The 115,563-nt window shown below is 44.6% G+C and overlaps 1 protein-coding gene, 1 long non-coding RNA gene, 1 other non-coding gene and 2 pseudogenes across 12 annotated transcripts; 2 read left to right on the plus strand and 3 right to left on the minus strand.

The window, feature by feature from the left end:
* Nucleotides 1-12,174: 12,174 nt before the first annotated feature.
* On the minus strand, nucleotides 12,175-106,909 carry LOC105734325 (uncharacterized). 10 transcript variants are annotated; one of them, XR_010340084.1, is made up of 11 exons: nucleotides 106,508-106,909; nucleotides 102,722-102,814; nucleotides 92,233-92,413; nucleotides 73,739-73,869; nucleotides 72,999-73,156; nucleotides 59,336-59,423; nucleotides 36,555-36,762; nucleotides 35,473-35,663; nucleotides 34,113-34,193; nucleotides 24,725-24,882; nucleotides 12,175-13,404 (listed from the first exon to the last, which is right to left on the minus strand). It is a non-coding gene; the product is annotated as an uncharacterized LOC105734325 (long non-coding RNA). The 10 variants fall into 10 exon arrangements; XR_010340083.1 differs by having other exon boundaries at nucleotides 72,999-73,869; XR_010340086.1 differs by lacking the exons at nucleotides 72,999-73,156; nucleotides 73,739-73,869 and having other exon boundaries at nucleotides 106,508-106,907.
* LOC105734318 (guided entry of tail-anchored proteins factor CAMLG-like) lies at nucleotides 48,409-49,437 on the minus strand (annotated as a pseudogene).
* On the plus strand, nucleotides 62,049-62,967 carry LOC105734324 (general transcription factor IIF subunit 2-like; annotated as a pseudogene).
* LOC135271980 (cytochrome c) lies at nucleotides 94,788-95,694 on the minus strand. The gene has a single exon (XM_064370115.1). It carries the CDS (start codon nucleotides 95,660-95,662, stop codon nucleotides 95,345-95,347), a length of 318 nt encoding a protein of 105 aa, XP_064226185.1. The 5' UTR covers nucleotides 95,663-95,694; the 3' UTR covers nucleotides 94,788-95,344.
* On the plus strand, nucleotides 99,102-99,208 carry LOC135271985 (U6 spliceosomal RNA). The gene has a single exon (XR_010340105.1). It is a non-coding gene; the product is annotated as a U6 spliceosomal RNA (small nuclear RNA).
* Nucleotides 106,910-115,563: the final 8,654 nt, after the last annotated feature.

Here is a 115,563-nt window from a genome sequence, read left to right on the forward strand (position 1 = left end):
AATAAGGATTCATCATTGACTTTTTCTTCTAAATTACATCAGATCATTGATTCTAGTCTGCAGTTTATCAAGATAAGATGTTAAGTTGAAGATTTTACCTTAAATTCTAAGGAATTTTTTTAAAATGAAAAAATTAAACTGGAAAAAAATGTACCAATATTATCAGGATTTAGTGAGAATCACTGAAACCAAGTGGCTAGATTCTTAGTTCTAAAAAAAAACAGTGATTTATTTTTAACTAAAATGTAAGCTTAAGTCACCCTCTGTATAGAAACTTTAATTCTACTTTCTGTACTTACATTTTTTTTTTCTGCATAACTGTTTGAAAACCTCCAACACCCTTGTTCTAATTCCATGGTATTTCCTGAAAATCCTTTCTCTTTGGTATATTTAATTTTATGTTCTAATGTGTTTTTCCTCTCAGACACAATAATCAACTATTCAAAGATGCCATCTAATGCACTATGTTACTAAGTATTTTGGCCAGAGAGTGATTTTAAGTGTAATAAATTATCTTAAAATTGAAAAGAGCTTAAGCAAACAAAAAAAAATTATATCTTAAACACAGGCATGAATTAAACCAACTTGTGAATGGTTAAGTCAACTTACAAAAATGCTTTAAGACATATCAAGTGAGAGTAGGAAGGAAGAGCCCTTCAATCCCTGACAATGCTGCATCTGCTCCTACTGGCTTTAGGAGTTGTTAGAGTCCCACATTTTTTTTTACAGAGAAAGTCTCCCTCTGTCCAGGCTGGAATGAAGTGGCATGATCTTGAATCACTGCAACCTCCACCTTCCTGGTTCAAGCGATTTCCCTGCCTCAGCCTCCTGAGTAGCTAGGACTACAGGCACCTGCCAGAACACCCAGCTAATTTTTGTATTTTTAGTAGAGACAGGGTTTTGCCATGCTGGCCAGGATAGTCTTGATCTCTTGACCTTGTGATCCACCCATCTCAGCCTCCCAAAGGGCTGGGATTACAGGCTTGAGCCACAACACCCAGCTGAGTCCCCTGTTTTGATAGTAATACTGCATTGATTCCAAATACATGTGCAGCAATATTGGGAGAAAAAATATGAAAGAAACAGAAAAGTTATCTTTAAAATTTAAAAAAGTTTTTATTGTTTTAAAAGCCTTACATAATTCACAGCTATCAGCCCATACACTAAGGAAGTCTCTGTGCATAGGCAGAAGGAGTCTTCACTTTGGAGTGGCATCTGTAACTGTGTTTACATTAAAACAGACAGAAGAGTGTAAGAGTGTGTTGTTGCCCTAACAAGATCTTAGTTGTCCTTGAGTTAACTTGAATTGAGGTGTTTCGTATTAAGTTTTCTAGTTCTGTAGCAGGAGAGGTGGTATTTTCCTGTCTTTTTAGATGAGGGGTGCAGATGTTACATTACCCCTCATTTCTTCCTTCAGGAGAGGACGGCTTTAGCGCACTCAAGATTAGTTAAATCATCAGCACTCAAAGACCTGTTCTTGGCAGCACTACATACGTCTCTGTCTTTTCCCATCCTTGAAAAAGCCTAAGAATGTCAAACAGAAAAGAGGTACAATTTTAAAAAGGGTTCCAACTTTTTAACAGTCACCACTGATAATAAGCCACACGTGCAGACTTCTTTAGATAGTTCAATTACAGCTACTTAGGCTGAGGTTTACACTGCCAACTTCTGTCAACTCACTAAGGTAATCTCAGGGCTAGAATTAGATTGCTGGAGCAAAGGGGGGCTTGTTTTATTAAGTTACTTAAAAATTAGGTTCCCAAAGATGTCACAGTATTGTGACAGGCTTCTAACAGCAGTATCATCTGTTACCTGTGCACTTGTTCCTTAAATGTAATGAACACACACTTTTGCAAAAAGTTAGTTTATTAATCTATTCAAATTCTACCCAATTTGTAGTAATTATATACAAAAGCAAATTTTAATGAGACTGGCATGTGCTGGATTGTATTGGAATGTCAATAAAGTCTAATGACTAAAGCATCAAAAGGCACTACTTCACTTGCACATTAATTATGGTAAAAAAGTATTATTTTAAAATACTTCCAGGGTACTACAGAGCATGCCTATTTCAAATGTTCAACCTTGTCAGCTGTAATTTTACTGTGTAATTACCAAAAGTCACAAACCATAAATATTACTTTGTCCCATGAAAGTTATAAAAGTTATCATTTCCTGTAAAATCCCATGTACTTCCTGCATCTAGCCCTTGAGACACACACACCTCATACAGTCCAAGTGCAGGTCTCTTAGCTTAGGCACTAATGGTTTGTCTAACACACCCACGGGACTGACTGCACTGTAGTATACACAGTAGAAAATGACATAAATTTGCAAACTGAGTAATAAAATATAGTCAAGAGTGGTAAGTGCATTATATAATGACGTCTATTCCTAGACATCATTAGGAATAAAATGGCAAGAAATCATTTCTGTATGATTATTTGAAAGGGCAAAGGTTCAAAAGCAAACCATTGAGAATGAATTAAACTTGATTAAAACATATACATATTTTTCAGATGGAGTCTCACTCTGTTGCTCAGGCTGGAGTTCTGTAGTGTGATCTTGGCTTACTGCAACCTCCACCTCCCAGATTCAAGCGATTGTCCTGCCTCAGCCTCCCAAGTAGCTGGGACCACAGGTGTGCACCACCACACCCAGCTAATTTTTGTATTTTTAGTAGAGACAGGGTTACACCATATTGCCCAGACTGGTCTCAAACTTGTGACTTCATGATCCACACGCCTTGGCCTCCCAAAGTGCTGGGATTACAGGCATGAGCCACCATGCCCAGCCTAAAATATTATTAATTATGGTCACAGAAGAGATAATATCTATAATTTTCAAATAACATAGATCCTTGTAAAAACCATAAGAGACAGGAAATAGAATGTCAAAAGGTTAATAAGCTCTTCAGTGTATTAGTTAATTTTGAAATTTTCCATTTTTTTCTTTTTTTATCTTTTTTATTCCACTCCCGCTACTCAGGCTAAAGTGCAATAGCACAATCTCAGCTCACCGCAACCTCCACCTCTACGGTTCAAGCAATTCTCCTGCCTCAGCCTCCTGAGTAACTGGGCTTACAGGCATGCGTCACCACACCCAGCTAACTTTGTATTTTTAGTAGAGACAGTATTTCTTCATGTTGGTCAGCCTAGCCTCGAACTTCTGACCTCACGTGATCCACCCACCTCAGCCTCCCAAAGTGCTGGGATTACAGGCATGAACCACTGCACTGGGTTGAAGCTTTCCATTTTTCTAATAACAACTTAATATGACTTAGTCACAGATGTTGGCACTTCTGGCTGCAAATCCACTTAGTAACTTCATAATCTTACCTCCAGCTTCCATGTTCTTTCTCTGTCAAGGAGATAAACAGGCAAACAGAGGCCATGGTCATGTGCCAAAGTGCAAAGATCAAAGTAGTATTTGGTGTAAATGCTGCCAGGACCTTTGATATTATAATTAATTAGCTTCAAGAATTGCCTTTCCAACTCATTCCTGGGAAATGACAAATGCAACAAAACCAACACAAGACAATGTTAGTTCACTGGGCCATCTTCAAAAACATTATTCTCATGTAAGAAATGTGGTAAAGCCATCCCATGCTCTAGTTTATTAGAACACATGAAAGAACTCACACTGGACAGAACGCTTTCAATTGAAGAAATACAAGAAAGCATGCAACTTTCCCAGCTCTCTTTGAAAATAGATAAAACCTGTACTGGAAAAAAACATGGATATAAAAAATGTGTTAATACACTTGATTTTCCCACATCCTTTCAAAGACATATTCGAATTTAACATGGAGAAAAATGACATAATCTTAGGAAACACGGTAAAGCCTTCAGCTGCTTCATTTCTTTGAAAACATGAAAGGATTCAATGGAGAAAACCCTTGTTACATACAAACATGTGGTAAGGGCTTCAGTTGTTCCAGTTCCACATGAAGATAAGAACTCATTCCTGAAATAAAACCTATGAATGCATAGAATGTAGAAATGCCTTCATTTACATGGTATTTACTCCAAGACCCATGATAACACACCCTGTAGATAGACCTTAGAAATACAAGAAGCATAATGGATTGGAACCCCAGTAGATTATCAAATACAGAAAAGTTTTCAGTTTTAACAATTTCTTCAACATTTATGTGAAAACTTGCCCTAGAGGGAAATCCTCTCAGCATTCCTAAATTGGAAAGCCTGATGCAAATCGATTATGGTATAATCTTCAAAAATTTACATAAGTAAATATTATACTACTTACATTTCACAGTGATTCTTTATTTGAAAGGGTCTCTGTACTTACTTCCACTTCTTTTGCAAGAAAGCATTGAGGTTAAAATTTTGTAGATACTCCTTGAACAATACTAAATGAATTTAATAGCCAGTTTTTTTTTTTAAATCAATTCATAAAATTTTTCTCTCTTTATTTAAAAATAGTAACAGCTACTAGAATGGCTCCAAATGCTGTTTTGAAACAAATACAGGCTATGCAGGTGGGTTCCTATGCTAATATCTAAACAGGGCACAGCTGCTTGCAGTCCATGCTGCATCCAGCACCCCAAGTTTGGGATGGGGAGGAAGGCAACAGTCTCTTCTGCACTCATGCAGCTGACTCAGGGCTCATTCTTGAGGGTTCCATTGCACAAATCAGACTTCATGCTCACTCCCAAGGCACCGCAATAGTGATCTCATGACAGAAATGATGGATGCCATTTATTAGCTGCCACTACTACAGGGCAAGAATACTCTTTACATTTCAAATGGTAGAAAGATCAGAGAACTGATCTTGGCTAGACTAAACCCATTTTGGGAGATGCCTTCTGGTAGAGTGCCAGCCTTACACAGTGTTTCTCCCGAGTTGAGTTAGAAATGAAACCCCAGGGTGTTTGGCATCTGCTACCCTGGCCAGAACAGACTGTGGAGATGAGTTGAATGCACTGAGAGGGGAACAGGCTGGGAGCAGCCCTCTGCCACATGATTATTCAGCTGTCCTGACCAAAAGTTTTTTTTGAGACAGAGTCTTGCTCTGTCACCCAGGCTAAAGTGCCGTGGTATGACCCTAGCTCACAGCAGACTCAACCTCCCAGGCTCCAGTGACCCATTCACCTAAGCCTTTGAAGTAGCTGGGACTACAGTCTCATGCCCCACAGCTGGGCTATTTTTTAAACATTCTTTTTGTAGAGAGAGGGTCTCACTTTTTGTCCAGGCTGGTGAAACTCCTGTGATCAAGTGATACTCTTACCTAGGCCTCCCAAAGTGCTGTATTATAGACATGAGCCACTGTATCCAGCACTTTGTCAAATGTTTAAATAAATATAAAACTAGAGTAACTGTACCACTTTCACAGTAATCTCTGTAAAAGCTTAATTGTATAAAAACAACACCTTGACAACATATTTGTGTTTCTTGGTTTTAAATATTGGGCTGCCTTGCTAGTTTGGGGAAATTCTCCTGGATAAGATCCTGAAGAGAGTTTTCAAATTTGGTTCCATTCTCCCCATCACTATCAGGTACACCAATTAAATGTAGATTTGGTCTTTTCACATAGTCCCATATTCCTTGGAGGCTTTACTTGTTTCTTTTCCTTTCTCTCTAATCCTTTCTTGGAGGCTTTGTTTCTTTTCACTTTAATCTTGTTTTCTCACTTTATTTCATTGAGGTGATCTTCAATCTCTGATATCCATTCTTATGCTTGATCGTTTTGGCTATTGATGCTTGTGTGTGCTTCATGAAGTTCTCATGCTGTGTTTTACAACTCCATCAGGTCATTTATGTACTTCTCTAAACTGGTTATTTTAGTTAGCAATTCATCCAGCCTTTTTTCAAGGTTTTTAGCATTTTTGTGTTGGGTTAGAACATGCTCCTTTATCTCAGAAGAGTTTGTTATTACCCACTTTCCAAAGCCTACTTCTGTCAGGTTCAAATTCATTATCCATCCGGTTTCATTCCCTTTCTGGTGAAAAGTTGTGATCTTTTGGGGAAGAAGCGATGTTTTAGTTTTTGGAATATTCAGCCTTTTTGCTCTGGTTTCTCCCCATCATCGTGGGAGTCTTTGATGTTGGTGACCTTTGGTTGGGTTCTCTGAGTGGACATCCTTTTTGTTGATGTTTATATTATTCCTTTCTGTTAGTTTTCTAACAGTCAGGCCTCACTGTTCCAGGTCTGCTGGAGGTCCACCCTAGATCCCATTTGCTTTGGTATCATGAGCAGAGGCTGTAGAACAGCAAAAATTGCTGCCTGTTCCTTCCTATGGAAGATTTGTCCCAGAGGCACACCCACCAGATGCCAGCCAGAGATTGTTATGAGGTGTCTGTCAGCCCCTACTGGGAGGTGTCTCCAAGTCAGGATACACAAGGTTCAGGGGCCCACTTAATGAGGCTGTCTGTCCCTTATCAGAGCTTGAACACTGTGCTGGGAGATCTACTGCTACCTTCAGCACTGTCAGGCAGAGATATTTAAGTCTGCTGAAGCTACATCCACAGTTGCCCCTTGCCCCAGGTGCTCTTCCCCTGGGAGATGGTATTATTTATAAGTTTCTGATTAGGGCTGCTGTCTTTTTCAGAGGTGCCCTGCCCAGAGATGAGGAATCTAGACAGGTAGTCTGGCTGCAGAAGCCTTGCTCAGATGCAGTGGGACCCACCAAGTTTGAACTTCCTGGAAGCTTTGGTTACACTGCAAGGGAAAAAAATGCCTACTCAAGCCTCAGCAATGATGGATGCCCCTACCTTCACCAAGCTCAATCATCCCAGATTGACCTCATACTGCTGTGCTGGTAGCTAGAATTTCAAGACAGTGGACCTTAGCTTGCTGTGCTCTGTGAAGGTGGGACCAGCTGAGCCAGACCACTTGCCTCCCGGTCTTCAGCCATCCTTCCAGTGGAGTGAAGGGTTCTGTCTCACAGGCATTCCAGGTGCACCTGGGGTGTGGGAAAAAAAAACTCCTGCCATTAGCTCCATGTCTGCCCAAATGGCTCCTTAGTTTTGTGCTTGAAACCCAGGGTCCTGGTAGCGTAGTCACTGGAGGGAATCTCCTAATATGCTGGTTAGGAAGACCATGGGAAAACCATAGTATCTGGACTGGAATGCACCATTCTTCCTGGTACAGTCTCTCATGGCTTCTCTGGCTTGGGGAGAAAAATCCTTGCACCCGTTGTGCTTCCTGGGGGAGGTGATTTCCCCACTTTGCTTTGGCTTGCCCTTTGCGGGCTGCACCCACTCTCCAACCAGTCCCAAAGAGATGAACTGGGTACCTCAGTTGGAAATGCAGAAATCACCCACTTTCTCCATTGATCTTACAGGGAACTGCAAACCGGATCTGTTCCTATTCAGCCATCCTGAAACGTGAGAATTTCACATCGTTTTTTTAAAAGAAAAAAGGAAAAATGTAAAAGGAAAATAAATCTTGAGGACCCAGAATTACTGAGCTAAAAATTCAAGCTGGAAACTGGTTAGGGAAAACCTGCCTTCCATTCTATTCAGAGAGAGTCATCCCTGTGCTGAAATAAATTCATATCTGATTGCTTCATTTGGAAAGACCAATCAGAAAAATGAATGCAATAATTTCTCTCTTGTCTACCTATAACCTGGAAGCCTCCTCTCCACTTCAAGTTTTCCCACCTTGAACTCGAGTTATCCCATCACTTCAGACTAAACCAATGTAAATCTTACACACATATTTAATTATGTCTTATGTCTCCCTAAAATGTATAAAACCAAGCTGTGCCCTTGCCACCTTAGTCACAAGTCATTTGGACCTCCTGGGGCTGTGTCACAGGTGTGCATACTTAACCTTGGCAAAGTAAACTTTCTAAATTAACTGAGACCTGTCTCAGATTGGGGGGCTCATAAACTATACTTCAAGGTTACAGTAACCAAAACATCATAGTTCTGACACAAAAAATCATTACACAAAACCAATGGAACAGGTTAGAGAAGGTTGTAGGCTGCACTCTTACAACCATCTGATCTTTGACAAAGTCTATAATTAGAAGCAATGGGGAATGGATTCCTATTCAATGAATGGTTCTAGGATAACTGGTTAGCTGTATTCAGAAAATTGAAATTGTACAAATTCCTTCTAACACATTAAAAAAATCAACTTAAGATGGATTCAAGACCTAAATGTAAAACTTAAAACTAAAAAACTGTAGACAAAAAGCCCAGAATATAGTATTCTGGACATAGGCCGCAGCAAAGGTTTTATGATCAAATGTCCCATGTTCTCACTTATTTCTGGAATCTAAAAATCAAAACAATTAAACTCATGGACATAGACGGTGGAAGGATGATAACCAGAGGCTGGGAAGGGTAGTGAGAGAGTGAGCAGCATGTGGGAATTATTAGTGGATACAGAAAAATAGAAATAATAAAACCCTGGTGACCATAGTCAGTAATAACTTAATAATATATTTGAAAATAACATAAAGAGTGTAATTGGAATGTGTGTAACTTAAAGAATGATTGAGGGGATGGATACCCCATTCCCTATGATGTGCTTTCTTCATATTGCATGCCTCTGTATCAAAACATGTCATGTACACCATAAATACAATGTACCCACAAAATTACAAATAAAATATAAAAAATAACCATCTTTCTGTGTAGTAAACAGAGTTCCAAATCCAAGGCTAGAGATCCCCACGAAACAACATACACTCTTTTGACATAAAGAGCTTTCTCTTTGCTCTAGACAGAGGTATTTGTGGAAGTTGACATTCTGGAACACTGACTTCCAACACAGCAAGAGGGATAGCCACACATATAAAATACAAGAACAGAGCAGGGCTCACCAGTGCATTCTGTTGAAGAAGTGAGCATGCCAAATTAAAATTAGTTTTTAAACTAATTGATTTTAGCTACTGAAAGGTCTATAGGACATTAGCAGAGTTTCTGTAGGACCTATGATTTAGAATGTGAACTTGAATGTGAACTTGAATGTGATTGTGATCATTATGCAGTAATTGCTGTAAAAACCCAGGTTGGTGTTGGCCACATAGGACTACAACATTCAGATGGGGAGAATTAGTGTTTCTTTGACAAGTTCCTTTAAAGGTGGCAGTAAACTTAGTGCCTTTCAGTGTCCTCCTTTTTGCCACAGACTCACAGCCAGCGAGAGACACCTGGCACCTCCACATCACTTCCTTAGCAGCCAAGATCAGCATATCACCCAGAAGGAATTCTGGCTGTGGGAGAATATGGCATACACAGAGAGATGTTTGGCATTTGGTAATACCTAGGTGAGAGCTTTCTAAGCTCTTATGAAGTATATGATGCTTAAGGTCCATTTCTAAATACTAGAAACATCATGCTGTGAAAGCACAGAATGTCTATAGTTAAGATGATAACGCCATGCAGAAAGACGTGGCAATGTAATCACCCATGACTTTTTCAATGGCCTTGCACATGGCTGTTACTGTACTGCAGAAGTCCAGTGTCAGTAGTTTATGTTTCCCCATTGTGTCATCGGCCCAATACAAAGTGCTGTCAAAATTACACCTGGAGGTGCTTAAAGGAAAATAATCTGAGGAAATGTACATTTTCAGTCTCAAGTTCCAAAGATTGGTCATCAAAAAGTGTGTTTTTGTCTATCTCAGCTGTCACCTTTACTACACTGTAGTGGTCTGAGGTGTGAGGAGTGAACACTGCAGAGTTCTGGTTGCCCTTGTGAGGTCTGCTGTCACAAACTTTGTCAAAGGAAGTATGCCTGATTACAGAAATGAATATTGTTCCCTGACAATCAATATAGAATCCTGGGTCATACTTCTCTTTACATTTAATAATGGCTTCTGCTAAATTTGTGATGTTCTGTGGGATTGTATCACTTATATCTAACATCTGAAACCTGATGCAAGTCACTTTCATCAAAAAGGCTCTAGTCACGCCAGAGATGACAAATCCTGGATAGATGAATTCCACGTATCTTACTCTTCTGTAAGTGAGAGCTGTCACCGAATAATCATTTTGGTCTTCAAGGCCAAAAGAAGCAGAAAAATTCCTCATGGCACTTTGTTATTAAAATGTTCCTGGGATCTCCTTAGTTTTTGAATTCTCCACAAGAAGAAAACATGATAAAAGTACTTGGTTTCAATTTTCATTGTATCACCTACTCTCATCTAAGAATATTGACTTGGTTTTCATTTCTGAAACCCAATATACTTAAAGTCATAAGACAAATATTTAGCTATTTCAAATATGTTGCCTAGAACTATTTGTGTGGAGGCAGTTCACCAGGTTTTCAAAGCACCTGAATTGTGACATTTGTTTCCATGCTTTCTAGAAGCAAGTTATCATTATAGTATGTTTACATGAACACAATCTGTTCTGGTCTTCATAGTATAGAACCGTATTTGTAAAGGACCCACACACTTTACACTCCACAGTGGTTTTCTGTAGATGACCTTTACATATGTATCCACTCCCCTCTCCAGATTTTTGCCAATCCTTGGTGGAAAACAGCTTTTTCTTCTATCTTTCTGGCTCTGGGGGCCATGACAAATGCCATTTGCAAGAAGCGGTCTAACAGCATTGGATAGATATCACATCCATGCACTACTCTCCGGATATCCTCATTGAGTGCTTGTCGTTATGCCATCCTTTAGCTCAACACAGAATGAAAAAAATGGCTTCTGCTTGAAAATAAAATATTAAAATCCGGGCCGGGTGTGGTGGCTCATGCCTGTAATCCCATCACTTTGGGAGACCGAGGTGGGTGGATCAGGAGGTCAAGAGATCGAGACCATGCTGGTCAACATGGTGAAACCCCGTCTCTACTGAAAATACAAAAAATTAGCTGGGCATGGTGGCGCATCCCTGTAGTCCCAGCTACTCAGGAGGTTGAGGCAGGAGAATTGTCTGAACCCAGGAGGCAGAGGTTGCGGTGAGCCAAGATCGCGCCATTGCACTCCAGCCTGGGTAACAAGAGCGAAACTCTGTACTCAAAAAAAAAAAAAAAACAAAAAAATAAAAAATAAAAATAAAAATAAAAAATAAAATATTAAAATCCAACATGAAAGAAGCATCCAGAAAGTTCATCACTGTTTAAAATCAATTTACACTTACTAACAACTCTAAAAAGCATCTTCTTTCTATAACTTAAGAATTTAGGAGACAGCAACCATATTAAAATTCTTTCAAGGCACCCTGCAGTGCTTATGGAATCACACTTTCTATCTCAACAGAGTAATTTTAAATCATGTATGAAGCCTAACATGACTTGGCAAACTATAAATCTTCATTTGTATACTCTTCATTGTCATCTTGTAAAATGACATATTTCCTGATTTTGCTGGCAAAAACAGAGAACATTTACATTTTCAGCATGCTTAATTTACAGAAGTTTTCATTTTCTTTTTTCACTCAGTGGCAAAGTTTCATGACTCTAAAGCACTTAGACTCTCATCATATCATTTTTGTAGAGAAATAACACAAAGCAATAAGATTTTTTATATCAGCTAGCAGGGAGTTTGTAATTTATGTATCAGAACAACCATCTAATTTGTTCTAAGTTATCTGCTGCAATGCTTTCCTAAAAACATTAGATTTGCTTTTTTATGATGTGCTAGTACATGAACCCAGGTAAAGAAAGAAGTTTGAGACCTCATTGAACATGGGCTTATATTACTTCTCTGGGCATTGAGATCATAAAAACACCATTAAAAGTATAAGTTCAAGTGTATTGACTGAATTTTTAAAATAACAATGAGACAAAAAAGTTACAATTTAATTATTTTTGTTAAAACAAATGTTTTATAATTGTTAATATTTTCAAGAGACAGGGTCATGCTGTTGTTCAGGCCGCAGTGATAGGGTGCAGTGGCTGTTCACTGGCACCATCATTTCACAGTACATCCTTGAACTCCTGGGCTTAATTAATCTTTCTGCCTCAGCCTCTGGGGTAGCTGGGACTACAGTTGTGCATTACTGCACCTGGCTTTTGTGATTTTCCCCCAGTGAAAAATAGTCAAAACCTAGATAAGTTTCTTAATAAGTCAAGCATAGTTGAACTATTTTTTTCCTTACCAACTCTGTAATTGATACTCCTTGTCATTATTGGACTCACTTTGAGATCCCCAGAAATAGACTCTTGCTATGAGTGAAATCACATGAAGATGTTACCCGGGCGATCCTTGGTTGTCTTCATGGAAGAAAGAATTTACACGAAAGACCAATTTGTAAATAAAGAAAAGTTTTATTGGGAAAGTACAAATACACTCCAAGAGAGGAGGGGGCTGACACTGCTGGAAACATCCCCATGACATTCTGCATTGTTATCTTCTACTACCTCAGTTATTTCTTTGCCCAGTTCTCACCAAAGGTCGGGGGATCCTCCCTTACTGTGCTTAATGCACATGCATGGGAAACATTAATCAACACGAATCCTACCTAATGGTGACACTGCATATTACCACCACCCCGGGAAGGTATAGCAGTCAATTTTGTACTCATTGTGCCTGCTCAGCTCTCAGGAATTGTCCTTTGCATTTTTTCCTTATCATGATCTAGTAACAACATTCTGACAGTTCGAAGGTGGAGTACTGAGCATCCAAAAAGGTGTTCTGGGGGGTACTTTCCAACATGGATACCTCCCCCTTGTGCCTGCTCATATCTGACTGTCTACTCTTACATTTCTCCCTCAAGTGGTTGGGACCCAGAAATATTTTGGGAGATGGAGCAGATGTCATTCTCTGTAGCTACTTCCTGCTGAAAAGGGGCATCGAGGGTCTTTAGGGTCCTTCCTCCTTGTGTGCTGTCATGGTGAGGAGGTTTTGACGATTGTTGTCTCTTAGATTTCACCCGTGCTGTCCAGAGGAGACATATAGAGACTTGGTTGTCCTGGAGGGAAAGAAAGAGGTTGATATCCCCATCACAAGACCATTTGAAGTCTGCTGGTTTCTAGGTGGGAGGAAATAAACTGAGAAGATTCAGAGAGCAAGGCTCAAAAAGGAGAAGGAAGATAGAGGCCAGGGGTACCAGCAAAGGGAAGAGCTATGAGAATGAGGACCAGGTGACACCCCAGCAGAGCCAACTCTTAATATCCCTTTACCAAAGATGAGAGGCCTGGTCTATAAGATCTCTAAAGTGCTCCTGGATCTGCTCTGATCTGCTAACAGAAAAATACAAGAATTATGTTATAAATCTGAAAACTAAAGAAAAGATACTATAACTAACCTTTGACAAGTAGTTCTTCATTCTGATATTTGAAGACAATGAGCTTGACGGAGGAATCCTTAAGTCTTCTCTTGGATTATGTATTCTGTTGAGACCTAAACTGTCATTAAACTTTCCATTGAAAGGTGATTCTAGGACTGGCATCATAGTATATGTGGCCAATAAACATCTGGTCTGTTCCTTCACTAGAAGTTTGGTAGTAAAATCTGCTAGAATTTCCTTCTGTAAGACTGAAAAAGATAAATGCTGTTTATTTTTTTCCCAAATGATGTCTAAATAAGTGTGTGCTGTTTAAAAAGTCACCATGAATGAATGAAATAATAATGTATCTCTTTTGCAAGTCCATCTGCCCTGAGCGCCAGCTGGCTTGGAGCGCCAATCACTCTGAGCTCCATTTTGCTCTAAGTATCATCTGCTCGGAGCTCCATCTTACTCTAAGCATCATCTTTTCTGAGCTCCATCTTCTCCAAGCTCCAGGTTACTCGGAGCTCCAATCATTGTGAGCACCATCTTGCTCTGAGAATGATCTACTCCAAATTCCAATGGCTCAGAGCAATATTTGGAGTACCAATGACTCTGAGCTCAGTCTTGCTGTTAGCATCATCTTTTCTGAGCTCCATCTTACACTGAGCAACATCTGCTGCAAGCTCCATCTTGCTTGGAGGTCCTTCTTGCTTCAAGCTCTATTTATTCCAACCTCCACATACTTGAAGTTCCATCTTGCTCAGAGCTCCAATCACTCCAAGCACTATCTTTCTCTGAACACCATCTGTATAGACATTTATCTTACTTGGAGCTTCATCTAGTCAGAGATCCATTTACTCTGAGCTCCATCTTGCTGGGAGTTCTAATCACTCTATGTTTTATCATGCTGGGAGATCCAATCACTGCCAGCTCCATTTTGCTCTGAGCACCATCTGGTCGGAGCTCATCTTACTCTGAGCAACATGTGCTCTGAGCTCCACCTTGCTTGGAGCTGTTAATCACTATAGGCTCCATTTTGCTCTGACTACAAAACCTAGCGACAACTCCTCCAAACTCCATCTTGCTTAGAGCTCATTTTTTGCTCAGAGCTCTATCTACTCCAAGCTGCAATGAGCTCCAATCCAAGCTTGCTCAGAGCTCCAATCGTTCAGAGCAATGTTCAGAGTGCCAATCCCTCCAAGCTGCCTCTTACTCTAAGCACTATCTGCTCTGAGGTCCATCTTACACCAGCAACATCTGCTCCAAGCTCCATCTTGCTTGGAGCTCCTTGTTGCTCAGAGGTCTATCTGAGCTGAGCTCCATCTGGTTTGAAACTCCAATTACTCCAAGCTCCACCTTGCTCTGAGCACCATCTGTTCAGAGTTTCATCTACTTGGAGTTACATTTGCTTCAAGCTCCATCTTTCTCAGAGCTCCAATCATTCCAAACTCCATCTTGCTCTGAGTGCCCTCTGCTCAGAGCTCCATATTCTCCTAGGTCCACCTTGCTGAGATTTCCAGTCACTTCCAGCTCCACTTTGCTATAAGCACCATCTGCTCAAAGCTCCACCTTACTACTGTGAGGAGAATGTTCTTTGACCTCCATCTTGCTCTGAGCACCACCTTACAGCTGCCCTGAGATCTACCTTATGACAAGCAACATCTGCTCCAAGTTCCATTTTGCTTGGAACTCCTTTTTGTTCAGAGCTCTGTCTGCTCTGAGCTCCATCTTCCTTGGAGTTCTAATCTGAGCTCCATCTAAAACCAAGCAATGTCCATTCCAAGCTCCATCTTGCTTAGAGCTCATTCTTGCTTAGAGATCCATCTTGCTCAGAGTTCCAACTGCTCAGAGCAAGGTTCACAGTTCCAATCACTCCAAGCTCCATCTTGCTCTGAGCTCCATCTTACACCAGGAAACAACTTCTGCAAGCTCCATCTAACCTGGAGGTACTTCTTGCTCAAAGCTCTATCTCCTCCTAGCTCCATCTTGCTCAGAGCTCCAATCACTCTGAGCTCATCTTGCTTTAAGCACCATCTGCACAGAGCTTAATTTTTCTCAGAGTTCTGATCATTCTGAGGTTCATCTTGCTCTGAGCACCATCTGCTTGGAGCTCCAGATTGCTCTGATTACCATCTGCATGGAAGAAATTTCTGTGAGCTCCATCTGTTCTGACCTCTAATCACTCTAAGCTCCATCTTGCTGTGAGTACTATATGCTCAGATCTCCATCGTGCTCTGAGCACCATCTACTCTGAGTTCCATCTTGTTCTGGGCACAATTTGCTCGGAGCTCCATCTTGCTCTGAGCACCATCTGCTCTAAACCCCATCTGCTTAGAGTTCCATTTGCTCCATGCTCCATCTTGTTCAGAGCTCCAATTACTCTGGAGTTCCATCTTGCACTGACCACCATCCATTTGGAGCTCCATCTCACTGTGAACAACATTTTCTCTGAGCTCCATCTTGCTCTGAGTACCATCTGCTTGGAGCTCCATCTTGCTAAGAACTCCAACCACTTCGAGCTCCATTTTGCTCTGAGCACCATCTACTCAAGAGTTCCATCTTGCTCTAAGTACCATCTGCTCAGAGCTCCATCTGATCTAAGCTCCAACTTGCAAAGACTTCCATCTGCTCTGAGCTCTATCATGCTCTGAGCTCCTATTACTACAAGCTCCATTACACTCTGAGAACCATCTGCTCTGAACTCCACCTTACTGAGAAGTCCAATCACTCTGAGCTGCATCTTGAACTGAGCTCCATCTTCTCTGACCTCCTTTCACTCCAAGCTCCATCTAGCTATGAGCTCCATCTTACACAGAGGAACATCAGCTCCAAGTTCCATCGTGCTTGGAGATCCTTTTCTGAACTTAATCTGCTCAAAGCTAAACCTGCTCAGAGCTCCATCTGTTCTGAGCTGCATGTTGCTCAGAGCTCCATCTGCTCAGAGCTCCATCTGCTCTGAGTTCTATCTTGCTCAGACCTCGATCTGCTCTGAGCTCTATCTTGCTCAGAGCTCCATCTGCTCACAGCTCCATCTGCTCTGAACTCCATCTTGCTCAGAGCTCCATCTGCTCTGAGATCCATCTTGCTGAGAGCTCCATCTGCTCAGAGTTCAATCTGCACTGAGCTTTAACTTGTTCAGAGCTCCATCTGCTCTGAGCTCTATCTTGCTCACAGCTCCATCTGCTCAGAGCTCTAATATGCTCAGGGCTTCAACTGTTCTCAGCTCCATCTGCTCTGAGCTCTACCTTGCTCCGAGCTCCATCTGCTCAGAGCTCCAACTGTTCTGAGCTCTATCTTGCTCAGAGTTCCATCTGCTCTGAGCTCCATCTTGCTCAGAGCTCCATCTGGTCAGAGCTTTATCTTGCTCAGAGCTCCATCTGCTCTGAGCTCCATCTTGCTCAGAGCTCCATCTCCTCTGAGCTCTATCTTGCTCAGAGCTCCATGTGCTCAGAGCTCCATCTGCTCTGAGCTCTATCTTGCTCAGAGCTCCATCTGCTCTGAGCTCTATCTTGCTGAGAGTTCCATCTGCTAAGAGCTCCATCTGCTCTGAGCTCTATCTTGCTCAGAGCTCCATCTGCTCTAAGGTCCATCTTGCTCAGAGCTCCATCTGCTAAGAGCTTCATCTGCGCTGAGCTCTATCTTGCTCAGGGTTCCATCTGCTCTGAGATCCATCTGCTCTGAGCTCCATCTGCTCTGAGCTCCATCTCGCTCACAGCTCCATCTGCTCAGAGCTCCATCTGCTGAGAGCTTCATCTGCCCTGAGCTTTACATTGCTCTGAACTCCAACTGCTCAGAGCTCCATCTGCTCTGAGCTCTATCTTGCTCTGAGTTCCATCTGCTCTGAGCTCTAACTTGCTCAGACTTCCATCTGCTCAGAGCTCCAACTGCTCTGAGCTCCATCTTGCTCAGAGCTTCATCTGCTCTGAGCTCCATCTTGCTCAGAGCTCTATCTTGCTCAGAGCTCCATCTGCTCAGAGATCCATCTGCTCTGAGCTCCATCTGCTCTGAGCTCCATCTGCTTTGAGATCCATCTGTTCTGAGCTCTACCTTGCTTTGAGCTCCATCTGCTCAGAGATCCATCTGCTCTGAGCTCCATCTTACTCACAGCTCCATCTGCTCAGAGCTTCATCTGCTCTGAGCTCTACCTTGCTTTGAGCTCCATCTGCTCAGATATCCATCTGCTCTGAGCTCCATCTGCAATGAGCTCATCTGCTCTAGGCTCTATCTTGCTCAGAGCTCCATCTGCTGTGAGTTCAATCTGCTCAGAGCTCTATCTTGCTCAGAACTCCATCTGCTCTGAGGTCCATCTGCTCTGAGCTCATCTGCTCTATGCTCTATCTTGCTCAGAACTTCATCTGCTCTGAGCTTTATCTTGCTCAGAGCTCCATCTGCTCTGAGCTCCATATTGCTCAGAGCTCCATCTGCTGAGAGCTCCATCTACTCAGAGCTCCATCTTGCTCAGAGCTCCATCCACTCAGAGCTCCATCTGCTCTGAGCTCTATCTTGCTCAGAGCTCCATCTGCTCTGAGCTCATCTGCTTAGAGCTCTATACTCTATCTTGCTCAGAGCTCCATCTGTTCTGAGCTCCATCTTGCTCAGAGCTCCATTAGCTCTGAACTCCATCTGCTCTGGGCTCATCTGCTCAGAGTTCCATCTGCTCTATGCTCTATCTTGCACTGAGCTCCATCTGCTCAGAGCTCTATCTTGCTCAGAGCTCCAACTGCTCAGAGTTCTATCTTGCTCAGGGCTCCATCTGATCAGAGCTTCATCTGCTGTGAGCTCTATCTTACTCAGAGCTCCATCTGCTCTGAGCTCATCTGCTTAGAGCTCCATCTGCTCTATGCTCTATCTTGCTCAGAACTTCATCTGCTCTGAGCTTTATCTTGCTCAGAGCTCCATCTGCTCTGAGCTCCATATGGCTCAGAGCTCCATCTGCTGAGAGCTCCATCTACTCAGAGCTCCATCTTGCTCAGAGCTCCATCCACTCAGAGCTCCATCTGCTCTCAGCTCTATCTTGCTCAGAGCTCCATCTGCTCTGAGCTCTATTTTGCTCAGAGCTCCATCTGCTCTGAGCTCATCTGCTTAGAGCTCTATGCTCTATCTTGCTCAGAGCTCCATCTGCTCTGAGCTCATCTGCTTAGAGCTCTATACTCTATCTTGCTCAGAGCTCCATCTACTCAGAGCTCTACCTTGCTCAGAGCTCCATTAGCTCTGAGCTCCAGTTGCTCTGGGCTCATCTGCTCAGAGCTCCATCTGCTCTATGCTCTATCTTGCTCTGAGCTCCATCTGCTCAGAGCTCTATCTTGCTCAGACCTCCATCTGCTCAGAGCTCTATCTTGCTCAGAGCTCCATCTGCTCTGAGCTCATCTGCTTAGATCTCCATCTGCTCTATGCTCTATCTTGCTCAGAACTTCATCTGCTCTAAGCTTTATCTTGCTCAGAGCTCGATCTGCTCTGAGCTCCATATTGCTCAGAGCTCCATCTGCTGAGAGCTCCATCTACTCAGAGCTCTATTTTGCTCAGAGCTCCATCCGCTCAGAGCTCCATCTACTCAGAGCTCTATCTTGCTCAGAGCTCCATCTGCTCAGAGCTCCATCTGCTCTGAGCTCTATTTTGCTCAGAGCTCCATCTGGTCTGAGCTCATCTGCTTAGAGCTCTATGCTCTATCTTGCTCAGAGCTCCATCTGCTTAGAGCTCGATACTCTATCTTGCTCAGAGCTCCATCTTCTCAGAGCTCTACCTTGCTCAGAGCTCCATTAGCTCTGAGCTCCAGCTGCTCTGGGCTCATCTGCTCAGAGCTCCATCTGCTCTATGCTCTATCTTGCTCTGAGCTCCATCTGCTCAGAGCTCTATCTTGCTCAGACCTCCATCTGCTCAGAGCTCTATCTTGCTCAGAGCTCCATCTGCTCTGAGCTCATCTGCTTAGATCTCCATCTGCTCTATGCTCTATCTTGCTCAGAACTTCATCTGCTCTAATCTTTATCTTGCTCAGAGCTCGATCTGCTCTGAGCTCCATATTGCTCAGAGCTCCATCTGCTGAGAGCTCCATCTACTCAGAGCTCTATTTTGCTCAGAGCTCCATCCGCTCAGAGCTCCCTCTACTCAGAGCTCTATCTTGCTCAGAGCTCCATCTGCTCAGAGCTCCATCTGCTCTGAGCTCCATCTTGCTCAGAGCTCCATCTGCTCAGAGCTCTATCTTGCTCAGAGCTCCATCTCCTCTGAGCTCTATCTTGCTCAGAGCTCCATCTCCTCTGAGCTCTATCTTGCTCAGAGCTCCATCTCCTCTGAGCTCTATCTTGCTCAGAGCTCCATGTACTCAGAGCTCCATCTGCTCTGAGCTCTATCTTGCTGAGAGTTCCATCTGATCAGAGCTCGATATGCTCTGAGCTCTATTTTGCTCAGAGCTCCATCTGCTCTAAGGTCCGTCTTGCTCAGAGCTCCATCTGCTAAGAGCTCCATCTGCTCTGAGCTCTATCTTGCTCAGGGTTCCATCTGCTCTGAACTCCATCTGCTCTGAGCTCCATCTTGCTCACAACTCCATTTGCTCAGAGCTCCATCTGCCCTGAGCTCTCTCGCTCAGAGCTCCATCTGCTGAAAGCTTCATCTGCCCTGAGCTCTACATTGCTCTGAGCTCCAACTGCTCAGAGCTCCATCTGCTCAGAGCTCCATCTGCTCAAAGCTCCATCTGCTCTGAGCTCTATCTTGCTCTGAGTTACATCTTCTCTGAGCTCCATCTTGCTCAGAGCTCCATCTGCTCTGAGATCTTGCTCAGAGCTCCATCTGCTCTGATCTCTATCTTGCTCAGAGCTCCATCTGCTCAGAGCTCCATCTGCTCAGAGCTCCATCTGCTCTGAACTCTATCTTGCTCAGAGCTTCATCTGCTCAGAGCTCCATCTGCTCAGAGCTCTATCTTGCTCAGAGATCCATCTGCTCTGAGCTCATCTGCTCTATGCTCTATCTTGCTCAGAGCTCATCTGCTCTAAGCTCTATCTTGCTCAGAGCTCCATCTGCTCTGAGCTCCATCTGCTCAGAGATCTATCTTGCTCAGAGCTCCATCTGCTCAGAGCTCCATCTGCTCTGAGCTCACCTGCTCTATGCTCTATCTTGCTCAGAACTCCATCTGCTTTGAGCTCTATCTTGCTCACAGCTCCATCTTCTCACAGCTCTATCTGCTCTGAGCTCTATCTTGTTCAGAGCTCCATCTGCTCAGAGCTACATCTGCTCTGAGCTCCACTGGCTCTGAGCTCATCTGCTAAGAGCTCCATCTGCTCTACGCTCTATCTTGCTCTGAGCTCCATCTGATCAGAGCTCTATCTTGCTCAGCGTTCCATCTGCTCTGAACTCCATCTGCTCTGAGATCCATCTGCTCTGAGCTTTACTTTGCTCTGAGCTCCATCTGCTCAGAGCTCCATCTGCTCTGAGATCCGTCTTGCTCTGAGCTCCATCTGCTCTGAGCTCCACCTTGCTCTGAGCTCCATCTGCTCTGAGCTCCATCTTGCTCACAGCTCCATCTGCTCAGAGCTTCATCTGCTCTGAGCTCCACCTTACTTTGAGCTCCATCTGCTCAGAGATCCATCTGCTCTGAGTTCCATCTGCTCAGAGCTCTATATTGCTCAGAGCTCCATCTGCTCAGAGCTCTATCTTGCTCAGAGCTCCATCTGCTCTGAGCTCCATCTGCTCTGAGCTCATCTGCTCTAGGCTCTATCTTGCTCAGAGCTCCATCTGCTGTGAGTTCAATCTGCTCAGAGCTCTATCTTGCTCAGAGCTCCATCTGCTCTGAGGTCCATCTGCTCTGAGCTCATCTGCTCTATGCTCTATCTTGCTCAGAACTTCATCTGCTCTGAGCTTTATCTTGCTCAGAGCTCCATTTGCTCTGAGCTCCATCTACTCAGAGCTCCGTCTTGCTCAGAGCTCCATCTGCTCAGAGCTCCATCTGCTCTGAGCTCTATCTTGCTCAGAGCTCCATCTGCTCTGAGGTCCATCTGCTCTGAGCTCATCTGCTCTATGCTCTATCTTGCTCAGAACTTCATCTGATCTGAGCTTTATCTTGCTCAGAGCTCCATCTGCTCTGAGCTCCATATTGCTCAGAGCTCCATCTGCTGAGAGCTCCATCTACTCAGAGCTCCATCTTGCTCAGAGCTCCATCCGCTCAGAGCTCCATCTGCTCTGAGCTCTGTCTTGCTCAGAGCTCCATCTGCTCAGAGCTTCATCTGCTCTGAGCTCTATTTTGCTCAGAGCTCCATCTGCTCTGAGCTCATCTGCTTAGAGCTCTATGCTCTATCTTGCTGAGAGCTCCATCTGCTCTGAGCTCTACCTTGCTCACAGCTCCATCTGTTATGAGCTCCATCTTGCTCAGAGCTCCATTAGCTCTGAGCTCCATCTTGCTCAGAGCTCCATTAGCTCTGAGCTCCATCTTGCTCAGAGCTCCATTAGCTCTGAGCTCCATCTGCTCTGGGCTCATCTGCTCAGAGCTCCATCTGCTCTATGCTCTATCTTGCTCTGAGCTCCATCTGCTCAGAGCTCTATCTTGCTCAGAGCTCCATCTGCTCAGAGCTCTATCTTGCTCAGAGCTCCATCTGCTCTGAGCTCATCTGCTTAGATCTCCATCTGCTCTATGCTCTATCTTGCTCAGAACTTCATCTGCTCTGATCTTTATCTTGCTCAGAGCTCCATCTGCTCAGTTTCATCTGCTCTGAGCTCTACTTTGCTCAGAGCTCCATCTGCTCTGAGCTCATCTCCTTAGAGCTCTATGCTCTATCTTGCTCAGAGCTCCATCTGCTCTGAGCTCTACCTTGCTCAGAGCTACATCTGTTCTGAGCTCCATCTTCCTCAGAGCTCCATTAGCTCTGAGCTCCATCTGTTCTGGGCTCATCTGCTCAGAGCTCCATCTGCTCTATGCTCTATCTTGCTCTGAGCTCCATCTGCTGTATGCTCTATCTTGCTCAGAGCTCCATCTGCTCAGAGCTCTGTCTTGCTCAGAACTCCATCTGATGAGAGCTTCATCTGCTCTGAGCTCTATCTTGCTCAGAGCTCCATCTGCTCTGAGCTCATCTGCTTAGAGCTCCATCTGCTCTATGCTCTATCTTGCTCAGAACTTCATCTGCTCTAAGCTTTATCTTGCTCAGAGCTCCATCTGCTCTGAGCTCCATCTTGCTCAGAGCTCCATTTGCTCTGAGCTCTATCTGCTCTTAGCTCATCTGCTCAGAGCTTCATCTGCTCCATGCTCTCTCTTGCTCTGAGCTCCATCTGCTCAGAGCTCTATCTTGCTCAGAGTTCCATCTGCTCTGATCTCCATCTGCTCTGAGCTCATCTGCTCTATGCTCTATCTTGCTCAGAGCTCTATGTGCTCAGAGCTCCAACTGCTCTGAGCTCTATCTTGCTCAGAGTTCCATGTGCTCTATGCTCTATCTTGCTCAGAGCTCCATGTGCTCTGAGCTCCATCTGCTCTGAGCTCATCTGCTCAGAGCTCCATCTGCTCTGATCTCATCTGCTCAGAGCTCTATCTGCTCTATGCTCTTTCTTGCTGTGACCTCCATCTGCTCTGAGCTCTATCTTGCTCAGAGCTCCATCTGCTCAGAGCTCTATCTTACTCAGAGCTCCATCTGCTCAGGGCTCTATCTTGCTCAGAGCTCCATCTGCTCTGAGTTCAGCTGCCCTACGCTCTATCTTGCTCAGACCTCCCTCTGCTCTCAGCTCCATCTGCTCTGAGCTCTATCTTGCTCAGAGCTCCATCTAATGAGAGCTTCATCTGCTCTGAGCTCTATCTTGCTCAGAGCTCCATCTGCTCTGAGCTCATCTGCTTAGAGCTCCATCTGCTCTATGCTCTATCTTGCTCAGAACTTCATCTGCTCTCAGCTTTATCTTGCTCAGAGCTCCATCTGCTCTGAGCTCCATCTTGCTCAGAGCTCCATTTGCTCTGAGCTCTATCTGCTCTTAGCTCATCTGCTCAGAGCGTCATCTGCTCTATGCTCTCTCTTGCTCTGAGCTCCATCTGCTCAGAGCTCTATCTTGCTCAGAGTTCCATCTGCTCTGATCTCTGTCTGCTCTGAGCTCATCTGCTCTATGCTCTATCTTGCTCAGAGCTCTATGTGCTCAGAGCTCCAACTGCTCTGAGCTCTATCTTGCTCAGAGCTCCATGTGCTCTATGCTCTATCTTGCTCAGAGCTCCATGTGCTCTGAGCTCCATCTGCTCTGAGCTCATCTGCTCAGAGCTCCATCTGCTCTGATCTCATCTGCTCAGAGCTCTATCTGCTCTATGCTCTTTCTTGCTGTGACCTCCATCTGCTCTGAGCTCTATCTTGCTCAGAGCTCCATCTGCTCAGAGCTCTATCTTGCTCAAAGCTCCATCTGCTCTGAGTTCAGCTGCCCTACGCTCTATCTTGCTCAGACCTCCCTCTGCTCTCAGCTCCATCTGCTCTGAGCTCTATCTTGCTCTGAGCTCCATCTGCTCTGAACTCATGTGCTCTAGGCTCTGTCTTGCTCAGAGCTCCATCTGCTCTGAGCTCCATCTGCTCTGAGCTCATCTGCTCCACACTCTATCTTGCTCAGAGCTCCATCTGCTCTGAGCTCTATCTTGCTCAGAGCTCCATCTGCTCAGAGCTCGATCTTGCTCAGAGCTCCATCTGCTCAGAGCTCCATCTGCTCTGAGCTCTATCTTGCTCAGAGCTCCATCTGCTCTGAGCTCCATCTGCTCTGAGCTCCATCTTGCTCAGAGGTCTATCTGCTCCAACCTCCATCTTGCTCAGTGCTCCAATAACTCTGAGCTCCATCTTGCTCTGAGCTCCTTCCACTCCAAGCTCCATCTAGCTCTTAGCTCCATCTTACAGACAGGAACATTAGCTCCAAGGTGCATCTTGCTTGGAGCTCCTTCTTGTCTGAGCTTAATCTGCTCAGAGCTCCATCTGCTCTGAGATTTATCTTGCTCAGTGTTCCATCTGCTCTGACCTTTATCTTGCTCAGAGCTCCATCTGCTCAGAGCTCCATCTGCTCTGAGCTCTATCTTGCTCTGAGCTCCATCTTGCTCAGAGGTCCATCTGCTCTGACCTCCATCTTGCTCAGTGCTCCAATCACTCTGAGCTCCATCTTGCTCTGAGCTCCTTTCACTCCAAGCTCCATCTAGCTCTTAGCTCCATCTTACACAGAAGAACATCAGTTCCAAGCTCCATATTGCTTGGAGCTCCTTCTTGTGTGATCTTAATCTGCTCAGAGCTCCATCTGCTCTGAGATTTATCTTGCTCAGAGCTCCATCTCCTCTGAGCTTTATCTTGCTCAGAGTTTCATCTGCTCTGAGCTTTATCTTGCTCAGAGCTCCATCTGCTCAGAATTCCATCTGCTCTGAGTTTTATCTTCCTCAGAGCTCCATCTTGCTCAGAGCTCCATCTGCTCTGAGCCCCACCTTGCTCAGATCTCCATCTTGCTCAGAGCTCCATTTGCTCCGAGCTGCATCTTGCTCACTGCTCCAGTGACTCTGAACTCCTTCTTGCTCTGAGCACCATCTGCTCAGAATGAACCTATATGGATTCATTAGAATTTGGTACAGCTGCATAAGGAAAACAAAAGATAATAGTGGCTCTATTTTTTTCTCACATAAAAGATATCTGAAGGGAGACAGTCCTCGGGTGGGATGGCGGCCCCATGGTCATCGTGTCTCAGGCTTTTAGCTTTTTGCTTTGCCATCCTCAGTGCTTGATTTCCATGTTATGGTCTAAAGTGGCTGCTGGAACTCCAGCCATTACAACTGCATTCTGGGAAGAAGGGAGGGAGGAAGAAGGGAAGGAAGGAGAAATGAAGGGAGGAAGGGAGAAAGGAAAAAAGAATCATTTTCCTTCTTTTTTAGAAAAGACTTCCTTAAATGATGGCTTACAGTAATTTATCTCTATCATTGTCCACAACTTACCTGGCCATATAGGAGACTGGAAAATCTACTATTACAGTGTAGGTAGCAATGTGCCTTGAATTAGGTTCAGTTACTAAGATAGAGGGTTGGGATAGGCAGCTAGCAATCTTTCTTATACTAACATTTCATTGTTATTTTTTAAGTGTCAGGGTGTGCCTCGTCCCAAAAGGTTACAAGCAATATTAATAATTGACTTTGGAGCTTTTTTTTTTTGATGTAACACTGCATCTTGAATTCAGCAGGAAACAAGCAAGTGTGTGAAATAAGGATTCCAGCCCCACAACCTTCCTAGTATTCCCATGAATGAACAATATTCATTGATTCCAAGCTACACATTTAAAACATACAAAAAGCTGTTCTGAGGCCAAAGAACAGCATGTGTAGTTTGGTTTGCTGCCACCAAGGGACAAGAGAGCTCGTGCATGGTCACGCACGGTCAACAGCAGGCCCACACACAAGCTGAGCTCACTGGAGTTAGGTGTATTCGTGTATTTTCCCTCAACCTTCCCAACATTCCCAAAGTAAGTTATATAAAGAAAAAAAACACTGAATTTAAAGTATTTCACTACAAAATATTACACTGAATCTACGACTTTATGCTCTTCAAGCATTGCAATTCTTCAAACAGCCAGTAGAGACAGAAAGGTAAAGCTGGAAGGACCTTAGAGATTGTCCAGGCTGGGTGCCTCCTTTTCCAGAGAAAGAAACTGCAATGGGGAGAGGTAAAATACCCTGCCCAAGCTCAAGAGAGATACCATTTCTTGACTCTCAGGCTCACTCCATTCTAGCCCCTTTGGGGCAGCAGTTGTGTCTGAGGGACCCCGTGGCATTGGAAAACTCCACAGAACAGCCACCTAACACTTCAGTGACTGCCAGTGAAGTCTAGAACAAAAACATGGAATAAGCATTTTTCCCAGCACCCTTGTGATTAAGGAGAGACACAGGGGTTCTTCAGAGCTGTAGGGCAGCTTTGATGCCCTAGGGTCCATTTCAAGTGGCCCAGCAGTGATTCTGGACAGAGTCACCAGGGCAGGTGTGGCCTGGGCTCCAGAGCAGCTCACGGGCAGCACTAGCAGGATGCTACAGGGAACATCAGAGGGACCTGGGGGAGGCATTTCCTCTTTCTCCACATCACCAGTCTCTTGGTTCTCCATGAGTTAGTTCTACATTTCTCTGGGGGGGAGGGGTATAAGAATACAGATACCTGGACTTTCCTCCCGGAAATTCTAAACTAGAAGGTCTGGGTACGGCCCAGAAAATTGTATTTTTACCGTGTGTCCCTGGAGATGCTGAGGCAGCCATCTTGCTACTATCTGAGAACAAGTGATCAGGAAGTTCTGCACCAGATGACTCACAGAAAGCCCTACCACCATCCCAGTGCTGCTCTTGTCTGGGAAGACTACTCGGTGAAGAGCTGTGATCCAACCTCCCTTGCTATAATTAACGGACCCTGTGATTAGAAGTTCTTCCTCAGCCTCAGGCTCCCCTACCTCCCTATTTCAGTGTCTTTTCTTCCGTGGTAATGGGAAGCCAGTCTCCCTGTGCAAACCCTCCACAAACTGGAAGCCTATTACTAGGTCACCTCTCAGCCTCTCTGTCCTGGTTAAATAATCCCCATTCCTCTCACCTCTTATCCATGCTCCTATTGTCCAACCCAACAGTGATTTCCCTGCTTTTCTCTAAATGCTCTCCAAGTTCTCTCCACTCCCTCTGCGTTGTCTTTGTTCCTAATTCTTCCCTTGAACAGTCTGTGTCTTGTGAGATTAAAAAGAAATTCCTGCTCCAAAAATATTCGAAGGCTATTTTGACAAGATTAATTTAAGAAACCTCCCTGCAGCATCACAGCAATCCGGGAAAGAGGGCAGGTTGCATCAGAAAGTCTAAGGAAGGTAGTACAATAAATACTCCATTGTCTCTATGGCAACACACCCCAAAAGGTTTCTGGATGCCCACACAGGCAGGAAGGTCTGAAGAGCCACCTGCTGGCTCACTGGAAAGCCAGGAAGGATGGCTTAGCTTTCCCTCCATTCACGTGGTAGAGATCAGGGCAGGCTAGGACTACCCGACAGACCGAGGAAGTGGGAGAAAACAAAATCAAATGTGGGAACCAGAGAGCAAAGGGAAGTAGTGTAGGAGATGGGTGGGTCATCACTGACCCCTGCTGACAATGGCATCCATTTAAACCATAAGCAGAAATTCACTTTTGAGATTTTTAGGACGTCAAAAAGCCTTCTCAAGGGGATGATATGAAAAATCAGCCAGGCAAAGTGGAAGGAGAAAGAAAGGAAGCGAGACCAACAGTAGAACACAAAGCAAGACAAAGTTCAGTGGCTGCTGCAGACCTATTTTCTCCAAAGAACAGAAGGAAAGGGAGAAGACGGCAGAGGGAAGAGAAGGCAGCGGTAAAGGTGGAAATTGAGTGAGAATCTGCCTTCTCAGCCTCAGGGGTCCAGAAAATACAGCACATATACACCATGAAATGCTATGCAGCCGTAAAAAAGAATGAGTTCATGTCTTTTGCAGGGACAAGGATGAAGCTGGAAACCATTATTCTCAGCAAACTAATGCAGGAACATTAAACAAACACTGCATGTTCTCATTTGTAAGTGGGAGTTGCACAATGAGAACACATAGCCACAGGGAGGGGAACATCTCACACTGAGGCCTGTCAGGGGTAAGGGGAAAGGGGAGGGAGAGCATCAGGATAAATACCTAAAGCATGCGGGGCTTAAAACCTAGATGACAGGTTGATACCTGCAGCAAACCACCATGGCACATGTATACCTGTGTAAAAACCTGCATGTTCTGCACATGTACTCCAGAACTTAAAGTAAAATTTAAAAAATATTTTAAAAGAGATCAGCCTTGGCAACATGGCAAAACCCTGTCTCTATGATATATACAAAATAATAATAATAATTAACTGGGAGTGGTAGCACACACCTGTACTTCTACCTACATGGGAGGCTAAAGTGGGAGGATCATGTGAGCCTAGGTAGGTCAAGGCTGCAGTGAGCCATGATCATGCCACTGCACCCCAGCCTGGAGAAAAGAGAATGGGCTATGCTAGTGCCACACTGGCAGCAGTGCCCGCACTGGGGCCATGGATCAAGGAGGCACGGAGGACAGGACTCTGCTTGGTACAATGAAAAAAAAGTATTTTTTTAATTCTATATATTTACAATATGCATTTGGGCCTTTATTATAAGTACAAAAGAAAAGTCTTCAATAAATAAAAGCTGAGTACATTACTTTTGTGATTAAAAAATAGATTCAGAAAGAAGAATGAGAGTTCAGAACAATGACTTCTGTCTCACCAATGCCTGAAAACCATGGCTGCCACCAAGGTCAACATAAACAGGGTCTTTGTCATACAGCACACCCCCAACTCCAGAAAGAGGCACATAAACCAGCTTCTCCTTCTCATTTAAACAGCACTTCTTCTGTTGTTCAGGAAGAACATAAGGGTCTGGGAGGAATCTGATGTCACTCACAGTGAAATCTCCTACCCCTAGAAGACAGGACTCTTTTAAAAAGCCAGTTTCAGCTGACAAGTCAGTAAGTATCTACTGTTCACTGTGGGGGTAAAAATGATCCACAATCCAAGGGCTTAAACCATGACACTAAAGAAGGGCATTGTGCCACAATGGAACAGTGCCACGCTAGCTACAAGACAAGAGGTCAGAGAGGAGGGGATTTGATAACACAGTTGCAGGCCTACACAGAGCTGGGTTACTTTTAAAACCTCCAGCAAGGCCATCTTCCCTTGTTTGGTCATTTTTCAGATTTCCTGAGAAATGAAGCCATCCCGAGAATCCTATATGTAATTCTAGCATGTTCTAACAAGACAATACCTGGCATGTGAATCTGGCTTTTACTTTTCAAGTGCGCTCCTCTTAACCATAAAGTGACATCTGCCAGTCACATTTGATGTTTGTTTGGATATCCTCTGGGTTTGTCAAATCTTCCATCCCCGAAAAACAAATTCAGTCATACAGCAGAAATGAATGCCAGAACTTCCTATCCCTCCTTTCATGTGTCAGTGACTCATCACACTCTTGTCCACTAAGCACATCATTTAGACTAGAAAATGCAGAAATAAGGAAGCAGTGTTCACCATCCACCAGAGGAAAAGGGACAGACACACAACAGTGTCTCTAGGCTGAAAGTGACATTCATTCCATAAGACACTATACAGGGAGATATTCACTTGGGGTCAGGGAAGAGTGAAGAACATATTCAGAAAATCCCTTTCTGGAAGAGGGTGAGCCTGTACTCTGGGATTTTTACTATGATGTGGATTCTGGCAGGTGGAAAAGGGTATTCCAGGTTGAGAAACCCACATGAGGAAGAACACAAAGGAAGGAAACTGAAGGCACACAAGAAGAACTCAAGCACACGGGCACAAGGCAGCATCACTGAAAACTGAGGCTGAACATAGGATGGGGCCATATTCTGTAGCCTTAAATGCTTCCAAATCCACCCATTTTCCTAAACATCTCATAATTAATTTACTCCCAAAGGCACAGCAATTTGGAGCAATAAGTAGACATTTTCCATCAGTTGCACTTCTACCCCTACTATTCAAATAGGCACAAAATAAATCCTATCACTGTTCTTTTCTTTTTCTAGCCTTTTTAAAGGCCCAGGAAGAAAAAGTTTACAATCACTGTTTACCTGTCTGCCAAGATATAAGGGTGAGAAGTTTGGCATGTGAGAGGCCTAACTTCATAACTGTAATAGAATGGTGCAGATTGTGGATTTCCTGGTTTTGATATTCTCCATGTGCCACTCCAGAAAAATAGAACAGCTTGGCACCCTAAACATTAAGGGAAAATTTAAAAATAAATTCTTACCAATACTGCCACAAAATAAAAGCTCTAAAGAAGAAGCAATCGTAAGAAGGGAGACTTCCAGCAAACCACTGTCCTGAGGCTTCCAGAGCCTTGCTGGCTTCTTTCAGGACTTATTAGAACCCCACAGAGGCAGACTGCTCTGCAGCTGAGCAGAGGTGTCTAAGAATGGTGACGAGAGGGAAGTGAGCACAGAAACGGTTCTGTGGCCGATCAACCAGAGCATTATGGAAAGGAAGGGGCTGTAACTGCAAAAACCTGGTCCTGTAACTGCAAAAAACTCCTGATATCCTCTATTAAGTCCTGACCCCAAAACAGCCAGACACTGCCTGGTGCAGCAGGTACAGAGACAAATGAGATGCACCAAGAGGCCCAGAATAAGTAGTCTCTTGAGGGAACTCTTCCAGAGACTGTGAACACACACACACAAAGGAAATTCAGGAGGTGAATCCTATATAGAGAAGCTTACTAATGTCTTTTCAGTCTTTCTTTTTTTGTTGAGCTGGAGTCTCACTCTGTTAACTGGGCTGGAGTGCAGTGGCACGATCTCAGCTCACTGCACCCTCGGCCTCCCAGATTCAAGCAACTCTCATGTCTCAGCCTCGCAAGCAGCTGGGATTACAGGTGCACACCACCACACCTGGCTAATTTTTGCATTTTTATTAGAGACAGGGTTTGGCCACGTTGCCCTGAGCTCAAAACTCCTGGCCTCAAGTGATCTGCCCGCCTCTGCCTCCCAAAGTGCTGGGATTACAGGCGTGAGCCACTGCACCTGGTCTCTTCAGTCTATTTTAAAAGAATTATATTGTTAGTATCCAACAATTATTTCTCTTCCTGCCGGGTAAACTTCTGTCCAGAACCTGTGTTTTAATCGCTTCTTTGTCTTCTTCAGTGGCTTATTATGCTTGAAGGAGTCGAGGTGGGTGAGAACTCCCATAATTTTAGGAAAGCCATGTTTAGAAACTCAAACGTTTCCATTTCAAACCCAAAGCTGGCATCTATAAGCATCAGAACACATCATTTCTCAAAGAAACTACCAAAACAGACCACCTACACTAGGGATTGGCAACTGGCCTACGGGCCAAATCCAGTCCATCACCTGTTTCTGTAACTAAAACTTTATTAGAATATAGCCACGTAATTCATTTACATATTGTCTATGGCTGCCTGTGCACTACAACTGCAGAGCTAAGTAGCTGCAAGAGATATATAAGCCACAAAGCCAAAAATATTTACTCTCTGGCCCTCAACAGAAAAGTCCCAATCCAGACTAAATCAAATGACTAATAGGTATCAGCCAGACAGAGAAACCAACACTCTCTGACTTGCTCTCAAAGGCACCCATAAGACAATGGCAACTAGGACATAAACTTCCATTTTAAGAATTTCAATGTATGAGAAGTAACTCAGAAAAGGCTGGGTCTCGCCAAGCGCAGTGGCTCACACCTAATCCCAGCACTTTGGGAGGCCAAGGTGGGCAGATCACCTGGGGTCAGAAGTTTGAGAGCAGCCTGACTAAGATGGAGAAATCCTCTCTCTAAAACAATAAAATAAATAAATAAATAAATAAATAAATAAATAAATAAATAAATAAATAAAAGAGAAAAGAAAAGGCTGGGTCTAACCTGGCCCTTCCCTAAGAAATCCTAATTTAAAGAAATTAAGTCTTATGTAAGACACTTTTAAGCCAAATAACAGGTCTCTTACATCCAAAGAATGGGAAAAAAGGGATAATCAATGAAATACATTAAATATGTACAGAAAACCAACCTCTTTTTTTAATCTCCTCATAGAAAAAAAAAAACACTGTGTCTTTTGCTGGGAAGTATGTAGTGGAAATCTCTATCCTATATGTTAATTTGTATAATTCAATTGCTCAGAAATTTTTTGAATTAAGTCAAAAAACAGTAAGATTATGATGAATGGTAGTCTATAAGAAAATATAAACAGATAAGATGAATATTCAAAATTTAAGATCCTTCAAAGATGCAAAATAATTTCAGAATTCTGGAAATGTCTAGTTTTAATATTAAAGATATTTCTGTTCTGATCTTTTCATAGATAACTAAAAATAACAAAAAATTGAAACAGAAATGCCCATCTTTGATTAAACTGAGAAACATTCAAAATCTGACACCACAGAATATATGCAGGTGAGCTTATAAGAAAGCACAGCTGCCACTGCAGACTGAGGCAGCAAGCAGAGCCCTCCAGCAGCACTGGACCAGCTCAAAGGACAGATGGAATATCTTCACACCACATCTGATGCCACAGAGTGCCAAGGGGCAAGCAGTTGGTTGTAGGATCAGGAAGAACAGGGGGCAAACAGTATCTCAGCTGCCAGTCTTTGTCATCTAAGCCAGTGTTACTCCCCTAATCCACACACACATGTACGCACCTAAATTTACATATTGTGTGTGCCTCTGCATACTCAGGAGGCTTTGACAACCCAGAGCAGAGCAAGCAACATAAGGTAGGCTAAATAAATTATGGCGTATCCATAGAATGGATTAAAAAGGAGGCAGAACTACAATACTTACTGATTATGTACTTCCACGCTATATTACATGAAAAAAGCAAAGCACAGAACAGTGTGTCAAATAAACTACCATTTGTGTTTTTAAAGGGTGGTGTGTGTGTTTATATGCATCTGGAAGGATCCTGCTCTGCAGGGATCTGAGAGACCAGCAGTTAGAGCAGGCAAAAAGAAAATGTGCATTGTGTGTACCCTGCATTACAGTTATAGTACTTTACAATGTGTGTGTTCTTTTTGAAAATCTTAAAAAGATGTACATAATAGGCATCTCTCTCAATGATGGTTAAGAGGCTGGGAAGGGTAGTAGGGAAGGAGGGACAAAGAGGGAAAGGTTAACAGGTAAAAAAAAATACACTTCAATAAAATAAATTCTAGTGTCCAACAGCACAATAGGGTGGCTATAATTATATAATTCAGAATAACTAAAAGAATGAAATCGAAATGTTCCTAACACAAAGAAATGATAAATGTTTGAGGTGATAGATATCCTAATTGCCCTGATTTGATCATCACACATTGTATACTTCTATCAAAATACTACATGTACCCCATAAATATGTACAACTACTATGTATCCATAATAATTTAAAAAAGTAACAACATCTCTTAATATGTATGTCTTCAAAATTAGAAACTTGCTACATTTTAAATAAAAGAGAAACAAATGACTTCTTTGAACTATCCCAATCATTTCAAGTACACAAGATTTAGTAAGCTTACACTACATTAATAACAACACTTATTTTTACTAGCAGCAGCATTACACGTTCAAAATTTGAATGTTATTTAGCTTCCTGACATTACGATGACACAACTTTAAAATTCATATTACTTTTTACTTTGTAATTTAGGAGTTTCCTGGGCCAAAGTATAAAATCTGTAGCTCTCTGTCACCACACCAAACAGCTGTCTAGAAAAAACTAAATAAAAATGAAAAAACCAAGGTATCTGTCAGCCCACACTTCCTAATCAATATGGCTTATTTTTTTTCTAATTTGTATTTTATTTTTGCACATTTAAAAGATAGTTAATAGAATATCAGAAATAGTGAACCTTACCATTTCCATAAATGCAAACGCGTGTATGTTTTCCATACACTGAGTACTGTCTAGATTTTCTATTGATAAACTCTGACCACTTCCTCAGGGAAATTCTGTACTTACTTGTGCATTATCATTAAGGATGAAGGTTCTGGAACCATCAGAAACAAGGGTCCCACCTTCACACAAGTTACTTAACTGCTAAGAGGCTCTATTTTATCTTATGGAAACTACAGATAATACCGAACTCACCTCAAGCGTTTATGTAAGCTAAATTTGTAGAAAGCAGTTAGCACAGTGCCAGGAAGGGTCCAAGAAGAAACAGTACTTACTATAATATACTTGTACATATATATGCATGCATGTCAATGAGTTCCTACTAGCTGTGTTCATTAAAGGTTTCCTCCATCCTATGATTTGCTTTTAGATTTTTGGATATATTTCATTGTGCACATTCCAATTTTATTATTAATATAACAACATTTATTACTATTATTATTATCATCAGTTCAATCACATGAATGTATCCCTGATGAAAACCATGATTCCTTTAATAATCATAAAACTCTCTTCCCTTCATCACAGGGTAAATAACCCACCACAATGCTGTAAGTCTCCATCAGACCCCAGGCTGCCCCTGCTGACTTACCAGATCTGCTACTTTAGCCAGATCAATCATCATGTTAATGTCACACCCACATTCAATAATGGTGAGTCTGTGCTTTTTTACCTATAAGTGAAAAGATGAATATTTTACTCTAAAAAGACTCTGAAAAAACTCTAACCATCAACTCAAATTTTCATGTTTTAATTGCATCCAGTAAAACACCATATACATTTACAGGAGTGTACCAGAAGCTCATTTTTATAGACAAAAACTAGTAAGATAAAATAAATTCCATCCTGGTTTTCCTGCTGAGTTCTAAATTGAAACAATATCAAAAGTCTACACAGATGAATAAAAGTGCTCATACAGAGAAAATCCTGACTGGACAGACTCCATGATAACCATGATCCTGCTGTTCAGCTGTAGGCCAATATCTTCGCCTCTATCAAAACTTCCCGTATTCCCACTATAGCTAAAAACATCCTCAAACATAATGCAACAGAATATTCATAACAATAATTAGTTATAATTACCTTAATAATAAATTAAGGTAAAAAGAAAACGGTCAAGAAAATATGGGCTGGGCACAGTGGCTCATGCCTGTAGTCTCAGCACCTTGGGAGGCTAACGCAGGCAGATCCCTTGAGCTCAGGAGTTTTGAAAACAGCCTGGGCCACATGGGGAAACCCCATCTCCACAGGAGAAAAAAAAAGAAAAAGAAAAATTAGCCAGGCATAGTGACATAGACTACTCAGGTGGCTAAGGTAGGGGGATTGCTTTAGCCTAGGAGGTTGAGGCTGCAGTGAGCTGTAATCATACCACTACACTCCAGCCTGTGCCATAGAGTAAGACTCTGCCTCAAAAAAAGGAAAAAAAAAAATATGGATGCTCCAAAGATAAAGAAAAGCCTCAATCCAACTATATTATTGCAATAACAAGAGATTTCAGATTATATATTGTCATTCTACAACTGGAAGTTTGTTTCATTTTCCATCAAACTCGGAAAGGTCACCATCCCCCAAAGCAGACAAATTCTCATAGAAAACAGAGAAAACTCTTACTTTCACCAGAATGTGGCTTCATAAGTGCAAGCATGTGAGCCTGGCACATAGGAGGTGCATGTTATCTGTTAAATGATGTGTTCACAGTGACCAGGCCTGCTAGGGCCTTCCAAGAAACATACTTGGCAAAGCCATAGGGAAGTCGGGATAAGATGTGTATCACATCCTTATCTCTGAGAACTTATCCTTTTCTGAAGCTATAGCCAACTTTGTAAAAGCCTAAGAGAGGTTAACATGATATGACAATCTTTAATATGTTCCACTCAAGAAAACAACAAACACATGCATGTCCCTCAGATGACACCAGCCACGCCAACTGTGTCTGTGGCAGCATCTCCTACCTGACTTGATCGTCACCAGGCCTCTGATCTTGGTCAACTTCTGCCAAGCGAAGTTCCGAATGAAGCCTTGTATCAAAATGCTCTTTCCAACTTTTGGAGGCCCCACTGACTACCACCACTATTGGTGGGGGCTCTAGTAGATTTCGATCAACCACTGGAATATAATGCTTTTTGTCTTCAAATCCTGAGTCCTAAAAAAGTAAACTCACTTTCAAAATAGAGTAAAAGGTATCAGTCTTCTAAGTAGACTTTTTTTTAGTATACTTACAGAGAGTACTTTAGTGTATTTTATAGAGTACAACAGAGAATATATAAATATATTAACTTGTTAATATATAAATATATTAGCTTGTTAACTTCTGGCCCCCTCCAAATAATTGCTGTTCAATAAGATGTAACAAGATTACTTCAATAGTATAGACAATTGAAAATTAAACACTCCTTAAATCTGACTGTTTTATGAGTGATTTTAATAGTTTTCCATAAAAAACCAAAAGGTAACTACTAAGGCAGTGCATCGTAATGGAAAAGAGCAGAAGCTCTAGAGTTAAATTTGACTCTCCTACTTGCTAGCTATATGATTGGAGGTAACTTGTTTTCTTGACCTCAGTTTTCTTCTCCATAAAATGAGGGCAAGAATGATTCCTACTCTGGTAAGGCTGCTGGAACCATTTAGTTGAAAAATGTTTAAAACACACTGCTAGGCATAGCACAAGGACTCACTAAATAAAACTATGTTAGTATTAAATATTCTAAATTTTATATTTTATATTACAACTATGTAAAACATATCTAGAGGGAAAAAGCACACTTTTCACCATAGAAACAGTTTAAAGTTTAGGAACAAACAAATTCTATGAATTCATTTATCTTGGGCAAGAAACACCAACCAGTGTGCAGATGCTGCAGGCAAAGCAACTTCTATGGGAAACGTTTCTCACATTTTAGTGAAAGCCACACAGCACATATCTCCATGTCCTTTGGAGCTGGACTAGACTCGTGAATCCAAATGTTACCTGTGAGAGGCTCCTCCTATTTAAAAAGCATCAGTGGAAGAACCACCAGATTGTAGCCAAACATACCTGTGAAAGGATCGAGCCATCCGCACAGCAGACTGAACTGCAAAAGCTTTGGGATTTCTCTTCCAGGCACCTTCTTTGTCTCCTAGCTGGAGATCCTACAGATGCCGCTTCTTTTTCTTTTCAGCTTTGGGCCACTGTTTTTCTTTCTGTGTTTCTTCTGGTCCTTAGCTTCCACAGTGGCTATTTACCAGTAACAAGTAACTCTAATCTACAAGGAAGAAGGCTGGGATCAGGACTGGGAAAAGGATTTTACAATCCAGGCAATACCCAGGGAAAAAATGGTAAATTTCATTTATTTCTTTATGAAGAGATCATGTATTTGTTCACTGAACAAGGGTAGAAACTGCTTAAAATCCCCAATTTCATTTCTCTCTGTTATGCTATAAATTAGATGAGTTACCTCTGCTAAAGTTACATTTTATGGTTAAGTTACGTTTTATTCATCTTAAGTGTCAACATCAGCAGTATCTATTTCTGCAAGGATGGAAATATTCTATATCTGTACTTTTCAGCCATTTAGCCATTCGCCACATGTGGTTACTTAAAATGTACTTAGGGAAACTGAAAAAATGAATTTTTAATTGATTCCACTCTATAAATGGTCACATGTGGCTAACATACTGGACAGCTCAGACTCAGATATCAACGGGACTAATGAAGTGATTTCCTAACTTAAACTAAAACTTAAATTTCAATAAAAAATGTAAAACGCTTTTATGAACCTCCAGTATGATCACAGTATTTTAGTACCTGTTGACTCTGTAAAACTCCTAACTTACAACTCATCTACATGCATTTGAAAAATAGCAATATCTGTATATGTGAGATATGACTGGTTCTAGATGATACCTGGAGCCCCATGAACTTAGAAAGACCCTTACAGTGATTTCTGAGCTACCTGGCAATCTGTGGCCAATAATTGGTAATCACTGAATTAGTCAGTTTGCTTTAGGAAATCACGGTACATAAAATCTGACAGTTTGTTTTTAAAAAAGGGCAGGTGGCATCTCATTCAATTAAGGTAGTGTATTACTTCCATCTAATATATATTTTTGTCTGTCTATGATGTGCTAGGCACTGTGCCAGTAAATGGATACAGCTATGATCTGACTTGCAGAGGGAAATCCAAAGTGGTACTTCCGTGCCATACAATAAGGGCTACACTGGAAGGTTGCACTGGAGCACGGAGGTGAGTCAGAGTCTTCCCATAGGCACACAAACCAGCAGAAACACGAAAACAAAGTCTTTTTTTTTTTTTTAAGACGGAGTCTTGCTCTGTCGCCATGATGGAGTGCAGTGGCTAACTGCAACCTCCGCGCCCCAGGTTGAAGCGATTCTCCTGCCTCAGCCTCCCGAGTAGCTGGGATTACAGGTGCACACCACCATGCCCAGCTAATTTTTTTTTTTTTTTTTTTTTTTTTTTTGCATTTTTAGTGGAGACGGGTTTCACCAAGTTTTCCAGGATGGTCTCGATCTGTTGACCTCACGATCCGCACACCCCGGGCTTTCAAAGTGCTGGGATTACTGGCATGAGCCACCCCGCCGGGCCCATTAAGTCTTTACATATCAACAGAAATTCAAGGAACGCTGGTCGGAAGTTAGGAGAGCTGGGCACTAGCAGCGCTTTGAAACTGAACAGCTGTGTGATTTCAGACATTATGTTTCTTCTCTACTACATTTTAGTTCCGAACTTGTACTTTTTTCTCTCTCTTTCTTCTTGGTGGGAAAAGCACAATTTGGGGTCAACAGATCCGGCTCAGGTCTAAGTCGCCTGCCAGGACCCCATGTCCAGGAAACGATGTCTCTCCGCTACCTTCCCTCCCTGTCCCGTCACTCTTCGAACGACCCCGGCACACCTCCCATAGATGCGAAATAATGCCGATTCTCCGGAGCAAAGATGACCCGGAGGACCGGGGAACGACCTTCCCACCTGCACGACTGGCGAGCCTCCCAGTGCCCAAGACCCAGGGGACCTTACCGCCACCTACTACAGCCAGGCACTGAACCGGATCACAATTGCACCTCCTCAGGTCCACATGGCAACAACCAGAAACGGAAATTCACCATCGCGCTGACTCCCCGGAGGGAAACAAGAAAGCACAAAAAAGAAACCGGCGAGGGGACGACTTTCCGTGGAGAGCAGGAAGAAAGAGTCGTGAGCAGCTGAGTGTATGCGCAGGCGTCGTCCACGCAGTGCAGTCGAAGGGACCGCGTCCCTTCTGATTCCGCTTCTCCCACTCTCGGAATCCGCGGCCTTAACTCCCGCCGTGGGACTCCCCAGCAGCGTTCACCGCGCTCACCGGAGTCCTCCCGGAAGGCCAGGGCGGCTGTGCGACCTGGCGCCGGTAACGGTGTGTTACAAAAGCCGGAAGGAGACACATTTGGTCCTGGCCGCCCCGGGGTCACCGTGCCGGGGAAGAATGGACTATCGCTCGATTGGGAGTCCACTTCCTCCTCGTTAAAGATGACATATGAGGGGCCGGGCGCGGTGGCTCACGCCTGTAATCTCAGCACTTTGGGAGGCCGAGGCGGGTGGATCACGAGGTCAAGAGATCGAGACCATCCTGGTCAACATGGTGAAACCCCGTCTCTACTGAAAATACAAAAAATTAGCTGGGCATGGTGGCACGTGCCTGTAATCCCAGCTACTCAGGAGGCTGAGGCAGAAGAATTGCCTGAACCCAGGAGGCGGAGGTTGCGGTGAGCCGAGATCGCGCCATTGCACTCCAGCCTGGGTAACAAGAGCGAAACTCCGTCTCAAAAAAAAAAAAGACAGATGAGGGACATCTCGCGTTCCGGGGTGCCCTAAAGCCCTCTTTTGGCCGGGCGCAGTGGCTCACGCCTGTAATCCCAGCACTTTGGGAGACCGAGGCGGGAGGATAGCTTGAGCCCAGGAGTTCAACACCAGCCTGGGCAACATAGGGAGACCCCTTCTCGCGGTTGAGGGGCGCGGGGAGGGGGAAATTAGCGGGCGTCGTGGCTGGTGCCTGGAATCCCAGCTACTCTGGAGGCTGAGGCGGGAGGATCGCTTGAGCCCTGGAGGCGGAGGTTGCAGTGAGCTGAGATTGAGCCACTGCACTCCAGTCTGGGCAGGCGAGCAAGACACTATTTCAAAGAAAAATAAATAAGATAAGGCCCGCTTTTGCCAGGACCAGCAGACTCTGAGGACAGGAACAAACTGACCCAGCCTAAACTGCCTTGCCTTCCGTGCTCCTGGGAAGGGGGCTTCCCCTAAGGGAACGTAGCATGTGGCCGTTTTCTTCCTGCACAGCATTGCCTTCCCAGGGCTCCGTCCATTCCCACCTGAGAAAATGCCTTGGAGTCCATCTAACCTCCAACCCAGCTACTTGGGATGCCTACAGAACATGCATTGTCAGAGGACGCATCTTCCTGTAGTCTTGGAGGGTTTCTTTTTAATATGATCCCACTGGTGTACTCAAGGCTCAATTCTACACCAAAAAACCAGGCCACTCCTGTCACCGAGAGCCCTAGGCTTCAGGTCTTCTTACAGGGACCTTGTTCTCGAAACCCCCAGGTATTCACTCTGCATACACTATATACTGGGTGTTGGACTAGGGAGGCTACCCCACATGGTGCAAACTTCCCTTATCCGTGAAGAGCTTAGGATGTTGTAACTTCTTCACACTAGGCCTCCTACTTCTTGGAGATTTCAGTATCCAGGTAGATAATCATTCTAACATCCATTTGGTCTCATGAAGCCCACTCTTGTCCTCTGCCCTACCTCAGCTTCCCCCTTCCTCCATGATCAGACCTTAGACCTTGTCAGGTCCAAAGACTGCAACCCCCACAGTATCCCACTCTAACCACCACCTCCTAGCTATTCAGGTTACTCTGTACACTGCCCTGAAACAAAACCCCTGCAACCTTACCAGCACCTTCAATCCACATCTTACTACTTGTTCACTGTTTATTCCTTTCTTAATTACTTTTCCCTCTCTAGTGAGGGAGCTTAAACTCCATGGCCAATCATTCTCATTAGTCCCTTGAACACCTCAATTCACCCACCTCCCTGTCACCTCCTATCTGCTTGGTAAGATGGAAGCCCTGGATAAACCCAGCTCTCCATCTATTCCATGCCACAACCATACAACTAAACATGGCTAGAGGAAAACAGGACCATGCCAGCAGTCTTCACTTTAATCATACTTTGCCTGTTCTATTCCATCTCTCATTCTTCCAAATGAGTATTTTGCACTTTCTCCTCTCTGTTCAATCTTTCCCACTGCCTCCCATTTCCTTGCCTCCTGCTTTGCTAAGAGAATAGAAGTGGTAAAAGCCTTACACAGACTCCCATCCCACCTCCATCTCCACCCATCTGCCTCCTATTGCCTGCCTGTGACTGTGGGTGAACCACTGCTGTGTCTACCCAAAGAATCCTGCACTGGACTGCTGAATTCCATCATCTCTTACTGCTCCAGGGTGTCACTCCAGCCATCCTATCTTCTCTCCACCGTCATTACTATTTCCCTTTCTACTGGACTCTTACCATCATCACACAACATGCAGCTATTTCTCTCATCTTTAAAATAAACAAATTACTCTTTTTTTTTTTTTTGAGACGGAGTTTCGCTCTTGATACCCAGGCTGGAGTGCAATGGCGCGATCTCGGCTCACCGCAACCTCCGCCTCCTGGGTTCAGGCAATTCTCCTGCCTCAGCCTCCTGAGTAGCTGGGATTACAGACACGCGCCACCGTGCCCAGCTAATTTTTTGCATTAGTAGAGACGGGGTTTCACCATGTTGACCAGGATGGTCTCGATCTCTTGACCTCGTGATCCACCCGCCTCAGCCTCCCAAAGTGCTGGGATTACAGGCTTGAGCCACCGCGCCCGGCCAACAAATTACTCTTGACCTTATCTCCTGTACCAGGACCTGCACCTTTTCTCCACTCCCCTTTGTGGCAAAACTTTACAAAATAATGGTCAATACATACTCTGGCTCCTCTCTTCTCATTCTTTCTTCGATTCACTTGTCTCACAGGACTCACCTGCAGCCCTGGATGCTCTTTCTCAACTGCCTTCACTGATTCCCCTGCTCTTGCCTAACCTATTTAAATTAGAGCGAGGCCATACAGTTCGGACTTTAGTTTCCTTTTCTTTTGTGTCTATACTTACTCCCCAGATGACCTCATTCTGTCTCAGTTTTATATGCCATCTGTATCCGTTATTGATATGTTTTTGGTCTGTCCCTGCCCAAATTTTGTGTTGAATTGTAATTCCCAGTGTTTGAAGTGGGGCCTGGTGAGAGGTGATTGGATCATGGGAGCAGAGTCTTCATGAACGGTTTAGCACCATTTCTCTAGTGCTGTCATCATGATAGAGTTCTCACAAGATCTGGTTGTCTTCCTGCTCCAACCATGTAAGACATGTCTGCTTCTCTTTCACCTTCCACCATGATTAAAGGTTTCCCGAGGCCTCCCCAGAAGCTGTCATGCTTCCTATACAGCCTGCAGAATCATGAGTCAATTAAACCTCTTTTCTTATAAATTACCCAGTCTCAGGTACTTCTTCATAGCAGTGAGAGAACAGACTAATACAGTTATCAATTTCTTTTTTTTTTTTTTTTTTTTTGAGACAAAGTCTCGTACTGTCACTCTGGCTGGAGTGCAGTAGCCTGACTGCAACCTCCACCTCCCAGGTTCAAGCAATTCTCCTGTCTCAGCCTCCCGAGTTGCTGGGATTACAGGTGCCCACCACCACGCCCACCTAATGTTTTGTATTTTTAGTAGAGACAAGGTTTCACTATGTTGGTTAAGCTGGTCTCAAAAACCTGACCTTGTGATCCACCCACCTCAGCCTCCCAAAGTGCTAGGATTACAGGCATGAGCCACCACACCCAGCCTACAGTTATCGGTTTATTGCATCTCTGCTACAAATTAATTCTTCATTACCTGCTCTGCAAAAATGGAACTGGCACATTTAAATATATTCCTCTGACATGATGTTAGGTCTTGTCAGTAGAGGGTAATGGAGAGACTGCAGGTGAAAGCAGTCTTTGTTCCTGGTTCTCCTATGCTCCATGGCCTGGCCCCTGCAGGTGGGTGACTTCTCCAAGGACACAGTGGCCAGTGCCCAGCAAGTCCCACTCCTCCTACCAGCTCCAGGCAGTTTTGCTATAAAGTCACTCTTCTGAGACACCGCTCCTTTACCCAGCACCTAAAGAAGTATTTCTAGAAAGTTCCAGTGGTATAGCACCAGTGACTTCCCTGACATGGCTGGGTTCTTCTGATGAGGTGCAGGAGCAGGGCACAAAGAGGAGAGGAGTCTCCTGAGCTCTCTACCTCAGCCCTAGACTAGTAGCTTCTCCTCCTATACTTCCTATTAGTCTGTGCCTGGTTATTTCACTTCCCTGTTACAATTAACAATTATTTATATACACTTTTCCTGTTCAAATGAGTGTATAGCTTCTCTTTCTTAATTGGACTCTGACCAATATGCTATCATTTGACAACAATTCCCAAAGTTTTATCAGTGACTCAGACCTCTAACCTGAACTCCAGCTGCCTCCATCACATATCCATTTGGATGTTTAATATACATTTCCAAATGATATGCCCAACAGAACTAAGGATCTTCCCTCTCAAACCACCTGCCCAGCAGTCTCATGATCTCAGTTGATGGCAATTCCATCCATAAAGATGATCAGTCAAAATGCCTCCCACACACTTTTGTCTCTTTGCTTTTTCTATCCTCCATTTCAAATCCACCAGAAAATTCCTGTTGACTCTACCTTTAAAATACAACCAGAATCCAATCCCCTGTCTCTACTTCCACTGCTACCCCTCCGGGCTGTGCCCCATACACTCACCCATGGATGACTGCAAAACCTTTCCCTTGGCCTCCCTGCTCCCACCTTTTTCCTTGAACAGTCAGTTCTCAATGTAGCAGCCAGAGGGCTCCTGTTAAAACAGAAGGCACCATTGGCAATTTAACTTGGTATAAATGCTTTGGAAGTGGTTCAGCGTGTCTATTATTACTGAGCATGCACTTACCCTATGAGCCAGCAACAGAAGTAGATACAGAAAGACACATAAGAATGTTTGGCCAGGCACAGGGGCTCACACCTGTAATCCTAGCACTTTGGGAGGCCAAGGCAGATGGATTATGAGGTAAAGAGATTGAGACCATCCTGGCCAACATGGTGAAACCCCATCTCTACCAAAAATACAAAAAATTCACTGGGCATGGTTGTGCATGCCTGTAGTCCCAGCTACTCAGGAGGCTGAGGCAGAAGTACTGCTTGAATCCAGGAAGTGGAGGTTGCAGTAAGCTGAGATCATGCCACTGCACTCCAGCCTGGTGACAGAGTGACACTGCATCTCAAAAAAAAAAAAAAAACTCTGCATAGTGTTATTCAAACTGGGAAAATCCCAGATATCCACCAGCAAAAATCTAAAGACAAACTGTGGCTTGTAAACAATAGACATTTATTTCTCACATTTCTGGAGGCTAGAAGTCCAAGATCAAGACACTGGCAGATTCCACCTATCCTGAGGGCTGCTTCCTTATAGATTGCAGCTTCTAGTTTTGTCCTCCCATAGTGGATGGGGAAGCCCTTTCCTCTTGAGCCCATTATGAGGGTACTAATCCTACCCATGAATGCTCCACCCTCATGACCTAATCACTTCCCACAGGCCTCACCTCCTAATACCATCTCATGAAGCTTTAGCATATGAATAGGTTAGGGGTGGTTTACAACAGTCCAGAGCACCTTATGACATCCAGAAGGCCACAGTCAGTGTGAAAGGGCCCCTTCCCTCTTGCTCTTGGAAAGCAAAGCAGAGACTATCAAGGGAAATCAGAGCCTGTTTCAAAAGATACTGAGCATTAGTCAAACATCCATTTTACAGATGGAAAGCCTGATTGCCCAGAGAGCAGGGAGAATGGCCCAAGGCCAACAGCGATCCTGTGTTAGAGGGGCCCGCCTGTATTTCTGCCCCAGAAAATAGAAACTTTGAAAGCACTTTGCAATGACTGTAATGATACAAGTGACCACTACTACATACATTCTTCCATTTCTCACAACCACCTTTGAGGTCAGTTTTGTGTAGCCCATTTAACAATGAGGTCCGAGAGGAACACAGCATGTTGTGACTTTGTCAAAGTCAAAACACCTGCCATCGGAGCAGCCACTGGCTGAATTTTGGGTATGCACACAAGGATTTTGTTAAATTTCACAACTGGTTCTCGGAGTCAGACAAGGGACTGAGGAGCAAGGCAGCTTTGAGGAGGAAGTGGCACTGATGCTGGAAACTTAGGTTCCAATGGGGACAGACCTAGGAGAAGGAGGACCAAGAGTGACAGGTAGGAGGTAGAGTGAAATCATTCAGAGGAGGGAGAGGCAGTTTTCCTCTGAAGGCTGAAGAAGTGGAAGTGAACTTCACAGAAGAAAGGGGGCTCAAACTCTAAACATCTCTGAGAGCTGAGAAGCTACTTATCTCACCTCTGGTTATGTATCTAAATGTACATATATTTCTGGTCAAAATGAGGTCTCTAACAGACTGTATTTTAAGTGAAAAGATTCTGCAATTTACCACCTGCTGGCTCTGACCCAGGATGGGCCAGCCCTTCCTTAGTTTGCACCTCTTTCCTCATGAAGTTGAATAGTCTTCATGTTTTTAAGTTACACATTTTGTAGTCAGTGGGTTGTCATTTCACATTCTTTGCCCACATCTCCTTCCCTTTAGTAATTACAGATTATCAACTTTCATTTACATTCAGGAAACTTTAAGAGATTGCTGAGGCTCTCCTTAGAGAAAGGGTTTTTAGCCTATCTGAACTTGTAGATTTCTTGGAGAATTTGATGCATGTTCAGAAAAATGCACTTTTCTTTGCCTTCACACACATTAGTATTAGTCTGTTCTCACATTGCTAATAAAGACATACCTGAGACTGGGTAATTATAAAGGAAAGAGGTTTAATTGACTCACAGATCCACATGGCTGGGAAGCCTCACAATCACAGTACAAGGCGAGGAGGGGCAAGCCACATCTTACATGACAGCAGGGAAGAGAGAATGAGAGCCAAGCAAAAGAGCTTTTCCCTTATAAAACCATCTTGTGAGACTTAGTTACTACCATGAGAACTGTATGGGGGGGGAACCACCCCATGATTGAATTATCTCCTACTGAGTCCCTCCCACATCACATGGGAATTATGGGAGCTACAATTCAAGATGAGATTTGGGTGGGGACACAGCCAAACCATATCAGATCCAATTTCACATATTTTTGGACCCAGGAAACCCCACTAAGGCCCAGATTACAGATGCTTTTTCAGAGTCTGCTTCTGAAATCTTCAGGAGGCTCCTGTGGAGAAAGGAGCTGGTTTCAACCTAGAGGGCCTGTGGGTAGGATGGGCAGCTTTCTCCACATTCCCTGTTTTCCAGGCTTAGGGGGGTAGCCACTGGGAAATGAGATGCAATCAGGTCACCTGCGGGCCATTCACCCACCAGAGATGCCACCAGGGTGGGTAGTGGCTCACTAGGATGAGTGCTGGGCCAGATCTGGTCAGTGTGACCGCCTCATCCTGAGCTTATGATGATGAAGCTGCAGTTGGTCAGGGGCACCCAGAGCAGAGTGCAGCAGTCTGTGGGGTCTTACCCCCTGCAGCAACATCTAGATGCTCTGCATGAAGGGCAGGAGTGTCCCCACATCCTTGGGTTTCCATGGCAGGAAAAGACTGATGAGGAGCAGTTCCAGGGGTGAGAGAAGACAAGACAAGCCTTTCTGTAAACTCAGGACTGCCTCTTGGGAGCAGTTTCAGACACAGGCTGGAGGTGGATATGAGAAGACAGGAGTAGAGGGGTGGATGGCCCTAGTCAATCAGTGAATGGCACTCCCAAGGCTCAGGAAAGCTGCCCAGGGTGTCTGGGCACCTCTAGGGTCTCAAACTCTGATATGCATCAATTCTCCTGGAAGGCTCAGCTCCACTCAGGTTTCTGATTCAGAGTGCTTGGCTTGGTGCTGGGAATTTGCATTTTAACAAGGTCCCCAGTGAAGCTGTTGCTCCTGGTCTTGCGATGCTCACTGAGAACCAATAATGTTTGAGGTGTCACTTTTCTGGCTGGAAACCTCTGTGGAGGGTGAAGCCATTGCCCAAGTTTTGTTTGGGCCCACTGGGCTTGTTCCACCACTCGGCTCATTCCACTCACTCGACCTGGCAGGCTGCGCTTGGCTCCTGCTAACAGTCTGGATCCCACAGCTGCCAAGGGTGAGCCAGACATGGAGTAATGAGGGGTGTGTGAGCAAGCGTGTATGGGATCTGGCCACTGTACAGAGTCAGGAACACTGGCTGCTGCAATGGGGCGGGCAGTTCCAAGTGCCAGCATGGGCACCAGCTCTCTGTGAGGCCGTGGCTGAACCAGGGACACTACATGCAGCTTCCATGACTGCCACCAGGGAATGCAGTGGTGCCCAGAGGCTTGGAGACTCCAGGAACCACAGGGCCGCAAAGAGGGAGTCAAAGCCCTGGCTTGGAGAACTCCCAGCTCTGGGATCTCTGAAGGGCTGCAGCTCTTCTCTCCTTCTCTTCATCTGCAATGTGGGGAGCAAAGGGCATGTATCAGCTCTGTTTGTGTTATAACTCTTTCAGCCCTGCCATTCAGCAAGTCCCAAGTTCTTGTCCTGCATCCAGGAAGAATGAGGTATGCAGGAGGATGAGTAAGGTCAAGAGGAACTTAACTGAGTGAAAGAATAGCTCACAGGAAGCCCTGGAGTGAGTAGCTACTCTCTGAAGCTGGTCATCACACTGTGTTCAGCTCTCAAGAGAGAAGAGGCCCTGGATTGGGTGGCTCCTCTCTGTAGCTGGTTGTCCTGATGTCTGCTCAGCTCTGGCTGAGCCTGGTGCTTTTACGGGCCTCAGAGGGGAGGAAGTGCCACCCTGATTTGTCCACAGGTGGTCATAGGTGGGCTGGAAAAGGCACCACAAGTTCCCACTATGGTCCAGGAAACTGCCAGCCTGGCCACCAGCCTTCAGGATCTCCCTGGCCTGGTGGGGCCTCACTGGGAACCCAACCCCTTCTACCATGTAACCTGTCTGTTTCCTGCTGCCTTTCATGGCACCCAGGCTATAGATGCCAATGGGTGCCTGCAGGCCAGTGCCAAGCTGCCCTCAGGTTCTCATCGGCTTCCCTCCTATGCTTATCAGGGCCCAAAGTCTGGAGGGCCCTGAGGCTGCAGGGGGCTGGCATGTCAGCACTTCCCCAATCATGTACACACCCAGCTGGGCTGTGACAGCACCCAGGCTTAGATACACTTTGCTCCAAGATTAGAGGGGGCATAAACAGCAGGGTGAAGCTGGGCAATGGGAGCAAGCATTTTCAAACCTGTGAGGTGGTGGGGGGGACCTTCCCTGGCCCCCAAGAATGCAAAGATGCCTGTGTCTGCAGCCACAGCTTGGGCAGCTGCGGCTGTGTCCAGAGTGGGTGGGGCTCCTGCCTGCACCGTAGAGCGAGAGGTTCAGGTCCATAGTCAAGACTTGGGCAGCTGCGGCTACACCCAGGGAGCTCCTGCCCCACCAACACTAAATAAGCAGCACTTCCACTTGTCTCCAGATCCCGCTAGCTCCATAGAGTGTGCAGCCGTGGCTGCAGCTCCCTGGTGCAGCCAGTGTGATGGCAGCAGCCATTCCAGATAGGCCACCACTGTTATCAATAAGATGTCTACAGGTTCCTGGTTTCCAGGGTCCTGGTTTCCAGGATGCTGGCTTCTATGAACATGGTACCCATCTGGTTCATCTTGAAGACATGGATTTTGCTCATAACTGTGGCTCGCCAAATCCTTCTGTATGACACAAGAGCCAGTAAGAGCCACTCCTTGGATATAACGGAAACCAGCTTAATGCTGCTTGCAGGACGGTTCTCTGGGTGGCTTGGAGAAACCAGCTTAATGCTGCTTGCAGGACAGTTCTCTGGGTGGCTTGGACCTATGCAGTTCTCTCCCTTTTTTCTTTTTTTGAGACAGAGTCTCACTCTGTTGCCCAGGCTGGAGTGCAGTGGGCAATCTTAGCTCACTGCAACCTCCACCCGCAGAGTTCTAGCAATTCTCCTGCTTCAGCCTCCCAAGTAGCTGGGATTACAGGCACCTGCCACCACACCCAGCTAATTTTTGAATTTTTAGTAGAGATGGGGTTTAGTAGAGATTGGGTTTTTCACTAATCAGCTGTTTCCTCAGCTTCATTGCTTCTTCAAATCTGGAAAGGTACTGCTCTAGGCCATAGCGAGAGCCTCTCTGGAACATGTCCACTGTCAGGCCCCCTCAGTTCCACTGCTGGAGCTCAAGCTTGACATCATTACTGTACTCAGATGGTTTAATGAAAAAGTCCAATTTGTCTCCCAGCTGGGTCCCCTTTACCTTAGCCAAACCACCCTGCTGATCAGTTGTTCCTGTACTGACCGAATCACCCAGCACTACTTGCTTTGACACTGAAGGAACGCTGAGGGAGTTCAGTTTATCACTGTCCTGCTGCTTTGATTTTGTTTTACTTTCTTCTTCTATGCCACTCCTGGGCCTGTCAAAGCCCATGATCCGGTTGATGTGCTGTTCTGAGTTCATGAGCAGCTTTCTCCAATGCAGCTCGGCACGATGCTGGGAATCTGACGGGCCTGAGACCGCTGGGACTCCTGGTCTGTCCCCATCGTCAGTGGTGATGGCCATCGACCCCATCCTCCCATCCACAGTCTGAAAGGGGTGGCAGTGGCTGTGGTGTTGGCAGCAGCTGTGGGGCTGATGACTCTGTTTCATTTCTTTCATCAAAGTTTTGAAGTTTTCCTCATATAGATCTTGTACATGTTTTATTTACTTTATGCCTACATATTTCATTTTTGTGGTATTCATGTAAATAGCATTGTATTTTAAATTTCAAACTTCAATTTTCTTCATTGCTAGTATATAGGAAAGCAATTGACTTTTATGTTGGAGGAGGGGCCTGGGGGGAGGCAATTGGATCATATGGGAAGATTTCTCCTTTGCCATTATTGTGATAGTTCTCACCAGATCTGATTGTTTAAAAGTATGTAGCACCTCCCCTTTTTGCTCTCTCTTCCTCCTGCTCCAGGCGTGTAAGATGTGCCTCCAGGGTCCCACTGCCCTGTGCAATTGGGAGACTGCTCCCTGCATTCCAGCCACTCCAGCTGTAGCTAAAAGGGCCCCAGATACTCATCAAGCCACTGCTCCCAAAGGTGCAAGCCATAAGGCAGGGGTTAAGCTTGTGGGTGTGCAGAAGGCAAGAGTTGAGGCTTGGGAGCCTTTGCCTAGATTTTAGAGGATGTATGGAAATGCCTGGATGTCCAGGCAGAAGTCCACTACATGGGTGGTGCCCTTATGGAGAACCTCTACTAGGGTAATATGAAGGGGAAATGTGGGGTTGGAGCCTCACACAGAGGCCTCACTGGGGCACTGCCTAGGGAGTTGTGAGAAGAGGGCCACTGTTCTCTAGGCCCCAGAATGGTAGATCCACTGACAGCTTGCACTGTGTACCTGAAAAGCTGCAGGCACTTAATGCCAGCCTGTGAAAGAAGTCATAGGACTGTACCCTGAAGAGCCACAGGAGTAGAGATGCCCAAGGCCTTGGGAGCCCACTCCTTACATCAGTGTGGCCTGAATGTGAGACATGGAGTCAAATATTATATTGGAGCTTCAAGATTTGGGACAGCGGCGGGTGGGGAGTTGGGGAGGGATAACATAGGGAGAAATGCCAGATATAGGTGATGAGGAGGAAGGCAGCAAACCACATTGCCATGTATGTACCTATGCAACAATCTTGCATGTTCTTCACATGTACCCCAAAACCTAAAACGCAATTAAAAAAAAAAAAGATTTAATGACTGCCCTGCTGAGCTTCAGACTTGCACAGGGCCTGTAGACCCTTTGTTTCGGCTGATTTCTCCCTCTTGGAATGGGTGTATTTACCCAATGCCTGCACCCCCCACTGTATCTTGGAAATAACTAACTTGCTTTTGATTTTACAGGCTCATACATAGATGTAAAGGACTTGCTTTATCTCAGATGAAACTTTGGACTATGGACTTTTGAGTTAATGCTGATGCAAATTAAGACTTGGGGGACTGTTGAGAAGGGAGGATTGCATTTTGCAATGAGAGAAGGGCATGAGACTTGGGAGGGGCTAGAGGCAAAATGATATGGTTTCAATTTGTGTCCCTGCTCAAAGTTCTGTGGAATTGTAATCCCTAGTGTTAATGAAAGGGCCTGGGGGAAGGTGATTGGATCATAGGGATTGACATCCCCCTTGCTGTTCTCATGATAGTGAATTCTCACCAGATTTGGTTGTTTAAAAGTGTGTAGCACCTCCTCCTTTACTCTCTCTTCTTCCTACTCTGGCCATGTAAGATGTGCCTCCTTTCTCTTCACCTTCTGCCATGATTGTAAGTTTCATGTGGCCTCCTCAGCCATGCTTTCTGTATAGCCTGCAGAATTGTAAGCCAATTAAATCTCTCTTCTTTATAAATTATTCAGTCTCAGGTAGTTATTTATAGCAATACAATAATGGGCTAATACATTTTATATGCTGCAACCTTGCTGTATTACTTAGTTCCAGGAGGTTTTTGTTGATTCTTTGAGACTTTCTGCATAGACAATCATGTCATTTGTGAGCAAAGACAGTTTTATTTGTTCCTTTCTCATCTACATTGTTCTTTCTTACCTTTTCTTTTCTTATCACATTCTAACTTCCAGTATGATATTAAATAGGAGTGGTAAGGGTGACACACTTGCCTTGTTTTACATCTTAAGAGAAAAGCATCCAGCTTCTCACCATGAAGTATTATGTTAGCTGCAGAGTTGTTTTTGTAGCTATTTTCATCAAGTTAAGGAAATTCCCCCTATTCCATGTTTGCTGAGAGTTTTCATCATGAATGGGTATTGGATATCACATCCGTTTTCTGCATTTATTGTTATGACCACATGATTTTTCATCTTTGATATGATGGATTACATTAATTGATTTTCAAATGTTGAACTAGCTTCACATACCTGGAATTAATTTATCTTGTGATGTATAATTATTTGTATACAATATTTCATTCAATTTGCCAATATTTTTGTTGAGAATTTTGCTTCTTTGTTTATAAGAGATATTATTCTGTGGTTTTCCTTTCTTGTAATATTGTTATCTGGTTTTGGCATTAGGGTTATCCTAGCCTTATAGAATGAGTTAAGGAGTATTCCTTCTACTTTGATTTTCTGAAAGAGATTACAGAAAGTTGGTGCCATCTCGTCCTTAAATGGTGAAATTCACCAGTGAAGCTATCTGGGCCAGGTGCTTTCTGTTCTAGAAGATTATCAGTTTTTGATTTATTTAATAGATACAGGTTTACTTAGATTACCTTCTTCTTGCTTCTGTTCTCCTAACAGAACCCTGTAAAAGCTGAAGAAATGACAGCACAAGGTACCTGTAAGGCACATGAGGTAACTGTGAGGTACAGGGAATATGGAGGACTGGGCTGCCAATGCAAGGGCAAGAGTAGGAAAGTGCTTTTGAAAATAACATGAGATGATATAGAAATTTTACTATGAAGAAGAGAAGATCAAGTTGCCGGTCGACTTGAGGAGCACTCCAACTTCAAGAACCCTCCTTCATCCTATACAGCCAGACAACTAAACCTTCCACTACCAGAAAGAAATAGAAGGTTTATCTTTTAGAGAAATTAAACCACAGTACCCCTGAGCCCAGGGATACTGGATGTATAGGCACATATGTGGATAGACTACAATATCCTCCCCAAACAGGGGTTTAAAGTGAGTTCTACTTATACTGACAAGCACAATCATCAACTCTCTGCTTTCATTCAGCTTTCACAACACTTGCAGTCAAATGTATAGCCCTTGGCAGAAAACTAAGTTATTTGTATGAGAAGAAAGTTGACCAGCTCACCTAAAAGACTTACAAAAACCTAAAATAGATAAATTCCTAGATATTCACAATCTACCAAGATTAAATCATGAAGAAATTCAAATTTTGGACAGACCAATAACAAATAATGAGATCAAAGCCTTAATAAAAAGAACCAACAAAGAAAATCCTAGAAGCAATAGCTTCACTGATATGTGTGTTGTTTTCTTTTTCTTTTTTTTTTTTTTTTTTCTTTTAGACAGAGTCTCTCTCTGTAGCCAGACTGGAGTACAGTGGTGCAATCTCAGCTCACTGCAACCTCCGCCTCCCAGATTCAAGCAATTTTCCAGCCTCAGTCTCCCAAGTAGCTGGGGTTACAGGCAAGGACCACCACACCTGGCTAATTTTTGTATTTTTAGTAGAGACGAGGTTTCCCCATGTTGGCCAGGATGCTCTCAATTTCTTGACCTTGTGATCTGCCCATCTCGGCCTCCCAAAGTGCTAGGATTACAAGCGTGAGCCACCACGACTGACCCAGTGATGTATTTTACCAAATATTTACAGAAAAACTAATCAGGCCAGGCGCAGTGGCTCACGCCTATAATCCCAGCACTTTGGGAGGCCGAGCCAGGTGGATCACGAGGTCAAGAGATCGAGACCATCCTAGTCAACATGGTGAAACCTCGTCTCTACTAAAAATACAAAAATTAGCTGGGCACGGTGGCGCACGCCTGTAGTCCCAGCTACTTGGGAGGCTAAGGCAAGAGAACTGCTTGAAGCCAGGAGGCGGAGGTGCGGTGAGCTGAGACCACGCCATTGCACTCTAGCCTGGGTAACAAGAGCGAAACTCCATCTCAAAAAAAAAAAAGGAAAAAAAAAAAAGAAAAATTAATTAAACTATTCCAAAAAGTAGAGAAGGGAGGAATATTTCAATGACTGATACTTAAACCAAAGACACACTAACAAAGAAAACTACAGGTCAATATCCCTTAAAAAAAAAAAAAATTGATGCAAGAATCCTCAAGAAAATTTACAAGCAAAACAAATTCCACAAAATATTAAAAAAGTATTCATAATGACCAAGTGGGATTTATCCCAGGAATGGAAGGATGGTTCAACATATATAAATCAATGGGCTCATCATATCAACAGAATAAAGGACAAAAATTATATAATTGTGTCAACTGATGCTGTAAAGCTTGATAAAATTCAACATTTTATTGTAAAAACCCTTAAAAAACAAGGTATAGAAGAAACATACCTCAACACTAAAAGCCATATAAGACACAACCATAAGTAGTCGCTTATCAAATGGGAAAAATACTGAAAGCCTTTCCTCTAAGATCTGGAACAAGAGATGCCCGCTTTCACCACTGCTAATTCAATATAGTACTGGAAGTTGCAGCTAGAGCAATCAGACAAGAGAAGGAAACAAAAGGTATTCAAATTGAAAAGAAGTCAAATAATAATTATTTGCAGACAATCTCTTATAATTGGAAACACCTAAGGATTCCAAAAAACTATTAGAACTGATAAACAAATTCAAGAAAGTTGCAGAATACATAATCCACATTTAAAAAATCAGTAGCATTTTTTATGTGAACATCAAACATTTTGAAAAAAATTAAAGCAATCCCATTTATAATAGCTACAAATAAAATAAAGAATAAACCTAACCAAAGAAGTGAATGATTGCTACAATGAAAACTGTAAAACACTGATGCGAGAAATTGAAGAGGGCACCAAAAATTGAAAGATATTCTGCCTTCATGGACTGGAGGAATCAAAATTGTTGAAATGTCAATATAACTCAAAGAAAGCTACAGGTTAAATGCAACCCCTGTCAAAATATCAATAACTTTCTTCACAAAAATAGAAAGAATAATTGTAAAATCTATATAGAACCACAAAAGATCCAGAATAGCCAAAGCCATCCTGAGCATAAAGAGTAAAACTGGAAGGATCAGATTACCTGACTTCAAATTATACTATAGACCTATAGTAACCCAAACGACATGCTACTGGCATAAAAACAGACACATAGACCAATGAAACACAAAAAAGAATCTGAAAGAAATTCATCCATCTACAGTGAGTTCATTTTCAACAAAGGTGCCAAGAATGTAAATTGGATAAAGGACAGTCTCTTCAACAGATAGTGCTGTAAAAACAGGATATCCATAGGCAGAGGAATGAAACAAGACCACTATCTCTCATTGTATATAAAAATCAAAAAAGACTAAAGACTTAAATCTAAGGCCTCAAACTATGAAACTACTACAAGAAAACATTGGAGAACTCTCCAGGACATTAGACTGGGAAAATATTTCTTAAGCAATGTCCCACAAGCACAGGCAACCAAAGCAAAAACGGACAAATGGAATCCCATTAAGTTAAATAGATTCTGCACAGCAAAAGTGACAACAAAGAGGAAATCTACAAAATGGGGAAACATATTTGAAAACTACCCATGTGACAAGGAATTAATAACCAGAATATATAAAAAGCTCAAACAACTGTATAGAGAAAAATCTAATAATCTGATTTTAAAATGGGCAAAAGATCTTAATAGACATTACTCAAAAAAAGAAATACAAAAGGCTAACGACTTAGGAAAAGGTGATCAATATCACTGATTATCAGAGAAATGCAAATCAGAACTATGAGGAGACATCATCTTACCCCAGTTAAAATGGCTTTCATTCAAAAGACAGGTGATAACAAATGCTGGTGAGGATATGGAAAAAAGGCAACCCTTGCACACTGTTGGTGGGAATGTAAATTAGTGCAACCACTATGGAGAACAATTTGGAGTTTCCTCAAAAAACTAAAAATAGAGATACCCTATGATCCAGCAATCTCATTGCTAGATACATACACAAAAAAGAAAATCAATCTATCGAAGAGATAGCTGCACTCCTATGTTTATTGCATTACTATTCATGATATCCAAGATATGGAAGCAACGTAAGTGTTCATCAACAGATGAATGGATAAAGAAAATGTGCATATATACAATGGAGTACTATTCAGTCATAACAAAGAATGAGATTCTGTCTTTAGTAACATCATAGAATTGTGCTGGAAGACATTATTTTAAGTGAAATAAGTCAGCCACAGAAAGATAAACTTTACACATTCACACTCATTTTGGGGAGCTAAACATTAAAACAAACTCATGAAGATAGAATAGAACTGTTACTCTGGGAATGGTTGTTAGCTGGGAACTGTAGTCAGAGGAAAGTGGGGTTGGTTAATAGGTACAATATATAGTTACAATGAATAAGATCTATTATTTCATAGCACAATAGGGTAACTACAGTCAGCAATAGTTTTTTGTACATTTTTAAATAACTGAGTATATCTGAATTGCTTATAATACAAATAAATGATAAATGTTTGAGATGATGGATATCCCATTTACCCTGATGTGATTATTATGCATTATATGTTTGTATCAAAATATCTCATGTACCTATAAATATATGTACCTACTATGTACCTGTAAAAACTAAAAAAGACCCATAGACACTGACATCTGGGGATTCCCTTAATACAATAGTGGGTTCTGGCTGATCATCCCACAGGGAAGCCACTCAGCAGCCACACAGTTCCCCCTACACACACAGCCCTAGTAATCAGCTTTGTTAGTGTATAAACCTTAAAGCACATGCAAACAATATCCCAAGTCATATGGGAAATGGAAAGCAAGACCACAATGAGGTACAACTTCACACCCATTAAACTGGCTATTATAATGCAAACAAACAAAAGATGGAAAATAACAAGTGTTGACAAGGATATGGAGAAAATGAAACCCATGTGCAATACTAATAGTGGTGTAGAGTGGTGGACTGCTCTAGAGAGCAGCACGATCTTTCCTTAAAAGGTTGAACATAGAATTACTATATGACCCAGTAATTCCATTTTGAGGCATATAGCCTCAGGAATTAAATGCAGTGACCCAAACATTGTATAGCAATGTTCACAGCAGCATTACTCACAGTAGCCAGAAGGTGGAAGCAACACCAATGCCCACCAGTAGATGAATGGATAAACAAATATGATATATGCACGCAATGGAATATTATTTGAATATTATTCCTTTTTTTTTTTTTTTTTTTTGAGACAGTGTCTCGCTTTGACACCAGGCTGGAGTGCAGTGGCGCAATCTTGGCTCACTGCAACCTCTGCCTCCCGGTTCAACTGATTCTTCCTCCTCAGCCTCCCGAGTAGCTGGGACTACAAGCACGCATCACCAGGCTCAGCTAATTTTAGTATTTTTTAGTAGAGACGGAGTTTCACCATGTTGGTAAGGATGGTCTCGATGTCTTGACCTTGTCATTTGCCCACCTCAGCCTCCCAAAGTGCATGAGCCACCACACCCGTCTGAATATTATTCCTTTTTAAAGGAAGGAGATTCTGACATGTTCCACAATGTGGATGAACAATGAAACCTTGAATACATTATGCTAAGGGAAATAAGTCGAACACAAAAAGACAAATACTGTATGATTCCACTTATATGAGGTACCTAAGATAGGCAAAGTCATAGAGGCAGAAAGTAGAATGGTGGTTAACAGGGACTGGAGGAAGACAGTAAATAGGAATTACTGTTTAACAGGTACAGAGATTCACATGAAAAATTTCTAGAAATGAATGGTGGGAATCATTGCAAAACATTATAAATATAGTTAAAGCAACCAACCGTACACTTAATATAGCTAATATGATACATTTTATGTTACATGTATTTCACCCAATGAAAAAATAAAAAATACATAAGCACACAGCAAATGATTGCCAGGCCTTTGAAGAAAGCCTATAAAATGAAATTAAGAAACCAAAATACCAGGCAGCAATGGGGAGAATCAAAGAGGAGGGCAGAGAAAACAAAATGCAAGGGCAAGGTCAGGAGAATGGTTTTGACAACTGGAAAGTGAGAGAGTGTGTTAGATATCAGAAAATTAAACACAAAATAAAAAAAATGGAGGCCGGGCGCGGTGGCTCAAGCCTGTAATCCCAGCACTTTGGGAGGCCGAGGCGGGTGGATCATGAGGTCAAGAGATCGAGACCATCCTGGTCAACATGGTGAAACCCCGTCTCTACTAATACAAAAAATTAGCTGGGCATGGTGGCTCATGCCTGTAATCCCAGCTACTCAGGAGGCTGAGGCAGGAGAATTGCCTGAACCCAGGAGGCGGAGGTTGTGGTGAGCCGAGATCGCGCCATTGCACTCCAGCCTGGGTAACGAGCGAAACTCCGTCTCAAAAATAAAAATAAAAATAAAAAATAAAAATAAAAAAAATGAAAGAGGAAGATGATAAAAATTAGAAGATCAACTCAAGAGGTTCAATATCTAACAAGAGATCCAGAAGAAATAGGAAAGCTGAAGGCGAAGAAAATTATTACAGATACCATACAAAGACATTCCCAAGAATTAACAAGAAAAACAGACATGTACCACCAATGGTTCATTAAAAGCACAAATTAAAAGAAAAGCCTACCCTAAGATTCATGATTGGAAAAGTATATGCTAAGGAGATGCAGAAAATTTTAAATGCTTCTGAAGCAGGTAAAGGAAGAATGGGGCAGGATGAGGGAGAGACAGGTCACACAAACATATTATTTTGAAATATAAAAATACATTTCTTAAAGTAAAAAATGTTGAAGTTGGCTGTGTCTGGGGAGTAAGTAGGAAGTACTGAATCAAGAGCAGTCTGTTTTTTGTGAAGTCTTAGACCACCACAGGACTTCTAAAACCATGTTTCTTTAAATTTTATCCTGGTTCTCTTTCAAAGTAATGTATATGCAACTGTATCTACATGTAAAAATACGCAGGTGAGCCGGGCGCGGTGGCTCACGCCTGTAATCTCAGCACTTTGGGAGGCCGAGGCGGGTGGATCACGAGGTCAAGAGATCGAGACCATCCTGGTTAACAAGGTGAAACCCCGTCTCTACTAAAAATACAAAAAATTAGCTGGGCATGGTGGCGCGTGCCTGTAATCCCAGCTACTCAGGAGGCTGAGGCAGGAGAATTGCCTGAACCCAGGAGGCGGAGGTTGCGGTGAGCTGAGATCGCGCCATTGCACTCCAGCCTGGGTAACAAGAGCGACACTCTGCCTCAAAAAATAATAATAATAATAATATGCAGGTGAGAAATGCTATTATAAAATTATTCCAAACCTTTTCTAAAGTGTCAAAAAGTGCTAGGATTTATTTAGCAGAAATCACCTGAGGATGACCTCCTTGTCAATTTTGGGAAATGACTGCCAGAGAAAGGGAAAACAGTGGTCACAAAACTGTGATCAAAAGACAGTCTGATCAAAACACGCTCTAAAAAAATTCATAATTGTAGGCCGGGCATGGTGGCTCATGCCTATAATCCCAGCACTTTGGGAGGCCAAGGCGGGTGGATCACGATGTCAAGAGATCGAGACCATCCTGGTCAACATGGTGAAAGCCCGTCTCTACTAAAAATACAAAAATTAGCTGGGCATGGTGGCGCGTGCCTGTAGTCCCGGCTACTCGGGAGGCTGAGGCAGGAGAATTGCTTGAACCCAGGAGGCGGAAGTTGCAGTGAGCCGAGATCGCGCCATTGCACTCCAGCCTGGGTAACAAGAGCGAAACTCCGTCTCAAAAAAAAAAAAAATTCATAGTTGTCAGATAGAATATACAAATGTGCAGATTCCCTGGGATTTCTAAGTTAATATTTGCAGAAATAAACCACGTTTTAACTGTTCAGTTTCCTTTGGGACCCATTTAGTTTTAAATACATTCAATATTAATGAAATACCTAAATCTATTATAAATATCCTTTCAAAACAAGATAATTTGACTAAGTAGCTAAAAATAAACTCATTTTGTTGAAAGAATGCAAGTAAAATGTTCAATAAGTGATAAACACACTTACCACAGGTTACTCTGGCAATGCTGTACTTCTTGTAGCTCATGGCAGTCTATGCAACAGTCCTAGTCTTGTCAGTAAACAAGTATTTTACCTAAATCAAAGAAACAAAAATATAGTATTCTGTTGTTTTTTACTCCACCTCTAGTTGAATTAAGAAGGCATATTCTGAAACAGCACAGAAAAACACATGAAGCTTCTCAATCATTATCACTATCACAATTAAGATGCATCTGAAGACAGCATGGGTCTGCTACAGATTATGTCACTTTCCAAGATGCAAAATTTTACAGACTTAATACACAAAGCTCTCAACTCACAAAGGTGAGAAGATAACTGACTGAGGAGGTCAACAAGCAAACCATCTCAACAAGACTAAATGAATGCAAAACAGGTGCACTCCAAATGCAAATGTGGTACACAGATTATGTTACCTCTGGCCGTATGTATTAAAGAAGAGGGAGAGAACTCAAGGTCCCAGAACAAGAGAGAAGTCTCCACCAGGCTCTGGGCACTAACTAGTCATGTGGACTCTGAACAATCACCTCATCCTGCATGGCCTCGATTTCCACATCTGTGAAATAAAGGGTCTGGCCAGGAGACACCTAACGGCATTCTGCATGTAACTGGAGAAATTGTGTCATAGATAGGTGAGGGAGGGTGATTAACAAAATTGCCTCTAGAGGGCAAATAATCAACAGAATTGCCTCCAGTTTCTCCATGGCTTTCTAAAGAAAGGTCAAGATTTTCTGAATTCCAGATGTCTTCAGGGATCCCAGAGAATTGGTCTAGAGAGGCAGTGCTTTACTGTATTACAGAAGAATTAATCACATTAATTGCTTACTCTGTACTTTTGCTTAATGATGCAATATAAACAAATACAATGAAAATTAATTTTAAAGCAATCAAAGGGCCTTTAAGTTATTAAAGTTCCTGAAGAATCAAACATTACATCCATATGTAGAATTATTATACTAGGGGCAATTAGTGACTTGATTTATAGATGTTTTTATGTAGGTTTGAAATGCAACAGGTCTAGGAATATAAAAATCATTAAAATCTGACTTCTGATAAACAGTGATTTCTGCCTTTTTCTTAAAAAATAAATTATTGTATCAAAATAGTAAAAAAATGAACATTTAAAATAAAAAATTATCAAGATTTATCATTCTGCCTACTGAATTTTAACTTACCCTTAAAGTTCCAAAAAAAAAAAAAAATCATCCCTAATTAGGATGAATTATTGAAGCATCCTGAACACTTTCAATCCTTCAACTATTCAGGTCCAGTTTAATGGCACCTGGGAACAATTATATACTGAGAACTGTGCTAAACTGACAAAAGCAACCAAAGATCTTATACAGGGGCACATCTGTAACCCTCACATTGGCTCCAAAGTCTTCAGAGGGAAACAAACAGGACATGATGAATCAGCTCTCTTTTTACTGTAGTAAGCTTGGAAAGATTGTTATGGAAACATAGAAGACAGATAAATCAACCTTACCTGGAAAACTGGAAAAAAGTTCAAACAGGAGGCAAATTTAGACCAATAGGTACCAAGAACTCACTGATTCTTACAGGAGTAGGATATTACTAGATAGACAAGTGAAATGACAAAGCCATTCTAGAAATAGAGAAGGTAAGCAAAAGAGCCAAGAAGTGGAAGTTGAAGGACAACTCTGGGTGCTATGTGACCAGAGCCCAGTAGGCAGTAGGAAGATCTGTGCTCTATGCTAAGGATGTTCTCTGTAATGATAATCCACCCTGTCACACTAAGAATTTAAGAGCATTTCTATGAATATATATAATTCAAGGAAAGTTAAAGAGAAAAATTTGCTGTCAACTCTATGTAGATTTGGAAAATGATATCCTGCATATCGTTGTCTAGATAGTTTTATTAAAAAACATAATCTACAAATTTGAGTCTCAATTTTTGGCAATAAACTAAAAAATGTTACACAAACCATCACAGAATTCACTTTGTCCTTGTAGGAAAGAAAAAAGAAGAATACAAACCTCCATAAAGGGGTCTAAAGGAACTCCCCAAACCTCCATGATTTCACAGGAGAAAAGGGTAATCATCTGCAGCACCTGGAACCATCTAGATTAACTAAATTTACTGAGGCTCCAGAGGAAGGTCTTCAGGACTCAGATCTTAGTTATAGGTTAAAAGTTAATCACTTGTTTTGAGACAGCCCACATTCCATGTTTACAGAGAGATCTTTGAGAATCCATCTTCACACATTTGAGAACAGGGTCACTGAGAGGGAGTCTTTGAGGTCACAGAGTGTATTAGTTCATTTTCACACTGTTATGAAGAAATACCAAAACTGGGTAATTTATAAAGAAAAGAAGTTTAATTGATTCATAGTTCCACATGGCTGGGGAGGCCTCAGGAAACTTACAATCATGGTGGAAGGGGCAGTAAACACATCCTTCCTTCTTCACATGGCAGCAGGAGAGAGAAGTGCAGAACGAAGGGGGGAAAGTCCCCTTTTAAAATCATCAGATCTTGTGAGAACTCACTCACTACCACGAGAACAGCATGTGGGAACCACTCCCATGATGTAATCACCTCCCACAAGCTTCCTCCCCCAACACGTGGGGATTTCAATTCAAAATGACATTTGGGGCTCTTCACCTCTCAGCGCTGCTTACGCTTTGCTCCAGCTCCTGGGGTTGCTGCTACAGCCTGCACGCCTCCACCAGCGGCAGACCCATGGCCGAGAGCGGGGAACTCGATCTGACTGGTGCCAAACAGAACACAGGAGTGTGGCTTGTCAAGGTTCCTAAATATTTGTCACAGCAATGGGCTAAAGCCCCTGGAAGAGGTGAAGTTGGGAAACTGTGGATTGCCAAGAATCAAGGAAGGACTGAGGTGCCATTTACTTTGAATGAGGATCTTGCAAATATTCACGATATTGGCAGAAAACCAGTTTCAGTCAGTGCTCCTAGAGAACATCCATTTGTCTTGCAAACTGTCGGAGGACAAACATTAACAGTATTTACTGAGAGCCCATCAGATAAGCTGTCATTGGAAGGAATAGTGGTACAAAGAGCTGAATGCCAACCAGCTGCCAGCGAAAGCTACATGCGATTGAAAAGATTGCAAATAGAAGAGTCTTCCAAACCTGTGAGGCTATCACAACAACTTGACAAAGTTGTAACAACCAATTACAAACCTGTTGCTAATCATCAATACAATATTGAGTATGAAAGGAAAAAGAAAGATGACAGAAAGCGAGCTTGAGCTGATAAACAACATGTTTTAGACATGCTGTTTTCAGCCTTTGAGAAACACCAGTACTATAATCTTAAGGACTTGGTGGACATCACAAAACAACCTGTGGTGTACCTGAAGGAAATCTTAAAAGAAATTGGTGTTCAGAATGTAAAAGGGATCCACAAAAACACATGGGAGCTGAAGCCAGAGTATGGACACTATCAAGGAGAAGAAAAGAATGACTGAGATGACTCCTAGCCTGCATGCTAGTGAAACAACTAGCAGTGATGCTAAGCAAAAGGCGCTGATACTGGAAGGCTTGAACACCATATGTTAATAGGGGTTAAGTGACAATACTTTCATTTCTCTCAGTAAATTTTTTAAACCTGTAAAAAAAAAAAAAAACGACATTTGGGTGTGGACACAGAGCCAGACCATATTACAGAGCCAGAAGAGCTGAGCAGTGGGCGCTTAGTAAATAGTCATTAAAACCCCTGCACATGGCTAGCTTCATATGGGTGCCACCTGTGCAGTGGCAAAAGCCCCACACTCATAGGGGACCTGAACTTGGTTTAATGCTCTGTTGTCACTGCCTTGAAATTCTTAACTTTTGAACAACAGACTCCACATTTTCAGTTTGCACTGGGTCCTGCAAATGATGTACCTGGTCCTGCCCCTGAAACAAAGATATGGTTTGTTTATGATGGGGCTCCCTCGACAAAAATATGTCGACAAAGATATGTCGACCTGGTCCTGCCCCTGAAACAAATATATGGTTTGTTTATGATGGGGCTCCCTCGACAAAGATATGATTTGTTTATGATGCGGCTCCCTGCCCATCTCACTCCAAGATGCCCTAAGTGAAGGGGAACACAGAGGTAAGAGAAGGTGGTTTGATGATTATCTTGGAGGTCCCACCAGATCATGGCTGGCCAAGCATGTGTGCGGGTGGGAGAATTTGGCTGCTCTCTCCTGGCAGCCTCCATGCCATACACAGGGCCTGCACTTTGCCTGGATATAGGCAATACCTGTGTAAGGCCAAGGGGAGTCCCACTGGGGGCCAGGAGGGCTCAGCTTTAATAAATCTGAAATTCAAGTCAAGACAAGGGGAGAGATCTTGGCTCAATGTTGGGTTTCTGTGTCTATGCTGGGCTTGCCTGGCCTCATGGTGCCTTCTGACACTAGGAGTTGGAGTTTGCCACGAAGTGCTACTGGGAAAGTTTGACTTGGTGATCCAGGCATAAGGCTGATGATGCCACACAAATGCCCAAGGGCCTGTAGGTGTGCCTGACGCTGTCCTGGGCAATAGGTATAGAGGATCAATAATCATTCTCTTCCTGAGAAAACAATCTGTTTTGGGCTGGTTAACCAGGCATCTGACCACAAGCCTGGGCCAGTGTTGATGGGCTGGGGCAAGTGAGGCATCCCAACTAATTCCCTCTCCTCCAAGTTATCACAACCAGCCCAGCTCTAGAAGTGAAAGAGCTGGCTGCAGAAGGGGGTGAGACCAGATGAAAATGCTTTCGCTTCACTCAAGGGCTGCAGAGGGGGCTCTTGCAAAGGGGATCACCAAGCTATAGTTTTGTCTGCCTCCAATAGAAAGCCTGATGGATTGATCAGGTGTCCTGGGAAAGATTTTGAGTTCAAAGAGACAATCTCTTCCAGGAACTCCGGATAATTTTGTGTGTTGTTTAAAGAGTAAGAAGCTGCTGGGTGTGGCAGCTCACACCTGTAATTGCTGTGCTTTGGGAGCTAGAGGCAGGAGGATCACTTGAGGCCAGGAGTTAGAGACCAGTCTGGGCAACAGTGAGACAAAAAAAGCATGAAGATCCCTCTCTTTACCCCTACTTGAGAGACGTGACTAGAAGGCAGAAAGCTAGCTGTCGAGGGGGAGTCTTGCTCTTCATCAGGCAGAGGCAGGGGCTGCTTCCTGGGGCAGAGGTGTGGGTGGTATTTCTGGCTCTGCAGTTCCTGATGAAGACATACGGGAGCACCCAGGCTAACCTTTAGCAAAACTAGGAGCTGAATTCAGGAGTCCCTGATGCCAGCCTCTCTGGTTTGGTCCCTCTCCCCTCCCCCATGTGTCTCCCTCCCTAGCTCCCTCCCCACCAGCTCCAGGTGGCGCAGCCACTGCAAACACCACGCTGGCCCCAAATGCTGAGTCCTTTAAATATTTTAATTAAGAATAATTAATAGGGCCTGGCGTGAAGGCTCACACCTGAATCCCCAGCACCTGACAAGGCCAAGGAGGGAGGTGCTCTTGAGCCCAGAGGTTCGAGACCAGCCTGGGCAACACAGTAAGACTCCATCCCTACAAAACAAACAAATGAAAATAAGCAGAAAAGAATGAAATTAGCTGGGCGTGGTGGTGCAGGCCTGTGGTCCCAGCTCCTCAATAGGCTGAGGCAGGAGGATCACTCTCGACCACACCACTGCATGCCAGTATGGACGACAGAGCAAGACCCTGTCTTGAAAAATGTGTATATCTTGGTGAATATATAGATTTTACAATTATTTTGAAGGCAGCCTTTTTAACTTTAAACAGACCACTCTGGAGGAGATGCCTGATCCGGAGCCCTTTCCCTAAAGTTCGGTAACTAAAGTGCACTCTTCCCCTGGCTGGGGTCTCTTCTTTCTGCCAAGTCCTGCCTCCTGCAGAGGTGGGCTCCATGGTGTCTTCCACTCTGCCCAACTGAAGAACAGTGTAAAGAATTGTCGGCCAGGCGCAGTGGCTCACTCCTGTCATCCCAGAACTTTGAGAGGCCGAGGCAGGTGGATTACTTGAGGTCAGGAGGTCGAGACCAGCCTGGCCAACATGGTGAAACCCCATCTCTACTAAAAATACCATAAAAATTTAGCTGGGCGTGGTGGCAGGCACCTGTAATCCCAGCTACTGGGGAGGCTGAGGCACGAGAATCACTTGAACTGCAGAGGCGGAGGTTGCAGTGAGCCGAGATCAGGCTATTGCATTCCAGCCTGGGCAACAAGAGCAAAACTCTGCCTCAAAAAAAAATAAAAGTAAAAATAAATTGTCAACCAGAAGCAGCTGCCATTCAGAAGCAGTTTAAGCCAAGTCCTCAAAATTAGAAAGCATGAAGCAGAGGAGATGTTTTGAAGGCTTATGGACAAAAGACCATGAGCATGGACGGCTGAGTCCAGGATTCAGCATGGTAATTTGTTGAGAAGGAGGCTGTGCTGTGCTGCCAGTTATTAATGGGTTTAATCTAGTAGCCTAACCAGTAGCCCAGGGCCTGGGAGGATGTGCAGGACATGTCAGAATTTGATCGCAGTTCTTTCCACTTGGCATAAGGAGACACCATCAGCTTGACTAGGTCATGGTGGAATGGAGCCCACTGAGGTGGGAGAGCTAAGTTAACTAGCCACCAGCCAGAGAGTGGGGGCCTTTCCTGCCCCCTTAACCGCAGCTAACATCAAAAGCACTGGTATGGGCTATCTGCGCTGAAACCTGAGTTTGTCTTTGCAGTTAAGATTCTTCTGGGTTTATTTTGCCAGTTCATTATCCAGCCCTCTGGAATCAGGCCTCCCAAATTTAGCAGGGCTGAGGAGGCCCCCAGGGAGTGGCTTATGGGGGCTGGCTAGTGAAACTGCCCTTTCCTTTCTGTTCTATGGGTGTGATGGTGTTTGAGAACTATAGGGCCGTGATTCAGGTGCACTTCACATGTGCAAAGATGGAGAAAGCACTCGCCTACAAATTTAGGCTCAGAATAGCGATTGAAACATTTTTAAATAATCAAAAATAAAATGTTATCTTAAAAGTTTCTTTGAGATTTTGCTTAAGTTTTGGTAGATAATTTTTTTTTTTTTTTTTTTTGAGACCTAGTCTTGCTCTGTCGCCAGGCTGGAGTGCAGTGCTGCAATCTCAGCTTACTGCAACCTCCACCTCCTGGGTTCAAGCGATTCTTCCACCTCAGCCTCCCTAGTAGCTGGTACCACAGGCACATGCCACCACACCCAGTTAATTTTTGTATTTTTAGTAGAGATGGGGTTTCACCATGTTGGCCAGGATGGTCTTGATTTCTTGACCTCGTGATCCACCTGCCTCGGCCTCCCAAAGTGTTGGGATTACAGGCGTGAGCCACCATGCCTGGCCTAATTTTTTTTTTTTGAGACTCAGTCTTGCTCTGTTGCCAGGCTGGAGTGCAGCAGCATGATCTTGGCTCACTGCAACCTCTGCCTCCCAGGTTCAAGGAATTCCCTGCCTCAGCCTCCTCAGTAGCTGGGATTACAGGCACTCACCACTACACCCAGCTGATACTTGTATTTTTAGTAGAGACAGGATTTCATCATCTTGGCCAGGCTGGTCTTGAACTCCTGACCTCGTGATCCACCTGTCTTGGCCTCCTAAAGTGCAGGGATTATAGGCATAAACCACCACACCCAGCCAAATTTTGGTAGATATTCTTAAATTTTAGTGTCCTCAGTTTGGGAATTAAGTAAGCCAAATATTGTGTACTTAGTTACATAGAACTATGTCTTAGACTTTGTTAGAAACTTCTGCCCCACCTTGACTGACTCCCTTTTCATTTCTGGTTGTACAAAATGAATTGATACTTTAATGCTGTGGCCAAATTTAAATAAAGTACAGCGTGACAAAAAATAAATAAAAATGTCAGATATAAATGCATTCTTTGACATCTGAGGTTACAACAAATTTCTTCTTCACCTGCTTGCTTGTTCAGAGTTGTAATATTTGCTTTAGTGTAGAGCTGAAGACATAAATTGATAACAAATGGAATTATCTGAACCCAGACTTCCTTTTCTTTTTTCTTTTTTTTTTTTTTTTTTTTTTTTTTTTTGAGATGGAGTCTTGTTCTGTTGCCCGGCTGGAATGCGATGGCATGATCTCAGCTCACTATAACCTCCACCTCCCGGGTTCAAGTGATTCTTCTGCCTCAGCCTCCTGAGTAGCTGGGACTATAAGTGTGCACCACCATGCCCGGCTAATTTTTGCATTTTTAGTAGAGACAGAGTTTCACCATGTTGGCCAGGATGGTCATAATCTCTTGACCTTGTGGTCCACCTGCCTCAGCCTTCCAAAGTGCTGGAATTACAGGTGTGAGCCACTGCACCCAGCTTTTCATCATTTATTTCACTCACATGCAAATTTATTCTGTACCAGAAAATGTCAATTTAATTATATTCTACAGCTCACAGTGAATCATGTAAATTTAGTCAAGTTGTAAATACACTAGAACCATTTAAGCTCACCAACATATATCAGCATGATGGGTAAGTGACTTTTCCCTGAGAAAGTGTATCTGTTTAACCTGCATGATCTCTCCCTTCAGTGTTTGCTTCTTTAGTCTACATTTGTTCCTCAGTTTTCAGTAATCATGATATGGAGAGAAAAATGAAATCACCGCATTTTGTTTTTCAAAATGTGAGACTATGCAAATCCTGAAATGAGATCAAATATCCAAAATATCAAACCACAGTTATGGTTCTGCTTTACTTTTTGCCCATAAGTGACATGTGGCCTAGAATAGGTGGTAGGTATTCCCACCACAACCTTGCTTAGAATAGTGGTTGGCTAAATATTAATTTTATAGATGAAGGTTGTTCTATACCTAGATTTCAATGTGATTGCTATGCCTGCTTTACTTTCTTTAAAATGTATTTTTTTCTTACTTACTTCTCACTTCCTTTTTCTTATTGGTTGACTTTTTTTTGGCTCAGGGATTCTTTTTTCCCTTATGATCTCGAGTAATTTTTCTCATGGAAAAAGACAAAATCATAACTTTTCCCATATAAAGAACACAAGATCTGGAATACAGAGGGAAGCATAATGCTTTGCAGGTCATAGATGTAATCTTTCTGCCAGGAAAAATTCCTTTCAGATGTAACCAGAATTGGAAACATATTCCCTGTCATCAGATAGCACTGGCTTAGGAAATGAATCGAGGAGGAGCCTGCAGAATACCTCAAGGATAAGAAGCAGGCAAAAGGCGAGCGCAGGGGCAGCAGGCACTTGGACTAGGGCTGTTCTTTCCTGGGCAAGTTTCAGAAACTCACTGACAGAGCTAGAAGCTCCCACAGAGATGAATGCCCATGTTTTCCAGACGAGAGAACTGACACTTCAAAAGGCAGAATCACTTGTCTAAGACTTTGGGGCCAGAACAGGGATCTTATTCCAGTATTCTTGCATGAAACCATTCACCTTTCCACATTTCTAATTTATAACTTTTTACAGGTCATTTTAAAAAAGGAAATAGCATAAACATCAAGTCTGGAGGCTAGTGGTGGGATTATTCACATTTATTTTTCCAATTGACTTGACATTTCAGGGCAACAGAGATGCTTAAATAAAACCAAAATTATCCTGGGAATATAAAAAATAATACATCTGTTTACATTTTGGTGTGGGAATTTGTTTTCAAATTCCTTGTTTGAAAGGCTATTACCAGCCTGGGTAACAAGGTGAAACTCCGTCTCAAAAAAAAAAAGAAAAAGAAAGATCATGGAACCTACATATTTCTGCACACCACTTTATCCTGACGTTGATGTGCTCTTGCATATTTTTCCTGAAGTTGATTTTCATCTATTTCTGTATTTCCATTCTAATGTAAGACATCGTAAACAAGGTAGAGAACAAAATAATAAACAACTCGCCTGAAATTTGTTCATTTTCTGTCACTCTAGGAAACACTTACGAGAACTATGAAGGTGGAGCTGGGAGAGAAGACTGAATCACTAGCCATCCGACCTGTCCTGCACATCCTAGATTCTCCTGCCTGTACAGCTCTACCCATCAGCTGGCTAAAATGTCCTCCTGGAGAATGTCCTTTGGCCTGTAACTACCTTGGGAGTAGTTTCTGAGACTTTTGATAGAAACTGGTTTTGACTTAATTATGCCAGAAACTCGGACTACTGGTTAGGATACTAATGAATGGGATGACCTGGACATGTTACCCTTCTGGAGCTCAGTGGTTTTCATCTTTTATGTCAGGCAGAAATTGGAATCCAGGAAGCTGTTTCCTGCACTACTTTCTGAGTCAGCATGGTGGAAGCACCCACATCTCTCAAGGCCACCTGTGGTAATGGGCATAGTATGGAGGGCTCTCAGGATCTGGAAAGAGTAGATAATTCAGAAAAACTCAAAGGCTGTTGCGGGGTTTAAGACAGAATTTTCTTGGCCAGGCACGGTGGCTTATGCCTGTAATCCCAACACTTTGGGAGGCGGAGGCAGGCGGATCACCTGAAGTCTGGAGTTTGAGATCAGCCTGGCCAACATGGTGAAACCCTGTCTCTACTAAAAATATGCAACTTAGCTGGGCATGGTGGTGCGCGCCTGTAATCCCAGCTACTCGAGGCTGAGGCAGGAGAATCACTTGAACACGGAAGGCAGCGGTACAGTGAACCAAGATTGCGCCACTGCACTCCAGCCTGTGCGACAGAGCAACACTCCGCCTCAAAAAAAAAAAAAAGAAAAAGAATTTTCTTAGAGGTAGGTAGCATTCCGCCCCTCCCCCCAACCGCCCCCAACCAGGTTCTCTCAACCCTGAAGATGAAGAGACATTTTCTGGGCAAGACTGACCCTAGCTTTAGGTCCAGCTCACCTCTCTGACAGCTGGAGCAAACCTCCCGTTTAGTCAGCTGGGGTGGCTTGTGGAGCACCGGCATTATATATTGCCTCTCTCTGTGCAAATCTGAGCTGTGCGCTTTCTCAACCTCGTTCTCCACTGCTGTGAAGCTCTGGTGAGAGGCCTCCGTTCAGGTGGGGGCCATCATTCCTCTACCTCACAAGAGCTGCTTTGTTTTTAGAAACCCAGGATCTGACCCTAGGGACAAAATCATTTTACATCAGGGCCCCAAGTCTCGGAACTCCCTATCCCCCAGAATCTCAGGTTGGTCCTTCAAAAACCCAACCGTGGCTGGACGGTTCAGACGCGACCCGGGGCCCTCCATTATGAAGTGCGAACCCACGAACCCTGACTACAAGTGCCCCAGGATAAAACAGAGCCCGCATTATACTTGGCAACGATGTCTGGGGCTCAGTGCTGTAACAATGCAACGCTGGACTTCCGCCGAAAGAGCTTTTAAGGGACAGGCAGAGCGGTGAGCCCCGAGGCCCAGCTCCCCGGCTGTGCTAGAGCGGGCGGTGACCGCCTCCCAACCGGAGCGCGAAGCGTCCCCGTAGTCCCCACTAGGCCGCGCAGTGGCGTAGGACAAAAGCGGCAAACGCCGCCAAGGCTGGCTGCCAGCCTGGCGCGCTGTCTCCTACGCACGAAAGGACCAAGTCCAAGGCCGCGCCGTAATCCAGGACGTGGCCCCACCTCCCGCGGGCTCGGCGTGCTCTTTGACCGGAGCGGCAGTCCGTCCGCGCCCCAGCCTTGCCCCTCCCGGACCTTAGCCGCGCATGCGCTGCAGCGCCCGTCGCTGCCGCTAGTGCGCCGCGCGCCAAAGACCTGTCGGGGCGGTTTCCCGTCAGGCTCCGCAACGGAACACTAACTTCTCCCCGCCCGGAGCTGCGTCCTCCAGCCGGGAGGGGGCGCGTTTCTCTGCAAGCGCAGACCCGAAAGCTGACAAAAGACAGCGGAGGACGCCTGCGTGGCAGGCCTGGAAAGGCAAGTGAGCTCGTGGCGCAGTGCTTCTCCCGGAAAACAACGCAGCTTAGTGATGCGGTAGTAGTCACGATGTCGGGGGACGGTGCTCGCTTCTCAAAATTTCAGACTTCCTTGCAATACACAGAATTTGGGGGTGAATAAAAGTGCAAACTAAAAGAAAATTACTATCACACGCAGCCTCGTATCCCTTAGAGGACTTTTTTTTTTTTTTTTTTTTTTTTAATAATGCAGGCTCTGTTACCCACGCCGGAGAGCAGTGGCGCAGTCACAGCTCACTGTGGCCTCAACCTCCCAGGCGTATGCAATCCTCCAGCCTCCGCTTCCCAAGCAGCTGGGATCACAGGCGCCCTCCCCAACGACCGGCTAATTTTTAAATATTTTTGTAGAGATGTGGTGTCGCTATGTCGTCCAGGCTGGTCTCCAACTCTTGGGCTCAAGAGAACCTTCCGCTCCAGCCTCCTGAGTAGCTGGGATTACAGGCATGAGACCCCCACCGCATCCTGCCTGCACTGAGTTTTGTAAAAACAGAATTGAAAAGACATCACGCCGGTAATCCCAGCAATTTGAGGGGGTGGGGATTACAAGGTCAGGAATTCGAGACCAGCCTGGCCAATTATGGTGAAGCCCATTCCCTACTAAAAATACAAAAACTGGCCAGGCATGGTGGCTCACACCTGTAATCCTAGTACTTTGGGAGGCCAAGGCGAGCAGATCACCTGAGGTCAGGATTTCGAGACCAGCCTGACCAACATGGAGAAACTCCCTCTACTAAAAACACAAAATTAGTATTGGACAACAAGAGTGAAACTCCGTCTTAAAATAAATAAATTAGCTGGGCGTGGTGGTGGGTGTCTGTAGCCCCAGCTACTCAGAAGACTGAGGCATGAGAACTGCTTAACCTGGGAGATGGAGGTTGCAGTGAGCTGAGATCATGCTACTGCACTCCAGCATAGGCAACAGCGTGAGATTCTGTCTCAAAAAAAAAAAGGGGGGGGGCATTACTATAGCATGTTTTTAGTATATAAACATTTTCTTGGTCAATATATTTGCCAGCTTTCTTACTGAAATTTCCAAACAGAAAATTTGAAATAATTCAATAAACGCATCTCACCTAGAGTCAACAGCTGTTAATATTTTGTCATCTATGTGTGTATTTATCTGTATGTATATTTATTTGTGCCAAATCATTTGGAATTGCAGACATGAAGAAACTTCAGCCCTAAATATGTCACCATATATCTTTAAGAACAAACTCCTAGTCACAATACCATTGTCACGTCTAAAATTTAAAAGTAATTCCATAAAAGCCATCAAATATCAACTCCATATTCAAATTTGTCCAATTATCCCATGAATGTCCATTACAGAGGTTTTATTAAGATGTTTGAAGCTATTATTTTTAAACCAAGATGCAACAAAACTAACAAAAAACCCACATCATACAATAGACAGCAGTGATGGGAGCAATGTGTATGTGAAGACTTGGCAAGATTCACTCCCTACATAATCAAGTACTAATGTTCCCATTGGAATAGGTGTAGAGAGAATGCATTCTATTTTTTTTTTTTTTTTCAAAGATGGGGTTTCACCATGATGGCCACTCTGGTCTTGAACTCCTGACCTCAGGTGATCCACCCAGCTTGGCCTCCCAAAGTGCTAGGATTACAGGCGTGAGCCACCGCACCCGGAGAGAATGCATTCTTTTTTTTTTTTTTGAGGTGGAGTTTCGCTGTTGTTACCCAGACTGGAGTGCAATGGCGCGATCTCGGCTCACTGCAACCTCCGCCTCCTGGGTTCAAGCAATTCTCCTGCCTCAGCCTCTCGAGTAGCTGGGATTACAGGCGCGCACCACCATGCTCACCTAATTTTTGTATTTTTAGTAGAGACGGGGTTTCACCTTGTTGACCAGGATGGTCTCAATTTCTTGACCTCGTGATCCACTCGCCTCGGCCTCCCAAAGTGCTGGGATTATAGGCGTGAGCCACCGCGCCCGGCCGAGAATGCATTCTTGACATGACTCTACGAATAAGATAAATTTTATTTTAATTCTACTTTGTATTTTCTCAGCATTTCAGACTAGTCTACCAATTTAACTGCGTAAGTACATCAAAATAAAATTTTATTAAAAATCCAAAGTTTATGCCAGAGCAGAGTTATCGATTTTCCAGCATATTTTACAGCACAAGCATTAATGTTACACCAAATGAATTTTTGGACTACTTGGTTTAAAAAAATATGTGGACTTTCAACAACGTTGAATATTAAAATAGCAGCACAAATCAGCAGATCATTCACAAAAGTTTCAAAGCATACACATAGCATTTTTAGGAGACTGACAAGTGATGGAGTTAAGTTTTGTGAGCTAGTGAAAGGACCAAGTATAGTCATAATAAACACTGTCCTCAGCTTACTGTTCAAAAGTGTTTTAAAATCTGTGAGTCAAGGGCGGGCATAGTGGCTCATGCCTGTAATCCTAGCACTTTGGGAGGTCTAGGCAGGCAGATTGCCTGAACTCAGGAGTTCAAGACTAGCCTGGGCAACATGGTGAAATGCTGTCTCTACTAAAACACAAAAAAATTAGCCAGGCGTGGTGGTGTGCACCTGTATTCCCAGCTACTCAGGAGGCTGAGGCAGGAGAATTGCTTGAACCCGGGAGGCGGAGGTTGCAGTGAGCCGAGATCATGCCAATGTATTCCACACTCCAGCCTGGGTGATGGAGCGAGACTCGATCTCTAAAAAAAAAGAAAATCTGTGAATCCTAACAGTTTTTTAAAATATTAAGAGAACTGCATTATTTCAAACTTTGCTCATAACATACAACTTTCAAATATTTGCATTTTTAATTTGTATAAACTCCCATAAAACATGAGAGCATTATATTCATCAGGCAGCCCTTGCTTTGTACAGTTCTGATATGCACGAATTTCAGTCACCATGATTTAATAACACCAGTCCCCCAACAACACAACTCGAATTTCAGGTATACAGAATATTTTTACTTATTTATTTATTTTGATACAGAATTTCGCTCTTATAGCCCAGGCTGGAGTGCAGTGGTGCAATCTTGACTCACCGCAATCTCTGCTTCCCAGGTTCAAGCAATTCTCCTGCCTCAGCCTCCTGAGTAGCTAGAATTATAGGTGAATGCCACCACACGGGCTAGTTTTTGTATTTTTAGTAAAGACGAGGTTTTACCACATTGGCCAGGCTGGTCTCGAACTCCTGACCTCAAGTGATCCACCCGCCTTGGCCTCTAAAGTGTTGAGATTACAGGCATGAGCCACCTCACCCAGCCGGTACACAGAATATTAATTGTGAGTCGTCACATAAAGTGCAGGCTTGGCTGCTAGCTCTTCAGTCTACACGTCATTACATTAATAACAAATGTATGTCATGATCAGTAACCAGTCACATCACTTCTATCTGTTGGTGATTGCTCACTGTAAGTTTGTTACTCAGCTCACTCAGAAACGGTAACATCTGTAGTTGTGTGGGCTTCATCTTCCAGTGACATACTGTTGTAGTTACTGAGAACTACACATAACTCCGCCCGAAACTCTGCTCTGAGAGACAAATTGTCATAGCTTCTAGCATCATAGGCTGTGTTCCAAGATGACCCCAGTCCTCACCATTAAAATGCCTCCCTGAGAAATCTCAGTGCTGCCAGGATAACTTACTGTTCTTGCCAACATCTGACAATAGGCCCCTGACCTCCCTCTTTTAGAGCATTTAGTAAAAAGGATTTACAATTATGAATCCTTCCTCTGTCCCTTTGAGATGTTTATGTGATACACATATTGTCTATGTATATGCATGTGTGTACACACATATCTCCTACAACTCAGAAGTGTCTTTCTCAAAAAACATTGCTTTCTCAAGGAGCCATTGCTTTGAAAGGTAGTTATCAGGAAAGATAAGGCCTCTGTCTCTCAATCTCTGTGGTAGGATAGAATCCTAACTTTTATCATTGCCAGCAGGCAGACACCACTGGCCTCATCTCATTTACACTGGCTCCTTGTAATTTTTCACTTACCCAACTTTACTGAACCCCCACTTGTACCCTTCATACTCCCTCATTCCCCCTTTAAAATCACCCATCAACTACATTCAGTGGAGAGGATTTGGAAAAAACAGAAAGAAAATGAAAAAAATAAAATATCCAACCACCAAAAAAAAAAAGCCCAGTTATCACTGCACAAAGCAGAATGGAGCTCAGCTCTTTCCCCTACTATCAGTGGTTACTGAATAAAATGCTTTTATCACTTTAATGTCTGCTCTGTTTATCTTAGATATTACCCGGAAGATATGCAATAGATTCCCCACACAAAACCTGGTTTAATTTTCAAAACTGGTGACACCCCACATACACAAAGAGAATATGTAAAGGCTTATGACTCACATGAGGCTTTGTGGAGAGAACAGGGAGTTTGAAACCAAACGGTTTCAAAAATAGCTTGATGTGCAATCTTGACTCACTGCAATCTCTGCTTCCCAGGTTCAAGCAATTCTCCTGCCTCAGCCTCCTGAGTAGCTGGGATTATAGGTGCATGCCTATAATCATGCAGCTCATGCCTATAATCCCAGCACTTTGGGAAGCCAAGCCAAAAGAGGATCACTTGAGTCCAGGAGTTTTGGGCAACACAGTGACACTACCCTCTCTACAAAAAAAAAAAAAAAAAAAATTAAAATTAGCTGCGCGTGGTAGCACATCCCTGTGGTCCCAGTTACTGGGGAGGCTGAGGTGGAAGGATCGCTTGAGCCCACGGTTCTAGGCTGCAGTAAGCTGTGATCATGCCCCTGCACTCCAGCCTGAGCAACACAGCAAGACCCTGTCTCCAAAAAAAGAAAAAAAATGGCTTGAGAGCAGGGAAAAGAGACTGGCTTTGGGTGTTATTAAGGTTAAGGGGTGGAGCGGAAATGAGGGCTTCAATGCACATGCTGGGGCCTGTGTGGCTTGAACTTGACTTTAGAGCCAAAGGAGGAAGCACCTGGGCCTTCAAATCAGCCACCTAGGTGTGGGACAGAACGGGAGGGGAGAGGTGGGGCTTGAGAGTTGTCAGTAGTCAAAGATCAAATATGGGGCCAGACTCTCTAGTTCATAAAAGCTACATTTACATGGAATGTACAAAAAATGGAAAATGAATAGAGAATTGGCCAACAAAGAAGAAATTGCGGCAAAGAAAAAGTGAGAACACAGGAAGTGAAACTGGAATTGAGCATTTCCTGCAGTACCACCCAGTCCTTGCTCTCATCATTCAGCTTTCCTGCTCCTCGCAGAGCCAGTGCAGTTTACTTTATGGTATAGAAACTCTCTCCTAGTTGTCTCTTCTCTTCCACCCTACCATCAATTGGCAGGCTTTGCAAGTGCTCCTACAATAATGGTGCAAACTTTGGCCTGGCGCGGTGGCTCACGTCTTTAATCCCAGCACTTTGGGAGGCCAAGGTAAGTGGATCATCTGAGGTCAGGAGTTCAAGACCAGCCTGACCAACCCCATCTCTAATAAAAATACAAAATTAGCCAGGCCTGATGGCTCGTACCTATAATCCCAGCTACTCGGGAGGCTGAGGCAGGAGAATCTCTTGAACCCAGGAGGTGGAGGTTGCAGTGAGCCAAGATCACGCCACTGCACTCCAGCCTGGACAAGACTGAAATTCCATCTCAAATAATAATAAATAATAATAGTGAAAACTTTGAAGTTTACAATGTGCCTCCAAATGTATTACTTGTAGGATCACAACAGTGCAAGTGTTGTCAGTCACCTGTAGAGATGAGAAAATAGAGGGCCGGGCATGGTGGCTCACGCCTGTAATCCCAACACTTTGGGAGACACGGGTGGATCACCTGAGGTCCGGAGTTTGAGAGCAGCCTGACCAACACAGTGAAACTTGTTTCTACTAAAAATACAAAATTAGCCAGGCATGCTGGCAGGCACCTGTAATCCCAGCTACTTGGGAGACTGAAGCAGGAGAATTGCTTGAACTCAGGAGGTAGAGGTTGCAGCGAGCCAAGATTGTGCCATTGCACTCCAGCCTGGGTGACAAGACCAAAACTCCATCTCAAGAAGAAAAAAGATTGAGGCTCTTATTTTCTTCTAAATCGTTGATATCTACTGTTATTTTACACTTAACAGCCATCTAAATTTGGATGCTAAATTTTCATCAGAAATAATCTATATTAGATTTTTATTAAATTTACTATTTAAAAAAGGCATTCACATACTCAAATTATTCTGGGCACTTAAAAGCTTTCCGGCTAAGCTTTGGGAGGCCAAGCCGGGCAAATCACCTGAGGCCAGGAGTTCAAGACCAGCCTGGCCAACATGGTGAAATCCCATCTCTACTAAAAATACAAAAAATTTAGCCAAGTGTGGTAGCACACACCTGTAATCCTGGCTACTTGGGAGGCTGAAGCAGGAGAATCACTTGAACCCAGGAGGCAGAGGTTGCAGTGAGCCAAGATAACACCACTGCACCCCACCCTGGGCAACAGAGTAAGACTCCATCTCAAAAAAAAAAAAAGGTTTCCAATAACTGAATCAAGCATGAGTATTTAAATTAAAACTTACATTAACATTTGGGCCAGGTGTGGTGGCTCGTACCACTGAGGTGGGCAGATCACTTGAGATCAGGAGTTTGAGACCAGCCTGGCCAACATGGTGAAACCCTGTCTCTACTAAAAATACAAAACTTAGCTGGGTGTGGTGGTGGGCGCCTGTAATCCCAGCTACAGAGGAGGCTGAGGCAGGAAAATTGCTTGAACCTGGGAGGCAGAGGTTACAGTGAGCTGAGATCATGCCACTGCACTCCAACCAGGGCAAGAGAGTAAGACTCAGTCTCATAAAAATAAAAATTAAGGGCCAGGCGCGGTGGCTCACGCCTATAATCCCAGCACTTTGGGAGGCCGAGGCAGGTGGATCACAAGGTCAAGAGATCGAGACCATCCTGGTCAACATGGTGAAACCCCGTCTCTACTAAAAATACAAAAAATTAGCTGGGCATGGTGGCGCGTGCCTGTAATCCCAGCTACTCAGGAGGCTGAAGCAGGAGAATTGCCTGAACCCAGGAGGCAGAGGTTGCGGTGAGCCGATATCGTGCCATTGCACTCCAGCCTGGGTAACAAGAGCAAAACTCCATCTCAAAAAATAAAATAAAAAATAAATAAAATAAAAATTAAATTAAATTAAATTTTTAAAAAAGAGGTCAGGCATGGTAGCTCATGCCTGTAATCCCAGCAACTGGGAAACTGAGGCAAGTGGATCACCTGAGGTCAGGAGTTCGAAACCAGCCTTACCAACATGGAGAAACCCCATCTCTACCAAAAATACAAAATTAGCCAGGTGTGGTGGCACATGCCTGTAATCCCAGCTACTTGGGAGGCTGAAGCAGGAGAATCACTTGAACCCAGGAGGCAGATGTTGCGGTGAGCCCTTGCACTCAAGCCTGGGCAACAAAAGCAAAACTCTGTCTCAAAGAAAAGAAGAAAGTTCCTTCACTTCTTGGGTGGGAGAAAGAAAAAAAGAAAGAAAGAAAGAAAGTACTCCAATACATGTTAACTGCTGAGGCACATTACAACACTACAAACGGAAATAAGTTCAAAATGCATTTTGAAGCATTACAAAATACTGAAAAGGAATATTTTTTTAAATAGTGATTTCACAAGCTCACAGTTCCACTTCTGGAACAGTTAACACAGCTGTTAACTGTTCCTTGGTTACCTACATGTTAGACTGAATTAAGTAGAGTTTTCCTATAAAATTGGCTTTAAATAGTGAGCTGACTTGACTAATAAATGCATCACTGGGCTTCAACATCCACTCCATTTCTGTTCTCTGTGACTTGTGTATGTCAATAAATACCAGTGTCTTGTGTTTTCTCTCTTTTTAGTACCATTTGATATACAGCTGACTGTTTTTTTGGAGACGGAGTCTTGCTCTGTCGGCCAGGCTAGAATGCAGTGGCACAATCTCAGCTCACTGAAACCTCCGCCTCCCAGGTTCCAGTGATTCTCCTGCTTCAGTCTCCTGAGTAGCTGGGAGTACAGGCATACACCGCCACACCTGGCTAACTTTTTATGTTTTAGTAGAGACAGGGTTTCACCATGTTGCCCAGGCTGGTATCGAACTTCCGAGCTCAGGCGATCTGCCTGGCTTGGCCTCCCAAAGTGCTGGGATTACAGGCATGAACCACCATACCCGGTTTTTTTTTTGTGTGTGTGGGGGGAGACATGTTCTTACTCTGTCACCCAGCCTGGACTGCAGTGATGCAATCACAGCTCACTGCAGCCTCTATCTCCTGGGCTCAAGTGATACTCCTGCTTCATTCTCCCCAGTAGCTGGGACTACAGGCATCCACCACCATGCCCAGCTCATTTTTTCATTTTTATTTTTATTTATTTGTTTGAAATGGAGTCTTGTTCTGTCACCCAGGCTGGAGTGTAATGGCGTGATCTTGGGTCACTGCAACCTCTACCTCTGGAGTTCAAGCAATTCTCCTGCCTCAGCCTCCCCAGTAGCTGGGACTACAGGCATGCACCACCACGCCCAGCCAACTTTTTGTATTTTCAGTAGAGACAGGGTTTCGCCATGTTGGCCAGGCCAGTCTCAAACTCCTGGTCTCAAGTGATCCACCTGCCTCAGCCTCACAAAGTGTTGGCATTACAGGGGTGAGCCACTGTGCCTGGCCAATTTTTTTTTATTTTTAGTAGAGACAAGATCTGGCTATGTTGCCCAGGCTAGTCTTAAACTCCTGAATTTAAGCAATCCTCCCACCTTGGCATCCCAAAGTGCTGGGATTACACATGTAAGCCACCACACCAGGCACTACAGGTGACTCGGCCAGGCAAGGTGGGTCACACCTGTGATCCAATCAGCAGGCAGATCATGAGGTCAGGAGTTCGAGACCAGCCTGGCCAACATAGTAAGACCCCATTTCTACTAAAAATACAAAAATTACCCGGGTGTGGCGGTGGACGCCTGTAGTCCCAGCTATTCAGGAGGCTGAGGTGGGAGAATCACTTTAACCTGGGAGGCAGAGATTGTAGTGAGCCAAGACCATGCCATTGTACTTCAGCCTGAGTGAGAGTGAGACTCTGTCTCAAAAAAGAAAAAAGACATAAGGGTTAAGGGAACTGACCCCTGCTCACAGTTGAAAATCCATGTGTGCCAGGTGCAGTGGCCATGCCTGTACTCCCAGCTACTCGGGAGGCTGAAGTGGGAGGATCGCTTGAGCCCAGGAGTTCTGGGCTGTAGTGTGCTATGCCGATTGGGTGTCCACACTAAGTTCGGCATCAGTATGGTGACCTCCCAGGAGTGGGGGACCACGAGGTTGCCTAAGGAGGGGTGAACCAGCCCAGGTCAGAAATGGAGCAGGTCAAAACCACCAGGCTGATTAGTAGTGGGATCGCGCCTGTGAATAGCCACTGCACTCCAGCATGAGCAACATAGCAAGACCCCGTCTCTTTAAAAAAAAAAAAAAGAAAGAAAATCCATGTGTAACTAACTTCTGACTCCCCAAAAATTTAAATACTAATAGCCTAGTTGACCAGACGCCTTACCAATAACATAAACAGCCAATTAAAACATATTTCTGGGGCCGGGCACGGTGGCTCACGCCTGTAATCCCAGCACTTTGGGAGGCCGAGGCGGTTGGATCACGAGGTCAAGAGATCGAGACCATCCTGGTCAACGTGGTGAAACCCCGTCTCTACTAAAAATACAAAAAATTAGCCGGGCATGGTGGCGCATGCCTGTAATCCCAGCTACTCAGGAGGCTGAGGTAGGAGAATTGCCTGAACCCAGGAGGCGGAGGTTGCGGTGAGCCCAGATGGCGCCATTGCACTCCAGCCTGGGTAACAAGAGCGAAACTCCGTCTCAAAAAAAAAAAAAAAACATATTTCTATGATATACATACTATATACTGTATTGACAATGAAGTAAGCTAGAAAAAAGAAACTATTATCAAGAAGATCATGGCCGGGCATGGTGGCTCATGCCTGTAATTGCAGAACTTTGGGAGGCTGAGGCAAGCAGATCATGAGGTCAGGAGTTCAAGACCAGCCTGGCCAACATGGTGAAACCTCATCTCTACTAAAAATACAAAAATTAGCCAGGCATGGTGGCAGGCACCTGTAATCCCAGCTACTCAGGAGGCTGAGGCAGGAAAATTGCTTGAACCTGGGAGGCAGAGGTTAGTGAGCTGAGATCGCAGCACTGCACTCCAGACTGGGCAACAGAAGACCCAGAAAAGACCAGGCATGGTCGCTCATGCCTGTAATCCCAGTACTTTGGGAGGCCAAGGCCGGTGGATCATCTCAGGTCAGGAGTTTGAGACCAGCCTGACCAATATGGTGAAACCTCATCTCTACTAAAATTATAAAAATTAGCTAGTCGTGGTGGCATGCACCTGTACTGTAAGCTACTCAGGAGGCTGAGGCAGCAGAATCACTTGAACCCAGGAGGCGGAGATTGTGCTGAGCCAAGTTGCACCATTGCACTCCAGCCTAGGTGACAGAATGAAATTCTATCTCAAAAAAAAAAAAGAAAGAAAGAAAGAAAGAAAATCATAAAGAGAAAATCTATTTACAGGGCCGGGCGCGGTGGTGGCGCATGCCTGTACTCCCAGCTACTCGGGAGGCTGAGGCAGGAGAATTGCCTGAACCCAGGAGGCAGAGGTTGCAGTGAGCCGAGATCGCGCCATTGCACTCCAGCCTGGGTAACAAGAGCGAAGCTCTGTCTCAAAAAAAAAAAAAAAAAAGAAAAAAGAAAATCTATTTACTATTCCTTAATAGGAAGTAGATTGTCATAAAGGTATCAATTATTGTCATCTTCATGTTGAGTAGGCTGACAAGGAAGAGAAAGGTTTGGTCCTGCTGTCTCAAGGGTGGCAGAGGTAGAAGAGATGGAGGAAGTGGAAGGGGGAGGCAGCAGGAGAGGCAGGCAAACTGGGTGTAACTTTATGGAAGTACATTGTAATTTGTGCCTGGCTTTTTCACATGTTCATTTCTCTAAAAATGTTTCAATATGGTACCAATCCTCCTTCCACCATTTGCTTTAGTTTCAGCGCTAGTATCATAGAAGGGTCCATGTTATAAAAGAAGTTGAAAGAAGTCCTGAATAATTGGAACCCTTCTGCCAGATTGTCAAATGTCAGTGTTTCCTAATACTGCTTCTTCTACTTCTTCTTCATCATCTGGCACTGGTTTGGAAGCACTCACCTCTTCTTTACTAATAAATGTCCTTTGTGGCATTTTTTTCCAGAATAGGGCTCTTTCATTTGCATTAAAACCCTGTTCAAGCAGATATCCTTTCTCCTCAATTATTTTCTTAATGGTGTCTGGGAACTTGTTGTCTGCTGCCTCTTGGGCAGAAGTTGATTCTCTTGTTATCTTGATATTTTTAAACCAAACCTATTTCTAAAATCATCAAACCAGCTGGGCGCGGTGGCTCACGCCTATAATCCCAGCACTTTGGGAGGCTGAGGCGGGTGGATCACGAGGTCAAGAGATTGAGACCATCCTGGTCAACAAGGTGATACCCCGTCTCTACTAAAAATACAAAAATTAGCTGGACATGGTGGTGCGTGCCTGTAATCCCAGCTACTCGGGAGGCTGAGACAAGAGAATTGCTTGAACCCAGGAGGCGGAGGTTGCGGTGAGCCGAGATCGCGCCATTGCACTCAAGTCTGGGTAACAACAGTGAAACTCCGCCTCAAAAAAAAAAAATCATCAAACCATACTTTGCTGGCATAAAATTCTCCAGCTTTAGAGCCTTCATCTTCCTTTTGCTTTACTGTCATACTTTACTTTTCTCTAATGATACTAGCGTCTATAGGTATGCCTTTCTTATAACAATCCTGTACCCACACAAAAGATGCATTTTCAGTATGAGATAAAAAATAATTCCCAAAAAAGTGCAAGGTTTCTTGAACCTGCAGGCATAGCTGCAATAGCAGCTTCACAAATTTCCTTTTATTTATTTATTTATTTTGAGACGGAGTTTACCTGTTGTTGCTGAGGCTTGAGTGCAATGGTGTGATCTCAGCTTACCGCAAACTCCGCCTCCCAGGTTCAAGTGACTCTCCTGCCTCAGCCTCCCCAGTAGCTGGAATTATGCACCACCATGTCTGGCTAATTTTGTATTTTTAGTAGAGATGGGGTTTCTCCATGTTGGCCAGGCTGGTCTTGAACTTCCGACCTAAGGTAATCTACCTGCCTCGGCCTCCCAAAGTGCTAGGATTACAGGCATGAGCCACTGTGCCCAGCTGACCCTATCTCCTTAAAAAAGAAAAAAATCTACGTATACATGAACCCACACAGGTCAAACCTGTATTATTTAAGGGTCAACTGTACTCTTTTTTTTTTGAGACAAAGTTTAGCTCTTTTTGCCCAGGCTGGAATGCAATGGCACAATCTTGGCTCACTGCACTCTCCACCTCTTGGGTTCAAGTGATTCTCCTGCCTCAGCCTCCCAAGTAGCTGGGATTACAGGTGTGTGCCACTACACCTGGCTGATATTATTTATTTATTTTTTGAGACAAAGACTCATTCTGTTGCCCAGGCTGGAGTGTAGTGGCACAATCTCAGCTCACCACAACCTCCGTCTCCCAGGTTCAAGCGATTCTCCTGCCTCAGCCTCCCAACTAGCTGGGATTACAGGGACATGCCACCATGCCAAGCTCATTTTTGTATTTTCAGTAGAGACGGGGTTTCACCACGTTGGTCAGGCTGGTCTCGAACCATTGACCTTGTGATCTGCCTGCCTCGGCCTCCCAAAGTGCTGGGATTTACAGGTATGGGTCACTGAGCCTGGCCAACTGTACTTTTATTATTAGAATTATTGTTAGAATTCATAAGAGATTAAATGAATGCTTAATGCCCCATCTTCAAGTATCCACTTCTGAACAAGACGGATTGAGTAACAGGGACCAGGTTAACCTTCCTACCTGAAAAAAGAAATTTTTGACAAAATATAAGGATAAAAATGGTTTCCAAGACCCTGAACATCAGACAACAAAGAGTAATCCCTGAGAGATAGGAAACAAATGAGGTAAGTCCTACAAGTGCCCCAGCTTGCTGACTTGAGTAGTTTATAGAATGTGCTATAAAGAAAAATGAAGCCGGGCGCAGTGGCTCACGTCCTGTAATCCTAGCACTTTGGGAGGCTGAGACGGTAGTGATCACGAGGTCAGGAGTTTGAGACCAGCCTGACCAAAATGGTGAAACCCAGTCTCTACTTAAAAATATAAAAATAAGCCGGGCATGGTGGTGCACATCTATAATCCCAGCTACTTGGGAGGCTAAGGCAGGAGAATTGCTCGAACCTGGGAGGCGGAGGTTGCAGTGAGCCGAGAGCACGCCATTGCACTCCAGCCTGGGCGACAGAGCGAGACTCTGTCTCAAAAAAAAAAAAAAAATATATATATATATAAATGACTAAGGCAGAGTCTGGCAGACTCCTTGAGTTGAAAAGATAGATTTGAGAGTCTGGGGAGACACAGGCAGCTAGAACTCATAGAACGCAGCACCAGAGAGGAAAGAGCTGCATGAAGAGAAAACCCCAGAGACCAGCAGCATCCCCCATGAGTGTGCAGCAGTGTACCGATCAGCACATGAGTGTAAGCACATTACCCATATCTGGGAAAAGAACCATCTAAAAAGATTAGAGGGAATAGTGTCCAGGGCTCACACAGGGCATGGAATAGTGCCTGTTCCTACCAGGCAGATTTAAAATGTCACAATTCAGGCTGAACACAGTGGCTCACACCTGTAATCCCAGCACCTTGGGAGGCCAAGGTAGGCGGATCACTTGAGGTCAGCGGTTCAAGACCAGTATGGCCAACATAGTGAAACCCCGTCTCTACTAAAAATACAAAAATTAGCTGGGCATGGTGGCACATGCCTGTAATCCCGGCTAGTCTGGAGGCTGAGGCAGGAGAATCACTTGAACCTGGGAGGCAGAGGTTGCAGTGAACTGAGATCGCGCCACTGCACTCCAGCCTGGACAACAGAGAGAGATTCGGTCTCAAAAGAAAGAAAAGAAACTGTCATGATCCATGGCCCGTTGGGTAAAGTACTCAGGAAGATCTAGCCTTAGTAGTGGGGAATAATTCGCCCTAGAATGAGCAATGCCTTAGACCTGGCTAATAAATCCTAAAAAGTAAACTGGTTATTCTAGTTGGCAAAAAAAAAAAAAGAAAGAAAGAAAAAGAAAAAAAGTCCTAAAGAGAACACAAAAACCAAAAGAGAACAAACTGTTTTCAGGTAACTTAACTATATCCCAGAATATAAAAAAAAAAAAAAACTAGGCTGAGCACAGTGGCTCATGCCTGTAATCCCAATACTTTGGGAGGCCGAGGTGGGTGGATCACCCAAGGTCAAGAGTTCAAGACCAGCCTGGCCAACATGGTAAAACCTCATCTCTCCCAAAAATATAAAAATTAGCTGGGCGTGGTGGCAGACACCTGTAATCCCAGCTACTCAGGAGGCTGAGGCAAGAGAAGTGCTTGACTCTGGGAGGCAGAGGTTGCAGTGAGCAGAGATCGCACCATTGCACTCCAGCCTGGGCGACAAGAGCAAAACTGTCTCAAAAAAGAAAAAAATCTAGAACAAGTAAGTTTAGAAAGGTCATACATAGAACATAAGCTCAACTAAAAAATCAACTGTATTTTTATATATTACCAATAAAATGTTGACACCTAAATTAAAAATAACACCATTTGCAATAACTGAAAAAATTACTTAGCTATAAATTTTAAAAACACTTTATTTTTATTTTATTTTATTTTATTTTTTTTTTTGAGACGGAGTTTCGCTCTTGTTACCCAGGCTGGAGTGCAATGGCGCGATCTCGGCTCACCGCAACCTCCGCCTCCTGGGTTCAAGCAATTCTCCTGCCTCAGCCTCCCAAGTATCTGAGACTACAGGCGTGCACCACCATGCCTAGCTAATTTTTGTATTTTTTAGTAGAGACGGGGTTTCACCTTGTTGACCAGGATGGTCTCGATCTCATGACCTCGTGATCCACCCACCTCGGCCTCCCAAAGTGCTGGGATTATAGGCGTGAGCCACCGCGCCCAGCCTTAAAAACACTTTAAATTGCTAATCTCTGTATCATTCCAATTTAGTATATATGCTGTCGAAGCAAGCACACTTAGCTATAAATCTAACAAACACATATCAGACTTGTATGCTGAACACAATCTGTACGCTGAATACTACAAAATGCTTACAAAATAAATTCAGGAAAATCTAAGCAAATGAAGAGATTTACTATGTTAACAGATTAGAAGACTCAGTATAGCTGGGCTCAGTGGTGCGTGTCAGTACTCCAGGCTACTCAGGAGGCTGAGGCTGGAGGATCGCTTTAGTCCAGCTCTGGGCTGTAGTGAGCTATGCCAATCGGGTGTCCGCACTAAGTTCGGCATCAATATGGTGACCTCCCTGGAGCGGGGGACCACCAGGTTGCCTAAGGAGGGGTGAACCAGCCCAGGTCAGAAATGGAGCAGGTCAAAACTACCAGGCTGATCAGTAGTGGGATCACACCTGTGAATAGCCACTGCACTCCAGCCTGGGCAACATAGTGAGACTCTGTCTCTTAAAAAAAAAAAGAGGACTCAATATAATAAAAATATCAATGATCTCCAAAATACAAATCAATATATAAATTTAATGTTTCCTATCAAAATCACAGCAAGTTTTTTTTGGTTTTTTTTTTTAGAGACAGTGTGTCACTCCGTTGCCCCGACTAGGGTACAGTGTACTGGCGTTAGCATAGCTCACTATAACCTCAAACTTCTGAGCTCACGCAATCCTCACGCCTGAGCGTCCCAAGTAGCTAGGACTACAAGCATATGCCACCACATCCAGCTAAATTTTTTTTTTTTTTTGAGACTGAGTTTCGCTCGTTACCCAGGCTGGAGTGCAATTGCTCGATCTCGGCTCACCGCAACCTCCGCCTCCTGGGTTCAGGCAATTCTCCTGCCTCAGCCTCTTGAGTAGCTGGGGTTACAGGCACGTGCCACCATGCCCAGCTAATTTTTTGTATTTTTAGTAGAGACGGGGTTTCACCATGCTGACCAGGATGGTCTCGATCACTTGACCTCGTGATCCACCCGCCTCGGCCTCCCAAAGTGCTGGGATTACAGGTGTGAGCCACCGCACCCGGCTAAATTTTAAAATATTTTTTCGTACAGACATTGCCCAGACTGGTCTTGAACCCCTGACTTCTATTTTCCCACCTCTACCTCCCAAAGCACTCAGATTACAGGCATAAGCCTACATGGCCAACCATAGCAAGATATTTTATAAACAAACTTAGCCTAAAATTTATATGTAAAGGCAGGGGAAGACCAGGCACAGTGGCTCATGCCTATAATCCCAGAACTTTGGGAGACTGAGGTGGGTGGATCACTTGAGGGCAGGATTTTGAGACCAGCCTGGTCAACATGGTGAAACCGCATCTCTACTAGAAATACAAAAATTAGCCAGGCACGGTGGCATGTGCCTGTAATCCCTGCTACTAGGGAGGCTGAGGCAGGGGAATCACTTGAACCAGGAGGCAGAGGTTGCAGTGAGTCAAGATCATCATGTCACTGCACTCCCACCTAGGTGACAAGAATGAGACCCTGTCTCAAAAAGGAAAAAAAGAAAAGAGAGAAAGAACAAAGAAAGAGGGAAAGAGAGAAAGGAAAGAAAGAAGGAAACAAAGAGACAAAGAGAAAGAAAGGAAAGAAGGAAGGAAGGACGAAGGAAGGAAGGAAGGAGGGAAGGAGGGAAGGAGAGAGAGAAAAAGAAAAAGGGAAAGAGAGAGGAAAAAAAGGCAGGGAAGGCTGGGTGTGGTGGCTCATGCCTGTAATCCCAGCACTCAGAGTAAAGGCAGGTGGATGGCTTGAGTTCAGGAGTTAGAGACTAGCCTGGGCAGCATGGCAAAACCCTGTCTCTACAAAAAATACAAAAATTAGCTGGCAATGATAATGTGTGCCTACAGTCCCAGCTACTTGGAGGGGGGCTGTGGTGGGAGAATCACTTGAGCATGAGAGGTTGAGGTGGGAGTGAGCCATAATCGTGATTAATTCTACTGCACTCTAGCTTGGGTGACAGAGTAAGACCCTGTCTCAAAAAAAAAAAAAAAAGAAAGAAAAGGCGGGAGAAACTAGAATACCCAAATAATTAAAAGGTTAATAAGACTGATGAACTCCTACTACACAATTTTAGGAATTAGCATGAAGTTAAAATTATGAAAACAGCACAGCATAACTGAAAAGATACAGATATGAACCAGTAGAAGAGAACAGAGTCCAGATTTAGACCCACATGAACGTGGCCATATGATTTTTTTTTTTTTTTTTTTTTTTTGAGATGGAGTCTCGCTCTGTCTCCAGGATAGAATGCAATGGCAGGATCTTGGCTCACTGCAACCTCCACTTCCTGGGTTCAAGCAATTCTCCTGCCTCAGCCTCCCAAGTAGCTGGGATGACAGGCACGTGCCACCACACCTGGCTAAGTTTTTTGTATTTTTAGTAGAGACAGGGTTTCACCATGTTGGCCAGGGTGGTTTCAATCTCTTGACCTCGTGATCCGCCTACCTCAGCCTCCCAAACTGCTGGGATTACAGGCATAAACCACCACGCCCAGCCAGCCATGTGATTTTTGACAACAGTGCAAAGGCAATTCAAGAGAGAAAATAGGCTGGGCACGGTGGCTCACACCTGTAATCCCAGCACTTTGGGAGGTCAAGGCGAGTGGATCATAAGGTCAAGACTAGCCTGTCCAAGATGGTGAAATCCTATCTCTACTAAAAATACAAAAATTAGCCAGGCGCTGTGGTGGGCACCTGTAATCCCAGCTACTTGGGAGGCTGAGGCAGGAGAATCACTTAAACCTGGGAAGCAGAGGTTGCAGTGACCCGAGATCGCGCCACTGCACTCTAGCCTAGGCAACAGAGCAAAGACTCTGTCTCAAAAAAACAAAGAAGGGAAAGTAGTCTTTCAACAGACATTGAAAAAACTGGAGATATATGTATATATGTATAAAAAGAAAGCCTCAATTTAAACTTTATACCTTTATTTAAAAAAAAAAAACACCTCAAAATGGTCAAGTGCAGCAGCTCATGCCTGTAATCCCAGCACTTTGGGAGGCCGAGGTGGGCGGATCACCTGAGGTGAGGAGTTCGACGCCCACCTCAGCCTCCCAAAGTGCTGGAATTACAGGCATGAGCCACTGTGCTTGGTCATCTTATTTTTATTTTTTGAAGAGATGGAGTCTCACTCTGTCACTCAGGCTGGAGTACAGCGGTGCAATCATGGCTCACTGCAGCCTAGACCTCCAAGGCACATGCAATCCTCCTACTTCAGCTTCCAGAATAGCTAGGACTACAGGCACATGCCACCATGCCCAGCTAATTTTTGTATTTTTTATTTTATTTCATTTTTTGTGGAAACAGGATCTCACTATGTTGCCTAGGCTGGTCTTGAATTCCTGAACTCAAGCAATCTGCCCACCTTGGCCTCCCAAAGTGCTGAGATTACCCGTGTGAGCCATTGCACCCAGCCAAAATTTTCTATCCTAAGGCTGAATGATATTCTACTACATATGACACATTTTATTTATTCATTCATCTACCAATGCACACTGGAGTTGCCTCTACCTTGTGACTATTGCGAATAATGCTGCTATGAACGTGGATGTGCAAATAACTGTTTGAGTCCCCACTTTCATTTATCGTGGATACAGACCAAGAAGAAGTACTACTGGATCACACAGCAATTCTGTATGTAATTTTTTGAGGAACTGCCATACTGTTTTCCACAGTTGCTGTACCATTTTACATTCTTTTTTTTTGAGATGGAGTTTCGCTCTTGTTACCCAGGCTGGAGTGCAGTGGCGCGATCTCGGCTCACCGCAACCTCCGCCTCCTGGGTTCAAGCAATTCTCCTGCCTCAGCCTCCCGAGTAGCTGGGATTACAGGCACGCACCACCACGCCCAGCTAATTTTTTGTATTTTTAGTAGAGACGGGGTTTCACCATGTTGACCAGGATGGTCTCGATCTCTTGACCTCGTGATCCACTCACCTCGGCCTCCCAAAGTGCTGGGATTACAGGCATGAGCCACCACGCCCAGCCCATTTTACATTCTTACCAACAATACACAAGGGTATATTTCTTAAAATAAATATATGGGGCTGGGTGCAGTGGCTCACGCCTGTAATCCCACCACTTTGCGGAGGCTGAGGCAGGTGGATCACTCGAGGTCAGGAGTTCAAGACCAGCCTGGCCAACATGGCAAAACCCCATCTCTACTAAAAATACTAAAATTAGCTGGGTGTGGTGGCACGTGGCTGTAATCCCAACTACTTGGGAGGCTGAAGCAGGAGAATTGCTTGAACCCAGGAAGGGGAGATCGCAGTGAGCCAAAATCACGCCACTGCACTCCAGGCTAGGCGACAGAGGGAGATTCCATCTCAAAAAAAAAAAAAAAAAAAAAAAACACAAAGGCCTGCATTCATCCCGAATCTGCTAAATTCAAGTTCTTTCCATGATGAGGTTTGAAAAGGAATCAAACCTGTGCAAAATGTTGACCAGTGCAAAATGTATTTAAGAGTATGACTAGAAAGGAGAAAGAAAAAACAAATGGCTGACTACTACACACACACAGCAGAAAAGTAAAACCAGGAGGCAAAGGAAATCAATGAGCAAATATTTAGGCGGGAGGCAGTGGTTCAGCCTGCAATCCTCGCACTTTGGGAAGCCAAAGTAGGAGAATCATTTGAGTCCAGGAGTTCAAGACCAGCCTGAACAACATAGTGAGACCCCCATTTCTATTTATAAATAAATATTTGCCACCAAAGTATACAAACTTAGTAAAGCTAATGAAGGAAGAACACAGGGAAGAGCTGTCGATGTACGAGAAAGGAAATTTCCGGAGAAAAAAGTTCAAAGTTTTGAAAAAGTTCAAAGATTTGAAACTATTTCCTCAGAAAGAAGGAACTGGGGAAAGAGAGTTTTGAGTAATAAGGCCTGGTGCAAGTTTCTGACTGTTAAGTATGTGAATGTACCGCCTTAAAATATAAACTAAAAACAGCCTCTTTTCTCACCACAACTCAATAATCATGAAGATATCCTTGCAGGTGGGTGCAGACCTCTCATGCCTCCTACGTCCTGGGCCACTCATCCAGGACTCCCCCAGTATCCCTGCCCAGAGGAAGCGCTTCTTCAGACTCGTTTCCTTCCGGCTGCCATTGTTTCGCCTCTCTAGGGTGGGCTGGCCGCTCCCGCACTAGGGTCAAGAATCCTCTGGTTTCTCTCTGCCACGATTCGCCCTGATCCCAAATCCCAGCCCCACCGTCCCCACCCCCAGCAAGCCCGGTCCCCTCTCGGTGCGGTGGTGCAGACCTCAACCTCAGACCTGGCCCTGCCCGCCGGCCGCCCCTCACCTCGGCCTCAAAGGCTGTACGCTCCCGATCTCACAGCCCGCACCTCAGTGGTCTCTCGGAGAAGGGAAAAAGAAAAGCAGGGTACGTGGCCGTAGTAGCTGAGGCACTTTCAGGCTTGTTGACCATCACCATGGAAACTGCCGCAGTGCTCCCTGGGCGGGGCCTCCGAGGGGGGCCCGCCTGTAGATCGCCCACTGCGCTTCCCGAAGCCTCGCAGCTCCTGGTGTGTCAGGCGGTGGCTCGGCCCTAGCCCCGGGCATCCCACCCCCGCGCATCCCACCCGGCTGCCTGCTGCTGGCTGCCGGCTGCCATCATGTCTGCGGGCAGGACCCTTCCCCCAACCTTCTTCAGGAAGACACAGCGCAGTCCAGCTTCCCCAAGGAACCGAAGGAGGCAGGGACCGCGACAGGGCGGGGCCCCGCGCCCGGACGCCATTGCGGCCCGGACGCCACTGTGGCCCGCTGTGTGCAGGGCGGGGCCGAGGCCTCCGGGCGCAGGAGGGCAGGCCCCAGCCACTGCTCCTGAGGCCCTGGAGGCAGCTGACGTCTGAGGCCGCTGAGCGCCGCAACATGAGCCCAAACGACGCCCCGCTTCAAGACCGAAGCAAGAGGAGAAAATAAAGATCGTTTTCTGCTGGGAGAACGAGATCTGTGGGCCTGAGAACTGACCTGGCTCAAGGAGCGCGGACAGCCTGTGCCGCCGGCTCTTGGGGAGCCACGGAGAGGATGGGGTCTCCGTTCCGCATCAGGTCCTCTCACGCGCGTGGGCTTTCCAGGAGGCAGGACTGGCCGCAGGCCTGGTTCCGGGGGACAAAGTGCAAGGCAGAGGCTGTCAGCACCATGACCTTCGCTGCAGGAGAAACACGCGTCCAGTTCGTTATCATCTGAGTTCCTGCTACATCATGCCTGCTGTATTTGCTCTACACAAAATAGCCAGCTTCCCAGCCCAGGGTGCGGAGGTATTTGTTAAGCACATGCACGCAATCGGAATTAGCAGTCTCAGGGATCAAGAGTTGTCATTTTCTTTTCTTTTCGAGACAGAGTCTTGCTCTGTTGCCCAGGCTAGAGTGCAGTGGCACAATCTCAGCTCAGTGCAACCTCCACCTCCTGTGTTCAAGCGATTCTCCTGCCTCAGCCTCCTGAGTAGCTGGGATTACAAGCGCCCACCACCACGCCCGGCTAATTTTTGTATTTTTAGTAGAGACAGGGTTTCACCATCTTGGCTAGGCTGGTCTCAAACTCCTGACCTCGTGATCACTACCGCCTCAGCCTCCCAAAGTGCTGCGATTACAGGCATGAGCCACCGCACCTGGCATTTTTTTTTTTCTTTTTTCTTTTTTGTGACAGAGTTTCACTCTTGTTGCTCAGGCTGGAGTGTAGTGACACGATCTCGACTCACTGCAACTTCCACCTCCCGGGTTCAAGTGATTCTCCTGCCTCAGGCTCTCAAGTAGCTGGGATTACAGGTGACTGCCACCACGCCTGGCTAATTTTTTGTATTTTTAGTAGAGATGGGGTTTCACCATGTTGGCCAGGCTGGTCTAGAACTCCTGACCTCAGGTGATCCACCCACCTCGGCCTCCCAAAGTGCTAGGATTACAGGCATGAGCCACTGTGTCCGGCCCAAGAGTTTTAATTTCTGTAGCAAACCAGCTAAACGATATCCTTTTGCCTGCAAAAGGATATTGCTTAGCTGGCCTCATGTGATCCGCCTCCCTCAGCCTCCCAAAGCGCTGGGATTACAGGCGAGAGCCACTGTGCCTGACCTAAAATTATCAAAATAATATCTGAGTTGCCCCTGCATTAGTACAACACCAATCCAGAACATACCCCTGTCCTTGGACCCTCCCCAAAATCACCAACCACAAGTCCAAGTACTATAACAAGCCCTCTAACAGTTTCCTAAGACACCCCATGGTTTTCAGAGGTCTGATGTCATTGCAGCAACTAATAGCTCTGAATAAAAACTAGTTCACAGTGAGGAATGTATCCATTCACTGAAATAGTAAATTGTGATTCCACCATACGTAATGCCCCTGGTAGTCTGACTGGTAGACATGGCCAAGATGAATAAATTTTTATGTGTATATATGAAGTATACATAACTCATACAAATGTAACTTCAGAGCCTATACTCTAATGAGAAATCAAACCAATTATTTTTCTTTTTTTCTTTGAGACAGGATCTTGCACCATCCCCTAGGCAGGAGTGCAGTGGTAGGATCTCAGCTCACTGCAGCCTTGACCTTCCCACAGCTCAAACAATCCTCCCACCTCAGTCTCTTAGCCTCCCAGTAGCTGGGACTACAGGGGGTCACCACCCTGCCCAGCTGATTGTTTTTTTGAGACAGAGTCTTGAATTGTTGCCCAGGCTGGAGTGCACTGGCAAAATCTCAGCTCACTGCAGGCTCCACTTCCCAGGTTCAAGCAATTCTTCTGCCTCATTCTCCCAAGTAGCTGGGACTACAGGTTCTCACCACCATGCCCTGCTAATTTTTGTATTTTTAGTAGAGACATAGTTTCACCATATTGGCCAGGCTGGTCTCAAACTCCTGACCTCAAGTGATCCACCTGATGTCCTCTCAAAGTGCTGGGATGAGATGGGTGGATCATGAGGTCAGGAGTTCAAGACCAGCCTGGCCAAGATGGTGAAACCCCATCTCTATAAACAACAAAAAAAGTGCTGGGATTACAGGCGTGAGCCACCATGCCCAGCCACACCCAGCTGATTTTTAAATTTTTTTGTAGAGACAGAGTTTTGCTGTGTTACCCAGACTGGTCTCTAACTCCTGGGTTCAAGTGATCCTCCTCCTGCCTCAGCCTCCCAAAGTACTGGTATCATAGCCATGAGCCACTGCCTCTGGCCAAAACAAACATTTATTTTTTATTTTTTATTTTTCTGAGACAGATTCCTGCTCTGTTGCCCAGGCTGAGGTGCAGAGGCACGATCTTGACTCACTGCAACTTTTGCCTCCCTGGTTTAAGCAATTCTCCTGCCTCAGCCTCCCGAGTAGCTGAGACTACAGGCGCACGCCACCGCGGCCAGCTAATTTTTGTATTTTTAGTAGGCATGAGGTTTTACCATGTTGCCCAGATTGGTCTGAAACTCCTGAGCTCAAGTTATCCGCCTGGTTCAGCCTCCAAAAGTGCTGAGATTACAGACCTGAACCATTGTGCCAGCTAATTTTTTTATTTTTAGTAGAGATGGGGTTTTGCTATGTTCACCAGGTTGGTCTTTTTTTTTTTTTTTTTTTTTTTTTTTTTAAATACAGGGAATTTTAATTAGATTGGCATAGTTAAGGCCAAAAATACAGCCATTGTTACCCATTTATCTTCAACCCTTGCCTTTAAGAGGCAAATGAACACAAAACACAGGTGAATCTTGCTTGGTTCTGAGACAGTGAAGGAATTTCCCCCATATTTAAATATATTCACATAACCAGTTATATAAATCTAAATATAAAACCAATCTCCAGTAAGTTTGAAGATGGCACTCACCATCTTTGTGAAAAGTTTAACATTACTAACGAAGTCTAATCATATCTTTAGAAGGGGTAAACAGTGATAGAATTTACTAAATTGGAATTATTATTAAAATCCAAAAACTGAACATATTCATTTAACCACAAGCCAGTCTTAGTTTTAAATCAGGACTGCCCAACAAAATATTCTGTCAGTCATTCATGATGTAAAGTCTGGTGTATGAGATCTATTAAAGTATGGTACACATAAAAAAGTCATGAGACATTTGTTTCATAATAAATAAGGCAGTGGCCAATTATTACTCATTAGTAGCTTTTTTGAGATAAGCTATTAAGTCTTCCCTTTCTCCCTTCTTCTTAATGCCGACAAAGATCATTTTTGTTCCAGGGATATACTTCTTGGGATTCTCCAAATATTCCATCAGTGTATCCTCTCCCCAGATGATGCCTTTGTTCTTATTGGCTTCAGTGTAAGTGAATCCAGAGGCCTGACCTGTCTTCCGCCCAAAGAGACCATGGAGATTAGGCCCAGTCTTGTGCTTGCCTCCCTTTTCCACGGTGTGACATTGGGAACATTTCTGAATAAAAATCCTCTTGCCTTTCTCAACATCACCCATATTTAATTCTTTTTCGTTGTTAGCGCAACAAAGGTTACCGCTCAGAAGCCGGACGTCCCACTCTCTACCAGGTTGGTCTTGAACTCCTAACCTCAGGTGATCTGCCCACCTCAGCCTCCCAAAGTGCTGAGGGGCCCCCCACTGCACTCCAGCCTGGGTGACAGAGTGAGACTCCCTTTCAAAAAAAAAAAAAAAAAAAAGCAGACCAGGGCAGTGGCTCATACCTGTAATCCCAGCACTTTGAGAGGCTGAAGCAAATGAATTACTTGAGATCAGGAGTTTGAGACCAGCCTAGCCAACAGGGTGAAAGCCTGTCTCTACCAAAAATACAAAAATTAGCCAGGGATGGTGGCACATGCCTGTAGTCCCTGCTTCTTGAGAGGCTGAAGTGGAAAAATTGCTTGAACTCAGGAGGCAGAGGCTGCAGTGAGCCGAAATCATACCATGTAGCCTGGGTTACAGAGCAATACTCCATGTCAAAAAAAAAAAAAAAGTATTAAAACAGACTCTTCACCTATAATCTCAGCACTTTGGGAGTCTGAGGTGGACAGATCACCAGGTCAGGAGATCAAGACCATCCTGGCCAACATGGTGAAACCCTGCCTCTACTAACTATACAAAAAAAATTTACTGGGCGTGGTGGCACACACCTGTAATCCCAGCTGCTTGGGAGACTGAGGCAGGAGAATTGCTTGAACGCAGGAGGCAGAGGTTGCAGTGAGCTGAGATTATGTCACTGCACTCCAGTCTGGGCAACAGAGCGAGACTCCATCTCAGAAAAAAAAAACAAAACTCTTGGCCAGGTGTGGTGGTTCACACCTGTAATCTCAGCACTTTGGGAGGCCAAGGTGGGCAGATCACAAGGTCAGGAGTTTGAGACCAGCCTGGCCAACATAGTGAAACCCCCATCTCTACTAAAAATACAAAAATTAGCCCAGCATGGGGTGCGTGCCCCTGTAGTCCCGGCTACTCAGGAAGCTGAGGCAAGAGAATCACTTGAACCTAGGAGGCAGAGGTTGTGGTGAGCCGAGATTGCACCACTGCACTCCAGCCTGGGCAACAGAGCAAGACTTTGCCTCAAATTAAATAAATAAATAAATAAATAAATAAAACTCTTATGCACAATTTACTCTTCAGGAAAGAGCTTTATTTTTGCTTTTGACTGGGGTGGTGGTGATGGTTATTTCATCATGAATGACCCTTGTATGAGCAACAGAAATGTGGTGATAGCCAAGTGTGCTGGTGTGTGCCTGTGGTCCCAGCTAATTGGGAGGCTGAAGCAGGAGGATTGCTTGATCTGAGGAGGTTGAGGCTGCAGTGAGCCATGATCACACCACTGTACCCCAGCCTGCATTACAGAGCAAGACCCTGTTTCAAAAATACACATTTCCTGCCACTGACTCCGCCCTACTGGACATTTCAGAATTCCCTCCTGAATTGCCACACTACCCCTCAAATGGGCATGAAGTATTTACTGAGAGTGATCACACCTGGTCTATGTGTGGCCCCACTACTACACTGGTACATAGACCCAAGTGAGCCAATTCCCGACTGCTTCCATAGTGGAAATCACTCAAGCTGTAAGTGAGTAAGAATCACAAATGTGGCCAGGTGCAATGGCTCATGCCTGTAATTGCAGCACTTTGGGAGGTCGAGGTGGGCAGATCACCTGAGGTCAGGAGTTCGAGACCAGCCTGGTCAACATAGTGAAACCCTGTCTCTACTAAAAACACAAAAAATTAGCCAGGTGTGGCAGTGGATATCTGTAATCCCAGCTACTCAGGAGGCTGAGGCAGGAGAATTGCTTGAACCTGGGAGGCAGTGGTTGCAGTGAGCTAAGATGGCACCACTGCACTCCAGCCTGGATGACAGTGCAAGACTCTGTCTCAAAAAAGAAAACAAAACAAAAACTAACTGGGCTTGGTGGCATGAGCCTGTAGTCCAAGCTACTCAGGAGGCAGAGGTGAGAGAATTGCTTGAACCTAGGAGGGGGAGGTTGCAGTGAGCTGAGATCCTGCCATTGCACTCTACCCTAGGCAACAGAGGGAGACTTCATCTCAAAAAAAAAAAAAAAAAAAAAAAAAAAAAGTAGCCAGACACAGTGGTTCACATATGTAATCCCAGCTACTCAGAAGGCTGAGATGGGAGAATCATTTGAGTCTGGGAGTTTAAGACCAACATAAGCAATGTAGTGAGACCCTGTCTCTAAAAAAAAAAAATTTTTTTTTTTAAACGGAGTTTCGCTTTTGTTTCCCAGGCTGGAGTGCACTGGGACGATCTTGGCTCACCGCAACCTCTGCCTCCCAAGTTCAAGCAGTTCTCTTGCCTCAGCCTCCCGAGTAGCTGGAATTACAGGCATGAGCCACCACACATGGCTAATTTCTGTGTGTGTGTATTTTTAGTAGAGACGATGTTTCTTAATGTTGGTCAGGCTGGTCTTGAACTCCTGACCTCAGGTGATCCTCCCGCCTCAGCCTCCCAAAGTGCCTGGAAAAAAAATTTCTTTAAATAAGCTAAAACGGCCAGGGAACATGGCTTAAACCTGTTACTATTTAAAAAAAAAATACAAAAAATTAGTCAGGCATGATAGTAAGTACTGGTGGTCCCAGCTACTCAGGAGGCTGAGGTGGGAGGATCACCTGAGCCCAGGAGGTTGAGGTTGCAATGTACCATGATCATGGCATTGCACTCCAGCCTAGGCAACAGAGTAAGATTCTGTCTTAAAATAGATAAATTAAAATAAATACAAAGTAAAATTTAAAACCCCAAATTTGGCTTGATGCAGTGACTCATGCCTGTGATCCTAGCAGTTTGAGAGGCCAAAGTGGGCAGATCACCTGAGGTTAGGAGTTCAAGACCAGCCTAGCCAAGATGATGAAACCCCATCTCTACTAAAAATACAAAAATTAGCCAGGCATGGTGGCAGGCGCCTGTAATCCCAGCTACTCGGAAGGCTGAGGCAGGAGAATTGCTTGAACCAGGGAGGTGGAGGTTGCAGTGAGCCAAGATTGCGCCATTGCACTCCAACCTGGGTAACAAGAGCGAAACTCCGTCTCAAAAAAAAAAAAAAAAAAAAAAAAAAAAATTTATATATATATATATATATATATATATATATATATATATATATATATGGGCCGGGTGCAGTGGCTCACGCCTGTAATCCCAGCACTTTGGGAGGCTGAGGCAGGCGGATCACGAGGTCAAGAGATCAAAACCATCCTGGCCAACATAGTGAAACCCTGTCTCTACTAAAAATACAAAAATCAACCAGGTGTGGTAACATGTGCTTGTGGTCCCAGCTACTTGGGAGGCTGAGGCAGAAGAATTGCTTGAACCCAGGAGGCAGAGGTTGCAGTGAGCCGAGATTGCATCACTGCATTCCAGCCTGGTGACAGAGCAAGACTCCATCTCAAAAAAAAAAAAAATATATATATATATATAATTTTTAAATATACATATACTTAAATTGGAATGATACAGAGAAGATTAGCATGGCCCCTGCACAAGGATGACACGCAAATTCGTGAAACATTCCATATTTTTCCTAGAAATAGAAATTCCATTTGACCCAGCAATCCCATTACTGGATATATACCCATAGGATTATAAATCGTACTATTACAAAGAAACATGCACAGGTATGTTCATTGCGGCACTGTTTACAATAGCAAGGACCTGGAACCAACCCAAATGCCCATCAATGATAGACTAGACAAGGAAAATGTGGCACATATACACCATGGAATACTATGCAGCCATAAGAAACAATGAGTTTGTGTCCTTTGTAGGGACACGAATGAATCTGAAAACCATCATTCTCAGCAAACTGACACAAGAACAGAAAATCAAACTTGTTCTCACTCATAGGCAGGTGTTGAACAATGAGAATACATGGACACAGGGAAGGGAGCATCACACACTGGGGTCTGTTGGAGGGGCTGGGGAGGGACAGCAGGGGGTGGTTAGGTTGTAGAGGGATAACATGGGGAGAAATGCCAGATATAGGTGATAGGGGAATGGAGGCAGCAAACCACCTTGCTAGGTATGTACCTATGCAACAATCCTGCATAATCTGCACATGTACCCCAGAACCTAAAATAAAACTAAAAAAAAAAAATTATATATATATATGATTTCACATGTGATAAAGGTATCCATGAGATATTTTACATTCTTTTTTTCTGTATTAAGTCTTTGAAACCTGATATTTCCCACTTACGGCACATCTCAATGCAGATGTTAAATTTTCCTGGGTATACTTAATGTTTATTTAGAATCCATAAAGCTATTAGTTGAGGCCCGGCATGGTGGCTTATACCTTAAAAAGGAAGGAAATTTTGACACATGTATGAACCTTATGTATTATGCTAATTGGACTAATCCAATCACAAAAGTACAAATACTGTATGACTCCATTTCTATGAGGTACCTAGATTAGTCAAATTCATAGAGACAGAATGGTGGTTGCCAGGATCTCAGGGTGGAGGAGGAAATGGATAGATGTCTAATGGGTGAGGAATTTTACCTTTGTAAGATGAAAAGAGTTCTGGAGATTGGTTACACAATATGAAGGTAGTTAATACTACAGACATGTATACTTAAAAATGTTTAAATTTTATGTGCACTGTATATTACTACAATTAAAAATAAAATTGGCCGCCGGGCGCGGTGGCTCACGCCTGTAATCCCAGCACTTTAGGAGGCCGAGGCGGGCGGATCACGAGGTCAAGAGATCAAGACCATCCTGGTCAACATGATGAAACCCCGTCTCTACTAAAAATACAAAAAATTAGCTGGGCACAGTGGTGCGTGCCTGTAATCCCAGCTACTCAGGAGGCTGAGGCAGGAGAATTGCCTGAACCCGGGAGGCGGAGGTTGCGGTGAGCCAAGATCGCGCCATTGCACTCCAGCCTGTGTAATAAGAGTGAAACTCCATCTCAAAAAAAAAAGAAAAAGAAAAAAAAAAGAAAGAAAGAAAAATAAAATTGGCCAGGTGTGGTGGCTCACACCTATAATACCAGTGCCAAGGCAGGAGGATCCCTAGAGCCCAGGAGTTCAAGACCAGCCTGGGCAAGGTGGCAAGACCCTCTCTCTACAAAAATAAACAAATTAGCCGAGTGTGCTGGCATGCACCTGTGGTCTCAGCTACTCTGGAGGCTGAGGTGGGAGAATTACTTGAGCTTTGGGGGTCGATGCTACAGTAAGCCATACTGCACTCCAGCCTGGGAGACAACGCAAGACCGTATCTCAAAACATAATAAAATAAAATAGGCTGGTGGTGGTGACTCACGCCTGTAATTCCAGCACTTTGGGAGGCCAAGGGGGTCAGATCATGAGGTCAGGAGTTCAAGACCAGCCTGGTCAATATAGTGAAAACCCCATCTCCACTAAAAATACAAAAATTAGCCAGGTATGGCGGCACATGCCTATAGTCCCAGCTACTCAGGAGGCTAAGGTAGGAGAATTGCTTGAACCTGGGAAATGAAGGTTGTAGTGAGGGCAACAGAATGAGATGCCATCTCAAAAAAAAAAAAATGTATTTAAAAATAAACAAAATAAAAAATCAGGCCCTCAGTGGCACTAACTAAATTTTTTTTTTTTGAGACAGACTCACTCTGTCTCCAGGCTGGAGTGCAGTGGCACGATCTCAGTTGACTGCAACCTCCGCCTCCTGGGTTCAAGCAATTTCCCTGCCTCAGCCTCCTGAGTAGCTGGGACTACAGGCATGCACCACCATGCCCAGCTAATTTTTGTATTTTTAGCAGAGACAGGGTTTCACCATTTTGGCTAGTATGGTCTCAATCTCTTGACTTTGTGATCTGCCCACCTCAGCCTCCCAAAGTGCTAGGATTACATACATGAGCAACTGCGCCGGGCAACTAACCACATTTCAAGTGCTCAATAATTCTATATGGCTAAAAGGCCCCTGTATCATACAATGCAGCTGTAGTCTGAGACAGGACAATGGAAGTCCTATCTTAAATCTGCCCTGTTGCTCAGTCTGTGTGCTAAGGTACTGCCTTTCTTGACTTATCCTGAAGGGTTGGAAACCCCTTGTCTGATAAGCCTTGCTTATTATTTTGTTATTTCACAATATGCTGCAGTATGCTTTGGAAGTTTTACTAATATGTATAGATGAGCCTTGGTGCAGTGGCTTATGCCTGTAATCCCAACACTTTGGGTGGTCAAGGTGGGTAGATTACCTAAGATCAAGAGTTCAAGACTAGCTTGGCCAACATGGTGAAACCTCATCTCTACTAAAAATAGAAAAATTAGCCAGACATGGTGGTGGGCGCCTGTAATCCCAGCTACTTGGGAGGCCGAGGCAGGAGAATTGCTTGAACTTGGGAGGCAGAGGTTACAGTGAGCCAAAATAGCCCCACTGCACTCCAGCCTGGGCAACAGAGTGAGACTCTGTCTCAAAAAAAAAAAAAAGTATAGAAGAAAGTGCAGCCTGCAGCCTTCTAATATGCTTTTACTCTGTGGATGCAATATTTCTCAGAATGGAGGCATAGGGAGCTTAACTCCATTTGTTGCCTCATGAAATTGTACCCTAACATGGATGACTTCACATCAAAGGCATTGATCCAATGTCCATGAATTGAAAGTAGCTTATTGTGAACAGCACAGGGACTTGATGTCTGAAACAGAAGGTGAAGGAGCTCTGTCCCCCAGGCATCAGGAGGGTTTGTTCTGACTTTGCCTCGAGGGCTTAATGTGGTTGCTTTTAATTTAGTTTTTAGTACAGTATAGGGTTCCTAACAGGTGCACAATATACATTTATTTCAGACAAGGATTGATTGGAAACGTGCTATTTTTATATTAGTCTTCGATTTCATTGCTGTGTGATTTAATCAAACTTTCCCATTCTCAAATATTCTTTTTGTTTGTTTCCAGTTACATGCAACTTCTGCATATGTTTTCTTTTCTGAAAATGTGTAATGTCTGACTTACCCCTCAGCTTGGCAGTAAGCTCTCTAAAAAGCAAAAACACTAGTATCCAAGATGTTAAAACTTAAACAAATAAAAGCAAGAACAGGACAATTTAATTCTTACCTTCTATATCATCAGGCACAGAGCTCAATAAGTTCTTAGTATTTGCTGATTGCTAGAAATGTTTTTTCTTAAGAGTTCATGTGTATTTTCATGCTGCAGATAAAGACATAAAAAAAGAGTTCATGTGTGTTTTAATTTTACTATATATGCTGCTGAAGTGAGCACATGTTGACATGTATTTTGTGTTTTTTTAGTTTTGGGGCTTTTTTGGTTTTTTTTTTTTTGGTTTTTTTTTTTTTGCTTTTTTGAGACATCTGTCACTCAAGCTGGAGTGCAGTGGAACAATCTTGGCTCACTGCAACCTCTGCCTCCTGGATTCTAGTGATTCTCCTGCCTCAGCCTCCCTCATGGGTTCTAATGATTCTCCTGCATCAGCCTCCCAAGCAGCTGGGACTACAGGCACATGCCACCATGCTGGCTTATTTTTGACTTTTTAGTAGAGACAGCGTTTCACCATTGGTTGGCCAGGCTGGTTTCAAACTCTTGACCTCAAAAGTGATCAGCCTGTCTCAGCCTCTCAAAGTGCTGGGATTACAGGCATGAGCCACCAGGCCTAGCCCACATGTATTTTTTTTTTTTTTTTTTTGTGACAGTCTCATTCTATCACTCAGATTGGCACACTCTCACCTCACTGCAACCTCTGCCTCCTAGGTTCAAGCAATTCTCATGCCTCAGCCTCCCAAATAGCTGGGATTACAGGCACCCACCATCGCATGCAGCTAATTTTTGTACTTTTAGTAGAGACAGGGTTTCACCATGTTGGTCAGGCTGATCTCGAACTCCTGATCTCAAGTGATCCAGCCACCTTGGCCTCCCAAAGTTTTGGGATAACAGGCATAAGCCACCGCGCCCAGCCCACATGTTTTGTTTTGGTTTGGTATGGTTTGGTTTGAGACAAGGTCTCACTCTGTTGCCCAGACTGGAGTGCAGTGGTGCAATCTTGGCTCACTGCAACCTCTGCCCCCCAGGTTCAAGCCATTCTCCTGCTTCAGCCTTCAGAGTAGCTGGGATTACAGGTGCGTGCCACTACCGCCCAGCTAATTTTTGAATTTTTAGTAGAGATGAGGTTTCACCATGTTAGCCAGGCTGGTCTTGAACTCGTGACCTCAAATTATCTACCAGCCTCGGCCTCCAAAGTAGCATGAGCCACGGCACTCAGCCCCTCATGTATTTTGAATTAAATTATCCCGTTTTATTTAACAAAGGGAAAATGCCTTTGTTGTTCACCAGCAATCAAGGGCAAGGACCAATTTCACTTAGTTACTGGTGCATCCAGTACAGCTGGCATGGCCCCTGCCTTAAGGAAGGACACAAGCAATGTTGAAATAGTCCTTAGAAAGAACTCCCATATCTTATAAACATCTCAAATGTTTAAAAAAAAAAAAAAAAAAAAAAATAGCCGGGCGCGGTGGCTCACGCCTATAATCCCAGAACTTTGGGAGGCCAAGGCAGGTGGATCACGAGGTCAAGAGATTGAGACCATCCTGATCAACATGGTGAAACCCCATCTCTACTAAAAAATACGAAAATTAGCTGGGCATGGTGGCGCATGCCTGTAGTCCCAGCTACTCGGGAGGCTGAAGCAGGAGAATTGCTTGAACCCAGGAGGCGGAGGTTGCGGTGAGCCGAGATGGCGCCATTGCACTCCAGCCTGGGTAACAAGAGCGAAACTCCGTCTCACAAAAAAAAAAGAGAAAGAGTCTCGCTCTGTCGCCAGGCGCCAGGCTGGAGTGCAGCCTGTGTGTGTTTTTTTTAGTAGAGATAGGGTTTCACCATGCTGGCCAGGCTGGTCTCAAACTCCTGACCTCAGGTGATTTGCCCGCCCCTGCCTCCCAAAGTCCTTACAGGCGTGAGCCACCACGCCCAGTCAACTTTTTTTTTTTTTTTTTGAGATGGAATTTCGGTCTTGTTGCCCAGGCTGGAGTGCAATGGTGAGATCTCAGCTCACCACAACCTCTACCTCTCAGGTTCCAGCAATTCTCCTGCCTCAGCCTCTTGAGTAGCTGGGATTACAGGCGGGCGCCACCAGGCCCAGCTAATTTTGTATTTTTAGTAGAGACGGAGTTTCTTCATGTTGGTCAGGTTGGTCTCAAACTCCCGACCTCAGGTGATCCGCCTACCTTGGCCTCCCAAAGTACTGGGATTACAGGCGTGAGCCACCGTGCCTGGCTGACTATTTTTTTAGAGACAGGGTCCTGCTCTGTTGCCCAGGCTCAAGGGCAGAGGTGTGATCCTAGCTCACTGCAACCTCAAACTCCTGGGCTGAAGTAATCCTCCCACCTCAGCCTCCCATGTAGCTAGGACTATGGGTACACACCACCACACTTGACTTATTTTAAAATTTTTTGTAGAGATGGGGTCTTGCTATGTTGCCACGGCTGGTCTTGAACTGCTGGGCTCAAGCAATGCTCCCACCTCAGCTTCACAAAGTGCTGGGATTACAGGCGTGAGTCACCATGCTCGGCTGACTCACAGTCTTTTTTAATACCATTTTTTCCCAGCATCTATAAAATGGTCATTCAGGAGAGTATAGAAACAGCTTCTCAGGCCAGGCGCGGTGGCTCAAGCCTGTAATCCCAGCACTTTGGGAGGCCAAGGTGGGTGGATCACGAGGTCAAGAGATCGAGACCATCCTGGTCAACATGGTGAAACCCTGTCTCTACTAAAAATACAAAAAATTAGCTGGGCATAGTGGCTGGCTCATGCCTGTACTCCCAGCTTCTCAGGAGGCTGAGGCAGGAGAATTGCCTGAATCCAGGAGGCGAAGGTTGCGGAAGCAATGAGGCCCTGAATTTAGAGAAGCAATTAAGGAAGGAGAAAGGACTAAAAGGCCAGGAGTGGTGGCTCACGCCTGTAATCCAAGCACTTTGGAGGCCAAGGCAGGCGAATCACCTGAGGTAGGGAGTTCAAGACCAGCCTGACCAACATGGTGAAACTCCGTCTTTTAAAAAAAAAAAAAAAAAAAAAAGCCGGGCACTGTGGCTCACGCCTGTAATCCCAGCACTTTGGGAGGCTGAGGCGGGTGGATCACGAGGTCAAGAGATCGAGACCATCCTGGTCAACATGGTGAAACCCCGTCTCTACTAAAAATACAATAAATTAGCTGGGCATGGTGGCGCGTGCCTGTAATCCCAGCTACCCAGGAGGCTGAGGCAGGAGAATTGCCTGAACCCAGGAGGCAGAGGTTGCGGTGAGTCGAGATCGCAACATTGCACTCCAGCCTGGGTAACACGAGCGAAACTCCGTCTCAGAAAAAAAAAAAAAGTAAAAAAAAAAAAAAAAAAAGAGAAAGGGCTAAAATAACAGTTGGTTGTTCCAACATTTCAAACGGGAAAAATAGAAAAAAATACTGATAATATTTCGAAGCATAATCTTCCAGAACTTTTTAATGTATATTAAAGTATATATTGTATATTTAATCACCATACCCCTTAATCCATCATTCTAGGGAAATGTACATGGGATCACTATAAAAGTTTCTCTCTCCCTCACCCCAGCCCCAAGCCTTTCCAAAGGCAGAAAAGTTGACCACTTGTCAAATAGGAGGTTAACATCTGCCATGGGTGTCAGGATGGCAGGAAGAACTCAGCCTTGTCGCTAAGCATCCAGTATTAAAGCATGGAGTACATGGTACAATTCCTTATCACTGTTAGTGAGCTCCTGTATCTGTCAGGGTTCAAAGGGAGAAACACCACCAGTCACGCGTATGTGAGATGTGTTTCAGGGATCTGACGTTACGCAACTGCAGGAGGCAGTGGAGCGCTGCAGGAACATGCTGGAACGCACCTCGGTTCTCCTGTTCTCCGCGCCTGTGACCTTGGCAGCGAGGACTTCCCGTAGAGGGCGGGACCCTTCTCCAACACGCTGCACATGCCTGGCCCCGGAAAGGCGAAAGTAGGCGCCAAAAGAGGCTGAGCGCCCGGCACAATGGCTCATGCCTGCAGTCCCGGCACTTTGGGAGGCCGAGGCGGGCGGATCGCTTGATCTCAGGAGTTCAAGAGCAGCCTAGCCAACATGGCAAGATCCCAGTCTCTGCTAAAAATACAAAAAACGTAGACGGAGGTGGTGGCGCCAGCTCGTGGTCCCAGGTACCGGAGAGGCTAAGGCTAGAGGAGGCTGAGGCTGCAATAAGCGGTAATCACGCCACTTGCACTCGAGCCTGAGCCACAGAGCCAGACCAGGTCTCAAGAAAAAAACAAAAGAGGCCGGCGGCGGCCGCTCGCCGCGGGGCCCGGGAGCCCACGTCCCGCTCAGCGCTGCAAGCGCGCCCGGGCCCGCCCCTGCCGGCAACGGGGAAGAGCGCTCTGGGCCACGTGGTCCCGCGGCCTACCCGCCCGCTCCGGATCGGCTCAGGTGGCCTGCCCCGAGCTGCCCTGAGAGGAGTTAGCGTTGGGCGGCCTCAGTGCTTCCTCATACCAGGCGGCTGAGGGGAAACTTACGTTTTCTGAGGAAACTGTTTTCTTTTTCTTTTCCACAAAAGAGGTCAGCCCTATCCCTTGTTTCTCGTTTTTCACCCGTTTCTCTCATTGCCCCCACATACCAGTTTTAACCACAGTTGAACTGGGAAGGAGTTGGGCACTGTGGTGGCGCTCGCCTGTGGTCCCACCTGCTCATCAGGCTGATGCCAGAGGGATCTCTTGAGCCCGGGAGGTCGAGGCTGCAGTGAGCCGGGATCGCACCATACACTCGAGCTTGGGCGACACGGTGAGACCCTTCAACAAAAAATAATTTTACAAGACAAGGCCGGGAACGGTGGCTCACGCCTGTAATCCCAGCACTTTGGGAGACTGAGGTGGGTGGATCACAACATCAGGAGTTCGAGACCAGCCTGGCCAATGTGGTGAAAACTTGTCTCTACTAAAATACAAGAATTAGCTAGGTGATGGCACGCACCTATAGTCTCAGCTACTCGGGAAGCTGAGGCAGGAGAAGCCCCTGAATCCGGGAGGCAGAGGTTGCAGTGAGCAGAAATCGAGCCACTGCACTCCAGCCTGGGCAAGAGGGAGACTCCCAACGCAAAATAATAATAATAAAAATAGGCCTGGCACGGTGGCTCATGCCTGTAATCCCAGCACTTTGAGAGGCTGAGTTGGGCAGATCAGGAGGTTGCGAGTTCAAGACCAGCTTGGCCAACATGGTGAAACCAATCTCTCCAAAAATACAAAAGATACAAAAAATTAGTTGGGCATGGTGGCATCCGCCTGTAATCTCAGCTACTCGGGAGGCTGAGGCAGGAGAATTTCTTGAACCTGGGAAGCGGAGGTTGCAGTGACCTGAGATCAGCCATTGCACTCCAAGTTGGGCAACAGTGCAAGACTCTGTTTCTAAATAAATAAATAAATAAATACCTCAGGTTTGTTCCATTGTTCTGGGATTTATTTTTTTTCATAAAGCTCAAAACAAAAATGTTAGCATGACACATTGCTGCTTAATAAATCCTGCAATTAAAAAAATAAAAAATACAAATACAAAAATTAGCTTGGCTTGGTGGTGCATGCCTGTAATCCCAGGTACTTGGGAGGCTGAGGCTGGAGAATTGCTTGAATCTGGGAGGTGGAGGCTGCAGTGAGCCGAGATCATGCCATTGCACTCCAGGCTGAGCAACAGAGCCAGACTCCATTTCTAAATAAATACCTCAGATTTGTTCCTGTTCTGGGATAAACCTTGGGATTTATTTTTTTCATAAATAAAATGCTCAAAACAAAAATGTTAGCATGACACATTGCTTCTTAATAAATCCCACCATAAAAAAATATAAAAGTTCTAGGCCGGGTGTGCTGGCTCATGCCTGTAATTCCAGCAGTTTGGGAGGCTGAGGTGGGCAGATCATGAGATCAGGAGTTCGAGAGCAGCCTGGCCAACGTGGTGAAACCCTGTTTCTACTAAAAAAAAAAAAAAAATACAAAAATTAGCTGGGGGTGGTGGCGGGCACCTGTAATCCCTGCTACTTGGGAGGCTGAGATAGGAGAATCGCTTGAACTCAGGAGGCAGAGGTTGCGGTGAGCTGAGATCTTGCCACTGCACTCCCACTCAGGCAACAACAACAAAAGTACATATATACATGTATACATATATACATATGTTCTGACAAAAAGCTAGACAATATCAAATGCAAAGCATCAAGTCAGCTCTCAGAGCAGGGCCTGGAACCCACCTGGCCTGGCCCACACTCTGTGCCATCACCCTCTGTCCCAGGAGAGTCAGGCTCAAGAGCCACTAGCTAGCCTTGTTCTAACTCCCGCCCCCCCTAATCTGTAGGGCTTGTGGTTAGGCAGGAGACTGATCACAACCTTAGGGCCAGACTCCTCCATCCAAATCTGGGGGATTTGAAATAGAAGCTACGTTCAGAAGGAATTTTATGTATTTACTTTTTTCTTTTTAATTAATTAATTTTTTTAAAGACGGGGTTTCACCATGTTGGTCAGGCTGGTCTTGAACTCCCAACCTCAGGTGATCCGCCCGCCTTGGCCTCCAAAGTGCTTGGATTACAGGTGTGAGCCACCATGCCCGGCCTAATTTTTTTTTTTTTTAAGATGGGGTTTCACCAGAAAAAACAAACAAGAAAGAAATTAAAAAAAAAAAAAAAAAAAAACCAGAAAAAAAAAAAAGATGGCGTTTCACCATGTTGGCCAGGCTGGTCTCGAACTCTCGACCTCAGGTGATCCACCTGCCTCAGCCTCCCAAAGTGCTGGGATTATATGCATGAGCCACCATGCCCGGCCTTATTTTTTTACTTAATTTTTTTGAGATTGAGTCTTGCTCTGTTGCCCAGACTGGAGTGCAGTGGTGTGATCTCGGCTCACTGCAACCTCTGACTCCTGGGTTCAAGCGATTCTCTCTGGCTCAGCCTCTCACGTAGCTGGGATTACAGGTGCCCACAACTATGCTTGGCTAATTTTTGTACTTTTTTTTTTTGAGACAGAGTCTTACTCTGTCGCTCAGGCTAGAGTGCAGTGGCACAATCTCAGCTCACTGCAACCTCCGCCTCCCAGGTTTAAGTGATTCTCCTGCCCCAGCCTCCCAAGTAGCTGGAATTACAGGCATGCACCACCATGCCCAGCTAATTTTTTTGTAATTTTAGTAGAGACAGGGTTTCACCATGTGTTGCCAGGCTGGTCTCAAACTCCTGACCTAAGGTGATCCACCAGCCTCGGCCTCCCAAAGTGCTGGGATTACAGGCACAAGCCATCATGCCTGGCATAATTTTTGTATCTTTTAGTAGAGACAGAGTTTCACCATGTTGAACAGGCTGGTCTTGAACTCCTGATGTCAGGTGATACGTCTACCTCAGCTTCCCAAGGTACTGGGATTACAAGTGTGAACCACCATACCGGGCCAGGAATTACTTTTAATAGGTTACGGACCGGGTGCGCTGGCTCACACCTGTAATCTCAGTACTTTGGGAGGCCAAAGCAGGCGGGTCACCTGAAGTCAGGAGTTTGAGACCAGCCTGACCAACATGGAGAAACCCCATCTCTACTAAAAGTACAAAATTAGCTGCATATCTTGAAAAAAGAAAATACAAAATTAGCTGGATGTGGTGGTGCACGCCTGTAATCCCAGCTACTTGGGAGTCTGAGGCAGGAGAATTGCTAGAACCTGGGAGGCGGAGGTTGCAGTGAGCTAAAATCATGCATTGCACTCCAGCCTGGGCAACAAGAGAGAAACTCTGTCTCAAAAAAAAACAAAAATAGGTTACCTTGGGTGAGGGATGGTGAGGTTAGATGCAGCACAAGAGTCAGAAACAGTTTTCGGAGTTTTACAGTTTTTGTTTTGTTTTCTTTTTGTTTGAGACAGAGTCTTTAACTCACCAAGGCTAGAGTTCAGTGGCACCATTTTGGCTCACTGCAACTTCTACCTCCCAGTTTCAAGACATTCTCCCTCCTCAACCTCCTGACTACCTGAGTCTACAAGCGTGTGCCACCACACCCAGATAATTTTTGTATATTTAGTAGAGACAGGGTTTCACCATGTTGGCCAGGCTGGTCTTGAACTCTTGGCCTCAAGTAATTTGCCTGCCTCGGCCTCCCAAAGTGCTACAATTACAGACATGAGCCACCACGTCAGCCCAAGTTTGTTTTGTACTCTCATTTCCCTGGGGCTTCACACAAGGCCACTCACTGGGAGCAGAAGGAATCGCTAGGCAGAGGGAGTGAGTGGGGAACTGGGGAAGAACATTTGTTGTGACTTTTGCAGGAAGAGAAGGGTTAGGCAGGGCCAACAGGTTTGGGATTGGCTAATTTGAGTGATTTCTGGGGGCTCAGGGCCGTAAGGGCTGGCCCTAGTTGTCTGGTAACTCGCTCTAGAGTAATTAGGCTGGGTGTATAATGGTCCCTAGTGTTTGAGCCTGATAACGGAGGTGTTTGGGGGTGCGGACATAATCGGCAACTCAGAAGAGGAACTAACTAGCCTTTAGCCAGGGCCTAAAAACTAGGTCAAGACAGCACACACACACACACCAACTGCATTGCCTGAAACAATATTCTTTTTTTTTTTTTTTTTTTTTTTTTTTGAGTCAGAGTTTTGCTCATTACCCAGGCTGGAGTGCAATGGCGCGATCTCGGCTCACCGCAACCTCCGCCTCCTGGGTTCAAGCAATTCTCCTGCCTCAGCCTCCCGAGTAGCTGGAACTACAGGCATGCGCCACCATGCCCAGCTAATCTTTTTTGTATTTTTAGTAGAGACGGGGTTTCACCATGTTGACCAGGATGGTCTCGATCTCTTGACCTCGTGATCCACCCGCCTTGGCCTCGCAAAGTGCTGGGATTATAGGCGTGAGCCACCGCGCCCAACAATTCAATTGTTTTAAACCAGAGATCTTAAAGGTACACCTCTGTGAAGGTGCTCTTTGGATGTTTAGATTTCAGAGCTTAGGTAAGACATTTCTGTGGACACAGAAGTGAAAGGGCTACAGATAAGGAGGTAGTCCAGGTGGACGAGGTATGGATGAGCATTTGCTAGTTGGTGAGGTGAGGCCAGACATTTGCGGAAAAGGCCTAGGACCTGTGGCAGCGTTCTGAGTGATGCCAAGTCCTCACCATGGAAGAAAGCCTACATGTGACTGTGCTGGTACTCAATGCTGAATAAGATACACTGGACACTTGGGATGACTCCCTAGGACAGCAGGAAGCTCATAATCAGGCCAAAGTCCTAGTCTTGTGTAGGGTCCAGCGCTACAGGGTCCTTTGAGCTCCTCTCTGCTGGTGTGGAGACGAGAAACTGTAGAAATAAAAGACACAAGACACAGAGAGAAAAGAGAGTTTGGGCCCAGGGGTCCACTGCCAACCAAACATGGAGTCCAGCAGTGGCCCAGAGTGCCTTGACACTCTGACTTTTATTGAGTATAAAGCTGGGGGCAAGGTAGGTAGGGCATGGCATTGGTGGTCAGTGATAGGGTCAAGTACATCATGTGTCATATAGGCCCAAGAGTTTCTAGTAGCCGAGATGAGGTAAGAAGCATAATGCGTCAGTACTTTTCCATACTTGTCAAGAAAGAACAAAGACATTAAGATTTATATTACTGGTACTGATCATCTCTTCTAAGAAAAAAGGGAACAGAAGCGGAACATAAGAGTGGACATGGAACGTGACCACTGAAGCACAGCACCACATAGAGACAATTACGCTCCCGGATGAATGTGGGGCTATCTGATAGTTGTCAGGCCCACTGCAAGAGCTTGGAGGAGTGGAGTTTTCTCCCAACTCCCCTGAGGAAGGAGACGTTTTGGCCATCTTGGATGTCTCATTCCCTAGCTGGCTAAACAGCGGGTGCTTCCCCCAGAGCTGGTGCTGCTGCACAGCCCAGGCACCCTCCAGCAGCCCTTACATGGGCATGACAGAGGGCTTAAAGCATCTTGCTTTAGGGTCATTCTTTTCACAATGTTACCCCAGGTTCACACTTCGCGACCTGAAAGGCATTAGTAAAAGAACTAAGGTCACCTATGAATAACCAAGATCACATGGATCACATAAGAATAACTAAGATCACCTATGAATAACTACTATGGTTACATCTCTGGTTGTCTTCTTCATTATTTATATGGGAATAGGCTAAGGCTTCTGACTCCTGCCTCGAAACTTATGGGGTCTCCCCCACAGTCTTGCTTTTAGAGAAGACCATCTCCAACAACTATTACATCATGTATGACTAATGAAGAACTGTCAGACTTCAGTGAGGGGATCAAAGGCCCACTTAGCTCAGAGGCTTTTTTTCTTTTTTTTTTTTTTTAACCTTTTAAAATAAATAGAGACAGGGTCTCACTATGTTGCCCAGGCTGGTCTTGAACTCCAGGGCTCAAGTGATCCACTGGGCTTGGCCTTCCAAAGTGCTGGGATTACCGGCCGGAGCCACTGTGCCCAGTCAGAGAGACTCTTTTTTTTTTTTTTTTTGAGACGGAGTCTGGTTCTGTCACGCAGGCTGGAGTGCAGTGGCTAGATCTCTGCTTATGCTCACTGCAACCTCCACCTCCCAGGCTCAAGCAATTCTCCCGCCTCAGCCTCCTGAGTAGCTGGGATTACAGACGCCCACCCACATCCAGCTAATTTTTGTATTTTTTGTAGAGATGGGGTTTCACCATGTTGGCCACGCTGGTCTCAAACTCCTGACTTCAGGTGATCTGCCCACCTTGGCCTCCCAAAGTGCTCTTAATGCAAAGATTGCATGAATATATCTTCTTGCAGCTGGTTTGACAGTCCCTAAGTTCTGAAGCATTACTAGTCTTTTGGTTTAATTTTCTTTTTTTTTTTTTTGAGACGGAGTTTTGCTCTTGTTACCCAGGTTGACTCCAGCCAGAGTGCAATGGCACGATCTCGGCTCACCGCAACCTCTGCCTCCTGGGTTCAAGCAATTCTCCTGCCTCAGCCTCCCGAGTAGCTGGGATTACAGACACGCGCCACCATGCCCAGCTAATTTTTTGCATTTCCAGTAGAGACGGGGTTTCACCATGTTGACCAGGATGGTCTCGATCTCTTGACCTCGTGATCCACCCGCCTCGGCCTCCCAAAGTGCTGGGATTACAGGCGTGAGCCACCGTGCCCGGCCTTGGTTTAATTTTCTTAATATTTGATTCAAATTGGCTACTTGAATTTTCTTTCCAGAAACAGATCTTTCTATAGCATGAGCTGTGATGCAGTCAATGAACGACTCCTTTTTTTTTTTTTTTTTTTTTGAGACGGAGTTTTTCTCTTGTTGCCCAGGCTGGAGTGCAATGGTACCATCTCTTCCCATTCTCTTTTTTTTTTAATTCCCCCCCACCCCTCCCCCCAATCTCTTTCTTGAAACTAGCTTTTTTTTTTTTTTTTTTACAAACTGCTCCTTCCTTCATCACAGTGATCCATTAATCTTCGGACACTATTTTGAGCACTCCTTCCAAACCTCGTGATCTGCCTGCCTCAGCCTCTCAAAGTGCTGGGATTACAGGAGAGAGGCACCGTGCCTGGCCCTCAGTGTATTTTCTTCCTTTTTTTATTTTATTTATTTATTTATTTTTGAGACAGAGTCTTGCTCTGTTGCCAGGTGCCAGGCTGGAGTACGGTGGCACAATCTCGGCTCACTGCAATCTCCGCCTCCTGGGTTCAAGCAATTCTCCTGCAGCAGCCTCCCTAGTAGCTGGGACTACAGGTGGACAGCCACCACGCCCAGCTAATTTTTGTATTTTTTAGTATAGACGGGGTTTTACCATGTCGGCCAGGATGGTCTCAATCTCGTGATCCGCCTGCCTCAGCCTCCCAAAGTGCTGGGATTACAGGCCTGAGTCACCGCGCCTGGTCTATTTTATTTTTATTTTTGATTTATTTATTATTTTTATAGAGATGGGGTTTCACCATCTTGGCCAGGCTGGTCTTGAACTCCTGACCTCATGATCCACCCATCTCAGCCTCCCAAAGTGCTGAAATTACAGGCGTGAGCCACCACGCCCAGCCTATTTTATTTTTTATCTCGGCTCACGGCAACCTCTGCCTCCCGGGTTCAAGGGATTCTCGGGCCTCAGCCTCCTGAGTAGCTGGGACTATAGGCCGTGCCACCATACCTGGCTAATTTTTAAATTTTTAGTAGAGAAGGGTTTCACCATGTTGGCCAGGCTGGTCTCGAGCTCCTGACCTCAAGTGATCTGCCCGCCTCGGTCTTCCAAAGTGCTGGGATTACAGGCCTAAGCCACAGCGCCCGGCCTTTTCTGGTGATTTAAAAAAATAAATGTTCAGCCAGGTGCATGGCTCTAAGAGCCAGTAATTACTCTAAACCAGTAATCCCAATGGTCCGGGAGGCGGAGATGGGCGGATTATTTGAATCCAGGAGTTCCCCACCAGTCTGGTCAAGGTGGCAAAAGGGCACCTCTACAAAAATACAAACATTAGCTGAGAGAGGTGGTGCTACTCAGGAGGTTGAGGCAGGAGGATCGCTTGAGCCCGGGAGGTCGAGGATGCAGTGAGCCGTGATTGCATCACTCAACTCCAGCCTGGCTGACAGGGCGAGACTCAGTCTCAAAATAATAGCAATAGTTGACCAGCGGGGTGGCTCTTGCCTGTAATCCCAGCACTTTGGGAGGCCGAGGTGGGCGGATCATGAAGTCTGGAGATCAAGACCATCCTGGCTAACACGCTGAAACCCCATTTCTACAAAAAAAAAAAATTAGCCAAGCGTGGTGGCACACGCCTTTAGTCACAGCTACTAGGGAGGCTGAGGCAGGAGAATCGCTTGAACCCGGGAGGTGGAGTTGTGGTGAGCCGAAGATTGAGCCACTGCACTCCAGCCCGGGTGACAAAGACAGACTCCATCTCAAAAATAACAATAGTAATAATGTTCAGCTTAACCTGTGATGAGTGCCTTGATACCATCTCTTCAT

This window comes from Aotus nancymaae, unplaced genomic scaffold, assembly GCF_030222135.1.
Source record: "Aotus nancymaae isolate 86718 unplaced genomic scaffold, 86718_ANA_hifiasm-v0.15.2.pri h1tg000099l, whole genome shotgun sequence".
In the NCBI taxonomy this organism is placed as follows: Eukaryota; Metazoa; Chordata; class Mammalia; order Primates; family Aotidae; genus Aotus; species Aotus nancymaae.

What these genes read in the sequence shown, in the direction of transcription:
- LOC135271980 (XM_064370115.1), bottom strand. Translation starts at nt 95,662, where the DNA reads ATGGGTGATGTTGAGAAAGGCAAGAGGATTTTTATTCAGAAATGTTCC.